The 144179-nt window shown below is 42.9% G+C and overlaps 1 protein-coding gene across 2 annotated transcripts; it reads left to right on the top strand.

The window, feature by feature from the left end:
• Positions 1 to 63990: 63990 nt before the first annotated feature.
• On the top strand, positions 63991 to 134775 carry Mkx (mohawk homeobox). Of its 2 annotated transcripts, none has more exons than XM_036188725.1 (7): positions 63991 to 64852; positions 66753 to 67022; positions 68638 to 68797; positions 75896 to 76049; positions 76468 to 76803; positions 132572 to 132605; positions 132698 to 134775. In XM_036188725.1, the coding sequence occupies exons 2-7, from the start codon at positions 66835 to 66837 to the stop codon at positions 132885 to 132887; spliced, it is 1062 nt and encodes a 353-aa protein (XP_036044618.1). In that variant the 5' UTR covers positions 63991 to 64852; positions 66753 to 66834; the 3' UTR covers positions 132888 to 134775. The 2 variants fall into 2 exon arrangements, with proteins under 2 accessions (XP_036044618.1, XP_036044619.1); XM_036188726.1 differs by lacking the exon at positions 63991 to 64852 and adding an exon at positions 64993 to 65131.
• The last annotated feature ends 9404 nt before the right edge of the window (positions 134776 to 144179 follow it).

The following is a 144179-nucleotide window of genomic DNA, read 5'->3' as shown; positions in this document are numbered from 1 at the left end:
ACCAACACGTTCTTTAGTGAATCTGTCAGGACAAACACGAGCGTGTCTCTCTCCACTGCATGCCACCTTAACCTGTCAGCTGCTACGAGACAGACTTTTAGTGTATTAGGATGGATTGTATGGACTTAAAGACTCTAATGTCTTATCCATAACCATTACTACATAGATATGTGTTTGTGCATGTGTGGAAAAGAACCGATGCTGAACGGCAACTCTTAATCACTCTAAGAGAAAGACTGCCTGAGGCCAGGAGATAAGATATGTTAGCAATTACGAGCTTCAGTGTCTGCCAGAACCAGACCAGGCAAGCAACCCAAATGAAAGGAGGGAAGAAGGTAGGTGGTTTTTTTTCTTTTAATACTACTGCTATACTACAAATGACTTTCATCCTCCATGTCTGGGAGAAAAAAGATGTAGAGACTTTGGAGACTGGAGAAGACAAATAAATCGATGCCCCCTGCCAGACTGCTGTTACTGTTATTCAAGAGAAATTCGCATTCAAATATAAAATGTATCAGATTATTGGCTTGCCAGTTCCCAGTGCCCCTAGAAAGTAAAATGCATAGTATTTGTCCTGTTATGTCTGGCTTATTTCATTTGGCACAATGGATTCCAGATTCTCCCATATTGTAGTATGTGTCCAAATTTCCTTCCAATACAAAGCTGAGTAATATCCCATTGTGTGCATAAAAACACATTTTGTTTATTTCTCTGTCTATTGATGAACTCACTGGTTGTTGGCAGCATTTGTGCTATTGTGAATGGCTGTACATAAGTACACAATTGTCTATTCAGGATCTAGCTTAGGAGTCTTTTGGTTAGATACCAGAATTTCAATTGCAGATTGGGTATGTTGCTAGTGGATCGATGTCTGGGCCAAGCGTTTCCAGGTTCTTAATGCCTTTTTCAAAGAAATGATGTGCACAGATTGCAAAGCACTAGGAACTTATCCAGAAGAAAAGTGATAGTACAATCAGATGCCCTGCAAGAGCCTCCTGATGAGGTCCAAGAGGAGAAGTTGGTTGCTAACAGGCATGGTATGGGTGAGTCTCTTTTGATTGGCAGGCTTGGGTTGCAAAAGCCTTTCTTTACTGTGTGTTTCCTCTTCCATGATGCATCTGATTTTAATCATATGTACATCCAATCACCCATAGGCACAGGATGGCAAACAGGGCGAATAGGGATTTTCCCCTGAAAGTTTACTCAAAGGATAGTTTGCCTTATTGCCATGCAGCCACAACAGGTTCAGGCTGTGTCATTTTGTCACCCGGATATGTTCTGGGATGTTCTTGACCAGAAAAGGGGAGTTAAGAAGGGGCTTCTAAGGAAAGAATTCGGAGTTTGTCACCTGGATATGTTCTGGGATGTTCTTGACCAGAAAAGGGGAGTTAAGAAGGGGCTTCTAAGGGAAGAATTCGGAGTAGGGTGTACAGGCAGCTTGATGCAGGTAAAGATGTCAGGTCACTAAGTGTATTGTTAGTAAGTGTGCGGGCTGTACCCTAGGTCAAATGGAATCTCGGGTTACTAAGCTATTTCTGTACTTGCCTGTGTCAGGAATATTTTTTTTAAATGAGCTATTCAAATCTACAGTAAAAAAAATAAAATAAAATAAAGAGGTGCTTTGGGGTGTTCATACCAGCAGGGTCAGTAAATTTGAGATAAACCCAGACACAACATCTCTGGGGGGCTCCCTACTAGGCATGCCAATGGTTTCACACTTGCTGACTCATTTGACAAGAACCCACTTGCTATGGTCAGAGTATGTCCTTCCAAAATTCACATGCTGAGTCCGAACTCCCAAGAGAATGGAATTAAGAGGTTGGGCCTTTGAAGGGTGATTAGGGTTGATACCCTTGTAAAAGAGGCCTGGGGAAGCCTGCTAGTCCCTCTGCCCTTCTGTGTAGGAGAACACATGGAAGGCACTACGCATTGGCAAGGAACCCTAACGAGACACCAAATCAAATTTGCTAGGGCTTCTTTGGCAGACCACCCAGCTTTCAGAACTGTGAGCAATAAGTGCCTGTTGTTTCTAAATTGTGCAGCCTAAGGTTTTTGTTGTGGCAGCCTTAGCAGATGCTCACTTAAGCAGCTGGAGTTGAGTTAGCATATCTTCATTTCCGAGTGAGTCCATTTTCCCAGATGCCCTGAGAGTGCAAAGCAGGCATTTAAGAAGGTCTTAAATAGTCTTGATTTGGGAATGACAATAGAGTCTCACAGCAATTAGCCAAGATGCCCTAAAACATCACTGGAACTCTCAGAAGTCCCATGGTGAGACACTTAGATGGTCCTACAGGAGAAGAGCAAGGTTTCTGCAACTCTTGTGTACAAACTGGTGCTTTCTAAGAGGAAAAAGAATCCAGACGCCAAGGGCCTCTGCAAGGCCTGTGCTGGATCACAGAGTGATATTTCTTTGGTGTGAGGTGAACGTCGGCGTTTGTTCAGTTTGTACCATGATGTAATGTAAACTGACAGGCAGGCGGGTGTAGATGAGGACGCCCCATTTGCACAGGCTGCTGTGTGCTTTTACAGCCTTCCTTCCCACATCATACCTTTCCATTTGCAGAGAAACATGTCCCAGCCAAACCAAGCCCCGCCTGAATGCTGTGCACAGATGGTGTCACGGAGAGACCCTAGCTTTGCTTCTAAGAAAATACTGTGCTGGGGGAGGGGGGCTGTTTTATGTTTTTGTTTTTCCCAAGTTTTGACAGCTCTTCCTAATCTTCAGTTGCAAGGGGTAAAACATTAAGGGATCACTGCAATTACTCTGTCCTGCTTGAAACCAGCAGCAGCTGCTGATGCTGATGTAAAACAGAAGACAAGCAAGTACTTTTTAATCTGTGAGGTCAGTTTGTTTGGGCTGTCCCTTAAACTCAACTAATTATGAACTAAAACAACAAACTGGAAGGTGTAAGGGAAGTGTTTTCGTCTCTGCTTATGTGTTGTGAATGTGTGGGACAGATGTTTCAGACAGCTGTGGTAAGCCAAGACTCATGGTCTGTCTCCTCAGAGGTCTGACATAGCTCCTGCTCGGAGGGCCTGTCAGCCAAACCGGCTTTCCTGAGCTTTGGCCAACATTTTCCCTTTTTGATAATGTTCACGCATTCCTGAACAGGGGGAGGGCTCTTACTTTTGCCCTTTCAGCAGAGGACTGTGTTTCAGAGAAGGTATGAAAGATTTCCTCAGGTGTACCGGAAAAATCCTCCTTTCCTTCCCCACTTATCACACATAATCCCAGCCTCTAATAACAGAACCAACACGCCCACAATTTTTCTCCTCTCCATCCACTCTCGTTACCCTCCACTATTCTCTTTTAGATATACTCGACAAATACTCTGATATGTATATATCAGATGTGCATATACATATGCATACATATCAAAGAATATGTGTATATACTTGGTATATATGTATATATTCACATATGTTTACCTAAAGTGAACAGATTATGTAACTTCCTTTAAGATTTATAAAGGTGTGTGGACCCTCTTTGCATTTAGACTAACTCATTTAAGCCAACAGCTGTACTTTCAGCCTTCTGACCTTCTCTGCAGTTCTGTTCTTCCTTCCTGCTCTCCTCTGTGAGGAGGGAGGATTAGGGATAAATGTGGGAAGGGTCAGACAGGCCATGCTTCCCAGCGTAGAAGCCAGCCCATGCTCCTTTCTGAAGCATGATAGCTCTCTTGCTCACAGGCATTCTGCAGTGCCGGCTGCTGCCCCATTGCTGGTATCTGGAGTCCATGACTGGCACTGTGGTGATGTCTGGAATCTCTCTCATGGATCCTAGTCAAGAGGCTCCTCTCAAATTAGGAATGGTGGCGGCATACACTTGCAATTCCATCACTCAGGAGGCTGAGGCAGGAGAATTGAGACTTCAAGGACAACTTGAAGATAGATAGTGAGACGCTATCTTTAAAAAAATAAACAAAATCAAAACACACACACAAAACAAACACAAAAATACACAAGGAAAATGGGCTGCAAAGATGGCTCAGGGGTTGAGAATACTGGCTGCTGCTCTTCCAGATGAACCAGGTTCAATGCCCTTCACTCACATGGCAGTTCACAACCTGTCTGTAACTCCAACTCCATTTCTAGGAGATCTGAAACCTGTTCTATCATCCTCTGAAACCAGGTGTGCATTGTGGTACACAGACATGCAGCCCAAATACCCATACACATAAATAAAATATAAAAATAAGAAAACAAAGGAAGCCTTGGGGTATTGAATACACAATCCCTGGGCCCTATCCCTACTGCTAAAGTGTCTCTCCTCACAACAATGTGCCCCTAGGACTCCAGGCTCTTCTTGGGTCTGGGTCTTCTCAGTGCTGGAGGAGAACACTCCTCCTAAGCATCCAAGAAATCCTCCCCAACACACAGAGTCATGCATAAGGACTTAGATGGCTGCCCTGAGCTCACTGGTCAGCAGTCTTCCTCAGCCCTGTAGGCTATGATGCTGAGCTGAATCAGGCTTTCTCTGAGCAGCTACCCCTCACCCACTTCTCATTTCTTCTAGCTTCAAAGTGGGCTGAACTCTCAGGAGCAGCCTTGCGTCCTTCTCTACCCACCCTCTCGGGCATTTCCTTCCCCAACAGGGAGTTTAACCTCTTCTGCATGCCAGAAACTCTTTCCAGTAGCATTCTGTGTTCTTCATTGAGGCAGATCCTACAAAACTTGATTCTTTTTTTTAAAATTATATTTGTGTTTTAATTTTACACATCAGCCATGGGTTCCCCTGTCCTCCCCCCTCCCACCCCACCTCCACCTTCCCCCCAGCCCCTCCCCTCCACCCCCATCTCCTCCAGGGCCAAGACTCCCCTGGGGATTCAATTCAACCTGGTGGATTCAGTCCAGGCAGGTCCAGTCCCCTCCTTCCAGGCTGAGCAAAGTGTCCCTGTGTAAGCCCAAGGTTCCAAACAGCCAGCTCATGCACTAAGGACAGGTCCAGGTCCCACAGCCTGGGTGCCTCCCAAACAGTTCAAGCTATTCAATTGTCTCACCTATCCAGAGGGCCTGATCCAGTTGGGGGCTCCACAGCCTTTGGTTCATAATTCATGTGTTTCCATTAGTTTGGCTATTTGTCCCTGTGCTTTTCCAATCTTGGTCTCAAGAATTCACACTCTTACAGTCTCCTCTTTCTCGACAGTTGGACTCCTGGAGCTCCACCTGGGGCCTGGCTGAGGATCTCTGCATCCACTTCCATCGGTTATTGGATGAGAGTTCCAGCATGACCGTTAGGGTGTTTGGCCATCTGATCACCAGACTAGGTTAGATCAGGCTTTATATCTCGACCATTGCCAGTAGTCTACAGTGGATGTATCATTGTGGATTTCTGGGGACCTTTCTAGCACTTTGCTTCTTCCTGTTTTCATGTGGTCTTCATTTATCATGGTCTGTTATTCCTGTACACAATGGAGAACTACTCAGCAGAAAAAAACAATGACATCATGAGGTTTGCAGGCAAATGGATGGATCTAGAAAATCTGAGTGAGGTAACCCAGACTCAGAAAGACAAACATGGTATGTACTCACTCATAGTAGGACACTAGATGTAAAACAAAGATGACTAGACTGCTACACAACTCCAGGGAGGCTACCTAGAAAAGGGGACCCTAGGAAAGACACAAGGATCACCCAATGACAGAGAAATGGATGAGATCTACATGAACAACCTGGATGACAGTGGAAGTAATGAAGGGCAAGGTTCAAGGGAAAGAGAGCTTAGAGGAGCAGGAGATCCCAGCTGGATCAAAAACTTGATTCTTAACATAGCAACCAAGAAGTCAGAAGAAACCTAGTGTATACTGAGAGTCCAGTCTGTTGGATTACTATTTATGTGCAGGAATGATTTTGAAAACATAGTTCAAAACTCCAAGCTGAGCAGAGCTCTTTGTTCTGGGTGGCATTCTGTTTCCTGTTTCCTGCAAGGCATTGTCTTCACTTCAGCTTCCTGGCTTAAATAGAGGAAAGGCACCAGTGACTGAAAAGCAACCAGCTAACCAACTAACCAACCAACCAACCAACCAACCACAAGAAGAATGGGGTCTGGAATTACTGAAGAGTAAAAATCGTATGGCATTTCCAAATATCATCTCCTGCCAGCAGCTGAGCTGAAGGATTTCCCACTCAGGTATGAGACTTACTTTCCCACTTCCACATCTCTGCTGCTTGCTCCTTTGCCCTCCAAGAGATCCAAGTATTTGTCTTCTACCTCATGCCTGCTTTGCTGCTGTATGACTCTGCAGATTAGCTGGTGTAAATGGTTTCTCCTTTTGAGGTTGGTCAGGGGGAAATTAACTTTTTTTCAGTTAACACTGGGACTGAACTCAGCACAAGTTCTTCCTCAGCATCCTTGCTCCAATGAGAACCAACTGAAACACAAACCATTGCACGCAGAAGCTACAAACGGTGCCAGCTGGGGTCAGCTCCTGCTAAAGGGATGTGCTCCAATTGCTGGGGCACAGAGGAGGGGTTAAAGTGCTCTGGTGACTTTGTCTAAGGAAATTTTTATAAAGTTGGCTGAAACCACAAGGAGTGGTCCCAGTGGCTTCCAGAAACCCTAAACTCCCATAAGACCTCATTATCTCAATCAGCTACATTCTCAACTCTCTCTGCCTCACATCCTGCAAATGGGAAGATGTTATCCTTCCCTTCATTGCTCATGTGATCTTGCACATATAACACAGCTCCTTTCTCCTTGATTTCCCCAAATAACACTTGCCAAAGGCAAACGTGAATAGGGAACATTTACTAACACCTTGTGGTATGTGAGCAGGACCAAAGAAAGCCTTACTTTGTGTCCCTCCGCCTTGGTTCTGGTCATTCTCCCAACAAGAGCCTATACTGGCCCACCTGCCATGTTGGACTCTATCTTATCGTCCATTCCTATCCAAGCTTTTCCTCATTCCCAGCATACTCTACCCTCATTGCATTAGTTATTTTACCTGCTCTGACAAAATATCCAGCAGAAACAACTTAAGGGAGGGGCTTGGGCTTGGTTCACAGTTTCAGGGGATTGCAGTCCACTGTGCCAAGGAAAGCTTGGCAGCAGGGTCAGCTTAGCTGGTGTTGGTGGGAGCTTGAGGCAGCTGGTCAGATCACAGCAGCAGACAGGAAGCAGAGAGCCTGGACTTGAACCAGAGGTGAATAAAACTTTTAAAGCCCCACTCCATGACCCATTTCTGCTGATTAGCTCACATTTCCTAATGGTTCTAAAGCACAGCTGCCAGCAGAGACCAAGTGTCCAACTCATGTGCACGTGGGGAGCATTTTGTGTTCAAACTATCATAGTGCTATCTCGCTAGATTAAAATGTTTCTGTATCAGTTAGCTCTTGCTGTTTAACCCATCACTAACAGCCATTGCCTTAATGGCTGGATTAAGCAACCGGGACTGGATTCCACCTGCTTGAATCTGCTGTCATCTGTAGACTGGCTCCCCGCCCCCCTTTTTTTTGCTAGGCTTTCATGTTGTCTCAACAAGGCTGTCTGTGCCAACCTGCACCTGATCCATCCAGTCTCTCATCCTCTAGTTGGCCAGCCTGGGCATGTGGAGGTGGAGCTAGGTTCCCATGGATCAAGCAGCAGCATGCACCAGTTCCTAAAGGATGCCACACACACACTCTTTATTCTGCTGCATTAGGTCAGCCAAAGCAAATCCCAAGACCTTCTTGACTGGGAAAAGTCACTTTTACAAGTGTGGTGTGTGTGTATGAGTGGGTGTCATAAAACATAAAATCACTTTGGCTCCTGGGATTACGATCATAGTTTCACTCTCTATCTTTTATTTTTATTTTAATTTAAAATGCTTTTAATTCATGTATGAATACTGTCAGATTGGGATTGATGGAGGCAATGTGGAAATAAAAGAAAGAGACCAGCCTCTCCAGAAGCAGAATTGTTCCTTCAACCAGAACAACTGAAGGATGCTAGTCTTGCTGGGAAGGTAGACACTGTGTGCACCTGGCTCAGGAGGCTTGGGGTTTTATAGAGCAGAAAAGGGAACTTTGGGGAAGGAAGACTCCATCTGCAGTCTCAAAGTGGTAAATGCCAGTGGAGGTTGGCATGTGGGTCTGCTTATCAGAAATTACCTAGGTTCTGACAGCCCCCAGGGGCTATCAGTCAAGTCAGTTTCCTATATGGAGTTTCTTAGCCCACCTGGGGCTTCTAGGTCATTAACCCTTTAAATACACATCGTTTCTAGCCATTCATCACCCTTCTAATTCTTGCTATGTGCCCCTTATCTCCCTCTTGATTTCATGACCTCTTCTTCTAGAATGATTGTTGTATATAATCCATACGTATGGAGTCGTGTGTGTGTGTGTGTGTGTGTGTGTGTGTGTGTGTGTGTGTGCGTGTGTGTGTGTTGTGTGTGTGTGTTTAGAGCTGACCACTTGAGACCAGATAATCTATAAGGGGTCTCATTTCTGGAGAAAAGTGACTTTTCCCTAAAAAGTGATTTTTGACAAATGCCTGTAGGTCTATATCTAGGGGTGGGGCCCATGGATTTCTTCCTCAACTATATTGAAATTCTGCTGGTGCTGTCATTATATAGATCTTGTGTAGATGGCCACACTATTGTGAGTTCTTGGGGACATCGCTTTTTATTTTTAACACTTGTTATTATAATGTCCTTATACATTATATAACAATATATGATTTATATATTATAATATATAAATACATTTTTCCCTTCATTTTCATGTACTTCCTCACAATTACATGAACACACATGCTGTAACACCTTAATATGTGATGAGATGGATTTCCTGCTCCTTTGACTTTTGCTAGAGAAAAGCGGTCCAAACAAAAACTGTGAAATGAATTTTGATATGCACCACAGGCAGATGACTTGGTGCAAAGGCATCATCAGGCAAGATTCCTTTTAATTCAATTTTTAATAGTGGGAGAATCAGTGAAGAACTAAGCAAACTGAACCTTCTGTGAAAGTCATAATGTTTTTTTAAGTATAGCATTTCTTTCCTAAGGAAAAGGGAAGAAGCTGATGAGGAAAAATAATCAGTTCTGGGAAAGCAAATTCCAACAAGTGCAAGGTATTGGCAAGGGAGAAGAAAAGAAAGAGCAGAAAAAAAGCATCTGACGAGAAGATAGAAGTCCGCAGAGTTGGATGCTCTTTAAACAGACCATCCTGGCAGGTGGACAGCCTGGCGGGAAAGTGCAGGGCAGGCAGCAGGGTGCCAAGTTGGCAAGGCAAGGCTCTGCAGAGTCCTCAAAGGCAAGTTAAAAAACTACAGAAAATATCAAGCCAGATCACCAAGGATGAACAAAAAGAGGGCCCCAAAGGTGTAGAGACCACATCAAAGGGACAAGATGGCGTTGTGTGGGGGAGACATAAAGAAAACCAGGAAGCTCTTAATCAAACATTAATAAAAACCAAATGATGACTGACAATCTGGAGGCGTAACCACTCCTGCGTTTCAGATAATCTGCTGCTGCTGCCTGGCTCTGTAATCAGTGTCAACAAAGGTACTTCCAGTTGCAAATAGAAATCCTGATTCAAAATGTGAATTTTATCCAATTTGCGTTGGATCTAGGGATCAAACACAGAGCCTGGCACATGCTGATCACACATGATACAATCCCCCCCCAAGCCACACACCCCCAGGCCCCTCAAAATTACCTTCAAAAATAGTGGAGAGTTTCTGGCTCAGGTCTATGAAAAGGTCAAAGCCAAACTGACCTTTGGGAAGTTTGGTTGAGATTTTTGACTTCTATTCAGAAGTATTCTTGGTTCTGCCCGTGGTTATGGAGCATGCCTTATTTTATGCTGCTTCATTATGTAGAGATTTGGGTCCAGGCTTCATACAGACTGAGAGGTGGCAGCCCAGACCAGCATTGAGCAAGAATGTCTTTCTAACAGTTCATATGTTTACTAGCATTTTATCTAAAGTGTGTTTTCTCAGTTAAGGTATAGTTGTATTGGCAGTATTCCTGGGGATACATGTACAAAAAAAAAAAAAAAAAAAAGTCTCTTCAGCTCAAATAGAAATATAACATGAGGTCAGAGTAACAATACCACCAAAGTACAACTTGACCAACCAATTTGTCGGGATCACTTACAGGAGTAGGCAGTACATCACCAAAAGCCACCCCAGCACGGGTGATACCTTACAAAGGCTGGGACCCTAATGTAGCTGGCATTTCCTTGGGCCACCAACCAGCTCCCAAATAAAGACATGGAGACTTATTTACTAATTATGAATGCTCAGCCTTGGCTTAGACTTGCCCCACTAGCTCTTTCAACTTAAGTTAACCTATTTCTATTCATCTATGTTTTGCCTCGTGGCTTTTTACCTTTCTTTCATTCTGTATGTCCTACTCTGCTTCCTCTGTGCCTGGCTGGCTGGCTCCTTTTCTTTTTCTTTTCTGAGCCTAAATTCCTCCTCCTGCTCACTCTCCCTGCCCAGAAGTTCTGCCTATACCTCCTATTCTGCTATTGGCCATTCAGCTTTTTATTGGACCAATCAGGTACCTTAGGTGGGCAAGGTAAAACAGCAACACACCTTTACATAATTAAACAAATGCAACACATCTTTACATAATTAAACAAATGTGACACATCTTTACATAGTTAAACAAATATTCTGTAACACTCTAGAACTCTTCCACATTATTCACAAGCAGTTCCAAGGGACAGAGAATCTCCCCTTGTTAGTGGTCCTTACTGCTTATATAACCCTGGAGAGGAAGGAGCTTTGTGAAAACAGGTTTCCGGGACTTCCTGAGAGTCCCGAGTTCTTTACTTCCTGGGTATTAAGGAGTCTCCCCTTAGAACTTTTGGAATCTTAAGGAGCTTCCCTTCGTGATAGACTGTTTCCATGCAGAGAAAATTGCTACACAACAGGTATGCACAATATTTTTGTAGATAGAATGTATTCTGCATTTAACAAACTAATATAATGTAAACATAACTTTTATATGCACTAAGAAACAACAAAACTATGCACCTTACTTTTTTGTGACAAGCACACCCATGATGTAACTGTTTGATCCTAAAATGTTCCCCCACAGGTTAATTTTTTAAGATATTGTTTTATTTATTTACTGTGGTGTGTGTGTGTGTGTGTGTGTGTGTGTGTGTGTGTGTGTGTGTTTGCACTAGTGCATGTTGGTACATGTGCTTGTGAGGCCAGAAGTTGATGTCATATGTCTCTCCTCTGTGATTCAATGATTCAATACCTGGAGCTTACCTGACTGGCTGGCCAGCAAGTTCCAAAGACCTGTCTCCACTCCTTCAGCACTAGGATAACCATACCTGACCTGGTGCTGGGATCTAACCTGAGACCACATGCTTATGACAAGCACCCTACTGACTGAGCCGTCTCCCCAGCTCCAGTCTTACTGGCTCATGTTTTTAGTGCTGTTTTCCAGCTGGTGGCACTGAGGACCATGGAACCTTCAGGAAACGAGGAAGGCCTAGCTGGTGGAAATAAGTCTCTTAAGGTGGTCCTTTGAACATTATGGCACAACCCTCAGCCATGACTGCTATTTGCTTCCTTACACACTGTCCTGTGAACATTGGTGTCACATACTCCTGACACCACACAGACAGAGCAGTCATGCCATGTCTTCCTCTCTAGGATGGACTGAAATCCCCAGAACATGAGCTAATGCAAGTGTTTCCTGTCTTAGGTTGTGTCTACCTGTTGTTTTCATCACAGTGGTGTGGAAATAGCAAGTAACCTCAAACATGATTATGCTTTAACCTCATTCTCAGATGCTCCCCTCATGGTTTCAACACAGCTGCAGCAGTTCTGGTTCTCATACCCTCACCTCATTCCCAGGATGCTCCTCTACCCCAACCACAGAGCAAACTGTCTGGGCTTCCCTGAACCAGACATACTGGCTTAGCCCTGGGAGCTCCCAGCTCTGAAAAACCAAGGACTGGGTACTTGGTCAGGGGGTGATTTCAGCTGATTTGCTCTGATCATGTCGGGGCTAAGACAAGAAGGATGATCTCATATGACTGGGGTGACTGATGCCTTGTGAGGAGAACCTGCTGCTGACAGAACCAGTCAGATACCTACCTCAAGAGGTCTGGGCTGTGAAGAAACATCAAAAATAAGCCCCCCTTTCCAAGTCTCCTCTGTGGTCCAGAAGGCAGAAATGAGCTCAGTCCCTAGACAGCTGTGGCAGGTTTGAGAACCATTCTCCAGGAAGGAAACTTAGCCTAAGTCTCCCACACCTACTCCTTAAAGCAAAGTCAGAGCTGCATGTGACTGGAGTGTAGACAGATGGCAACTCCACAGCCTCTGCCTGACTGGATCACTTGAGAGTGAGGGCATGAAGGCTGTCTCACGCTGGGTCCTTGAAAGGCCCAAATGTCCCTGTGCTCACAGCTCACTTCATCGTGGAACTAAAAATTGTGCCAAGGCAAAGGCAGTGCTTCCTCATGTAATTATTATCTGGATAAATCATAATTTTGATGAAGTTTAATTGGGGAGCATAAATATGTGGGATACATTCTTTAACGCTCCTGAACAAAGAAAGTGATTTTTGCTCTGGAAAGGATAATTTTGGTATTTTCTCTATAATTACTGTCCTTGATGTCTGAAATTTCTAGAAAAACATTTTTACCTCTTACAGGAAATGGCTAGAGTAAGTTCTAAATGTCATCTGAGAATAATTCTGCTTACTTCATCAAATACTATGAGGATTAAGGGGCTGATGTATGGAAATGAGATAGAAGAGTGCCCACCATGTCTAATACAGTCTTATCATATTTCATATGTATAAGACACGGGATTATTGCATTCTATGATAAAGCTGTCATTGTGGCTCCTTTTGTATTCCATTTACTTAGTCTTAAGTCTAGATCCAGGAGGCTGGCACTTGGCATCTCATTTTACACAAGAATCACAGAAGGGTGCTGATATGTCAGGCTTTGATTTGCTCCTTCCTTTTTTTCTCCCTCCCTCCCTCCCTCCCTCCCTCCCTCCCTTCCTCCCTCCCTTCCTCCCTTCCTTCCTTCCTTCCTTCTTTCCTCCCATTTAATGATGCTGGGGCTTGACTCTGGGACCTTGCATGTGCGAGACAAGGGCTGTGCCCCTGAGATACAGCCCTGGCCCAAGTTTGTGGTTTTGCTTCCTGGGTATTAACGCAGGAAAACCTTGTTACTGTTACGTGGCTAAAGACAGTCTTTAAAATAGCCTGGCATTTGCTGACGGCTTTTACAGCAAATGTATGAACGAGAAACTAGCTGTACTAGTCATTTACAGTCAGAGCAGTCTTTATTTTTTAGATCCTTCCATCTTCTATTTCCAGTACCTTCCTTTTCCTACTTGCAGTTGAGAGATTGGATAATCTAGCAGATAGGCGTCAATATTCAGCACTTAGCAGGTGGTCACGAGCAATTCATTACAGAAAGGGGTGAATGAAACATAAGAGTGAGTCACAAATAAGCAAAAGCTTACAGGAAAGTCAGAAAATAATTTGTATTATCATCACCAGGCCAATGGCATTTATAAATCCAGGTAAAATTGGAGGCGGCCTGAAGAAGCTGTGAACACTAGGGAAAGTTGTCAGCTGTCTGTCAAGAATGTGACAGAATTGCTGCTTGGTAAAGTGGGAACAGACTGCTGAAGATGAAGAAAAAGTCCTTGTTGACATGGTTTTGCAAACTGCTTCTGCCATAAAGCAGTGAGTCCTGAAAGTTCCCTCAGTTGAGGGTCAACACCATCACTTCAGCTGCTTATTAACACTTCACAACTGGTTTGGATAATCATTGAATATGTGCTGACATAATATATCAATTTCTCCTGCATTTCTAAAGGTAGCTGTTACAGAATGTAGATTATCATTTTTTTTTTAAGTTGTAAGGGTAATCAGCAAATAAAACCAAGCTGAGAAAACAAAAATAGGCAGCTAAATAAAGGACAAATCATTTGAGAATAGGTGATAGAAGAATAAGTGAAGGAAAGGCATCAGCTCGGGACCCCCAAGACGGAGTTCTCAGCACAAACGAGGTGTATTTGCCCCGGAGGGACAGAGGGCAGTGGATAAGAGAGAAACACAAGAGGTAGAGAATGAGGGTGGAGGGAAGGAAGAGGACAGGGCTATTTTTCCTGGGGGGACACAGGACTGCCTCTGCATAGAGAGGAGCCAGACATGACACAGGAAAATGACAGTTTATAAAGGTACAAGGGGGAATCCGTGTTAGGATGAGGTGTTTAATTTTAATTAGGCATGTTAATTAGGTGAGCCAAAGGGGGCTTTTGATTGCTGGACTTTAGTAGTCCGCCTCACGGGGAGGAAGTGCCAAATAAGGGAATAGACCTTGGCGGCTAGCTTTAGGAGTGGCTAGCTTTAGGAGTGGCTAGCTTTAGGAGTGGCTAGCTTTAGGAATGTCTAGCTTTAGGAGTGGCTAGCTTTAGGAGTGGCTAGCTTTAGGAATGGCTAGGTGTAGGGATGTAAATTAACAGTTTTTAGCAAGGCAGAGGAAATGGGGGAGAAGGGCAAGGCCTGCCAGAGCTGTGATCAAGTGGGTTAATGCCCCATCAGTAAGTACATTATTAAATGAACATAAATAGACAAATGACCTCCTCCAAGGTTATGAACAGACTCATCTCTCTGTCTGGGTCCAGTTGAACTTCTCTTCAGTTTAGATAATGCACTAAAAGAAAGGTTGCAGATAAAAACAAATGTGTTGTATTAGTTAAGTTTCTCATTGCTTCGACCAGATACCTGAGGAGAAGCAACATAAGGGGGTGGTTTGTTTCAGCTCTGGGTTCCCAGGGGAGAAGGCATGACAGGATGGCAGCCGAGCTGGCGGTCGCTGATCACTTCGCATCTGAATTCTGGAGGCAGAGAATGATGAGTTGTGGCTGAGCTCACTTTCTCATCTTTATTCACCCCCAGACCCCAGCCCACCCTCACTCAGAGTGAGTCCTCCCTCCCCAGTAAACATCTCTGGAAGTACTCCCACAGACACTCCCAGAAATGTCTCCCAGGCGGCTGCTCTGTGTCCAGTCAGGTTGACCATGAAGATTGACCGCCACAGATGCACAAAGTAAACTTCGAGTTGCCTGGGAAACTGAGCTCTTTTCTCCTTCCGACATTTTCAGTGTTGGCTTCTTTTTCCCATCTTGTAACAAGATGGTTCATGGATGTCGTGTCACAACAGAAACAGCAGTGTGCAGGAGCTGATGGACGCCATGAGCACGTACTCACAGAAGGGAGGACCCCCCCCCCCCCCCCACCAGCCCAGTTCTGCTTGGCCAGCATTGTGGCTCATGCACAATTTTAGTAGTCATTGTATGTCCCGGAGGCCATAATATCTGACAAAAAGATCTTACTAAGGGAGGAAAGGCTAGCATGGGCTTAGGGTTTCAGAGGACTTCAGTCTATCATGGTGGGGAGAGCCTATAGGTATGGAGAGAACAGAGTGTCATCTGTTCACTTCATGGCAGATGAGAAAGTGGAGAGCTCAGGGCAGGAGCCAGGGCTATCACCTTCGAAGCCCACCTCCGCCTGCTTAGATGGCCTACTTCCATCTGTTAGGCCTCACCTCATAAAGATTTCACACCTTTCCAAACAGTGCCACCAGTTGGGTAAGAACATTCAAAACATGAACTATGGACGACATAATAAAAATGGACTAGAAAATGGAGTGGATTCACTCATAGACTGGTTGTACCCTTTTCATCCAAGACACTTGGCTCTATACATAGTGCCCCTGAGCCCCTGCTATAAAGAAAGAATACAACACTTGCTCAATGTGGGCCAAAGGGAAGCCATCATATCCTTCAAAACCTCCGAGGAACGAGGAGAGCATTATTCAGAATCAATAATGCTTTGCCTAGTGGTAAACAGACAGGAAAGTGCTCATCATCCTGAGACCAAATCTTACTTCAAACAGCCTCGACGGCTGGTTACATGGCTCAGTGGGAAAGTGTTACTCCACAGCCCTGACGACCTGCGTTTTAACCCCAGAACCCACATAAAGGTGGAAGGAGAGAACTGAATCCATGCTGGAAGTGGTCCTCTGACCTCCACTTATGCATACACACACACACACACACACACACACACACACACACACACACACACACACAGTAAATTTTAGAAAAACATTGCCTTAAAATAAGCAATGGAAAATAAAAAGCAAACTGCTACGTGATGTTACTAGTCTATATCACAGATCATAGTGAAAGGTTTTTAACCTCCTCTTCAAAGAGTCAAACTGAGCAAAGCAAAATGGTAAGAATTTAGGAAATTATTTTACTGTTTTTTATTTTTACTTTTTACATCCTGACTGCAGTTGTCCCTCCCTCCTTTCTACTTAGTTCCTCCCCCACCTCCTCTCCTCCCTCCCCCATCCACATCTCCTCTGTTTCTAGTCAGAAAAGGGCAGGCTTTCCATGTGTATTAGCCAGCCATGGCATGTCAAGCTGAAGTAAGATTAGGCCCTCCCCTTATATCAAGGCTGGACAAAGCAACCCAGTAGGAAGAATAGGGTCCCAAAATCAGGCAAAAAGAGTCTGAGATAGCCCCTGCTCCCACTGTGAGGAGTCCCACAAAAAGACCAAGTTACACAACTGTAATATTTATGCAGAGGGCCTAGGTCTGTCCCATGCAGGCTCCCTGGTTGTCGGCTCAGTCCCCATGAGCTCAGATTACTTGATTCTGTGGGTTTTCTTGTGATGTCCTTAACCCCTCTGACTCCTACAAGAATTTAGGAAATATTTGAGCAGCAGTATTATTACACTGGACAGGGTTCATATTTACTATGCATACACTCTACACACAGCCCTACAAAGAAAACAAAGAACAACATGAGCATTTTCAAGTGCAAATTTAACATCTGCCAAAGTTGACCAGTTACTTGAACAAAGGTAAACTCACCAAAACAAAGCCATAAAACCACCAAGGCAACCTACACCTAATGACAGTCTAGAAATCAATATGCTTAGGAAGTCCTAAACCCACTTCTAAATAGTTCATGGATCACAAAAAGAAGTCATGTCGAAAAACTACAGTTGGCAGCGTCAACTCCTTGTTTTAAAATGTGTACAAGATTGTTTGCAAGGAAAATTCTGTATTTGGTAAGGTAGGTCCTTTTCTGTTTCCATTCAAAATGTTGCCATTGATAGGAAAATGTCCTTCCTTCATAGAGACTGGGAAAGCTGCCCTTCGCTCCTTCTTTCCTTGGTATTTTCATGAAATTGCAGTCAGAATTCATATGCTGTCCATTTTCTCCTTATTAAGCATTTTATACAAATATCCAGCCCAGGAATGTCAGCCTTTCTATACTACCACTCAGAGAACATTTTCCTTATTCTAGTAAGGTCACACCTGGAGAGTCCCTTACTCCTTTTCCTTGGCAGTTTGTACAGAACTGAAACATCCCCTTCAGGAAGGAGTGGGAGGTGGTTCATGAGACTCAAGAGGTAAACAAAAGGTCACATGTCTGGGGAAACAGAAACATGGACAATCCCTCCCCAGCTTTATAGAAGCAATCCACAAGGGGGGGGGCGGGGGGCGGGGGTGTCCTGACCACTTGAGCTGCAGAGATGAGATGCTCAGATGGGAGAAATCCTTGTAATCTGTGCAGAGAGCTCCAGGGTTTCAGCTTTCCTGCATCCTCACCCATGGTGGGGTGGGCTTTTCAGAGATGCTGCTGCTTTTTTATACTCATCCCTGCTTCTGTCACCCACACTCCTATTAGGAACCCCAAGAAGAACTCATTGGTTCACAGCTGGACTTTGGTGCAATTTGCTACTTTGGTCTGTCATGGGTTCCCTTCCTGGAGTGAGCAGATCCATATGTGTGACACATTTCCCTAGGAAAAGTCTGTCACAATACATCACCTCTCTTTGAGCACTCCATGAGAAAAGCTAAATAAATGCCCTAAACATTGCCAGTTTGGCCATCCCCACCTGGACCCATTACCTCCTCATACCTTTGCACAGGAAACTGGCCCTTGATCAAACATTCTCATGTGCACACTGAAGAGTCCATGCAAAGTAGAGACAGATTAAAGGCACAGTGTCCTTCTTGCTTTAACCTAAATGAATTTTGTGCTCATCCTCTTGGGGGGAAGAAGGAAGTAATTACTATTTTCCTATCTATCCTGCAGACAGGCCCTGCAGGAGGAGCCCCTCACCTGACTTAACTAATAGGGAAGACAATACCAAGAAAGATGAATACAGTGATTTTGGCTTCTAGGATACATGATTATTTCACTCCAAACTGATTTCTTCTCCTCAGTGTTCAAAAATACCCAAATACTGTTACAGATCACATTACGGTAAAGAGTGATTTTGCACATGGTTGCATTAAGGAAGCTGTTGGCACTCTTAACTCAACAAAGGCAAAGACTTCCTCACACAGATTTCAGGATAATAGCTTTCATTTTGTTTTGTTTGGCGGGATGTATACCACCTCTCCAAGACCTCAATTATATAACCTGGGATTTCCACATTGTTTTTGACAGAAAAGAAGAACAAAAAATAAATTATGCAGGCAAAATTTGAACCACATGCTATGGAATTGAAAGGACTTAGTGATGAAGAGGCCGTCTGGGTTGGTGGTGATCAAACCTTGGAGTAGATTTGTTTTTCAACAAGCGCGCAGTTCAGAGTACTCAGCCAGGCATCATTGTTTTGGTGATTATTAAAAAATACACTGCTGCTCCGACCCTCAACTGCAGTATATTTGCAGCTAGACTTGGAAATGGATACAGGATGCACTCAACATCAAATTATGATTTTAGGGATTTTAGGGTTTGGTTAGATTCTAGAGCATGTAGCCCTTGCAACACTCTGGCTTGTATGTTGTGCAAAGCAAGCAAGACTTTGTGGAATGGAGGAATAAAAAGCAAGGTTTTGGAAGACCTCAGACTTTTGTAAAAGATGTTAAGCTTTTGCTTCTTCAGGTGAATTAAGCTATTTTAATCTCCCAACGTGACTGAGTGAAATAATATTAAGAATTTATCTGGTATCTGGATTTCAGCTCTTTAGAGATTCAACCTACTTTGGGGCCATACATCTGATTGAAATTATGGATCTGTATCCAAACAAAAATTGGAAAGATCAAAATTTTATTATAGGTTCAGTAGATTCGCAGTCCCATAAATTCAGTTGTGAACCACAACACTTAGGGTAATGCTTTGGAGTCAAATTTTCTACTGTTGCTGCTTTTGAGACAAGGTCTCACTATGATGCTCAGGCTGTCCTTGAACGTGTTAATCTTCTGCCCCAGCCTCTTACTTTCTCTTATTAAACCTATGTACATCTGAGGACCATCTATCCCGGGTAATTAATTTAAAATGTTCATGAACTTAAAAGAAAAAAAGGAAAATAAATACAAACATTAGACGGACTTTTTAACATTTATAATCTTTCAACTAAAAATCTACCTTCATCCCCAAAATGGACAACTAAAGCATCCTATCAGTTTCTGTACCTCAAACAACTTTCTTTATTCTAATAGATAAGAAAATTCTGACTCACACTTCTAAGTTCCCACAGCTATAAGGAAGCCTTTCATGGTTCTGACAAATGGCCCTGGGTATTTGGATTGAACATGGAAACATTCTCAATAGAAGTCTGTCTTCTTTGAGCATTCTGTCAAGTACCATGTTGAAGACCATTCTGTACTCTAAAGCACTGAGCTGGAAGATGGGGAAATGGCTTTTATTCTAGGAACAATTCTGTGACAATTCCATTTCAGCATCTGCATATGATTTTACAATATGCCCAATGGTTTGTATCGCAGCTTTAACATTACAAATAGCTGCATTTTTTGGCTCTGAAACAACAGAATCATTCTATAAGCAAAACCTATATATGTTGCTGTAACAAACCACTTCAGTTGTGTATTTATTTTGCAGTGATGGGGGCTGAACCCCGAGCTTCTTGTATGCCAGGTGAAAGCTCTACCACTGAGCTATCCCTCTATCCTATCTACTGTCCCTCTATCCTATCTACTGTCCCTCTATCCTATCTACTGCCCCTCTATCCTATCTACTGTCCCTCTATCCTATCATCTACTGTCCCTCTATTCTATCTACTGTCCCTCTATCCTATCTACTGTCCCTCTATCCTATCTACTGTCCCTCTATCCTATCTACTGTCCCTCTATCCTATCTACTGTCCCTCTATCCTATCTACTGTCCCTCTATCCTATCTACTGTCCCTCTATCCTATCTACTGTCCCTCTATCCTATCTACTGTCCCTCTATCCTATCTACTGCCCCTCTATCCTATCTACTGTCCCTCTATCCTATCTACTGTCCCTCTATCCTATCTATTGTCCCTCTATCCTATCTACTGTCCCTCTATCCTATCATCTACTGTCCCTCTATCCTATCATCTACTGTCCCTCTATCCTATCTATTATCCCTCTATCCTATCTACTGCCCCTCTATCCTATCTACTGTCCCTCTATCCTATCTACTGTCCCTCTATCCTATCTACGGTCCCTCTATCCTATCTACTGTCCCTCTATCCTATCTACTGTCCCTCTATCCTATCTACTGTCCCTCTATCCTATCTACTGTCCCTCTATCCTATCTACTGTCCCTCTATCCTATCTACTGTCCCTCTATCCTATCTACTGTCCCTCTATCCTATCTACTGTCCCTCTATCCTATCTACTGTCCCTCTATCCTATCTACTGTCCCTCTATCCTATCTACTGTCCTTCTACCCTATCTACTGCCCCTCTATCCTATCTACTGTCCCTCTGTCCTATCTACTGTCCCTCTATCCTATCTACTGTCCCTCTGTCCTATCTACTGTCCCTCTATCCTATCTACTGTCCCTCTATCCTATCTACTGTCCCTCTATCCTATCTACTGTCTCTCTATCCTATCTACTGTCCCTCTATCCTATCTACTGTCCCTCTATCCTATCTACTGTCCCTCTAGCCCTAGTAAGCTACTTCAAACTGAAATGTGATATAATACTTCTCATAGAATCTGAGGTCTAGCTGAATGTGTGATAGGATTAGACGACTGTATTAATGTATATACATTTGTTCACCCAGCATATATAATACAATTTAGGACCACTGGCTAGAATTTTTGTTATATCCCTATTATTCTGGTATGATCATGAGATTTAATCCACAGGAGGAAAGGTATCATCTGCCAGTGTATCACTTAGAACAAAGATACCTTTTACAGGCAAAAATCAGAGTATAACATCTGGAATAAGAACGAGGTAGACTTTCTGCATTGCACAGACCCCCTGCCCTATGAAGTGAGAAGGTATTTGTATTCACTCTCTTGACACAGTGCTAGTCTACAGCCAGCTGGAAACATTGCCAAAAGACAAAAAGAATAGGAGGTCACTTATCCTAGACGGTGCACATGTCACTCGGCCACAGTCCCAACAGGACATAGTAACAAGGCAGTCCTTACTGAAAGAGATGCTGCAAAACCCCATTTTTCTGAGGTGCTACACACCATGGTAAAAGAGACTAATACTAATTAGTGGAAGAATGCCACTGAGGCTCCTTAGCCAGCTCTGCCAAAGCCACCAGGTCTTTCCTTCCTGTGAACTAAGCACTGTGGCCTGATCTTCAGTGGCAACCTTTTATATCCCCAAGCCACACCCTCCTATTCACAGAGACTGGTTTACATCAAAATGACTTCAAATTCAATCTTTTCTTTTCTCTGAGAATAAAAACAACGTATGACTTGCCTCTAGCTAGGGTTTTTAATGATAACAGTGACACAGACCAATTGGAATCATGGAACATTTTCTCCTAATATTTCTGCAGCACATGTTCCTTGAGTAGGTGATATTGACCACATAAATGTATTTATTAAATGAAGATTTCAGCATAAGCCATCTTCTAGCATGTAGGTAGGACCATAAAATTTTCTCTAGGTTGAACTAAACTGGAAACAGATTTGGTCTCATGACTGGGACATCCAAAGGACTGCTGGTCTCCAGATCCAATTAGCCTGAGTCTATATTTGGGGAATTCACAGTGGAAAGAAGTCTAGGGAATTTTTAATTATTGTAAACTGTGGATATTGACATTGTGACTAAGTTTAATTGTGGAGGTGGGGGAAGAAGAGAGATTCTATCATGATGATGTGGGCATTGTTCATGGAAGAGAAGAGGAAGCAAAGGAACCAGATCACAGCAAGGTCAGAGGTTAAACCCTGAGGATCTAATGCAACACCTTCCTCAGGACAGCCTGCCATGAAAGAGCCCATGCAGTGTTTAGCCCTGAGCACTGCTGGACTCTGGATTCAGACTCCTGGGAGAAGAGTCTTAAGATTAGTGTTGTTATGAACTGTGCCTCCGCCAAAGCCTATGCTAAATTCCTAAATTTGTTTCCCAGAATGAACCTGGATTTGAAGATAGGGTCTTTGAAGAAGCAACTAATTATAATGGGGCTGTTACAGAATGTCTTTAACTGATATCTGCCCAAGAAGAGGAACCCTGGACAGGGGCACAGAGAGGAAGAAGTAAGTCAGGGCTGTTTTCATAAGAAGCCTTCTTTCTGAGGTCAGCTGTGACACTTGGAACCATCTCCTGTATAACGCGATCCCTCCTTGAAGACTAGCATCCGCCAGCACCGGCTGTCCATTGAACACCTGGGAAAGCTGTTAGCCTTCCAGAAGCCTGGGCCTCACTCCCAGAGCTGGTAATTTAGTTGGTCTGCCATGGGGTCTGGGCATATTTTTAGAACAATCACCTGCTGCTTCCAATCTGCACCCAGGGTTGAGAAGCATCGCCTAAGAACCAGGTGATCCCACTGCACTTGGCACACAAGTAACGACATTCTACTTTCTATGAGATCCCCACCTGAGTTATCACTTATGCCAAAACAGCATCCACTGTCTCTCACCTCTATTCTAGGTCTGAGAGTAGTTTTAAATAAAACCAACTCAGCAAATGTGTGGGAAGCCTTTCCTCATCCCCTGTTGGTGCTGCAGGAGAGTCCTGATAAATTACAGATTGCACTAAATTATGTTTGTACCCTTTTGTTTTAGACTAATATACTTCACACAGAGGAGTCTGACTCAAGGCTTTTGGGGTTACAATGCTTCAGCTGATGGTACAAAAGGGTACACATTAAACAGAAACCAAATTTCAAATTGGGAGAGGGAGCGGAAGCAGGAAAAGGAGGAAGAGGGAGGAGAGAGGGGGAGGAAGAGGAGAGAGAGACAGACTCGGGGCCTTGTATGCCTTGTCTGTGCTAGGTTAGTGCTTGCCCACTGAGCTACAGGTGAGCCCTATGCTCTGAGTTCTGAGCTTTGGCCAGCCTGGAATATTCGTGGGACGATGTATTGTCATGGCACCATGTCGCTTCCACAAGCTGCAGCTCTCAGTCAGCCACACAATCACAAGGGTACACAACAGCACTCTACAGTGTTCTTGTGTTGCTGAGGATGGCTTTTATAAAGTTAAATACATCCAACTACTCTGTAAGTTGCAGTATTTTATTAGAATGGCACTCTACAACAGGCGGGGTTTCACAATTATAAAGGCAAACAACCAGCCTTATAAAGTCCTCTGTTGGAAGGATGGGGTAGGGGTCACGTGTATTAAATTTTCAGTTTGTGACATCATCAACTCAAGGTTGCTTATCAGAATCAAAACTGAGAGTTCTGGTTTGTCAGAATGGAAGTTGAGAAGCATCATATTCTGTTTAATTGTTTTGTTTCTAATTTTTATTTTAAAATTAAATTGCATAAAATTTCTTCCCTCCCACCTTCCATATTCATATACCACTCTTGGATCTCACTCAAATTTATGGCCATTTTTGTTTAGTTGTTTCTGGGGCAGAGGATGGACCTGCTCAGACCATTTAGTGTTATTTGCATGTACCTGATTTTAGAGCTGATCACTCAGTATTAGATAACCAATACATGAAGGGAACTTTTAGAAATGGGGCTTTGTTTAATCGTTTAATGTGCCCTTAGCTATTGTCTCATTTTGCTGTGTAACAAATGTCATCAACCTCCCACTGATGAAATATATTTCACTGCTAGCTTGTCTAGAATTGGCTCAGCAGCCCTGCTGACCTCAGTGGACTAGTTCACACAGCTGGGACTCAACTAGCTGCTGTCTGAACTAATACAAGGCTGGAGTGACAGGGCTCTGCCCACATTTCTCTCTCTCTCTCTCTCTCTCTCTCTCTCTCTCTCTCTCTCTCTCTCTGTGTGTGTGTGTGTGTGTGTGTGTGTGTGTGTGTGTGTGTATGTACAGCATGGGTGCACATGCGCAAGGAAGTCAGAGATTGACATCAGGTGTCTCTTCTATCACTCTCTACCCTACTCCCTACTCTTTATATAGGGTCTCTTATTAGCCCCAAGCTCACCAACTGGTGACTAGGTTACAAGTGAATTCCGAGGGTTGACATGTCTCCCACATGCACACACTCAGCTTGTCAATTAGTCTTCGGATGTGCACAGCCACATGTAGCTGAACTCGGGTCCTCAAGACTGCACAGCAGGGACTCTACCAGCTGAGCCATCTCCCCAGCCCATGGTGTTCTCCTGGTGATAGCAGGGATGCCACAGCCTGCTCTTTTTCAAGACCTTGCTTATGACAAGTCCTAGAGGATCTCATTAGCCAAGGCAAGTCATGCAGCTGAGCCCAGTGCTGGGGGATTGGCAGTCACAGGACACAGGACATGTAAGCTGAAGTAGAACAAATGTCCTGGCACTGCCAGATTGTGAAGGACAAGCTTGCCTCCTCTCTTCCTCCATGCCTCTTCTACCTAAACATCTGGTTGTCAAGCATTAAAAAATACATGGTTGGATTATTAAGTGTTCAAGGAAACCAAACTACAAAATATGCAAGCATGAGGACATTCAAACAAAGTAGTCGTGAGCCAAGCATGATAGTGCCCTTCAGATCCTGAGGCAGGAGAAGAGGAGCCTTGCAAGTCTGAAGCCATCCTGGCTTACAGAGTGAGTCCATACATGGGGGGGGGGGGGAATACCAACAAAACAAATACACAAAATAAAGTTTTGTGTCATCATAGGTTAAGGGGCTCCTTGACAACTGGGGAGATAAAAGTGCATTTGATTTGCGAGGCTGGAGAGAGGGTGCAGTGGGCAAGCAATTGCTGTGCAAGAACAAGGACCTGGGGTTGACTTCCCAGAACCTTCAGAAAAGCCAGGTCAGTCATCTTAGTGTCTGTGATGCCAGCACTCCATGGGACAAGACGGGATGGGGAAAGGAAGCTCTTGGACCAACAAAGCCTGGCCAGGTGACCTCAGAGAAATGGATGAATGACGCCCAAATTTTGGAAGTCAACCCTACTCCAACAAGCTTGTTTCTACTTTTTGACTAAAATAAACCCACCAATAAAATGTACACAGATGTTTCTGTTTGTTTCTAGCCTGTATTCCTAACATTCTAAAAACAGTAAGCCAGTTGTATATTATGCTGATTTGTGTAAGTAAAAGGAAGGATTCCACCAGAGAGGCCTTCCTCTACACTGATATGCTTGCCGATAGAAGCAATCAATCTTTCTGAACCAGGATTTGGGGGAGATGTTTCAAGAAGTTTAGCACCATCCTTCTCTCTAGCTCAGGTAATTACACAGCTCAGAGTTTAACCTAAGAAAATAATCTCACAACAAAAGAAGAGATCTTCTCCAGAAAATGCTTCTTCCAGCATTACTTAGTATAGCCCCAGAATGGAAACAAACTCCATGTCTAAAAATAGAGGCACATTCTTAAATAAATCATGTTTTGCATCCACTTAATGTACTGTTCTGCAGGCAGTCAATAAATAATTTGTGATCACATTTGAAGACTCAGTTGAGGACTGTCCTGGAAAGAGTCACAGCAAATACTGCACATCAAGACAGCTCAGCAATAAACAAGGCTTTACCAGAACAGAGGGTAAAAAGGAAAGAGATGAGCCTGTTAGTGGGAACGAGAGGGTGGGGTGGTGAGAGGACATGAACCGAAGACTCTTCCCATTCCCATCAGAGAGTGCCTGGACTAAAACCCTTGGGATTCTCACCTCTTTAAACCTCTGAGTTGTTACAGCATTATCCGCAGTAGCCCAAACATGCACGAACAACCCAGATGCTCATTAGCTGAATGAATAAACAAGACTCTACACCCACACAATGGATGACATGGGAATAGTTATACGTCTCATCATCACAGTTTAGTCAACAGAGGACCTTGCATGCAAGGCTGAACCATAAGGTTATATGGCGCTGAAAAATTCCTTTCACGTAGTGATATCACAGCCATTAAAATGGCACAGTGCCGTGTGTGACTGATGTGTCTGTAATGATGTTGACAGCATTGCCAGGTAAAAGAAAAAATAGCAGGCACAGCCACACACTGGGCACAACACCAACTAAGGATAAAAAATGATCAAAGCCCTGACGTACACGTATAACACACTTTACTATAGAACACTGTACTGTACAACACTACACTACCTTCCTTCTTGCAGTTTTTAACTGTCATAAGACAGAATGCCAAGACTGTAGCAGTAACCTCCTGGATTTTTTTTTACTGTGTATTCAGATTATTTACTTTAAGGTTCATTGATCTTATGTATATGAATACTTTGCCTGCGTGCATGTATGCATACTGTGTATGTGTCTGATACCTGAGGATGTCAGATGGCATCAGATCCCCTGAAACTGGAATTATATTTAGAATGTTGTAAGTCACCAGTGGGTTCTGAGAACTGAATTTGTGTTCTTTGCTTAACTGCTGGGCCATCTGTCTAACCCCCAAACTATTATTTTTTTAAGAGAAGGAGGAGGAAGAGGAGCAGGAGGGGTTGGACTGGATGTGTTACTGCACACCTGAAATCCCAGCTCTGAGGAAAAGGAGATGAGATTGGGAGTTCAAGACCAGCTTTGGCTACATAACAAGTTGGAGGCCAGCCTGGCTTAAAACAATGAGGGACAGCAGTGAAGAGTGACTGTGAGCACAGGCTAAGGCAATGTTTCATCCACGTCCTGAGCTGAAGGAAGGGTGGACACTCAGGGACATAACCTTAGGAAGGAAGACGCCAATGCCCAGATGAGATGGGCTATGTGTTAATCCACAGAACCAATGTGAGAAGTCAGTCGCTGAATCTCAGTATCCTGCACCCACTGGTCACCACCTGGAACCTCAGCCAAGAAAACCAACACAGAGACCTTGACACCCTAAGATGTCAGGTAAGTGAGACAGGAGCCAAGAGGCCACCAATATCCACATGGACAAAAAAAAAAAAAAAAAAGTCCCTAGGAGCCTGTGGCAAAGAAACAGCATGATGCCTGTGGATACAGAGCACAGCAAAGAAAAACATAGACAGCATTATTTAAACCTAAATAACCTAAAAGTGACCAAAAACTATGGCCTAAGCACTACAAGAAAATTCCGTATAAAACAGGTAACCTGAGCCAGGCCCATGGTGCGCCCCTCAAGTACCTACAACTGAAAGAGAGAGGCAGGAGGATTGCTAGGAGTCCAGGAGTTTGGGGCAAACCTGTGCAACACAGCATGAGACCTGGTCCCTTAGAAGAACACTAGATGACTGTAGGAACGTGAAAAGACATAACAGTGTCTGAAACCCAGAGTGCTAGAATGATGGAAGCTCTTGGTTTTAAAAATGATACTTTATCCCAGACGTTCAGTGCTGCTAAAATAGATGCCTGGTGCAGTGCTAGGCAGAAAGACATGCGATGTACCTGTGATGCTCATTGGAAGATCTCATAGGAAAAATCCTAAGCCAGTTAAAAGCAATTGTTTGAGGTGATTTAGTGATGGATCTGCTTTACCTTTTTATCTCTTTATATTTTTGCACCTTTTAAAAATAATGTGTATCTATTACTTATATGATGAAAAGCAAAATAAAATGGACATTTTTAGTATGACAGTTTCTAAATGAAACATGATAGTGTATGTATCAAGTTCCATGCAGTCTGTATGTGGCTATAACAGATTTTCAGTCTTAAACTACATGTAGATTTATTATCCTTTCTCCCCCTCAAAAAACCTCATTGAAATTTCCTATGAGATAAGCATTAAGGTGGGGGGTGTCTGTCACAGTTCTAGAAACTATGGAAGAGAATGAGCAGCAGGCTCTGTGTGGACAATGCTGAAGGATGTTAAGTGACTAAAAATGGACTTGTGCAGATATCAGAGGCCCAGTTTCACAGCTCTAAGAGTGCATCAGGAGGACCACCTTCCCATCAAGATCCCACCTTCTCCAGAACCTCCAGTTAGACTAGCAGGGCTGTGGACCCAAAGTGACCTATGCACTAAGAATGGGACTCCCAAGTACAGTTCTGTTGCATTATGAGGCTAGCATCCTCCAGAAATGCTAACATTTTTTCATCAACATGAAACCTGAAAATAGTTCTCTAAAGAAAGCAGAGGAGCTATAATTGTGGCATCCTTTTGCAATGAGAGCCTGTATTAAAAATCTGAGACAGGCAAGCTTTCAAGAATAAATTTAAGGCTGGAGCATTGAGTCAGCAGTTAAGAGCATACGCTGATCTTTCAGAGGACCAGAGTTCAGTTCCCAGCTCACTACAGCCTGTAACTCAGCTCTATGGGATCCAACACCCTGTCCTGGCCTCTGCAAGCACACACACGCGCACACACACACACACACACACACACACACACACACACACACACACAAAGATGCATACACATAGATGTAAATAAAAATATTAATCTTTTAAAAGTAAGAACAGGATTATTATGAATCACAGCTTCAGAACTCCCAATTCATCATCCCTTTGGAACCATGACAAGTCTGCTCACCATGATGAGAGCACATAGTGGAGCAGACTCTCTTTGGTCATGTCCAGAGAGCAAAAGGGAAGAGAAAGGAATGGGGCCTGCACCATCTCCCAGTCTTCTTGGGTGTTCCCAGTGACCCAGACCTCCCTCCTCTTAAAGGTTCTGGCATTGATCTCCTACTGGAGCCATGGACCGTGAAACAACTCCCATTGTGCTGTCTTCTTGTTGTGGACCTTCTGATGAGCAGTGGGTGTGTAGTATGTAACTTGATGGTGTAAGTCGTAAAAGGCAGTGTGGCTCCTCCCCATCACTATAGTACCTGTGGTAGAGGAAGCCATGATGTGCACAATCCTAACCAGAGATTCACAGGGCCTGTGGCCAGTGGCCATGCTGCTGAGCCTTCCAGGGGCAGATCCTGCAGTCCACCTTCGCTTTCAAAGGACAGCCACCTTATTTGGTGTTTTTGCTACAACTTCATCAGGATCCTGAGCACAGGAAGAAACTAGACCATTGCAAAATTTGAACCCTCACTAACTGTGAGGTTTAAAATTGTTCTTGCGGGGTTTGGGATTTAGCTCAGTGGTAGAACGCTTGCCTAGCAAGTGCAAGGCCCTGGGTTTGATCCTCAGCTTCAAAAAAAAAAAGAAGAAGAAAAAGAAGAAGTAAAATTGTTCTTGCAAAAGTAATTTGTTATGCACAATACCAAAGGATTGGTATTCCTAAAGCTGAGGAGAGCAAATCTGTAATTTACTTACTGAAATTGACAAATAAAACTTATGTGCGTTTATTGTGTACAACATGTTGTTTTGGAATGTGTCTACACTGTGGAACAGCTCATTTTCACTAACATCCTCACGTCTTCTTATAGTTCTACTTCAGTGGTGAACTGTCTCAGCACTACAGCATTACAGCAGCTCTCTTGAACACACTCCTACCCACCAGGTAAATCCTGACTGAAGCAAGCGAGCGAGAACAATCATTATATCTTACTTCAGTTCGGGATGGTGAGACATTACTGTTCTCAGCAACAGAAAATGGTTGCTCACAGATCTGGATGGTGAAGGTTAGGTTCTACACAGGACGCTGTTCTAGGTCCTTCCTCCCATGTATACAAGGGAGAAAAAAGGGAAAAAATAGTAGAAATAAGGGATGGAGGGAGGGAAAGGAAGGGGGAAGAGAGAAATCCTCTTTTCTTCTTAAGGGCACTAATCTCATGACTAGTTCCCCCCCCCCCTTAAAGCTTCATCTAAACCTAATCCCCCCAAGGCCCTTTCACCAAATATCGTCATGTTGGAAGTGAAGACTTAAAAATGTAAACAGGAGACATTCGGTTCACAACAATTCTTTCAATCTGATTGGGAATATCCATGAGCCCCCAATACATCTTATATGTATTAGTAAAACCATAGACTAAGTCTGATGGATAGTAAGATTCAGACAAGGATGTTTGGTACCATCCCTCTGTTCAGTATCTGACTGGAGATCACAGTAACAGGGAACAGTGAAAGAAAACAGCAAAAGAAAACAGGATAATTTGGAAGTAGCCAAAATGTTCTTTTTCATAAACAGCAGGGTTACACAACAATGCAGAAGTACTGTGGATGATTGATTGATAAATAAAAACACCGATTGGCCAGTAGCCAGGCAGGAAGACTAGGCGGGACTAGCAGAGAGGAGAATTGAGAGAACAGGAAGGCAGAGAGGAGACTCCAGCCTGCCGTCCAGGGAGCATCATGTAAAGGCAGCAGGTAAAGCCACGGAACACATGGCGACATATAGATTAACAAAAATGGGCTGAGTATAAGAGTAAGAGCTAGACAATTGTAGGCCTGAGCTAATGGCCGAGCAGTTTAAATAAATATAAGCACCTGTATGTTTATTTTTTAAGTGGGACTGCCAGGGCTTGGTGGGACCCAGAGAGAAAAACTCTAGCTACACAGAAGGACTTTGAACAAATCTCGATTTATTTTGATGTGGTTATAAAAATTTCACAGCTTTTTTTTTTTAGGATTATTAGACAGCCTCTACCAAACTTAAACATGCAATGCCACTTCCAGTGTGCCACTTCAGGAAGCTTTCCTGCAGAAAACGTTTCAGATAAGTAAAATATGTACATGCATAGTTGCCTATTTTAACAATGTTTGTTGTAGGACTGTAATAAGAAACATCCTAGATGCCCAATTGTTAGGGTGAATGGTTGAGTAAATTCTGGTTGAATAAAATACAGATTAAAAAAAATCACATCATAGTTAGGTTGAATCAAGTTCATTTTATACAAGGGAAACATGTCAAAGGGAAGTAGAGAAGAGATGCATTCTAAAAATCCACTGTGGGGCTGGAAGGACTGGAGAGTGGAGAGAGTTCTTGCTATGCAAGTGTGAGGACTGGAGTTTAGGTGTAATTCCAGCATTCAGGAGCAGGGAGATAGGGAGTTCCAGGGAAAGCTACCAATACACTAGCCAATCAGTCTGCTCTGAGTTGAGTTCAGGAACAGACCTTGCCTCCAAAAGTGCAGGAGAAAATGACTGAGAAAGACACCTGACATCAACCTTGGGCCTCCATACATGTGCACACACCAACACCTGCACATATATGTGTAATCATCACACATGTGCAAACACATACACTCATGCATATCACACGTAAAAAAAAAATCCATCTGTGAATATGCATGTGCATAAAGTCTAGAGAACATACACATTTCAGGATCGAACTGTGGCCAAAGAGTTGTGGATATTTTTGACTTGCCTCTGAAATCACTGAACTGTTTCAATAGGATAAGTTTTACTGTATAATAAAACAGTTTTGTTACAATACCTGCTAGAGAATAATTTTCCTAGATCAATTGTATCTACCACAAATGAATTACAAGAGCCAGGGATGAGGAGAGTGGCCTACTGAAGGCAAAAGTTTAGGGCTGGTTTCTGATTCATGTATCAGTAATATGTCATACTTTGTCACATCTGTATCAATTATTTTAAGTCTGTATTATAATCACTTCATATCTAAAGTTAGAGAAAAACAGGAGTCTAATTAAAAGGATGTGTTGTTCAAAGCTTTTGTGAGCACTTTAACATTTCATTTAGGTAATAACACTAAATATCTCTCACTAGCAAACAAACAAGTATACCCATTTTTTTCTTATTTTATCTTCAGTTAAATATCTTAGCAGATCATCATGTTTGTTTTTATAAGAAAATGAGCCACAAAACTTAGATTTGAAATATACCAATTGATGGCTGCACCTTTTTCAAAACCATAGCTGTGTTTCTTGTTTGTCTCTGCCACACCCACAATGCTAAGAAGTGGATTCACCATCCAAGTCAAGGAGCTGAGAGGATACAGAGCAGGAGATGTAAGAGAAGAACTCCCACTCCTGGTCAAGGCAGGAGTAATCTTTCCTTAATAACAACAATGTCCATGAGCATCCTAATTTTGACCAAGAATCTGTAAGAATTGCCATACATGGTGGTGCCTGCTTGTAATCCCAGCACTCAGGAGGCAGAGGTGGGAGTTTTATGAGTTCAAGGCCAAGGGAAGCCTGGACTACATATCAAGAACTCTGCCTCAAAAAAAAAAAATCCATATTATTTACTGATACCAATGTTGTGGAATATTATTTTAAGGTGTGTTACATTTGTTTGTGCTAGGGAACATTTGTTTAATGATGCAAAGATGTGTTGCATTTGTTTATATTGCGTTTGTTTAACTCTGTGAAGCTGTGTTACTGTGCCTGTCTAAAACATAAAGAACTGAATGGCCAATAGTAAGGCAGTAGAAAGAATAGGTGGGGCTGGCAAGCAGAGAGAATAAATAGAAGGAGAAATCTTGGAGGAAAAGCAAAAGAAGAAGTATCAGAACAAGGAGAGGAGGACACCAGGGACTAGCCACCCAGCCACCCAGCCAGCCACAGGGTAAGATTGAAAGTAAGATTACAGAAGTAAGAAAGGAAAAAAGCCAAGAGGCAAAAGGTAGATGGGATAATTTAAGTTAAGAAAAGCTGGCAAGAAACAAGCCAAGCTAAGGACGGGTATTTATAATTAAGAATAAACCTCCATATATGATTTATTTGGGAGCTGGGTGGTGGGCCTCCCAAAAGAGCAAAAACAACCAACAACATACTGACTTGATTTTTATGAAGTTTTATAGTCTCTCAAGTCTTCAGAACAATGCTATCCTAGTTAATAGGACAATAGCTGCTGTTTCAGGTCAAGAGGACTGGTCTTGGGCATTTCTTGGGAGATCCTTAAAATCAGGAGGCAAACTTGCTATTGGTCAGGGATGCATATACACAGGTCCTGGGCAGCCTCAGCAGCCCTGGAAGAGACCATAGATCTCCATGGTTTCCCATTTTCTGACTCCACATTCCCTGAACAAGTATGTCAGAGAATTTGGTGTGCTGAGAACAGTGAAGAGTAAAGACATTTGCAATGGTCAGAACAGCCATGAGTGAGGATGTGGGTACTGTGAGATATTTCAGAAACCAGGTCTTCTAATACTGGGGGATTTAAGGTTCATTGTCCAAAGAGAGGACTTTACCTCCTTGCCTCCTTTTCTTAATAGTTTTTTTTTTTCATTTTTTCCCCTTTTCTCCATGTGTGTGGGGTTTTTTTGAACTTTTTTTGAAACAGATTTACTTTTTGTAGCCTAGGCTGGCCTTGAACTCACCATTCTCCAGACTCTAAGTACTGATATTTCCAGTGGGCACCACTATACCTGGCTTCCTTCTCCCCTTCTCTCCTCCTTCCTCGTCCTCCTCCCTTTCTTCCATCCAGCCTATTCATCCTTCCTCCTCTCCTACACTCCCAGCTCCTCCTTCTGTGTATTATGTGTACGCAGTGTGCTGAGTGTGTGTAAATGCACAATTGTAGGTGCGTGGAACCACGTGTGTGTAGGTGCACATGCATGTGTGAGCACGTGCATGTGGAGGTTAGAGGTTTACAGCGAGTGTCATCCACCATCACTCCTCCTCATATATTGAGACAGGTTGCCTCACTTGAACAAAGAGCTGACTTATTCAGCTAGTTCAGCTAGCTAGCTTGCCCCAGGACCCCTCATCTCTACTTCTGGAGCTCTGGGGATAGAAGTGGAGCACGCTCTCAGCAGCATTTATGTGGGTGCTGGGGATCTGAACTCCAGCCCTCTGCTTATGTGGAAATCATTTGACCCAGTGAGCCATCTTCCCAGCCCTTCTTTATACCTCCCAAGTTTTCGCACATCATCTGAGGAAGTCAGGCTCATGAAACTGAATTCTCACTGCGGTGGCCTCTGAGAACCACTGCTGTAACCCTCAAGTCCCCACCCAGGTAGAAAAGCCTGCAGAAGTGGGGTTCTACTGATTTAGGATGTGGGAAAGCCCCTCCCTGCCTGGACGGACCACAGGATTCAAAATGCCATAGCCTATGGATGCCTTGTGAAAATCATTCTGGGGAGTTTCTTCTTGTTTCGAAGTGACTGGTAATGCTAAGCCACAGGAGAAGACAATTCCCCAGGGAGTTTTCCCTCCTTTTGGATGTAATTGACATTTGAAAGCACTCAAACTACTCTCTGATGAGAAAACTGTCTCCAGTGAGAAAGCTGTCTAGAGGAGTGAGAAAACATGCTAAGCCTGCCTGTTTTCTATGCTGCAGCTTTTGTTTCCCAAAGTTCATTCCCCCGCAGCCCGCCTCCTCAGGCTCTTCCTCTGCCACCTTGTTTTTTCAGGATACGTACTTTGCTGACAGTATCAGTCTCGTTGGTGGTCACCCTGATGGGCTTCGTATTTGATCCTTTGCTGGAGAAGTGGATCTGACTCTTAGCTCAAGGCTCTGCCAGGCTCATTACCTACATTTGGCAGTTCCTTGTCTTTCTATTTTCCTTTCTTCCTTTAATTTTTTCTCTTTCCTTTGATCTCTATATGCTCTTATATTGGGTTATAATTTGTTGTTTAGACAAAAGGGAAGCCACTTAAAGCTAACGAAAAGCAGTGGCAACGGCAAAGTGGGAAACACCTGTGTTTTGGATGTTCACTCAGACTCCACGGCTGACTGACCTCTCAAAATTGCCTCAGTTTCTCATCCAAAAACAGGCCACCCCAAACCTGTTGGGTTCTGATGCGGTCAGTTACAATGTCACATGCTGGAAGATACATTTATGACTTTTTGTGAGGCAAGTCCCTTTCTCTGTATACTTAAAAGAATGCCGGATGAACTGTGCATCGGTGAGACTTCAAAGCCATATCCTTAAAAGTCAGCGTATCACCTGGGGAGATGGCTCAGTCGGAAAAGTACTGGCCACATAAGCCTGAGACCTTGAGTTCAAGCCTCAGAATCCATGTGAAAAAGCAGGTACAGTGGTGTGTGCTTATGTTCCCAGGGGCAGAGACAGGAGTGCTCCTGGGGCTTACTGGCCAACCAGCCCAGCCTAATCAGAGGCTTCCAGGATCTGATGAGAGACCTTTTCTCCAACAGCAGGGTAGGTAGCTCCGGAGGAATGACCTCTGGACTTGACATACTGGTAATATGTTAATTCCCCACCCTCCCCCACATCAATGCATCCTAGTAAAAGTATCTACTGATGGCTTTATATTCTGAACTCGTCATCATATGTTTCAATCCAGGGAAGCTCAGCCTGCTCACCTGACCAACTCTAACTCAGAACCTTCTCTTGCTCAATGCCACAAGCTTGTCACATATGTGTCTAGCTTTCTGTGTCATTGGAGGTGACAATCCTACTGGAAATGTCACTACCCTGGAATACAGACCTTTCCTCAGTCCCCTCTAACAGTCTGTTTACCCTACTGGGGGGTGCTGCAAAGTTCCAGTACAGAGGACATGGCTGCATAAATCTAAACTAGAGAGGAGTGGTGAACAATTAAAAAGTATATTTAGTTTATCTCCCTGGGTTTCAATTGAGGCAAGTGTGTGTGTGTGTGTGTGTGTGTGTGTGTGTGTGTGTGTGTGTGATGTGCCTGTGTGGGGGGTGGTGTGTGTGTGGGTGGGTGGAGGTGGGGGGTCTGAGGATGTTGGGAATCATCCTTGACTGCTCTTCCTCTTATTCATTAAGGCAGGATCTCTCAATCAAACCCAGAGCTCGATGATGTGGCTAGTCTTGCTAGCCATCTTTGGGGATGTCCTGTGTCTACCTTCTGAGGCTAAAGTTACAGGTGGTCCTCCTGGCATTTATGTGGTTTTAGGGTTCTGAACTTTGTTCTACATGCCTGCAAGGGCTTTGGCCACTGAGCCTTCCTCCTAGGATAATCAAGACACAGCTATACGAACTCCCCTCAGGCTGTCATGTTTGTGCCAGATCACAAATCTGAGCTCAGAATCTCCAATTCTGAAGGATGCACTTTACTGTCATCTGCCAGGGACAGTGCCAGGGACAGTGCCAGTCTCTAACTGCATTTGGAATGTGAACTCCTGAAAGGCCATCATTGGTTTCATATTCTGTGGGCACTTTCAGCCTTTGTCGTTGACATATTAAGTCCATTTTTGTCCTTTCTCCAGTAACTCACATCAGCTGATGTAGGCAAAGGCTTCTGTGGATGATCGTCCAGTGATAAATGTTTAATGATAAAGCAATCCTCCTCATAACCCAAGACCTGCTCACATTAACCACGTTAGTATTATTTCTGGAGAAACACAAGTGTTCTGACGTCTTAACCACTCATGGACTCCTGAGACCACAGCATGTCAATATCCAAGCTGAAAACATTGATCTGACAGTTATTAGGGGTTTTAATGGCAGGGCCATTTTGTTTGTTTGTTTGTTTTTCGAGACAGGGTTTCTCTGTGTAGCTTTGTGCCTTTCCTGGATCTCGCTCTGTAGACGAGGCTGATCACAGAGATCCACCTGCCTCTGCCTCCCGAGTGCTAGGATTAAAGGCATGCACCACCAAAGCCCAGCCGCATGGCCATTTTTAAAGAGTGATCAAAATTTTCCTGTTTCCTTCCCTCTCCCTCTTTCTGTATGGATTTGAGTACCATGGTCCACTGTGAGCATCTGTGGTCCACTGGGAGTATCCATGGCCCACTGTGAGCAGCATTATGTGCTTCCCCTGCTTTGGGGAAGGATAACTGATGAAATCCGTTTTTGAAAGTATTTTTCTGGTGAGAGGTTTTCCAGTATTTCCCACATTATCCTCACCTCATGTGTAATGGAAATGAGATGTTTTAGTGTGGATGTGTTTGCGCCCTCCCTCTTGCCTGTCTGTGTGGATCCCACCCCTCCCTGCCATTTTAGGAATTCTTTCTTGGCCAGTCTCATTCTTGGTATTTTCTCTACACAAAGTTTGGAGACGGGAGACAGCAGGACCAGAGGAGTGTGGAGAAAGGGCAAGGTTTTAGCTTTGGGGTCAGCTCTGAGCTGTCTCCTGTGGAGAGTATGGGTAACGAGCAAAGCAGAGATGAAGCTACGAAGAGAAGCTCAGTTTTAAAATAATAGATTAAGAAAGAGATGGGGGCAGGAAGAAGAAAATGGGAAGGCCCTGCTGGGCTGATGCTGAGGAAACCTGAGGTGTTGGGGAGACTGGGTAACAGACAGGGAGTTTGAAAGAAGTGTGGAAGAACGGCAATGTTCTTAAAGTAGTGCTGTGTGTTCCCTGAAGGAACCTCACACGGTCCTTGAGAAATGTGCATATGATACTAACGTTCTTTGTTGGTTTCTTCACATCAGAAAACGGGGAAACTGGTTCATGCGATCACCCACAAAAGAGCCCATGCATGCAAGTGCACACATGGTTTCATTTATTTTTGGATTTTTATTCTAGTTTGATGTCTATTGCTGTGATAAAATACTCTGACCAAAAGCAACTTAAGAGAATAAGTGAATTGAAATTTTTTTTAAACTTACATGTTATAGTCTGTCACTGAGAAAAGTCAGGATAGGAACTCAAGCAGAAACTATGGAGAAAAGCTGTTTTCTGGCTCACTCATAAGATTATACTCAGCTAGCTTTCTTTTCATTTGATTTTGTTTTTTGTTTGTTTGTTTGTTTGTTTTGTGACAGTATCTCTCTATATAGCCCTGGCTGTCCTGGAACTCACTATGTAGACCAGGCTGGCTTGAACTCACAGAGACCTGTTTGTTTCTGCTTCCCAAGTACTAGGATTAAAGGTGTGCACCACCATACCCAGCTCAGTTAGCTTTCTTATGCAGCTCAGGGCCATAAGCCTAGGGAATGGTTTCAACCACAGTGGAATGGACCCACCTATGTCAGTTAACAGTCAAGAGAATCTCCTGAAGATATGTCCACAGACCAGTCTGACCTGGGCAGTCTTTCAACTGAGATTCCCTTCTCAAGTGATTCCAGACAGTATCAAGATGATAACTAAAGCTAACAATGGCAAGTCTCTTTGTTGTATTTAGTTTAAGATTTTTAAAGTAAATTTGTATTTCAGGAATATGAAGTTACTAATAATCATAGCAGCGGTGTTTTTGCTTTGAGTCAGATTTCAAAATGAACTGTAGAAAATTTACACAAGGTTATTTTATACACACATGGTCAGTAGTGTTGACGGTCGCTAACTGATTCTCCCCCAATTTAACTATACAACTAGAGACTAGGTTTCCCATCATCCCTTGCAGCTAATTGGCCAATAAGCTAAGTTTTCATTGGTGGAAAGGGAGTACAAGTATTTGTGCAAATTCTGTAACAGATACTTAAAAGTACATTTCACAGCCAGACATAATGGCACTTATCTATAACTCTGGCACTCAGGAAGCAGAGTCAGGAGGATCATGAGTTCAAGGCAAGTCTGAGAAAATTCCAACCATTTGGATGAGAATGTCATAGGAGCAACCCTACAAGAGGAAGTCAGGTCTCTACATATGCTGTTGCCTACTGGGTGAGTGTGAGTTTCGTCACTATCACAAATGTCCAAGACAATCAACTTGTAAAGAGAAAAGGTTGGTTTGGGTTCAGTTTTAGACGTTTCTGTCTATAATTGGGCCTATGGCTTTTGGATCTGTGGTGAGGCTGAATAGTGGGGCAGAACTGTTCATCTCTTAGCCAGGAAGTCAAAGAGAGAAAGAGGTAGGCCCAGCCACTTCTTCAGGATGTCCCTCCAATGACCTACTGACCTCCCACTAGGCTCCATCTCTCCCAGTCCCACAGCTTCCCAATGGTGCCACCCTTGGAACAAAGCCTTTGACACACGGTTTGGAGGACATGAATGATTCCAGCTATAGTGCCTTCCTCAGGTGGGTAGTTAACTACTTCCCACCAGCCTGTGTGAGAGAAAAAGAAACACATTATCAGAAGTCCCAGAGCCACACAACAGTTCCACGGTGTCAAAGACATAATCTGGGCCATAGTTCTGTTTATGTGAACGGAAGTTCTAACATTAGCAGTTGTCCTGGCGTCTTGTGCAGGACACACACTCACCATGGCTCAGCGACATGAACATTCTAGAGCTCATACCAGAAATGAGGCAAGATTCTTGGTGTCGTTCTGTGCTGAGGTATGCTTGCAAATCAGCACAGTTTACTGACTTAGACCCTCCCCTCTCTCCACTCAAAGTTCAAATGATTTTGCACACCCTTTCATGCCCTGTAATAAATCCCTTTAGATAAAACCACTAGAGTGGACTCCTTTTAGCCCTGACTGTACTGCAACACAGTCATGTCTCAGTTATAACTCTTCATAAAATAAAGAGGATGCTAACGTGTGGGAACATCATGCGAACCCTCTTCCTCGCCATTGTTGTGGAAGCTGATGGATTTTATAAATGAATTGTGCTTGTCTAAAGAGAAGAGAGGAAGGGAAATAGCCCAAGAACTGTCAAGAGCTGCAAGTGTCTCACCAACCCCCTTCTTTTGCACAAATCATCAGCAAATATTTTCTGCAAAGGGCCAACCAGAAACTATTTTAGGCTGTGAGAGCCATGTGATCTCATTTACTACAACTCAAATATGATTTTTAATTATTATATTTGTGTTTTAATTTTACACATCAGCCATGGGTTCCCCTGTCCTCCCCCCTCCCGCACCCCCCCCACCTTTTCCCCATCCCCTCCCCTCCATTCCCATCTCCTCCAGGACCAAGACTCCCCTGGGGATTCATTTCAACCTGGTGGATTCAGTACAGGCAGGTCCAGTCCCCTCCTTCCAGGCTGAGCAAAGTGTCCCTGTGTAAGCCCAAGGTTCCAAACAGCCAGCTCATGCACTAAGGACAGGTCCTGGTCCCACAGCCTGGGGGCCTCCCAAGCAGTTCAAGCTATTCAATTGTCTCACTTATCCAGTGGGCCTGATCCAGTTGGGGGCTCCACAGCCGTTGGTTTGTAATTCATGTGCTTCCATTCATTTGGCTATTTGTCCCTGTGCTTTTTGCAATCTTGGTCTCAACAATTCACGCTCTTACAGTCCCTCCTTTTTCTCAACAATTGGACACTGGAAGCTCCACCTGGGGCCTGGCTGAGGATCTCTGCATCCACCTCTATCAGTTATTGGATGAGAGTTCCAGCACGACTGTTAGGGTGTTTGGCCATCTGATCACCAGACTAGGTCAGATCAGGTTTTATCTCGACCATTGCCAGCAGTCTACAGAGGATGTATCATTGTGGATTTCTGGGGACCTCTCAAGCATTCTGCCTGTTCCTGTTCTCATGTGGTCTTCATTTATCATGGTCTGTTATTCCTTGTTCTCCCTTTCTGTTCTTGATCCAGCTGGGATCTCCTGCTCCCCTAAGCTTTCTTTCCCTCAAACCTTGCCCTTCATTACTCCCATTGTCATCCAGGTTGTTCATGTAGATCTCATCCATTTCTCTGTCATTGGGTGATCTCTGTGTCTTTCCTAGGGTCCCTTTTTCTAGGTAGCCTCCCTGGAGTTGTGTAGCAGTCTAGTTATCTTTGTTTTACATCTAGTATCCTCCTATGAGTGAGTACATACTATGTTCATCCTTCTGAGTCTGGGTTACCTCACTCAGGATGATTTTTTCTAGATCCATCCATTTGCCTGCAAACCTCATGATGTCATTGTTTTTCTCTGCTGAGTAGTACTCCATTGTGTATTTGTACCATATTTTCTTTATCCATTCTTCAGTTGAATGGCATCTAGGTTGTTTCCAGGTTCTGGCTATTACAAACAATGCTGATATGAACATAGCTGAGCAAATGCCCTTGTGGTATGATTGAGCATTCCTTGGGTATATGCCCAAGAGTGCTACAGCTGGGTCTTGGGGGATATTGATTCTCAATTTTCTAAGGAAGCATCATATTGATTTCCAAAGTGGCTGTACAAGCTTACATTCCCACCAGCAGTGGAGGAGAGTTCCCCTTGCTCCACATCCTCTCCAGCTTAAGCTGTCTTCTGTGTTTTTGATCTTAGCCATTCTGACAGGTGTAAGGTGGTATCTCAGAGTCATTTTGATTTTCATTTCCTGGATAATTAGGGATGTTGAGCAATTCCTTAAATGTCTTTCAGCCATTTCAACTTCCTCTGTGGAGAATTCTCTGTTTAGTTCTATAGCCCATTTCTTAATTGGACTGTTGGGCATTTTGATGTCTAATTTCTTGAGTTCTTTATATATTCTGGATATCAGCCCTCTGTCAGATGTGGGGTTGGTGAAGACCTTTTCCCATTCTGTAGGCTGTCGCTTTGTCTTGTTGACCATGTCCTTTGCTCTACAAAAGCTTCTCAGTTTCAACGAGTCCCATTGATTGATTGTTTGTTTCAGTGTCTGTGCTACTGGTGTTATATTTAGAAAGTGATCTCTGGTGCCAATGCGTTCAAGAGTACTTCCTACTTTCTCTTCTATCAGGTTCAGAGTAACTGGATTTATGTTGAGGTCTTTGATCCACTTGGACTTAAGTTTTGTGCCATGGCGACAGATCAACAAGATAGACAAGCCCTTATCCAAACTAACCAAAAGACAGAGAGAGAGCATCCAAATTAACAAAATCAGAAATGAAAAGGGGGACATAACAACAGACAATGAGGAAATCCAGAGAATCATCAGGTCATTCTTCAATAACCTGTACTCCACAAAACTGGAAAATCTAAAAGAAATGGATATTTTTCTGGATAGGTACCATATACCTAAGTTAAATCAAGACTAGATAAACTATTTAAATAGTCCAATAACCCCTAAGGAAATAGAATCAGTCATTAAAAGTCTCCCAACCAAAAAGAGCCCAGGACCAGATGGTTTCACTGCAGAATTCTACCAGATCTTCAAAGAAGACTTAATACCAATACTCTTTAAATTGTTCCACACAATAGAAGCAGAAGGTATATTACTAAACTCCTTCTATGAGGCTACAATTACCCTGATTCCTAAACCAAACAAAGATGCAACAAAGAAAGAGAATTATAGACCGATCTCCCTCATGAACATTGATGCAAAAATACTCAATAAAATACTGGCAAACAGACTCCAAGAACACATCAAAACAATTATCCACCATGATCAAGTAGGCTTCATCCCAGGGATGCAAGGGTGGTTCAACATTCGAAAGTCCGTCAATGTAATACTCCATATAAACAAACTCAAAGAAAAAAACCACATGATCATCTCACTAGATGCAGAAAAGGCATTTGACAAAATCCAACACCCCTTCATGATAAAGGTCTTGGAGCGATCAGGAATACAAGGGACATTCCTAAACATAATAAAGGCAATCTACAGCAAGCCAACAGCCAACATCAAATTAAATGGAGAGAAACTCAAAGCAGTACCACTAAAATAAGGAACAAGGCAAGGCTGTCCCCTCTCCCCCTACTTATTCAATATAGTACTTGAAGTTCTAGCCAGAGCTATAAGACAACATAAGGAGATTAAGGGGATACAAATTGGAAAGGAAGAAATCAAGCTTTCCCTATTTGCAGATGACATGATAGTATTCATGAGTGACCCCAAAAATTCAACCAAGGAACTGATACAGCTAATAAAAACCAGCAACATAGCAGGATACAAGATCAACTCAAAAATATCAGCAGCCCTCCTATATACAATAGACAAACAGGCTGAGAAGGAAATCAGAGATACATCACCCTTTACAATAGCCACAAATGATATAAAATACCTTGGGGGTTACTCTAACTAAGCATGTGAAGGACCTATATGACAAGAACTTTAAGTCCCTGAAAAAAGAAATTGAAGAAGATGTCAGAAAATGGAAAGCTCTCCCATGCTCATGGATAGGCAGGATTAACACAGTAAAAATGGCGATCTTACCAAAAGCAATCTACAGATTCAACGCAATCCCCATCAAATTACCAACACAATTCTTCACAGATCTGGAAAGAATACTACTCAACTTCATATGGAAAAACAAAAAACCCAGGATAGCCAAAAGAATTCTGTACAATAAAACAACCTCTGGAGGCATCACGATCCCCAACCTCAAGCTCTACTATATAGCTACAATAATAAAAACAGCTTGGTACTGGCATAAAAACCGACACGTGGACCAACGGAATCGAATTGAAGACCCTGACATTAACCTGCACACCTATGAACATATAATTTTTGACAAAGAAGCCAAAAATGTACAATGGAAAAAAGAAAGCATCTTCAGCAAATGGTGCTGGCATAACTGGATGTCAATGTGTAGAAGGCTGCAAATAGATCCATATCTGTCACCGTGCACAAAACTATGATTTTTTTTTTAAAGGCAGTTGTAGCCATAGATATTTACCCACACAGATGGGTGTGGCTATGTCCTAAGAAAATTTCATTTACAAAAAATAGGTAGTAGGTAAATTTAGCATATAGATAGCAAACAGGATACATAGTAATGGTATCCTGCGTTTTCAGACTGGCAGAGCCTCCTGGAGCCAACACTAGGTTCCCCAGCCTGTCAAGTACCTAGGTGTAGTGATTAAAGTTGGCCTATGCGATGAAAGCGGAGATGATCTAGCCAGCTCCCGGAAGTGCTACTGAAGAGCAGGTGGGATAAGGACAACTTGCATCCTCTCTCCCCTGCATTTCTGCTGGCTGAAACTCCAGTTACAATTTTATTTTATATTTCCGTCCTTATGGGTGTGCGTGTGATTCCATGTGTGGGCACATATGTGGGTGCACTTACATGTGCAAGCCTGGAGCTCATGTCAGCTGCCCTGCTGAATCACTCTCCCATCTGATTCAGTGAGGCAGGGTCTCTCAGTCAAACCCGGAGCTTGCCAATAGAGCTAGTTTCACTAGTGAGCCTGGGTTGGGGGACCCCACCTCTGCTTTCTGAGGCTGGAATTAGAGCTGGGCATCCAAATTTGGGGTTATGTGCCTGCCACACACGTGTGAAGACCTGAGTTCAAATCCCCAGAACCCAGGAACATCTGACAAGGAGAGCACACATCTGTAACCGCTTCAGCATTTGGGCCACAAGATGGGAGATGAAGACAGGCAAATCCATAGACGCTCCCAGGCCAGCCAGCGGGGCACAAAAACAAGAAACCCTGGCTCAAACAAGATGAGGACCGTCACCCAATGTTGTCCTTTAAATACACACATGCCATGGCACATGCATGTCCATACTCAGACACAAGCAAACACACACACACACACACACACACACACACACACACACACACACACACACATTATTTTAATTTTTGTAACATGAGACAGAGGAAAGCAATTTCATGAAAGGGAACTAAAAGAAGTCCAAATTTAATTATACATTTTGATTAAATCTTCATGATTGAAACACTGACTGTTCAGTCTACTGACAGTATGTGTAGAGTTCAAATGCAGATCCCCATCCCAGTCACTGAGCTGTAGAAATAATTTTCTTAGCTGGCTTTACAGGTATTTCTCTGTACCAAAAACAATATCAGAAAACAGCCTTTCTCTCCCCTGCACAAACCCCAACCCCATCTGCAAGGAGAAGGCCTCGCGGGACATTGTTTTTCCTTGTTAAGAGGCCTTGGCTGACCTAGGCTGGAGGTAAGTTACTACGACTTTGCTATTTAAAGAGTGGTCCCTGACTGGTCCTTGGAATGATAACTGCAGGATCCCCATGACTCTTGGCAACAGCAGTGTGTCTGAGAGGAGTTTTGGTGAGGATCTAATGATGATGGTGTGCCAGAGACCTTGAACCAGACCAATAACTCATTGCAATAAACATTCTGTGGGTAAGGTAAGGCTGATTGGACAAAAGGGTGTACTGCATGACACACCACAGCACCCAGCACCACTAGGATGAATGAAGAGGTGTTGGAAAGATGAAGGAGTGACGTGGTATTTTTGTTTGTTAATGTTGTTTTGTTTTTCATTGATTTAGGGGGTCCTTTGGGGGTGCTGCAGGGGTGAAGGGAGGGTACAGAGGGACTGGGAAGTGAGGGGATCATGGTGCGTGATGTGAAACTCCCAAAGAATCAATGAAGAATTTTGTTATTAAAAAGAATGGTCCCTGAACCATCCTAAGAACTTGCTGGGGCCACAGACTCTCCAGTGAACCTCACGCACGATGAAATGGAGAGTATTGGGCATCCATCCTTCCACAGTGACATGAAGAAGCAAACACCCCTTCACCTTCAGCTCTTTCACTCTGGAAAATACTGAGCACCTAAATAAAATTCTTCTGCGTTTCAAAACTAGCAACCAAAACCTTAACCCGGAGGGAAACACAAATGAAAGATGTCTCAGAGTATGACCTTTTTCTTTTATGGGCCCAAAGCACCTGGGACTAGACTCATCGTTGGTTCTAAGAATGAAGAATGAGACTCGAGCAATAAATCCCAGCGACAAAACTTCACACCTGCAGAACCACTTAGGGGTCCCGCAGAGTCTGTGAAACGCTGATAAATAAAACTAGTAGTTTTGCTCTTTGAAGCACCCATTTTACTGAGCGTCTGCAACAAGGAGTGAGCATTTAATATTCTCACTGTACATTTGTCAGGTTCACTGAGTGCTATAATTTAAAGACTGAGCACTTATATTACAAAGGATAAATTGTTTTCTTTTCACCTCACATCTCATCTCGTAGTCCTACTGGGTTAACGCCATGAAATCCATGCTGTGGAGAACAGGAGGCCAGCCTCAGTATCACTGCAGTGTGAAAATACAAACTCGAAAGAAAATTTGAATGATGCCAGGATTAGAATATTTAAAGGCAGTGCAAACAACAAAAAACAAAAAGAAACAAACAAATAACAAAAAAAATCCAACTCTGGTCTCCATCAGAGACAGAGTCAACCTTGTCACAAGATCCAGCAGCAACCAAGGAAAAAAGGAGTCTCCTCCAATGAGGATTTGGAGTAAATGCAGAATGCATGAAATGGCCCCTTCAAAGGTGTTGACGACATGGAGCAGAATCCTATCACAGTTTGACTGTGGTCTTGACTAGATGTGAAAAGATAGATCTTGTAACATCTTAAGGCCCATTTCTACCTACAGTTCAATGAATAATCTCTGAATAAATAGTACTGACTACCGGGGTTGGAGATTTAGCTCAGTGGTAGAGTGCTTGCCTAGCAAGTGCAAGGTCCTGGGTTTTGGTCCTCAGCTCAGGGGGAAAAAAAAGAAAAACAAAAAGAAAAAGAGCAGCCAGGCGGTAGTGGTACACGCCTATAATCCCAGCACTTGGGAGGCAGAGGCAGGTGGATCTCTGTGAGTTCGAGGCCAGCCTGGTCTACAGAGCTAGTCCAGGGCAGGCTCCAAAGCTACAGAGAAACCCTGTCTTGAAAAACAAAACAAAAACAAACAAAACAGAACAAAAAAATAGTATTGACTACCAATACATGTTGTAGTGAAGGGCAACCTCCGCACATGGTTCCTTGCTATAGTCTAGGTTTTGACTGTCCCCCAATGACTCATGGTGGAAGGTGGCCAGCATGATGCTGCTGGGAGGTGGGAGCTAATGGAAGGTCTGCAGATCACTGGGGTGTGGACTTGAAGGGATGAGTAGGACTCCTGTACCCCTTCCCTCTCTGTCCTTCCCTCCCACTTCCATCTCTCCTCCCAACCATGCACCAAATACTTTGCTGTGCTATGCTCTCTGCTGTTAACCATCAACAGTCCCACCAGGGGTAAAACCATGGGTGTACCCAATCACAATCGGGAGTCTCTAAAGCCATGAGCCCAAAGAAAAGCTTTTCCTTTGTCAGTTGGCTATCCATGTATTTGTTGTAGTGAGGAAATGCTAAGTTATGAATTCTGTACTCCACCCATTTTCTACACTTTAGTTGGAATATTCAGAAAATTGGCAAGTATATTTCCTCTTTGGGAGAAAAAAAAGGTAGTGAGGTTCTTGGGACCCTTAATGACTGAAATTAGCAGAATTTTAGTGCATTTCCATTTCCTTCTTACAGTACATAAATCTTTACATACTTACGAGGTTAGTTTTCATTAGTTTGCATATGAAGTGTCTAAATCAAAGGTTTACTTAATTGTCTAAATCAAATAGGAAAGGACTAACCATACAGTTTCTTACCTGACAATGTGAAGGAGGCCAGCTGTCCCAGCTTGCCAAGAACTTAACATGCAAATGTTAGGGCTAACTTCAACAGTTTCGAATTATACCCAGTGCCTGTCTGTGCACCTCATGCATATGTGTCTGAGAGCATGTGAACATGAGTGCTCAAACATGCATTGACATGATTTTCTTTGGGTTTAACCTCAGAGATTAGACAAACAACTATTCAAATGTTAAGGCTTTTTCTAGTTTGTGGCCTGTACAATACACTATGCAAGGCAGTCAGTAATGAGATATTGAAAAATAAATTAAACACAGAAAACTCCAAAGTTCAATATCTGCATTGTTAAGTGAAAAGGGGAAATCACCAGATAGAAATGCCCTGCCCCAATGAACACACAGATCCATGATTCTTTTGAGACTGTGTTTCCCTCTCTGCCCTAGAAAGAACACTTTGCAGGAGGGACTCATCAGTGCAGACAAAAAGGAATTTTCACTTTCTTGTCAGTTCATTTTTCTAAATGTTCACAAGATTTCAGAATTGGCTTTGGGTGCTTCTTCAAAGGTACATGACTCTGAGTTTCTCAGCCTCTGACTTCCTTCTGTGTGGGGGCATTTGTGTGTGGGGTGTGTATATATATACACATGTGGCACACAAATGTTAGTCTTGTATAGACAAGGGCCAGACAACATGGGTGTCCTCCTCTATCACTATCCACCTTACCACTTTGAGACAGTCTCTCACTGATTGTGAAGTCTATTTTGGCTGGCCAGTGAGTCCCTGGGTCTGCCTGTCTCCACATTCAGTGCTGGGGTCACAGACACTGCAGCTGTACCCAGCTTCTTATATTGTGCCAGAGACTTAATTCAGGGCCTCGTGAAGACACACCAAGTGCTCTTACCCACAAAACCATTTCCTCAGGCCCTAGCCTACAACTTGTTCACCAAAAAATATTAAAAGCTCATTTATTACCCAGGACTTGACTGTGAATTTTTTTAGACTTAAGCAATGAGAATCCATGACTAGATAAACTTAAAAAAAAAAAAAAAAAGAAAAGAAACATTTCTACTCATGTATGTCATCATTTGAGCCAATAACTAAGTAAGCATATTAGGAAATCTTAAATATTTATGTTGCATTTCTAGTAAGACTATATTTCAGTGTAACCCAAAATCCCCATTTGATAAGAGAAAACTTTATTTTACAGAACAATGCCACCTATAAAAAGAGAAATTAGCAATCTCTAATGAAATCAACAACCTGAAGGTTATCAGTTAGTTTCACAGGATTGTCAACTTGTTTTAAAAGCAAAAATACAAGCATTGTGAAGAATCAAGCATTCCCCAACCTCCAAAGTCACACCAAAGATTTTTCTAGCAACAGAAGAGGGGTATACATGAACCTTGAAGAGAGCAGGGTTTTTTTTTTTTTTTTTTTGCACCCTGTCAAATTTGGTTCCACTTATGGGAACCATTAAATATTGGGTCTCCCACTGTGACAGACAATGAGATGGAAGCCATTCCCTGTGATGTGTCCTGCTAAAATGCTTAATATGAATGGAGCAAATTTTAGGTCTAACTTGTAGTGTGTAAAAAATAGAGGGGAAGTGAAAGAGTCAAATGGATGTAACAGAATGCATGAAAAGAAATGAAGAAGGGAATTATTCCAGTGGGTCATTGGTCTGGTCAATGCAGTAACTCTGTGTGTGATGGGAAAACCTTACAGATAATGCTGGCTTTCAAACACACAAAAAAACAGAGAAACAATCACCTTCAAAGTGTGGTGGAGAGACTAGCCATAAATGGCACTTGGGGAATAATTGAAGATTTTAAACATGGATGGACAACAAAGATAATTTTTTTCAAAACTTAGCTGACTTCAGACTTGGACCTGTAATCCCAGCACATGGGAGCCTGAGGCAAATTATCAGGAGTTTCAGGTCATCCTTAGCTACACAGTGAGTTCAAGGCCAGCCTGAGCTGTGTAAGGCCCTACCTCCATCTCTCCATAAAAAGCTTCATTTATGAAAGTGAAGATCGCTAATTTAGAAAAGTATTAATAAAATACCTGTGTTTTTATTTAAATCACCTGAAAGGATGATCAAAATCATATTAACAGATGATCCCTGGGTGGTGAGAAAAGAGTTTTACTTTCTTATTTTGCTTCCCTAATTTTCAGTTTTCTCACTAATACCATATGGTTCTTATAGCATTAAAAATACACAGACTTATTAAGAAACTAAAAGAATTCCAGGTTTGGGGTGGGAGCTCATTGGCATTAGATTTTTAGACCACTCTGTCACTGTAGCTGATGACTTCAGCCATTTTTAATGACTTACTTTAAACAGATTACTTTTAACAACCAGGTATGGCTGCTCTCACCTATAATCCCAGGACTGAGAAGGCAAAGGTTGTGAAACTGTGATCCTGGAGTTGTCTACCTAGTGTCAAGCCTTATGGGGCTACATGGTGAAAAAAAGCCAGTATACAAACATAAATGCATACTGCCTGGAATAGAGTGTCTACAGACTCTGCTGACTGTCTTCCCAAGGACACAAACCATCATTGCAGCAGTCAGAGAAAGTGCCCTGACCATTAATGTTACATCTTTTATGTTTATGTGTTGGCAAAATTCAAAAACAAATCTTGAAGTACATAATATCAAAAAATAAAATAAAATAAAATAAAATAAAATAAAATAAAATAAAATAAACTTTAAATGCTAGGAAATGTCCCTGAAGAAGTGCACAGACTGCAGCCAATTAGCGCTCGGCAAGACCAGAGGCTAACTTGAGCTGGTCCACCCTCTGGTCTGTGTTGGAGGCAGGAGCACAGAGAGCTGGCACAGCAGGAGTGAGTTCTGTTTCCAAGGAGACCAGTGGTCAGCACCCAGTCTCTGGAGTACCTCGAAGTCCTAGTAGGGAGCTCCAGCTTGGGCATATCAGCAGGTGGGGGGGAGGGGGGCAGGCCAGCACTTGACCTCCTCATGTCCATCACTGAAGTTATCATCTTCAAACAAACGTCCCTGCTTCTTTACTTAGCAGCTGTCTGACCTTGAGCTCAGATTCTTAACTGTGAAGTCTATGATCAGGCTGGGCCTCAGACATCCTTGTGAGTTTTAAACAAAGTGATATACAAGAAAACCCTGGGACTGTGCTTGGTGCCCAAAAGCTCCATGATATCAGCTCTCTCTGATGTCTATTCTCTCACATGCAAGGACTCATTCCTCAAGGACCTACTTGCTTCAAATTACAAGTCACCCATCAGCTTCCCTGCCTTTTCCAGAATGGAATCAATGTTTGGCAGCAGATGGCTTCATTCTTACTTATTCATTCTGAATTTTATTTGCTTAATTACTCTTTGAGGCAAGGTCTCACTGCTTAGCCCCAGCTGACTTTGAACTGGCTGTTTTCCTGTCTCAGCCTCCTGAGGTCTGGGATGACTGAAGTATGCAACTGCACCTGGCTCTGGTTGCTTCATGGCTATACAAGAAAAGCCAAAGCAATATGTGTAAGATACAGACCCCCTGTTATACAGCCCCCTCACGGCTAGGCAACCTTATAATGCTCACAAATGCTTTTATCTTCCAAATATCAGCTTAAGACCACAGCAACACCCGCGTCTTCTTAAGACCTGCCTTTGAGCAGAAATCTAACTTACAGATATTTAAAAACAAAACAAAAAGGACATAGAAAACACTCCTCATCTGCCCCCTTCAGGTAAAGATACATTTAACAAGAATTGCAAAAATAACTGTGTCCAGTTACTTAAAACTGTACCCATCGTTGTGAGAATTTGCTTCTGAAAATAACCTATACTAGCAACTGAAACTCCTTTTAACTCTTTTTTTAAAAAATGGGAATGCAACTTTCTATCCACTTTAAACTCTTCCAAAGAGTTTCAGTGAAATACTGGCCTTTTATATAAAAACACGGTTGTTCACTGGTTTAAAAGAGTTGACTGATATCAAGGGAGATTTAAAGGTGTAATTTTGCATGGTTTGTGGCTGGGGCTAAAAACTCTTAGTCAGAAACCCCATTCCTTATGGCAATCTATGTCCTATCTTGAAATGACTCTTAGGGATGACAACATTGTAAAGTTAAAAATGCATACTAGTAGCAGGGAAATATTAAAGTATAAAACTCACTGGAAAAAAATAAATTCAGAATTCATAACCAAATTCATAATATACCAATGCTGACAAAAATGCTTAAAATCATAATTTGTTAAGAGTTACAGAATATAAAGAAATATAAATTGCTACATCAAAAAGGTAGGGAGTATGAAAGTATAGAATATTGGTTGGTGTGTGTGTGTGTGTGTGTGTGTGTGTGTGTGTGTGTGTGTGTGGTTGTATGCACATGTGTATGCTTCTGGACATACTGGAATTCATGAAGTGGGCAGAGATCCATGTTAGCTTTCTTTCTCAAGAACACTCCACCTTATTTTTTGAGACAAGGTCTCTCACTGAACTTGAAACTCACCGATTCAGCAGGACTAGCTGACCAGCAAGCCCCAAAGATCCTTGAACTCCTCCTACACCACACTCCAAGTGCTGGAGTTACACACATGTGCACTATGCAGAGCTTTAATCCATGTTCTGGAGATCTGCACTCAGGTCCCCATGTTTGTGTATTTTTATGTGACATAACTTCTCATCTACTTGTTGGCCTGGTATAATTGTTATTAGATGTTTTATATAAGCTTCATGGTAACCACAAAACAAAAGCCTGTAGAAAATTTACAAGAGATGTCGGCACCGAAAACAAGCCTTTATAATCTGAACCTGGATTCTAATGTTTATATTATTATACCTTGATTTGGAAAAAGAACATGAAGCAATTAAATTGCATTGCCTTTACTAAAATAACCAAGTTGACAATGTTAACAGTTATTAGTATTCATTGACAATATTTTTGTAGGAGCAGGATATTTTTATATTAATGAATACGGAAATTTTAAGTCTATAGATAAACTATTTAATCTGTCTTGGGTTTGATGCTGTTCTTTCTTTCTTTTGCTCTGGGGCTTGAGCCCACAGCTTTGCACAAACTAGACAAGCATTCTACCATCCAGCTGTGCCTGCTCTCTATCTTTGAAAGGTTTTCTTCTCACCTGATTTAAAATGTTCATAAATAATAGTATGGTGTTATGCCTATTTACAAACAATTACTACAGGTTAGAGCAATAGTTTTACTAATAAAAGTGTGCAATCAAAGGGCTTGGTGGTCATTGCTCTAGAGTCATTTTTCTCAACTATGACTCAGGAAGTAGCCCTCTTATAGGGGTGTGCACCCTGCAGTCCAGAAAAGCTGAGTTTGGACGTGATAAGCTGAGACCTGGACCATGTCTTTCTGGTGGGTAGCCACTGCTTCCAGTGGCTCGTGGCCAGTCTGTGGAAAAGCACCAGGTGGCAGGCATTAGGTGCAGCTGTGAAATACCTACAGGCACATGCCAGCTGCCTCCTACAGAAACTGCCTTGTGCAAATACACACACACACACACACACACACACACACACACACACACACACACAGACACCCCTACCCCTGATGATTATCAGGGAAGACAATGTTTCCCAAAGGATGATTCTGCAATTATCCTACACCCTTTAAAAATGCAGGTTGTCCCAGAAAGATTTTACTGTCTTTCTAGGGTTTCAGTATGTGTTAACAGCCCTGGGACCGTTAGAGGCTGTACACTCACAGAAAGCCTTCAATGAGTTCGAGTTCAATTTACTAGTTAGAGGGGCAAATTTAATACAGGCGTACACATGCCAAAGTGCACGTGGCGGCAGTCAGAGGACAACTGGAAGGGGCTGTTTCCTCCATACAGATTCTGGGGACTGAACTCATGGGTGACCAAGGCCTTTTACCTGTGAGCCATCTCAGCAGCCCCAGATTTTTAAAACTGTGTCAATAAGCACTGTAACTATCAAATGTTTCATGCAAGCTCCATGGTAACCAAAAACAAACAAACAAACAAAACCAGTAATCTATTGGAAACTCGAAAGAGACCACAGTGTGTGTACTTGTGACTTAACACCATTCAGACCATTCAGAGGAAATGCTTCTGTATATTGTTTGCCTTCTACCCTCAAACTCAAGGATGCTCACACTCTAACCTTGAAAAGATTTGGGCTACACCACCAAGAACATTGGAAGGAAGCACTATTTCTAACAACAGAGAAAAGTTACTCAGTCGATGGAGAAACCCCTATGCACACAAAGTATAAACACAGCATAGGCTTGCCTCACACAACTCGGTTCCCATCCCACTGTCCATCCTTGGGGGGGGGGGGGGTTGAGTGCTGACATCATCTTTTTGTTTTTCCAGTGCATGGTTCTGAAGGGATGTAGCTAACCTTTGCAGGAGTTGTACCTGGCAACAAAAGAGCATCAGGTAATATTGAAGCTGGGGGTGTAGTTTAGTCATTAGAGTTCTAGCCTCAAGGCACAAAGCCATGGGAGTGCTTCCTAGCCTTACATAAACCAATCATGAACATGCCTATAAACCCAGTGCTCAGGAATATGCCTATAAACCCAGTGCTCATGAACATGCCTGTAATCCCAATACTCATGAACATGTCTGTAATCCCAGTACTCGTGAACATGTCTGTAATCCCAATACTCAGAAGGTAGAGGCAGGAGGATCAATGGCATCACCAGCTACAAAGCTTTTGAGGCCAGGTGGGGATACATGAGATCCTCTCCCCAAAAGAACATGATACAATTTAAAACATTACAAGTAAATCAATAAATATGCAAATCTAGAGAAGACATTCATGAGTCTGATACCAACACTATACACCAAAGCCAAGTGTTCTTAAGGCAAGTGTTGCAATAATTACATATGTGTAAAATATTTTAAATTTAAAGAAAAATTAAAGAAAAATTCACCATTACTTAAATTACATGTTCATTCTAATTTTCCTTTTCTTTTTTTAATTTTTGTGTGTCATTTCACAAATAATATATATAAAGATGGTTCTATTTTAAAATTCTTCATGTTTATTTTATTGTATATTCCTTGATGAAAATTTTTTTCTGATTTTGGACATTTTCTGGTTTCTAACACTTTGAAACACAAATCATGAGAGAATATTGTGTCTGATAACACAATTAATGATTTTTGCTGAACGAAAGATAAAAATATATTTCGTGATGTAAGTACATTATGAATTATTATTTATGTATTCCATCTTATTTCTCATCTAACGATTATAAGCCTAGCCACAAAATACCCAATACAAAATACCAATTTGTAACAACAAATTTATTTGTGTCTGAGATTTTTCTCAACAAAAATCTTAATTTCATATAGACTTTCCCCCAGCATAATGTTTTATTTGTTAAGACGCATTCTATTTAGCAGTATATTAGTTTGATATATAACTTGTAAATATTTAGGCACATGGTGTGTGTGGGTTTGGATTGTTTTCTTGCCTTGGCCTCCACAAATGTTAGCTACAGGCCCAAGACACAACAAACAAAACAGACGAAACAATGTTTGGAGGACCTTGAAGTTGATAGGACAGCTTGTAAACCTGGGCTTCTGCTTCAGAACAAGGCCACTTGCGACCAGGCTGTGTCTGCTCTTATAAGGCACCATCATCGAAGGATCTCTGGGGCCATTCCAAGGCATATTGTGTTTCATTTTCAGTAGGACATTCTCCACATTTGCAGGAACCTTGGCCTGGTCAGTGAATGATCTGGAGAGGGAGCACTCATAACTAAGGTGAAGTGTGGCTCTTGTTACCACAGAGTTGGAGCTGCACAAAGCTGTCCTGCGCCAGGTGATGACGAGATGCTACTGGCTCCTCACCTAGGCAATATGTCATCTGCAGAATGAACTGTGTTAGTGACTTTTCTGCTGTAAGCACAGAGCCCAAAGTCATGTATCTGCCCATTTAGCTGCCCCTAAGTTGGCAGCCAAGGTTTACAGCTTTTTCTTCTACCCCGTGTTTTATCAAAGGAGTAATGTAATTGAGTGACTGAACACACCAACTCTGGAACAGCCTGACTGAGTCCAAATCCCAGCTCCATTTACTTCCACTGTGGGCAATCCCATGCCCAAATGCACTCTCCTATCACATAGAAACTAATGGCTTCTTGCCTAATTGGTGGCCATGGGAATGTTATGAGTTACGTCCCTATATACATGTGTGGGCATACAGTCCCTGTTGTACATGTAAAACTGTGAGTTTTAAAAACATCCTTTATGGTGTTCCTTTTTATGAGAGTCTGGAAGAATGGTATCAGGACAGATGTCTTGGAGTGACGCCTCTGGGAATCCAAGCAGAAGTGGAGACATTTGGATATTGGAAAGTTCCCCTTATCCTAGACTTCAGGCCATTTCAATTGTCCATTAATTGGAGAAACACCTTTTCTTCTATCCAGAGTTCTCCCTTGTGCCTATGACACCAAAGCACACTTAAAAATCACCAGTGAAGATTAAAAAAAAAAAAAAATCCCTAGACAGTTGATGACTTTGGGTCACACTGTGACTTGACACTAGTATCTGCTGCTGCTCTGAGGGATTGTGGGGAAGCAGCCAGTCTCCCCATCCTGGGGACAAATGAAGTCTTCTCTCCACAAGCACCAAGAATTGTTTTACCACCATACAGACAAGTTTATGTAAACAATGCCTATCTCTGATCCTGCTCTCCCATGTCTTCACTGGTACAAGGGGTTTGTAGTAGTGAGGGGGGCCAGGAGAGGTAACATTTGGCACAGACCAGGGAAGGAGGAAGGAAAATCAGGACCTAAATTCAGAGCATTTCTTGTTACTATACTTTTTTTCCCCTTTTTTATTCTTTCAACGGAAGCTCTAAAAAAAATCTCTCTTGAAACCCAGAGGGTTTGGGCATAAAACTTGAAAAAGCCTGATGTAAGAAGTGAAAATACTGTTTTTCAATCAGGCTCAAATTTCTGAAATAATGTTCTCTTTTTGCATGTTTTTGGGAAGGATGTTGGTAATATGGTTACAAAATCTTTAGCAGACACATAAAATGGTCATTCTATCGTCTTCGAGTTCCCTCATGCCTGTGCACAGATGATTTATAGATTGAGCGGATTTAGGCAATCTTTATATCAGATACCCTAAACCTTTTGAGAGGAGGTTTGTTTTCCTGTGCTTTCCTAACGGGGTTGTAAGTGAGCCCACGACCATGTCTTTCCAATCAAATTCGATGTCCTTCTTGGCACGGGGGTTTTCATGCAGGTGCCCCATAAATAGTTATGATTGATTATTAAAAAACAGCAAAATATAGTTTAAATTTTTGTGGGTGCTTTTCTGTATTAGGACCTGATGAGTTGACCAGCCAGAAAACAGTAATTCCTAAAAATTAATCACCACCATCCACTTACAAAGATATAGCATTGCTGGGTGGTGGTGGCACATACCTTTAATCCAGCACTCAGGAGGCAGAGCCAGTTGGGTCTTTGTGAGTTTGAGACCAGCCTGGTCTACAGAGCAAGATCTAGGACAGGTACCAAAACTAGACAGAGAAACCCTGTCTTGAAAAACTAACTAACTAACTAACTAACTAACTAAATAAATAAATAAATAAATAAATAAATAGAACTTTAAAAATTTTTTTAAAAAAGCACTTTTCTTAAGCCCACCTTGGGCCACTAAGATCATCTTGGTACAAATACATTATTTAGAGCACTGACTAAATACTGTAAACACAAAGGAAGCCTCAAATATAGAAACTAAAATAAGATGTTTATTTGCCTCTCTTAGTAGCTGAAAGTTGAAAGACAGTGACTATTGCTCTCCTTTGAGCAAATTCCAAACCATCAGGAGCTGGAGAGATGGCTCATTAGTTAAGAGTACTCGCACTCTTGCAGAAGACACAGGGTTGATTACTAGTGTCCACATGGCAGTTCACAATCATCTCTAACTCCAGTTCCAGGGGATCCAATGCCATCTTCTGGCCTTTGATGGCACCAGACACATTCACATAATGTATATGCATACATCCAGGGAAAACACACACACACACACACACACACACACACACACACACACACACACCACTGCCTGTTTTGGCTCCTGGGAATTGCTTTTACATTTTTACATAGTTGCAAAAAATGGAAAGACAATATTTGTAGCATAGGAAGATTGCATAAAATTCAATCTTCAATGTCCATTTAAATAAAAACTTATTGGATTTATTGAAATATACCAACACTCCTTCCACTCATAGTCAAGAGTGACCAATGGCTACTTTTACACATAATGGCAAAGTTGAATAATACAACCAGTCTGTATGACCCCAATTACTGAACATTGACTATGCTGCACTTTACAGAAGTTGTCTGAACCCAGTTCCAAGTAGACCAGAAAGAAGGCTCTCACCCATGTGTTCCATTTGAAGTTTTGAGTTCCTTATATCTTTGATGATGCTGTTGTCAACTGGTAATGGTCATGGTCTTCTATGCACTGTATTTTTTCTTCTCAAAAATATATTGAAGCCAGTGCAACTTAAATGGGAACTATCTTTGTGATAGTTAATATTGGTTGTTGACTTAATAAGATCTAGAATCACCTAGAAGACAAGCTTCTGCCTGCTGTCAGGTAGTTTCTTCTATACAGGACAGGAATGCTGGACCCACAAAATCTCAACAATACAGTTGCCTAAATAAGACCCACACAATGATACCACCAGCTGACATGCCAGTGTGAAAGACTCCACACCTAGAGGGAGAGCTGCAGGCAATCAGAGCTTCTGAGAAAGAATCAGTCTTCTCCAGGGACAAGCCACCACAGGATAGCCAATCTCAAGTTGTTTAGCCCTAAACACACATATATATGGGCAACACTAAATGGAATCGGCAAATTGTGAAGTGTGTGTGTGTGTGTGTGTGTGTGTGTGTGTGTGTGTGTGTGTGTGTGTTTAGAAAGAGAGAAAGAAAAGAAAAAGAAGGAAGAGGAGGAGGAGAAAGGTCATGATTTGAAATGAAGTGATGGAGAGGAGGGAACACAGAAGGAGTTGGAGAGAAGGGAGGCATAATGGAAATGGTTAATACAGTGCTCATGAAATTCTCAAGAATAAAGAAGTTAAATTTAAATTAAAAAATAAGACAAATTCGGCAAGCAATGAACCACTGCTGCTCAGTTCAGTTTCAACTTTGTATGCACCAAGTCCAGAAAACAGAGCTGCCTGCTTTCAGTGTGTCTCCCACATCGACTGATATAATCAAGATAAACTAGTCATTATTGTATTTACTCTCTTTCTTTCTTTTTTCTTTCTCTCTCTTTCTTTTTTCTTTCTTTCCTTCTTTCCTCCTTCCTTCCTTCTTTCCTTCCTTCCTTTCTTTTGTTTTGCTTTTCAAAACACAATGTCTCTGCATAGCCCTGGTTGTCCTGGAACTCACTGTGTCTTGCCTTGAATTCAGAGATCCACCTGCCTCTGCCTCTTGAGTGCTGGGATTAAAGGCATGTGCCATCATGGCCTGGCAAGTGGGTTTTAATCTAGTTACTAGATTAAAATTCTAGTAGGAATTCTGTGCTATAAGACAAGAAGGACTACTCATACACCCCCTTTCCCTCCATCAACACAAAAGGAAGCCACTAGAAGTTTCTAGGCCAACTCAGTGGGAGAGAAATAACCTGTAAGCTGCACAGACTGATTCTGCTCACACCCACTTCACTGATGTTCTTATTCAGTTATTTCGTACAGAGATACTGGTGCAATTATAAAATGAAATCAGAGAGTATAGGTTGGGGCGTCCTATGTAATTTTGGCATATATTGAATTATATACAGAGAAATTAAAAATTTGAAATCTTGTTATCTGATGTCCATTAGGTTTCATGTTAGCCCTACTAGGCATGGGTCAATTTTGGCTATATTCATTACACTAATTTCTTCCTTTCTTTGTTCCTTCCTTCCTTCCTTCCTTCCTTCCTTCCTTCCTTCCTTTCTTTCTTTCTTTCTTTCTTTTCTCTTTTCCTTCCTCCCTTCCTCCCTCCCTTCTTCCTTTCCTTCCTTCTTTCTTTCTTCTTTTCCTTCCTTCCTGACTCACAAGATAGGGTTTGACTACATTCCCCAACCCTTAGGCTCAAGTAATCCTCCCAACTTGGTTTTCACAGTAGTCAGAACCATAAGCACAACCACTTTTGACATAAAGGAAAATTGTTTTGCAAACTGGAATGGTGTTCTCAAAATAATTTTATTGTTGGAGTGCTTCCAGGCCCCTGAAGAGCACCAGTCTAGCTATGTTTCCTGTGCACAGCAGGCACCCGAGCTGTAGTTCCGAGGTGCATTGGTATTGAGGGGTAGTGATCCTCTCCATCCTCCTTCAACCACCATGAAAGAGAACAGACACTCCACTTGGGCCTCGGATGGTTTAGTATTTGTATTGTTTAAAAATATGGCTACTTTTTAATTGCAGTGAAAAATACTTGCATTTTTAAAGGGACAGGGTAAATTTGACTCATAAAATATTATCACAGGTGTTTATCTTGCCAGGCATTGTGGTATATAGCTATAATCCAGCTCTCAGAAGGATGAAGCAGGAGGATCCTGGGTTTGAGGCCAACCTGGGTTACATAGTGAGATTCTGTCTTAAAATTTTTTTTAATTATTGAGGCTGGAGAAATGGCTCAGCAGTTAAAAGCTCTTGTTCTTGCAGAGACCCAGATTCAATTTCCAGCACCCATGGGGTGGCTAACAACCATCTGGTTGACTCTAGTCAAAGGGAATCTGACACCCTCTTCTGACCTCCTCAGGTACCAAGCATGCACTTGGTACACAGACAAACACATAGGCATGCGTACATATAAAATAATAAAAATAAATCTAAAATGGTAACAATAATAAAGCTTTTAATTAGCTGCTTTGTGTGAAGAAGAAAAGCTAATATCATGGAAAACTGAGCAAGGAGAAGGCAGCAGTTTACTCAATATTTGTACAAGCAATCCCATCTTACCCCCACATGGCTCACAGGGATCAATCATCCCTTGTTACTGAAAAGCTGAGTGTGGATGCCCCCGGCTCCCAGGAACATGCCACTGAAACTATTGTCCTGCTTCTGAGTCAATAAAAGATAAGCCCAAGGATCAGAACCACAACCAGGAAGTATGTCAGTGCTGTGTGTCCTCATATTACAGATGGTACAATATTGAAAGTCTTTAGAGCACAAGGTGGCTCTGAAAAATTGAAGATTAAACACACTAGAGCATCCTAGTCATTCTGTGATATCCCTCTGTCTTGTTAAATCAGCCTACACCTGGATAGGGAGATGTTCCACAAGCAGAAAAGTAACTTCAAGTAGAGGGAAATTTCCTATTATATTTATGGGCTAACCAGCTACTCAATTAAAAACTTTCAGCTGTCAATGTATGTCTCTCTATCTCACAAGACAATTAAGTTTCAGAAGAATTGAAAAGCCAAGTGTAAACACATTTTAACAGTGTTAAAAGGAAGTGTAGAGGGGCTGGAGAGATGGCACAGTGGTTAAGAGTGTATACTGCAGAAGGACCCAAATTCAGTTTCCAGCACCTATGTTGAGTGGCTCACAACCACTTGACCTCCAGCTACAGGGAGTACAATACTCTCTTCTGTCCTCCATGGGAATCCCTCATTCAAGTGGTATACATTCACTTAGATATACATACATACATACATACATACATACATACACACACACACACACACACACACACACACACACACACACACACTACATCTTTAAAAAACGGAAATGAAGAAAGAAAAATCTTCAGTAAGAGACAAAACCAAATAGCATAAAAAGAAAAACTGACATATGTGTGTCATGCTTAAACCTTCCAGAAGACAGAGACAAGGGTAAAGGTGGAACACCGACCTGGCAGAATATTTATTATATGTAACACACACACACACACACACACACACACACACACACACACACAAGCACAAGCTTTCTAAATCAATAAGTTGATTTAAAATGTCAAGGAGCTTATCCAGCCACAGTGCTCCTTGCCTGTAATTTTACAAGTAAGGAGGCTGAGGAAGGAGTTTCATGAGTTCAAAGCCAGCCTGTGCCACAAATAAAGTCAAAACACTTCTATGAACAATAATAATAAATAAGAACGTTAAGAAAAGGTTCTCAAACAATGAGACATTTTGCACTATCTGTCCAGGCAGATCGCAAACACTGAACTACAAATATTGCATATTATATGAGGAAAGGTGACCTCAGGGACGTCTGTGTATCATTGGGGTGGGATGAAGTAGGGTGGGAAAGAGACTTAAAATAAAGGAAAATTTGGAAATGTTGATCAATTTATAATAAAAAAAACAACATGTCTCCTTCAATTCTGCTGCCATGTGGCTATTTATAGAAAAAATGCTTAAGCATGAATAGGAAGAATAGGACACAAGGATGTGCAGTAATTTTATAAAGATGAAAACTGGAGCAGAAATGCTTGTGTGAGAATGACTGAATAGATTTCGGAGCATTATGCAACAGTTTAAAAGAATTTACAGCGACATATAGTGTATACAAAGTCTCTCTGACAATGACATCACTTAGTGAGAAGGGCAAGTGTTTTAGTTTAATGGCAAGCTATTGTGTTTAGCGTTGGTGTGAAAGTGTATGTTCTTGTATACAGCCTGGTCTCATTTGTTGACAAACTGAAAGAAAAGCTAGTGTATTTCTAATCCTGTATGTGAAGGCACTGAGAGAGGTCAAAAGGATGTGTATAGGGCAGTAACCACATTTTGGTGGGTCCTTTGAAGACTGCAAGGCCAAGGTGGACTTGGGAGGTCTGCTGCTCTGGGGAGTTCACATGTGGAAAAGGCCCCACTCTCCCAACCGCTGTGATTTAGGCCATTAAATTGGAAACACGCACAGACTTTGTGGGACACCTTTCAGAGTCTTCCCGTGTTCCCACCTTCCCCCACCGGACTGCTGTCCTAGAGCACCGACTTCCGGCCTCTACAGTCAACTCCCGCTAACTGTGAAGGGAGCCTGCTACACTTGGTATCTCAGAACACTTGAGCAGAATTGGAGTCTTTAGCACCATCTGCTCATTCTCTGCCGGTAAGAATTAAAGTGTAAACGTGAGTTTAAAAACACATTTTCCTCCCAAGCACTTTGACCAATGATGATTCTGAAAAGTCAAGATACCTTGGTAAATTATCAAAACACCAAAAGCCACACCAAAAGCCACACACAAAAAGCCACACCAAAAGCCACACACACTGTAAGGTGAAAATAACATATATCTATCATTATATCCTAAGTTAAAGAAAACAGATCAGAATTTTGCCTAATGTCCTTAAACATCTTTCTAGCTTCAAAATTACTTCCGCATTTTAAAAAACACCATAAAAATAGTGTAAGGCAAGTTTATGGATTTTTTTTTTTTTTTAAACTAGCTGAGGATCGAACTTGGGCCTTTTGCTTGCTAGGCAAGCACTCTACCACTGAGCTAAATCCCCAACCCCGGAAACATTATTATGATTTTACACTTTAGTAAATTCAGGCTAAACCAACATCAAGTTAACCAGACTAAGCTTAGGTCTCCGGTTTTCTGCCTCCTCGGCTGGGGGTTCGCCTCGGTCTCCTCCTTCCCTCCAGCAAAGGGCACCTCCTACACGTGTCTCACTCTCTCAACAGCTGCCTCAAACCGCAAGCGTGTTACACAGGGGATGACAGTGCAGCACTTCATAGAGTCCACGTAAAAATCCATTTAGGAAAAGGTGAAATTTCACATGATACAACAAAGGTGTCTGGGCTGTTGTGGAAGAAGACACGCTTCCCTCTCGCACACAGGCTGCGACCTGGAACGCTCTCTGTGAACTGTTCCGAAAACACTTTCATTTTTAACAAGGGCCCTCTACTGTCCCTCCATTGAAAAATAGATCCTAACCATTAAGTTTCAGTCCCAAAGGAGATGTGATAATTTTCAGTGACCTCACGTGAATCGAAGGGGTATGTGACATAAGTTTTGTTTTGCTTTGTTTTTTAATTCTGTATGTCTCATGGGAAAGGACTAACTTGCCAATGTATAGTGATGTCCTCTGGATTTTTTAATCCATGTAAATACATTGAAATACTAAAAAAAGAGAGAAAATCACAAAATTGCTTTGTTCTGTACTACAGTAGCATTACTGTAGCACACAGCTCCGTAAACCAGTAGAATATTATAAAATTACAATCACATTCGCGAAGGCTGCTTTCGCCAGGGAAGGGCAGCTGGCGAGAACGTCGGTCAGAAGGGAAGGTTGCAACTGAGTTCATCCCAGTGTCTACCGACCATCTTCATTCAGAAACGAAGGAAGAGAATGGACTCTTTCTACCTATGGATTGTCAGCTGTGCCTGCCTCTGTTGTGAAACTAGACCGCAGAAAAGCGGTGGTTGAAACTGTAAGATGTGCCCCTGCGGTTTAAGCCGCTGTGGTGGCCTCTGTAGACCAGAGCCTGTCCTCAACCTACTGCACAAGCGCAGCGCAAAAGACAGTGATGCAGCGCGACCAAGGAACATTATATAACAGAAATCTGGGAACAGCGCAAAATGCAATCAAACCATAGTGCGCATCTGCCTGGCGCGCAGAAATGAAAAGCCACTCTCCTTTCTGATTTAGATTGTGCCATGCTGGGTTTCCTCCCACTAATTGGGGAGATAGCAACTCTGAAGACCCTAGGGTGCTGTTAGCCCTGGAAATATCAGCTGTATTATATACGTTAGTCACTTCTAGACCACATAAAAGGAGGACTCTTAGGTGCGGATCAGCCCCGCATGGCCATCGTTAAGGGAGAAAGGTCCAAATGATGTTAATTCTGTCAGATTTTTAAAAATTTGCTTTAGCTCTTAAAGGAGATGGACAGTAGCAGGGCCCAGCCACCCGAGCAGGCGACTTGGTGCTCCACCTCGGGGACACTCTAAAACTGCCACAAATTCTGCTCAGTCTTCGGTGGATTACAAAGCACCGCTTGGAGCACTTAGTAGCCACTCTTTCTCCTTACTCCAGATGCCTTCAGGTTCCAACTGCAGGGTGCTTGTAGATACAGCCTCCCGGAGCTCGTCTCCTGCACTCCTGATTAGCGCAGCACGGGCACCTGAGCTTGCCTGGCCCCACCTCTGCCTTTCCGCATCCCCACCTCTTCAGTTCTTGTCCTGGGAAGCCTTTGCACGCTTGCCTGGCCTTGACCTCCACAGCCTGCACTTCGCTGGCCAGCCCAACCGCACCAAAAGGGATTCCCGGGTGCAAGAAGCTCTAACCTCCAGCTAATCAGAAGGGAAACACCCGGGGCGTCTCCGCGACCTTCTCGCGCCCTGCCATACATAGTGACATTTCCGGCACTGGGAGCAGCTAAGACACGGGATTTGCACCACAACCTCTGGAGCCCCAGGCTTCGGGCGGCTTCTTGGATTACTCCCCTGAGCGCGAAGGAAAAAGCCGGCTTTGCTCGGCGCTGCGAGGCAGGAGCAACGGGAGCGGCTCCGGGCTAGGAGAATGCTGCTGCCCGGGGCTCGGGGCGCGGCCAGCCGCAGCTTCTCCGCGAGGGGTTAACTGCAGCTCCTGCAGCCCGGCGGGCGCGATTGCTTCCTCTCCCACTGCCCGGGAACATGGATACCAGGCCCACGAGATGTTCGCGGGCTGGGCCAGGCAGTCAGGAAACATGAGAAGGCCTCGGTATTCCGGGTCCCGGGCCGCGCGCGCCCGTCTGGGTAAATAAAGCCGAGACGGCGGCGGTGGCGGCGGTGAGCTCCTCGTAGCCTGCGCTGAGAACATGCGGCGGGGATGGGAGTGTGCCTAGCCCCGAGGAGGGACAGTCAGCCGCTGGCTGCGGGCCCCGCGGCCACAGGTACGGCCCTGGGTCCCCTCCCCTGAGCGCCGAGCCCCAGGCTCGCCCAGACTGCGGCGCAGCTGCTCCCTAGCTCTCTGCACACCAGGGCTCTGCCCTCCCCTCCCCCACCCCTGTCTGAGGTCTAGTGGGGGACGCTCCCGAGTGTTGGTCAAGGCTGGAGGGAGGATCTGGGAAGCGGCTGGCAGCCCACCTGGCCGCCTTTGCTCTGCTTTCTAATTATCCGCGGGGCAGAGCCGCAGGGAGCGCGCTCCCCAGCACAGCTAGGAGAGAATCTGGGTAAGTGCAGATCACAAGAGCAGAGATGGGGTGTTGTGGACCTTTCACGGGAGCTAGGAAGAATTAGGAACCCTGGGTTTTAACTGCCTCCACGCCCCACGCCGACCCATTGTAATGGTTCGGAGCTCTCGGACATGTGCCAACCTCCTGCCACCGCGCCTGCAGTCGCAGACCTGGACCATGGCGGTGTTTGCAGTCTGTAGGAAAGGTCCTAGGTGGCAAACCTCGCCGTGGTTTTCCTGGGGAAAAGGCAATGTTGCGTCTAGGACTGGGCTGTGTGGGAAGAGGTGGAGTGTCTGGGGGAAGGATGCTTACACCAGCAAAGGAGCTGGATTGCCAACCGTTGGAACAGGGGGGCGCCGGGCTCACAAACTTGCTTTGACACTTATCGCCGAGACTGAGTGCGCACCCCGACCGTACCTGTCTGCGCAGAATTCAGCCCTAGGGCGCAACACAGCGGCCAGCAGAGGTCTGACTTCACTTTCCATACCAATATTGACGGTGACCGTCGCTTAGTCGCTGTGGCTTTTCCTAAATGTCGCGTGTGGCCGCCACTGCGGTGACTAGAGGGCGGGGCAGGGGGCGTTGGCGAGTGTAGGCGCTGCGCACTCAAGAAGCAGGATGTGTGCTTTGAAGTGGGTGCTGGTGGCGCTGTGTGAGCGGCTCAAAGTAGATCGAGCTACCGGGAGTTGCCAAGGGGGGAATCTGGCCGGTGGGCAGGGTCCGGATCTCGCGGCGATACAGCGGCTTTTCTACTGCCATGCGGCCTTGCTCCGGATGCCTGTACCTGATGGGCTGAGGCCTCCAGGCCCTCCGACTCCAGAGGTGAGCTGCGGGCTGTCCGGGGAGCCCAGCGGCCACTCTGAAAGGTGTGAGGGTTACTGCCTGCTGGGAGCCTTCAGGCTTCTGAAATGGGCTCAAATTCCTGAGGATTGTAATCCGCAGGAATCCATGACCTGGCGTCTTCGTTTTGAGCTCCCCAGGAAGATTGGAGATTTTGTGAGACATTTGTCCTAAGACCACTTAATTTTCAGGTTTGGAGCTTTACTAACCACTCTCGCTGTCATTATCTCAGCGGGAGACTTTAACCAAAAGAAGGGTCTCTGCCTGTGGTCCAGCATCTAGAAAACATGAACATCCCTTGACACCTAGGACGCACTGACTCGCCCTTGTGGATGCAATTATTCAGTTACCCCAAATCGTCTCCTCCTTCCAACCCCTCCTGATTACCCTAGAATTGGCTTTATTCTCTGTGTGGTGCTTAATGAACATGCCCCTTACTTACTTTGCTTGGCTGTGCTGTGTCTCTCTTAGAGACCGGAAAGTTCGTTTGGAAATTGATTTCTTTACCTCAGTAGGTAAATTATGTCTGTTCGAAGTTCCTGGAGTTTGTGGGAGCTTGATTGCCAGGAGGAGAAGGGCCGGGACCTGTCCCAGGGGTGCTGTGTGAGTGTGTAGGAAGCCAGGTGCTGAAGAAGGGCGTTCACTAGTCTACCAGCAGCAATACAGCCCTGCCTGCCCCTCAGCTCAGCAGTCCCGCAGCCCCCACCAAGTTCAGGGCTTCTGAGGTGCGGGAACCTGGGCACAGTCGGGAGTAACGTGATGCGCCTTGATCTTCTAGAACCCGAGCCCTGCTGCGGAGCTCCTGGCGGCCCGGCTCCGAGGCGCTGCGGCAAAGCCGCACATCCCTGCCAGCTGTCACCATGAACACCATCGTCTTCAACAAACTTGGGGGAGCCGTGCTTTTTGAGGACCGAGGCACCCCGGAGCGGGAACGTGGCAGCCGGCCATACGGTGGCGGACTGGACAATCCACACACACGCCCGGAGGTGGGCATTCCAGACGGCCCGCCCCTCAAGGACAACCTCGGCCTGAGACACCGGAGGACCGGGTAAGCTCAAGCTCTGGGTCGGTGCCGACCCTTGAGTCCGGAGGGTAGGGGTGGCGAGTTGCGGGGTATGAAGCGCAAACTAACATCTGGGGATTCGGAGTGCCCAGCTTCTCCCAGGAGGGCAGATCTATGCCTCCTGGACTCGCACGCCCTACTCTGAAGGATTTACCTTCTCAAAACTGGAGGGATTAATTCCTTAGAACAATTCAAAAGAGGCTTGGTGGAAATTGAGTTGGCGTCCAGTCCTCTCGCACCTAGAGGTCCCTGGCACTGGGGACCCGGAGTAGTTTCTTGCTTTTTCTGCGAGTCTCGGGGACAGACTGGACAGTGTAGAGTCGAACAGACGGCTCTCAGGTAAGGCTTCGGGGAGCTTCGTCTTCTGTCTCACGGGGGGCTCACCTTGGCCTTGGGGTTCACCTTGGTCGGTTCCCTTACGGCGGGCGTCCCTGGCTATCACAGCTCGACTGGGCCCGCGGCGAGCCCGGAGGAGGAGGCTGCGGACCTGGTGGCTTTCGGTTTCTGGGAGTAAGCGGGCTGTCGTCGCCAGAGAGCTCCTGGGTGAGCCATCTGCTCCAGTCCCGGGGCGTGTAGGGCAGTGTGCGCCGGGCAGGGTCCTCGCGGCTCCTAGAGAGGCCGGCCTCCTCCTGAACTACAACGCCAGCTGCTTGTTTTGCCGCACTGACGCTTAGTGATAGAGATTAGGCTTCCTCAAACTGTTACAACCAGTCAGCAAGAATGGAATTGCATTTCAAAGAGTTCGAAGAAGCTGACGCCCGGGAGGCAGGGGCGCAGGCGCACCAGCGGGGACTGGGGCTGGGAGCGCTCGCAGTTGCGCGGCGACACCTCCCGGAGCCTCTCGGGAGCGCATCCCCTCCACGCCGGCTATAGAGTGAAGGCTGCTTAGCCTGCTCCTCCTGGAAGTCTGCTTTCCTGAGGTCTTTTACAAACCTTTTCCTGCTGGGACGACATTTCACACTTTTCACTCCTCCTAAAGAGGGAAAGAGGCCCTAGACTGTTTGGTAGGGTCTGCCATTTTCCCAGCTTCCAGTGTCAAACGAAATGAGAGAGTTCAGAGAGTCTAGGCTGCCATGCATCATCCTTTGCTTTGTTTCTGCCTTCCAGTATGTGTTCCCTGACCACTGGCGACCTGCAGCCCGGGGACCTAAGAAAGAGAACTTGAAGCCCTCCACCCCCACCCCCGAGGCCAGGGCCACTCAATGCCTTGGCGAGGAAAGAGTCAGTTAGCTCTGGGTCCAGATCTGCAGTCAAAACAACAGTTTTCCAACCACATGGCGTTCATCCCTACCCCTGCAGCCCTGCCTTACAGGGATCAAGATAGCTCCCCCTTTCAATATAAATGTAAGGCACAGGACCCCATGGCCAGCAGGCTATTCAGAGAGATGCCCCCGCTGAAAAGCTGCGGGGTTTCCTTTTCTTGCTTTGCCCCAACTGTGGTGCATGATAGACACTCTGGGTTGTTGGGGGTGGGGTTTGGTTAAGCCCAGGCTGGATGCTGACGTCGCAGAAATGCGACCTATCATGGAGGTCCTTCAGGCCACCAAAAAGGTGCCACTAACACGTCCCTCTCTTCTCTTCTCCTCTCCTCTTGTCCCAGGGCCCGGCAGAATGGTGGGAAGGTAAGACACAAGCGACAGGCTCTGCAAGACATGGCAAGGCCTCTTAAGCAGTGGCTTTATAAGCACCGTGACAACCCGTACCCCACGAAGACTGAGAAGATATTGTTGGCCCTCGGCTCGCAGATGACGCTAGTACAGGTAATCCAGACCCCTCAAATCAGGGGTCCGTCTCCCCGCCAGCCACTGAGGAGCAGAAACAGAGTGCCCCTGCGGTTGCGCCTCTCCCTAGGATGATGCACAGCGTTCATAGGCGGGTCCAGATATTCTGGCTTCTGTTGCTGACGAGGATAAGGGCTAGGTACAGGTGCCAGGTCCTGTTGTGGAAAAGAGATTTCACCCCTATCAATCACCTCAGTGCGAATGATTGAGTCCAGAAGGAGTTTCAGTAATGGGGAGTGGAGGGAATAGAAGGCCAGCTGCAGTGTGATAGGAAGGTGGTTAGGAATCTTGATTCAGGAGCCATGATGGATAAGGATGGTGCCACCCACGGTAATTTTCAGTCTTTAGTATCAGTTACTACAGAGTCTACTTAGAGCACAGATTGTTGCATCCTGCTCTGTGTTCCTGATTACATAGTTTTGGGGAGGGACCATAAGATGCATTTCTAACAAGTTCCCAAGTGGTGCCTAAGATGCTGGTCGAGCTTTGAGAACCCTGGGGCCTGTGTGTACATACTGGACCCCAAATTAAAGCATACGTACAAAGTAAAAATAACCATTATTCAGAGGTAAGCCAGAAAACAGGAAAGGTGGGAAGAGGCTTTTAAATGCTGCATCATTCTGGCACAGTTGGAAACCACAGCACATTGTTACTGTATTCTTCTGGGCTAAGAAGAGAAGATTCCAGATTGTGAGCAGCCAATTCAGTTTGTCAGTTGTAGGAAAATCATGCCAACGTGTTTCTTTTCTAATGAACAAACGCTGCTTTGTATTTAATTAGCTTTTCTGAGCACAGTCGTATTTGCTATTACGTCGGTACAGAGCAGTTACTACCAGTTTTACCAAGGTGCAGGGGAGCTGTGGGCAAGGGCCAGAGGTCTCGGAAACAAATCCTGGATCAAATGCTTTTCCATGACATGGCAGTTTTCTTTACTGAACATAGTGATATCAACTTTTGTGTAAAGAACAGATTCAGAAAGAGGAGGCCACAGGGTGAGCCGGAAGACTCCATATATTACAGTAGTAGCACAGAGCAAGAAAGTTTGGACATTTCATCCAGCGCAGGACAAGAGGACACTGAGAGATCCAAGATAAAACTGCATTCGATAAAATAAAACATCTCTCTGCAGAATCTTTACAATTTCAGTTAAGAATTACTGGAAAGTTTGACAAAGCATTTGCGTTGGCTTGGAGCAAGGCCCCACAAAGTTCCAGCGTGTATTTTTCTGCTTATTTCCAGAATACAGTTTTAGAGAAAAACATCTGCTTTCCTTCCTATCAACAGGAAATTGTAATAATGGTGATTTGCCACAGCACTGGAGGCAAAAACTAATTCTGTATTCTTGGCTTGAGATCTATTTAACACAAAACTGTGAACCTTGCAAAAGCAGTTTCTAAATAGTTATTACAATCAGAAAAACTTGACTTATGAAAATAAATGCATATGCTCCAATGCTAATTTAAACAGGCCCGTTACTTATTCTGGACATATGCCCACTTACAGTGGTGCTGGAATAGCAGTAGGTTCAACAATAAAACACTATATTATTTTGGCTGATCATGTAGCTTCGCTGCTGTTCATATGTAAAGCAAGTCTATTTGACATGCTTTTAAAAACTGTTTAGTGATTAAAAAGTTACATTTGTAGTTATGAGAGAAATTTAAACTATTGTATTTTAATTGTTAGTTAGAATGAACTGAAATACAAAGTTATATTCTTAATTTAGTTATATAGTTACTTGCCACTTGTAATGATAATTTTAATACAAATAATTGCTTTCACACTTATATCTTGGTAACACTATTACATTTTTCTAATTTATGTGAAATTTTGGTTCAAAATTGTTTTTATTCTTTTATACCATTCAGGACATAAAATATGTAATTCTTAAGTGAAGCAAAGATTGTTTGCAATAATAGATGATATCTGTATAACAATGATTCTTTTATTATTTTCAGTTAGATAAATTTTTTTAAACTTTAAAATGATAAGTGGAAAAACTTGAAGTGCATGAAATTACTACCCAAGGACCTTATTTATAATCCATCTGAGGTTCAGTTATTTTCAACTATGCACAATGACATATGCAAAAGATATATGTAATGTGCGATGTATGCCCACACATCCACCTATATAGGAATTTATATGAGCCAAACATGAATTAGACATCCAAAGCATATTCCAGCTTTATGGAAATTACATAAATTATGCAAATACTTTATATAAATAAATAAATTATGCACTTCTGGAGGAAAAGCATAGAACCGTGATCTGAGTCAGGCTTTTGATCCTTGCAATTAGAATCCATGGCCTGAGTCAGTCTCTCCCTGTGAGTCATTTTCTCCTGTGGAGTGAGCCTTCTTAAGAAAAGTGGTCATGTCTTATTCATGGGGTTTACCCATAGTATGACTCTTTCCAAGCAGCACACTACCCCTACGTGCTTGTAGATTGAATAGCTTCTTCCTTCTGGGAAATGGCATTCGAGTCACACAGAGCTTTCCAGAATGTCTTTCTGACAGTTACAGGAAGTTTTGGACTCTGGTTTTAGTTTTAGAACATAGCTTCATCCTGTAAAATGAGTCTTCAGAACAAGCACAAGTATGCCTCGCTTTATTTTCAAATTGTCTACGAATATCCCATACCCTTATGCCTGCAGGGAGATATGGGAAGCTGCCCTTGCTTCTGTCTGAACCCCTGGTCACTACAGGGCCTCCTCTCACTTCCTCGCTTCTTCCTCCTGGCTTATTACAACAGGCTGTCACCATAACTTTTTTTTTGAGCTAAGGATCGAACCTAGGGCCTTGTGCTTGCTAGGCAAGCGCTCTACCACTGAGCTAAATCCCTAACCCCAAGTCACCATAACTTTTATTCCTCAACAAAATATCTTAAGTTTGGGCATTTATTTTACATTTAACATTTTCCTCTGAGTGTGTGTCAAACTTTTCCTACACTGTAATTTTCCTTTCCTTTGCTTCTCTTAAACTGCCAAGGAAAGGTGTGAAACCTAGTCAGCAATCTCCCATGAAGCATAGAAGTAAAAGATGGAAATGTATTTTAGTACTTTTTCTGAACCCCAGAGGACATTGGTTAGTACCTACCATTTTTCATCCCTGAGAAAATGAAACAGAAATGAATGAACTGATCATGTGACTTCTACTTATTGTTATTCATTCACCTTAACAGTTTGGTCCTAATTTGCTATACCTGTGTTTAACTCTTATTTGCACATGTCATCTTTATGAAATCATAAGAAGCATTTGGATCAAAGTTGAGGAGAGTATTTCTGTGTGGCATGCTCTGATGTCAACTAAACAAAATCTTGCTGTACTGGGCTTGGTTCCTATCACTAACACTGTTCACATGCTATAAAAATGGGTTGTGTACTCCTAAAATAAGAATAGCTTGTGTTGTTGTGGACAATAACTAGTCATATGAGATGGAAAGTTTGCATTATTGTAAGGTATGTAGCTTACCAAGGAGTAATGCTTGGATATTGGGGCTTCTTCCGTTAATAAATTTCCATGTTCCTGTGATGTGCTCAGGTACGTTTGGTAAAAATCATAGTATTACAAAAAAATTTGTTTCCAACATTGGCATAGCTGTTTTTGCTGGTAGTTGAGTATTTATTCTGAGATGATACTTGTTACACATTCAACCAAAATCTTAGACGCAGCCTTGTACATCATTCCAAATGTTATAGGTACAGAAAGAAGATGCCCAATATTTACGTTTGTTAATTTGATATGTTCAAAACTGGACAGACGCCAGTTCATCCCTTTGGAGTCTCACTGCAATTGCTCTGTCCACACAGCAAACGTAAACGCCTTTGGTAAAGATGTGTGGAAAAACCTTTTGCTTCCAGCTTCTAGGTATTTGGCTCTTTAAGTTTTCACTATAAAATATGCAGATTTAAAAGCACTTCTGACACTAAAACACTGCTCTAGAACCTACCCTTGGTAAGAGAATATGCACAACAACGTGAAGAAATCCAAAGTAGGTGTCAAATGTAGAAAATGTGAATCTATATTTTTACTGACAATGACATAAGAAATTTACATTAAGTCAATGAGGAAAAATGCAAAATAGGCAAATTCACCAACCATTAGTACTTCTGGTGTTCAAGGAAGTCAATATTAAACCTCGCAGCCTACACTTAGCTGTGAAGTTGTATTTTGCTTTTCTGGTGATAAAATACTGGCAGTGTGTGTATGCTAGCAGACTTGGTGTTATTCAAACTTATGAAACCAATTTAGAAAAAGCCTATGTTAGATATCACTGACCTTTCTGGAAAATCTCCTAATGTCATTATAATAGGTTGAGAACTAGGAATATATAACACATTAAAAATAGATAATCTCTAATTGTGAAGAGCCAATTAATACCCTCCGACATTTAAATGATCTTCATTTAAAAAAAAAAGATTTATTTATTTAGTATACAGAAGAGGGTGCCAGATCTCATTACAGATGGTTATGAGCCACCATGTGGTTGCTGGTAATTGAACTCAGGACCTCTAAAGAGCAGTCCATGCTCTTAACCTCTGAGCCATCTCTCCAGCCCGGTCTTCCATTTTTATACATTAGAATTATAGTATACGGTTATTTGTTTTTCTTAACTATCAAGTCATTCCACTTTTACCATATGAAGTGTTGTGAGAATTAAGTTTTATACTGTACCATATGGGTATAATGCAAGTTAGTGAACATTAGTTAAGATCTAACTAATATAGTCTAAATTATATGTTGTTTAGTAAAGAAAATAACACATAAAGATTTGGTGTTGGGTCCTATGAAATGTGTTATAAACATAGGAGAAAACGCAGGCTGGCCTCCTCTGTGTGAGAGGTGCAAAGAGGTGCATAGGCCTAGTCACAGACAACTGCTTTTGAAGGGACAGCAGTGAGCATAGGAGGCAGGATGGACCCATGAGCTGCCAAGAGGATGGTGGGTATGTAGACAGTGAAGGCTGGTTCACAGCGCTCACTTTTAGAGTTGATAAAGATTTAGGAGCATCTGAATCATTTTATAGCGGGGGAAGGAATTGCTGTTTTGTTTTTTCATGCTAAGGATCAAACCCAGAGCTTTGCATATGCTAGGCCAGCGCTCCACCACTGTGTTATATCCCAGCTCCTAGATGAAGTTCAGGAAAAGTTAGAATGAATTAACTAAATTTACATGACATGGCATGTTTTTAGATAACCTAGAACAGGAAACCAAGCCAGTTTTCATTATACCACAGTCACAGGGCAGCAGGACATTAATAATGACTTGAAGAAGTCAATTGATTAAGTCAAAACAATGCATCACCTTTGGATTTGATAATAGTTATTAAGATCCATTTAAAAGTACAGAATGGAAACAAGGGAAGCTTGAAAGGATGTTTTTAAAGTTCCCAATTAATAGTCATGGGGATTTCATAAAAATTTGGGCAGCGAGAGAACCAGAGGGGAAGGAGGAAATGGTAGTGAGGAAGAGACCTGGAGCTCATTGCTTCCATGGTGAATGACTGCCCTGGATCTCCGATTATCATTGCTATTATAGGGGTTCAGATGAGTGTGTCACATTTGTAAATTTGTGTGTGTGTGTGTGTGTGTGTGTGTGTGTGTGTGTGTGTGTTGACATGGCCTTGCCAAGCGCACTTCATACCATAGCTAGTATACAGTAGTTACTCACTGTCTTATTTGCTGAGTGAATGAATACTCCTGGACATTGCCTATGTGAGGAGGATGGAGAGACTGAGAATTTGAAGCACTGAATCATGGTAATAACAGTTCAGCTTGACTGGAAGAGAAGTTGATGAAGACTAAGGTTTTTGCAGTGTACACACTGTGAAAGGACAGCCATCTTGTTCAAGGCAGAAGGGGGCAATATGAGTGTAGTCAGGTGTTATGAGAAAAAAAATACATGTTAGACAAGGGGGAAAATCTAATTTTCCTTTTTAAAGCAGCAATCACTATAGTTTCTAATAATAATTAGATATTGAGCAGTTTTCAAAAGTACTTATTTTATATTTATAACACTTACCCTATACTATAAATAACCTAAATATATTTATAGCATGACAAAGAAAGAAAGAAAGAAAGAAAGAAAGAAAGAAAGAAAGAAAGAAAGAAAGAAAGAGGGGTATAAAGAAAGAAAAAGGATCTTCCTCTGAAAACATTGCCACACAAACCATTATAATAATAGAAGTTTGTGTTCTGGGAGAAATTCATAGAAAAAATAGGTGTATTTATATAGTTTATATTTTTAAAAGCAAATACTGTCCTTTTAGTTTAGCATTTTTTTTCTTTTTAAAGCTATATACTGTTGATATCCTAATAGCCTGATATTTTAGGAGAAAAGCACTTTCTCCATGAAGGAATAACGAAAGTAATTCCAATGTTATTCCTTTGTCTTCACTGATGTCTTTAACAGTGAACTTTCAGTTTCATGCAGGGTGCCCTGGCCTTCCCCTCCTCCCGCTCCTGATTATACCACCTTTGATCATTTTGCTAACTCCTCTTTTAAGTGTTCATCTCCTTAACTGGCTTCCAAGGCTTGGATCTCCACTCGCTGTAGCTTGCCTACTCACAGCTTAGCCTGAAGGTGAACCTCTAAGCCTGTCATTCTCAGATTGGACCCTCCCTTCCTTTAAGTCTTATGCGTGACTTTTGTTTTCCTGTTGGACTTTCATCATCTGTCTACGTCTCTAGTACCTTAGTGTAAATATTCCCCAATCAGAACATACCAGCACATCCTCAGAAAGCTGTCTTATTTTTCAAAATTTCAGGGCAACACAAGTTGGTCAACTCAACATCATCATTGACTTTTCCACTCATGTTTGTGGATTCTTGTATAATCCATCCTCACTCTCCCTGCCCTTCCCCTTCCTCTCCCTCTCTTTTGAGATGGTGCCTCTCACTGTTCCCCAAGCTGACCCCAAAACCTGGCCTTAAGTGATTCTCCTGCCTCAGCCTCCCAAGTAGCTAAGACCACTAGGGTATAGCGGGAGCCCTGGTCTTGGACCCTTTAAGAGAAAGTTACTGCATAATCACCACATTTTAATGCTATGTTAATTGAAAAACTAATGCCGTTTTAGGTGTCAAATTGGTTTGCTAATGCTAGACGTCGGCTGAAGAACACGGTTCGTCAGCCAGATTTGAGCTGGGCCTTAAGGATAAAGCTATACAACAAGTATGTGCAGGGCAATGCCGAGCGGCTCAGTGTGAGCAGTGACGACTCCTGCTCTGAAGGTTCGTTCAGGTTTTTATTTTCCTGTCTGTGCTGTGCCATTGTAATAAGTTCACCCTAGATGCTGTCTTAATGGTTGACCCCACAAAATACTGTAGTGCCACAGATTTGGGTTTTATTGCATGAGGTAACTTCACCTTTACAATTTTTATAAAGCAACAGGAATTACAGCCATTTCCTCTGTTTATAGATTTGTCCCATAGGAGTTAAAAAAAGCCTTTTCATTAAAATTAAATACCCTATGGAACAATTATATAGGTTCCTGTATCCTTTTACCTAAAAGTTAATCTTCTATATCAAAAATAATCTTACATATGACATATATTCTTCCATTGTGCATATTTTTAATGGCTAAACGTGACAGTTGAGCAGCTAAGAGAAGTATGTGCAAATACTACTTGGTGATATTTTTCCCCTCAGATGGAGAAAACCCCCCAAGAAATCACGTGAACGAAGTGGGCTATGGCACCCCTGCCCATCACACTGTGATTAAAGGGGAGAGCTCAGTGATAAAGGCTGGAGTGAGACCAGAGTCAAGGGCGCCCGAGGACTATGTGTCACCTCCCAAGTACAAGAGCAGCTTGTTGAACCGTTACCTTAACGACTCTTTGAGGCATGTCATGGCCACAAGCACTGCCATGATGGGGAAACCAAGGCAAAGGAACCACTCGGGGTCTTTCAGCTCCAATGAATTTGAGGAAGAGCTGGTGTCTCCGTCGTCATCAGAAACCGAAGGCAACTTTGTCTATCGCACAGGTAAGCCCGTGCTTTGTCGTCATTATGGTGGCCTGTGTGAGACAGACAGAAAGCTGTGGCAGAGGGATTTATTATAACAGATATAAGAAAGTCATAAGATGCATGGATTGCCATAATGCATTCTGATGTAACGCTTTTGATTTGTTTTAAACTGGCAATGGATATATTTGTTGGTAGATATGTTTGTTAGTCTCAGAGAGCCTGGAGTATTTTGTTCTTTAATAGTAAGGATAAGAATCTTCATTCTTATTGATAATTTTAATCATGATGATGTGATAACAGTATTTATTTCTATGCTGTATATTTTGTGTGTGCATCTGTGTACAGGCCCATGTGTGCCAGATGCCTTCCTCTCTTGATCTCAGCTTTATTCCCTTGAGATTTGGTCTCTTATTGGCCCTGGATCTAGGCTTGTAGCCAGCAAGCCCCAGAAATCCTCCTGTCTCTGACACACCAGCACTGGGTTACAGGCACATGCCCCATCATGCTTAGCTTTTTTATGGGGGTGCTCAGGTCCTCACGCTTGAGTGGCAAGCTTTCTTCCCCTCTGAGCCATTTTGCCTGCCTGATGATAACAATATTTAAAGGATGTATGTGCTCCCTTTATGAGTAACACATACAGTGGAGGATTGTGCTGGATTGTGGCCAGCCATGCAAATGTTTTATGTTCCATCTTTTCTTTTACATACTTTGGTTCCTAGATGTGATAGGAAATGAATACAAATTAACACATGTGCCAGCATTTTCAGAAGGAAAAACACAAGCCTGGATCCACTTACTTTGGAAATTTCACTTTCATTCCTGGAAAGTACAAGTAGAGCTGATAAATAGCTTTGAAAATGTTATATTCATTCCAAAAATATTGAGCTGATTTCTACCTGTCCGAAGCATTCATATGGAGTAGCAGGTTGGCAAAGATTTCTATCTTGACTTTAGCTCAGAGAGATTTGCTTTTAAGGAGTATTTGAGCAGGGTTACTTTGGAAGAAGGCATAGGTAAGATCTACATCTGGTATTGATGCAGCCTGACTCCTAAAAACACCAATGAATGAGCCTAATGTTAGATCTCTAGAAAAGAAAGCACTCAGCCTAGCCAGTCACACCACAGATGAGAAAACCAACCAGGAACACACATGGTTAAGCACTGGCTGACAGCACAGCTGAGCCTGAACACGAGGTTCCAGGAGGGGCACTTCTGCCAGCATTGTGATTGTATCTACTCCCACTAGTCCCCATCTGTAGTTATCCCACAACCACCAACCACTGCCTGTAGTTACCAGTAATCAATGCCTGTAGCTACACTACTGTAGTTATCCTACTACCAATCAGTGCCTGTAGTTAACCTACCACCATCAGTCACTGCCTGTAGTTAACCTACCACCATCAGTCACTGCCTGTAGTTAACCTACCACCATCAGTCACTGCCTGTAGTTAACCTACCACCATCAGTCACTGCCTGTAGTTAACCTACCACCATCAGTCACTGCCTGTAGTTAACCTACCACCATCAGTCACTGCCTGTAGTTAACCTCCCACCATCAGTTACTGCCTGTAGTTAACCTACCACCATCAGTCACTGCCTGTAGTTAACCTACCATCATCAGTTACTGCCTGTAGTTAACCTACCACCATCAGTCACTGCCTGTAGTTAACCTACCATCATCAGTTACTGCCTGTAGTTAGTTAACCTACCACCATCAGTCATTGCCTGTAGTTAGTTAACCTACCACCATCAGTCACTGCCTGCAGTTAACCTACCACCATCAGTCACTGCCTGTAGTTAGTTAACCTACCACCGTCAGCCACTGCCTGTAGTTAGTTAACCTACCACCGTCAGTCACTGCCTGTAGTTAACCTACCACCATCAGTCACTGCCTGTAGTTAACCTACCATCATCAGTCACTGCCTGTAGTTAACCTACCATCATCAGTTACTGCCTATAGTTAACCTACCACCATCAGTCACTGCCTGTAGTTAACCTACCACCATCAGTCACTGCCTGTAGTTAGTTAACCTACCACCATCAGTCACTGCCTGTAGTTAGTTAACCTACCACCATCAGTCACTGCCTGTAGTTAGTTAACCTACCACCATCAGTCACTGCCTGCAGTTAACCTACCACCATCAGTCACTGCCTGTAGTTAGTTAACCTACCACCGTCAGCCACTGCCTGTAGTTAACCTACCACCATCAGTCACTGCCTGTAGTTAACCTACCACCATCAGTCACTGCCTGTAGTTAACCTACCATCATCAGTTACTGCCTGTAGTTAACCTACCATCATCAGTCACTGCCTGTAGTTAACCTACCACCATCAGTCACTGCCTGTAGTTAACCTACCATCATCAGTCACTGCCTGTAGTTAACCTACCACCATCAGTCATTGCCTGTAGTTAGTTAACCTACCACCATCAGTCACTGCCTGTAGTTAGTTAACCTACGACCATCAGTCACTGCCTGCAGTTAACCTACCACCATCAGTCACTGCCTGTAGTTAACCTACCACCATCAGTCACTGCCTACAGTTAACTTACCATCATCAGTCACTGCCTGCAGTTAACCTACCACCATCAGTCACTGCCTGTAGTTAACCTCCCACCATCAGTCACTGCCTGTAGTTAACCTACCATCATCAGTCACTGCCTGCAATTAACCTACCACCATCAGTCATTGCCTGTAGTTAGTTAACCTACCATCATCAGTCACTGCCTGCAGTTAACCTACCACCATCAGTCATTGCCTGTAGTTAGTTAACCTACCACCATCAGTCACTGCCTGTAGTTAGTTAACCTATGACCATCAGTCACTGCCTGCAGTTAACCTACCACCATCAGTCACTGCCTGTAGTTAGTTAACCTACCACCATCAGTCACTGCCTGTAGTTAACCTGCCACCATCAGTCACTGCCTGTAGTTAACCTACCATCATCAGTCACTGCCTGTAGTTAACCTACCACCATCAGTCACTACCTGTAGTTAACCTCCCACCATCAGTCACTGCCTGTAGTTAACCTACCACCATCAGTCACTACCTGTAGTTAACCTCCCACCATCAGTCACTGCCTGTAGTTAACCTCCCACCATCAGTCACTGCCTGTAGTTAACCTACCACCATCAGTCACTGCCTGCAGTTAACCTACCACCATCAGTCATTGCCTGTAGTTAACCTACCACCATCAGTTACTGCCTGTAGTTAACCTACCACCATCAGTCACTGCCTGTAGTTAACCTACCACCATCAGTCACTGCTGTAGTTAACCTACCACCATCAGTCATTGCCTATAGTTAACCTACACCATCAGTCACTGCCTGTAGGTACCTACCACCATCAGTCATTGCCTATAGTTAACCTACCACCATCAGTCACTGCCTGTAGTTAACCTACCACCATCAGTCACTGCCTGTAGTTAACCTACCACCATCAGTCACTGCCTGTAGTTAACCTACCACCATCAGTCACTGCCTGTAGTTAACCTACCACCATCAGTCATTGCCTGTAGTTAACCTACCACCATCAGTCATTGCCTGCAGTTAACCTACCATAATCAGTCACTGCCTGTAATTAACCTACCATCATCAGTCACTGCCTGTAGTTAACCTACCATCATCAGTCACTGCCTGTAGTTAACCTACCATCATCAGTCATTGCCCACAGTTAACCTCCTACCATCAGTCATTGCCTGGAGTTAACCTACCATCATCAGTCACTGCCTGTAGTTAACCTACCACCACCAATCAGTGCCTGTGGTTATCTTTCCACTAACAATCATTTCCATGGTTATGCTACTGCCATTGACAACAATGGTATATTCCCCAAGAATTTGTTGAGTACCATGTGCCCAACATCATGACAGATGTGATATCTAAATTATACTCTTAGAGAAGAACAAGGTAGGTAATCCCGTGTCCCTGGAGACTTTTCCAGTAGCCTTTAGTTCAAGTCATTTTTGCATTATAAAATTAATTTTTTAAGGTATACCATATGACAGAGACTGAGTTAGAAAGACTACAAGGTGAAACCTGTAACTGGAGCCAGTGACGTAAGTAGTCTTCTTGGAGGACCAGCAAGCATATGATGGAAGAAAGAGAAGATAGAGGTCTGGAGGCACTACTTATCCATCAGCTCCCATGATAAAGATGTGGCTTGTGTATGGCAGGCTCTTCTTGACTACTGGGGCCCTCTCTTTGAAATGATGGTATTTGTTTAACTCTTACTGGGTAGTTAACCCACTACTCCCAGTCACACACTGAGTAGTGATGATACACTTGGCCCTGCTATGGGGACTGCACACCTCTGCACAACCTAACACTGTTGAGGAGCCTGGCATAGCAACAGCAGAGCTTTAGGAAGGAATCCACAGTCAAGTACAGCCTTCCAATTGGTTAGCCTGAAATCTCCTCAGGTGTCTACAGGTGTGAACAGCGTTATCATCCCAAAAGTGTCAGACACCCTTAAAGAGCTGAGTCAACACTTTACATTTTGTGTCTCCAGCTCTCCCATAAGGTAATTCCAAGCACACAGAAATAAACCAGAGGGACTGGTTGTAGGAAGAAATTAAAATAAAAAGCCATTTAGTCAATAATGAAAATGAAGAAACTATATTAATATCTAACTGCTAGGAGCTAAGTAGAAGTTGGAGTTAAGTCAGAGTTTTAGAAATATTTTTTGGAGAAAGGAAAATAAATCAAGAAATTCCAAATGCAGGTAGCAAAAAAAAAAAAAAAAAAAAAAAAAAAAAAAAAAAAAAAACAGAAGTAAAGGGGGGTAAAATGGAAGTCAGAAAATAAACTAACCAAAACTTTGAATGCAATAGTAAATAAACAAAAAATAGTCACAAATTAACATTGGAGAAGACAAAGTAGGTTTAGAAACAAATGCATAGTTACCAAGCAGGATTTTTTTCCTACTTATCATGAAGGGCCTGGGGAGGTAGCTCTGTGGCTAAAACATCTGTCACACAAGCAGCAAGCATGAGGACCTGAGTTCAGATCCCCAGCCCTACATGAATGTCAGTAGGGTGTGGCAGCCCCTCTGTAATTCCAGCCCTTGAAAGGAAGACAGAGGGTCTCTGGAGAAAGCCGGCCAGTGAGACCAACTTAATCAGCAGGCTCTGGTTCAATCAAGAGGCCCTTCCTCAATGGATAAGATGGCAAGTGGTTGAAGGAGACTCCAGATGTCAACCTTGGGCTAACACATGCACACAGATACAGTGCACACCCAGGCCAACATGTGCAGACATATATACAAGCACACCTGCACACCTGTAACTGTGTTAGATGCAATAAATTGATATTTGCCCTGAAAATAAATGATAAATTCATGAGTAAGGAAAAATTCAAGTTTTTAGTAAATCAGTGTCCCCAGAATTATGAATTGATGGATCTATTGGGTTGTTTTTGTCTTTTCAAACTTTGAGTAAGTCTTCAGTTCTACACATTTTCTGGAACATTTAAAATTATAGCAAGTGCTTCAGTTAAAAAAAAAAATGGAACTGTAATCCTAATCCCAGACTAGATTGAGATAATATAAAAGTCCCTTTATGGTACAGAGTACTGAGTGAGCTGAGAGATTTTTACAGTCAACTATTGAAACTGCAGAAACATGGTACGAATGTACATGCACAGGTACGGAAAAGGTCTCTTGGAAGAAAAATGCAATTAATGAGGTGAGTTAGGTAGCAACTGTTTATTTAGGGGAAAATGTTTCTTATAAACACATTTATGTTATCCAGTAAAAACAAGATCATATGCCTGTAAAATACCCATTGTACTGAGTCTTTTGAAAAACATTTGCTCTTTTCAAAGGTGACGAAACACAGGGTCAGAAGGAATGCTGTGCCTGCACTTGATGCTTTTCAGACTTAAATATTTTGGCTATTTATTTTTCTTAGACCATTCCAAGAGTACTTGGTTCCTATTAAGCAACATTCATCTGCCTGCTTACTTTAGAAGTAAGGCCTATATTTTTCCTTGTCCAGCCAGTGAGAAAGCAACCTAGACACGTAAACTTTTTCATGCATGTGTGTAAAATTAAAAAGAACAGCCTGACTTTTTTTTTTCCTTTAATGTCCAAGCTTGGAAAATTAAAAGAAAGACCAAGGGCCTAAAAGCACTGTACTAAGTTTCAGGCCAAACAATTAATGGCTATCTTCAGGGGACTGAGTGATGGCATTATCACAGCCAGGTTACCATCTATGGCACGGGGGACTCTGAATGCTTTCTGAGTAACCACTGTGGTTTTCCTTGGCATCTGAGTCTACTCCAGAGTCCTTCTTTTCCATATGGTTATGTCTCTTTCCTCGTCAGAACAGCAATGTTTGAAGTCTGCTGTTCACGAACACTCCTACCCCATCTTGCTGTATACAAAGATGTATACTCCATTTTAAAAGAACACTCCAAGTGTGATTTGTTCATTTGTCTAGGCTAAGCAATAACACCTCCCTCCTTTTTTTTTTTTTTTTTTTTTTTGCTATCTAAGAATATACTTCATTATGAAGATGGAATCAGGAATTGAAATTGGTGTGTGGAAGGTTCTTGGGGTGCTGGTGAAATTTTATTTTACCAATTCTTTTTTTTTTTTTTTTAAAGACAGAATCTCTCTGTGTAGAGCAGAGTGGCCTAAGACTCACAGAGATCGGCCTGCTTGCCGTGTAAGTGCTGGGATTAAAGGAAGGTGTGCACCAGCACACCTGGCTTTGTCCATTTTTATTAAATCATCAGAGGAAGGAGAGAGTCTGTGGGTTATGAAGCAGAAATCACAAATGCATGAATGTTTTGTTGGTTTTTATGTAGACATTATTTCACTGTATTTGGCAGCCTTTGGCACTATGACAAAGCCATAATAAATCCCCAGTAAATATTCACTGAAACATTTCCAATACAACTGACCAGAATTCCCAATGTTTTAAATACAATTAAGTGACTTTGAAGGCAAGCAGTCACTCTGTGTCCACGGGAAGAAATCCTGTGAATTAAAACAGCGATTCATAGTCAGCATATTAGGTTAAGGAGTTGGGAGTAGGAATTTTCAGCTATTCACTGGAGTGAATTTCTGTGACAAACTGAAACCCAAGCCTCTGGTGCTGAGGTGGGGCCGAGGCATCAGGATAAAGTTTTCTAGTCCTCATTCATCCCTCTGTCCTCTCTCTTCCTTCTGTTCTCCACACAAGACCAACTATGCCATCTTAGAAAACAAGTCCTCATTAGGACCTTGCCTAGAGGATTTAAATCTACCTTATGCCTCAAAACCAAATCCTTGACTTTTCTTCTCTATGGAAAAGGGGAAGACATTTCTGAGTGTGGTGATTAGAGGCTATCAGGAAAGCCTGGAAATGAAACTTGAGGAATTCTGCTTTCCATTTGGCTGGAGAACAAGGGGGATGTGTGTGTGTGTCTGTCTGTCTGTCTGTCTGTCTGTCTGTGTCTGTGTGCATGTTCACAGCTCACAAATGAACCTCTTTATAAGTGCCTGGGACATTCAGACCTTTCTCGGAGCGCCCCGTCAGTATATAATTCATTGGTGTAACCTGCTCCCAAGAGGCCGAGCGATGTAAGTTCATCTTGTTAAGCTGACTTAATTAGTCACATCTGTCCTAGACAAAACATCCCGGCCTCCAGGACAGCTCTCTGCGCGCTGTGAATTAATCATGTTTAGCTTTTCCTGTGCTTGACTGAGGTGAACGTCCCCAGTAAAGGGAAATTTCTGATGGAGAGCAAAAAGAAGCCATGTTCTTGGTACATGGGACAGACACTTTTAAGATACAGACAGGGACTATTTGGACTGCCTGCCATGGTTGCAGAATTGAAGCAAAAGGAGAGAGCTAGGCAGTGGAGTTGCTGAAAAAGTACACCCAAGGTTGTGGACGATAAGGGCCAGCTGCCATTCCTGAGTGTTTTTGTCTTAGCTGAAGATACCCTTGGAGGGATAAGATGTTCTTTTCCCTCTCGTTTCCTGCACACTCATGTATGTTAGAATTTAAGCTGGTGTCTGTAGTAAGGTCCAGGTGTGCCAATGAACCTGGGTCAGCCTGATATGTCACCTCACTCCCGACTTCACGTCTCTGGAGAAGTATACTCTGGTTCTGACAACTGCTGCATGTTGTTCTTCAGCAGCAAGTCCATCCTATCTGAGGTTCTCCTGTGCATTGAGTCATTCCCACATCACAGTATGAGGTCCAGGAACCCTGTGCTTGAGCCAGCCACTTCTTAATGAGACTTGCATAAATGAACCAGAGGAAAGGTTTTAGAAGGTGCTTTAACAGACATTTTTCAATGATGAGAATCAATTCTTCTGCATTAGTAACTTCAGGATTGGTACCACAACATGTGGCTATCAAGGCAGTGATGCAGCTCTGTGAAGGACAGTGTGTGTGGATCTGTGTGCACATGAGGTTTGCCTTTGGATCTTGTAGACCAGACTTTCTGCTTTGGATGCAATTGTTTTAGTTCCAGTTTTTATGATGATGATGATGATGATGATGATGATGATGATGATTATGTGTTGTAACTTGGCTGTTTCCTGTTGAGCTTTGACATTTTGGACTATTTAAAACAATGCTTTCCTGACAAGGTAACAACAGTTGATAGACTACAGCAGAAAATAATGAGACCACCTGTATCTGGTCCAGCCAGTGGCTTTTAAAGGCTATTTGAATGTTGACCCAGTTGTTTTCAGCCTTGTACCTTACCTATCAAACACCATTTGAGGTAGTTAACATGAATGAAATTCCAAGATAGCAGAAACTTAAGTATAAATATAAAAATACAAAATTATCTGCTCCTCTGACACCATAAATTTGTTTTGTTTTGGTTTTTTGTTCTTGTTTTTTTTTTGGGGGGGGGGTATTTTATTTTATTTTATTATTTTATTTAGTTATTTAGTTAGTTAATTAGGTAGGTAGGTAGGTAGGTAGTTAATTTTTTGAGACAGGGTTTCTTTGTGTAGCTTTGGTGCCTGTTCTGGATCTCACTTTGTAGACCAAGCTGGCCTCGAACTCACAGAGATCTTCCTGTCTCTGCCTCCTCAGTGCTGGGATTAAAGGTGTGCACCACCACCGCCCAGCTCTGACATCATAATTTTAAACACTGCTTTCGGGGTGTGTGGTTTTTGTTGTTGCTGTTTTGTTTTGTTTGTTTGTTTGTGTTTTTTTGGGTTTTTTTTTTTTTTTTTTTTTGGTTTTTCGAGACAGGGTTTCTCTGTGTAGCTTTGCACCTTTCCTGGATCTCGCTCTGTAGCCCAGGCTGGCCTCAAACTCACAGAGATCCGCCTGGCTCTGCCTCCTGAGTGCTGGGATCAAAGGTGTGCACCACCACTGCCCGGCATCAGGGTGTGTTTTTAAGGACTCTTCTTTTCTCTTCTTCTGTTTCCTGCCTCCTCTGAGAGCTTCATTAAGTTGTTATTTAAAGCTGGGATCAAACCAAGGGCCTTTGGCAGTAAGACAAATGGTCTACCCCTGACGCATGCTCCTATCCCCCAGTCCCTTTAAAAAGTCATTCTAACTTTTCAAGTCAGAACCCTCAGGGTTCGCCACCTTAACTGGACCCTAACTTCTTTGGGTAAAGAACAATGACTCTGTGATGGATTTTGAAAGGCAGAACTTCCTAGTTACTAATTTCAAAGCAATAATATTTCAAATGAGATTTATAGACATTCTGACCATTGGGTAAGATCATGACAACCTTAGACCATCTTTAGGTTCTTAGTAGATATTTAATAATGACCATGATTGCAAAACTTACTCACAGAGCTTATGTGGAGAATTTTAAGCAAATTGATGCTAGAATTTGCTTTATAGATTCACTTGGAAAATATAAACGGAATGACATAAAGTGTCTCCCCCATTGCAAATAACCGAAAGAGGCACAGACAGGAGAGGGAGGGAGGGAAAAAAGGAAGGATGGACAGAGAGACAGACAGACAGAGAGGCAGAGACTGAGAGCCATTCACTCACTCCTTGAGTGACTCAATCTTTGGTTCTCATGGGTACCTAAGAAAGCCAAAATGAAGATCTGAGACTCTCTGCCTCAGTAGCAACATGACTTGCAGGTGAGCCCAGAGTGGCATCATAGCTTGAAGAATGCATAGATTTTTTTTTTTCTTTTTGAGCTGGGTTTGATCCTTTTTTACACTGTAATGCTTAAGACAGATAACAATACTAATTTTATACTTATCTGAATGCAAACAAAAATGTTGTTTTTTTTTTTTTTTTAAAAAAACATTTCTGTGTACATGTGTGTGTGTGCTTATCTGCATGGTAGGAAGCACACATATGGCCACCAGAGAGCAATTTAGTGAAGTTTGATCCTCTCCTTCCAGCTTTATGTGGGTTCTGGAGATTCAACTAAGGTTGCCGAGGGTAAGATACTAGCACTTTTACCAGCTGAGCCATCTTGCTGTCCACGAAGCATGTCTTGAAAGGCAAGCACATTCTTTCTGTTAGGTAGTGATTCCCAGTGCCTTGCATGCATTACAAGTTCTTCATGGCCCTGAATTGGTGATGTATTTGATTGAGTTTTTATAGGCTCCCGAGCACTTCAAATAGTAATATATTTGCTACATAAGTATTTCTTAAGTGAGTGAGTTGGTGTTTTAATGTTTAAGTGTGTCTACTCTTAAAATCTTGACAGACATTCAAATGTGCATAGGTGTATGTTGGTCTTCATTTAGCTCCATGACAAGAGAAAGAAAAAGATCCAGAATAAGTTACAGTTAATAAAAACCCAGATTTTGAAGAAAGAAAATGTTATTTTTTGAAACCAAGCAAGGCTTAGATAAAAGCTTGAGTTCAAGGGAGACTGTAAAATGAAAATAATTCGATTTTAAGTAGAAGAGAAACTTGCAGGAGAATCATAGTAATGAGTGGGGAAGAGCAGCTGGTTTGAAGAAAATCCATCCATGAAGGAAACTCTAGCATGCGCATTTATCTCCACCATAAACATCATTTTGGAGATGAGGATTCAGAAACAAAGTGAGATTTAGACCCATTCATCAGAACTCTTCTGTCTCTTTGAGGGTTTGACAAGAAGCCAGAACAAAGATTTGCCTTTTTAAGAATGACCGTTTGGAGTTGAGGATATAGCTTAGAATTCATGCCTCCCATGTGTAAAGACTACTCCTCACCCCAACTTACATCTTAGAATAGGAGACAGTCTATGCAGAAACATTAGGATTCTCCTCTCATCTATGTGTAAGAATGATGAACCCTACATTTTATAAATTTTCCTCCTGAAAACAGGCTTAGGAGCAGGAGACTTTGATCTTGCAGAGACATTCTCTGGGTTTTGTTCTGATTCTTCTGCTGGCATCTGTCAATAAATGCAGTGTAGCCAGGCAGTGGTGGTGCATGCCTTTAATTCCAACACTCGGGAGGCAGAGCCAGATGGATCTCTGTGAGTTCGAGGCCAGCCAGGGCTACAGAGCGAGTTCTAGGACAGGCTCCAAAGCTACACAGAGAAACCCTGTCTCAAAAAGCCTAAATAAATAAATAAATAAATGCAGCGTGCCTGGTTTCTGATGCTCAGACTTGCCACAGAGGCCAGTCACCTCCCGGGCTGTTGCTTGGATGTACTTGTCCGTTGTTCCTGTCACTGTGTTTAAGACTGTGTCAGCGTTTCCATTAAGAGACATTTTCATTCCCTGGGGTTTCTAAATGTCATTAAAGTTAAAGCCAAATTCAAACCCTGGTGTAAAAGAGTCTTTTTTCCCCTTTCTCTATGCATAATGAATATAAACCAATAACCCCCACCAATTCTAAGTTTAGTTCTGTGCTTAAACTTTCTGCACAGAATGAAACTCGATAAGGGACATTGATACCTCCTTGTAGCCAGAGACTGAAGAAAATGTAAAAAAAAAAAAAAAAAACCTATTTACAGCCTCTGAAAATGACATGTTCTGTTTAATGAACATGGAGGTGGTGGTCTCCCCCTCTCAGTCCCCCATGTCTGTCTGTCTCTCTCTATGTCTCTCACCCTCCCTCGCACCCCATTCCTTGATTAGTTACAGGTAGTCTCCCCCATTTCTGCTTCCCTACTGTGTTTCTAAAATCCAGCAGGTATTTTTCTGTGTATCGTTATAGGTCTTACAGAAGCTTTACTCTGGGTAAATATGTACTTTCTGCCAGTCCTGAAGATTTTGGTCCTTTGAAGTTTTAAGGCCGTATGTTCTTCTTTTCTATGATTTATTAGATTGTTGATAACTTTGAGTTTCCTGAAAGCAAGTGGGGCTAGTCAACTCGTTTACCTTAAGCAGTTGGTTTTTTGTTTGTTTGTTTGTTCCTCAGAACTTTTTTCTTTTCTTTTTTTCTTTTTTTTTTTTCAGGTTGATGGAGGATGGCATGTTTAAATAGCAGTCATGTACTGAACCCCTCCTCCTCTGTGTCAGCTTAGTTATAGTTTCTCTCAGGGTGGCACACTAAAGGGGCAGGTGGTCATGGACTTTCCTGAAGGATCCTCAAATCCCATCTTTTACTTCATGGTGAAGAAATGCCTTTGGGTGCTACCATAGGAACAAAAAGGTGCTTTTTGGATATGAATTACTTAGTCTAATTAGTTTGGGTAGTTCCAGGTACTTAATTGGTATTTGCTTAAGAATTCTTGAATCATTAGTGTTGAACTTTTGAGAACTTAGAATGAGTGCCTGTACATTTCTACTAATTTCATTAAAACTTTTAAAAAATCATATATTATTATTGTGTGTGATGGGGTGTGCATGTGTACTAAAGTCAAGGTGTGTTTGTATGTGCATATGCGTGCGTGTGTGCATGTGTGTGTGTGTGTGTGTGTGTGTGTGTGTGTGTGTGTGAGGGAGAGAGAGAGAGAGAGAGAGAGAGAGAGAGAGAGAGAGAGAACAGTTCTATGGATTGGATTCTCTCCTTCCATGTTTATGTGCATTCTGGGGCTCAACTCAGGTTGTCAGGCCTACTGGCAAATGCTTTGTTCATGGAGCCTTCCGGCTGGCCCAGTGTCCTTCTTTCAATGGCCAACGTGGAATGGTTGTCTTGTTGACATTACAAATTGCAGATATAAAGATGGAAAAAGAATGGTTTGTAAAAGATCAACAGTAGTTAAGAGTGGTGGCTGGAAGTCTCTGTGGGGTGCATGTATGCACTTGCTTGTAGTGACAACAAATTGAGCGCACAGGAGAGGACAGAAGCTTTTGAAAGCGAATGGTGCCATCTTCCATGTGCCTTTGCATCATGGGAGCCTGAGGTCATCACTGGGAACAACTCCAGTGCGAATAGCATGCCCATTTGCTGGTACTTCAGTGTGGCTTAGTCTGAGGTTCAGACAGCAGCACTGCTCCTCTGCCTCCGACAGTCATGAGACTTCCAGTCAGACGTGAATCATGAACTTCCTTCTGATCCAGTAAGACGAAGCAGTTCGTGGCACCCGAGCTTCTGTGAAGGAATTTCTCGTGGGCATTTCCCCAGGTCAGAGGAGAGTGTCCCATCAGCTCAGATTGGGAGCACTTTCTCAAGTCAGATTGGGAGCACTTTCTCAGGTCTGTTTGGGAGTACTCCATTAGGTCAGACTTGGAGCTCAGATTGGGAGGACTTCCTAGAGTCAGATTGGGAGCAGTCGGTCAGCACTTCCTCAGGTCAGTCTAAGAGAACTAGAATGACGTTTAAACTTCACTGGCTCGGGGCATGCAGCAGCGTCTTACCCACTGGTCCTGTAGCCTCAGTGATCTTCCAGATTGCTGGACTGCACGTAGGGTTAAATACTTCCCCCCTGCTCACATGTGGAGCATTTTCAATACAGTGAGAGAAAGAAACATCTCTGGTGAAAACAATGTGTTGATGTGTATGTGTGGGGGTGTGGGTATGGATGTGCATGTATATGTGTGCACTTGTACAGATGTGTGTGACAAAAGAAATTTTGCCTGTGAATAATTTTCGTTCAGATTAAGGAGTGAGTTGTTGTTTACCGAGAGCTTTGCAAAGAGTAACGTATTGGGGATGTGGAAACGAGAATGAAAACACGAAGAACTCGCGGAAAAGGAAACCCGTGGAACACTGAAAAGCCTTGGGAGAAAACCATCCACACAGTGAGACTTCCAAGGGACAGACTGCTCTTACGTTTTCACATTGCCCCCTGGACACTAAGAACGCACTGTCCCTTCCACAGAGCCAGACTCAGGCGATGGTGGACAAGGCTCAGTGTGCAGGGCTGTTTGGAGTAGGAATGCCCTGTTCTGCCAAGACTGTCATTATGACCCTGAAATGTGCCCTTTTTCGAAGGGCCAGAATTCAGAGGCTGTCCTTCCAGCTTCCACACTGATTTAGACAGCAGATGCATTAAAAGGCGACGTGGAATTTAGAATCATTTGTCATATGGCTTCCAGGCAAAAAAACAGAAAGAAAAAAGAAAGACTATCTGGCCAGAGCAAGAATTCCTTAAGAGTTACTAGGTCCTACATTTCTAAATGTAAAATCCCAGGCCAGAAGCGGTTGGGTGCCAAGGATCTTTACTGTGATGTCTCAGCCTAGTGCAAGCTGACTGCTGTGCTGCCGTGGCTCTTGCTGTCCACACGGCCCTCTTGAGTTGCAGCTGAAGCCAGGCCTGAGGATATTATTGTTTCCCATGTTCACTTACTGCTCTGGTCCCATCCACACGGCTTTGTTTCCTTCCCACCAGAACTCTCCTGTGAGCTGCTAAATCTGCCTAGCTGGACTGAGGGTCCCGTCCCGGCTGCGTCAGGAGTGTCAGGTCTGAGTTAAGTTGTCGAGTCTCCCCGGTTCCTTTATTGTAGACCTCTTAAGAAATATGGCCCCAATTTGGATTTCTTTTCACGTCTCATGGGAACCATGGTTTCTCTAACCTGTGGCCTTCCTCTTTCAGAAGATTTTTCTTCAAGTATATCTCCTGCCCCTTAAACCCTGCTTGGAAAATATAAACATAAATCATCTGGGATAGTAATGGTTAACTATGCTAAAAGATATTTGAGGACTGTTTGACTGTTACTGTGGTGGAAGCTATACAATTTCATTTATAGATATAATAACTTTCCTCTCACTGGGGAAAAAATATCGAAGTTCATTGTGATTTCATGACATCTTATCTCCTCGGAAACACCATTCCTTCTCCCACCTGGGAACACAGGAGTGGAAGGCATTCCAGGAGCCAGAGAGGAGCCCTGCGCACACTTGTCCCTCACTTTCATCAAATGACAGTGTACATGGCCCAAAGAGGGGCTCCACTGACACATCCCAAGTCGAATCAATATTTTTATTGTAGTTAAAGCACTGGTGGCCCCTGCTGAAGTTTGGAAAACAGCATTGCTGGGCCCAGATTTTCTTTCCTGTCAAAGCCTCCTTACTGTACATGAACCAATGACCTGCCTGAGGGTCACAGACTGAAAGAGCAGAGGAAAGTCTTAGGCTAAGGAAGTCCAGCTGAGTCAGAACTGCAAGCAGTGGGTTTGTGTTCTAAGGTAAGTCCCTTTATTAACCTAAGCTTCCAGTTCCACTTGTGTAAAGTGAAGGAACATGATGATGTAATCTGTCAGTGACACACCCCTGAAAATCTGTGGCTGTGTGGAAGGTGCAGGCGAGAAGGAAACACAGAGCTCAGAGACATGCACAGGCAGAGGCCTACCATATTACCCACTCTGGGAGGACATTGGGCCCCGAGAATGGCTTAGAGAGCTCTGAGGGCTCAGTTGTGTCTGTCATGGTGGGCTTTGTGTGATGTGTCATTTTAGAAAGGTCTATCCAAGTTTATAGCCAGCTGCTTCTATGTTTTCTCTACTATTTTAAATATTTAAATTGTGTAGCACAGCTTATAATCTATCCTTAGAATTAATTTCTGTAAATTATATGAAGTAAAGACCTGACTTCTGTGTTTACTCATTTATTTATTTCTCTGGGGTTTCCCAAACTCTATATAACCAAGAATAACCTTGAAGTCTTGGTCTTCCTGCCTTTTGCTCCCAAGTGTTGGGGTTTAGCTTGTAGTTTTTTCCCCACACAATTGACTAAATACAGCAACAGTTCCTAACTGACTTGAAAGGCTACCTTTATTATACACTAATCAGTCAGATGCTATTTCTAGATCATACTGCATTTGATCAAACTTAATATACCCAATGTGTAAGAGCAGACCACCCTCCCAACTCTGGTCTTATAGATCATTTTGACATTTAGCAGCATATATCCATTTTCATTTTTTCTCCAGATATTAAAAGTTCCAGCTGAACTTTTGAGTAAATTTGACAAGTTCCATTAAAAATATTCTTGTTAGAAATTAATTTGCTATCAGTTTGAATATTAGTCTGACTATTATCATTATTAGTCTGGGAAATATTTTTGTCTTTAATATATTAAATCTTCCCACTGAGGAGTGTTTATTCTAATCAACTTTTATGACACTCAATTTGTCTTTACACTTTACATATAATTTGCATATTTCTTCTGAACTCAATTACTAGATACTTTATGTGTTCTTAATTCTTTTATTATATGTAATTTTTTTTGCCAGTTATATGTTATAACAGTTAACCGATATATAGAACTGATATAGAGAAAAGCTATTGCATTTTGAATAACTTTCTTATCTTGGTCAGGTACCATTTTATATGTATCCTCTCCTCCCCTCCCCCTCCTTTTATTGTGTGATAATGTGATTCTACAAAACACCATTGGATAGCAAACATTAAATGTAATTTTCTTCTGTTTTATCATTAAGTATATACTTGCAGAAGGCTTTTGGTTATCAGAAACCAAGAATAAGGAAATTACTTTGTAAAGGAATTCTTCAGTCATTCCTAGAATAATAAGGGAACCCCAACCCAGCAGACAGAGTGGAGCATGTTGCACTTACAGAGTGCTACCTCTACAGTTTTCAAGATCATTCACTAGCTATCTTTTCTAGTCTACTTGTGTTGTCATTTTAAAAAGAAATTTTCCTATATCTAAATGTCCTTGAATTCTAGGGGAATTTTTCATTTCATCATACTATATCATTCTTCTGAATACAGCTTACATTCTACTAGTAAACATTCCAGTTAGTGACTTTACATCAAAGTTCTTGAGTAAGATTTGTCTATAATTTTGTCATTCTGATGCTCTTACATAGCTTTAGTAAAAGAGTTATGCTCATCTTGTGGAAAGAACTAGAAACTATTTTGTCTTTTTTTTTCTTCTGGAAACTTTTAAATGATGTATTAGCTCTTCTTCATGTCATGAAAATTTGAAAGAATTTACCTATGAGATGAGATTGGCCTGTGAGTCACTGAGATGGTCTTGGGCTGTGATCTATTGGGATGACCTTGGCCTTGAGTCATTGAGAAGAACTTGGCTGTGAGTCATTGCTTCTCGGCTTTTCCTCTTTCATTATTTATCTTTCTCCTGTATGTCATGAACAGTTTCATAACTTTATCTTTCAAATTACTGCTTTTGGCTTCAATCCCATCCCCATTTATTAACCAGCTTTATACTGAAGTTGATCTTTTTTATTTTACTATCTTATTTTCATTCTCCAAGAATGTCATCATTTTTATCTTCCATTACAGTGTGGACCTTAAATTTCCCCCAAAACTCATGTGTTAAAAGTGGGGTCACCAGCCTAGGGAAAACGGTGGGACCATTAGGAGATGAGGCACCAGGGGAGGGAATTAGGCCAATAAGGGCTTCCCTTGAAGGGGTCATTGGGATGCTGACCCTTGCCCTCTCTTTCTCTTGTTTCTTTGCCTCCATGAGGTGAACAAATTTTTTCCTCAAGGCGTTCCCTGCTGTGATGCTCCCCCCACTTTCCACAAGCTCCAAAACAGAGCCAACCCACCTCTGATGGAAACTGGGAGCCACACAGACTTTTCAGCCTTTGAACTTGGCTTCTCTACATGCATTTTATCATAATGATAAGCACAACCAGACAGTATCACTTATTTTTCTTAGGAGTTGAAAGAACAGAAGTTACTTGAAAATATTTTCAATCTCTCCCTCCCTCCCTCCCTCCTTTCCTCCTCCTCCTCCTCCTCCTCCTCCTCCTCCTCCTCCTCCTCCTCTTCTTCTTCTCTCTCTCTCTCTCTCTCTCTCTCTCTCTCTCTCTCTCTCTCTTTCTCTCCCCCCCTCTCTCCTTCCTCTCTCCCCCTCCTTTTCACTCTGGTGATTGAACCCAGATCTTCACACAAGCTAAGCACACTCTTTACCACAACATGCCACTCATGTGAAACTCTTGATGGTTTTAAGGCCTTTATTAGGAGTCCTTCTTGCCTTTTAAACACATCTACTGATTTGTTTGAAGAATATTTGTTGACAGGTGACCCATTAAGTTCTCATTGAGTCAAGAAGGCAGAAAAGGCATGACCTTCTTCTGGTGAGTGTGCTTTAACTGGTGACTCTCCTCATTCCACTAACATCCCCTCGGTTCTGTTTGAGAATTGCTGATCTGCAGTATATTCTGCGCTCTGTTGGGAGAAGCCACTTACAAGCTGTCCACATGTTCAAGTTGTAGTGCCTTATTTAGATTTTCTACACCAATGCAATGCCATATGTAGTCCATCTTTCATGAATTTTTAAACTTTTCTGACTTGACAATGATTAGTTTGATTGTTTTCATGCATTGCAATGTATATATTTGATTTTAAATTTACATTCTATAGTATAATTTTAAAGGACAAATGAATCAAACATTCAGTGAACTAACTTAAAGGAGAATTCTGTAATACAGATTTAGTAAATGCTTTTATCATAAAAAAATACTTCTTTTGTTTCAGATAGTTTTTAAACTAGACATTGAACATACTCACAATTTTGCATACATATGCAATTCAAGAAGTAATAAATTCAGAGTAATTTCTGAGCTATCACAGAATTATTAATAGGACAGTAAAATGGCTCAGCTTGTGAAAGCTCTTGCCAAGCAAGCCTGGCATCATGGTTAAATCCCTAGAATCAATGTAAAACCACTGGTTGTGGTGAGTCACATCTGCAATTCCAGTGTATATATGATAAGACAAGAGAATCATCTGGAAGCTTTATGCAGTCTAGCCTGGGGAATGCAGCACACCAAACAGGAGAGGCCCTACCACAACAGGGTTGAAAGACAGAAATGAATCTCCAAGGTCCTCTGACCTCCATAGGCATATCATGGTATACCCGTGCTGTGACACACCTCATACACATGCATAATCACACACTTTTAAAAAACTAAAAATGTCCTGGAGAGATGGCTTAGCTGTTTACAAGTGCTTACTGCTCTTACAGAAGACCCAAGTTCCATGCCCAGCACCCAAGTTCCAGCTACATGCAAATCCAGCTTTAGAGAATCAAGGCCTTTTGGATTGGTCTCTGTGGGTAGCCATATACATGTGGCACACACACACACACACACACACACACACACACACACACACACACAAACTGTCCCCTCCCCCCACAGAGATAAGACCCTTTTTTAATCCTTAAAAACATTATTGATAGGCTTCATCTGTATAAACATGGCTTGTTCAGATAGCAGACTTCCTGAGTTACATTATTTCTAGAAAAACTTTCAGTATGATTGAATTAAATAAACATGCCTATAGTTATAACATTGTGATGTGGAGCTTCTTGGCAGATGTGCCCCTTAGAGGTACACTCCTTGAAATGCTCCTGTCTACTCTGGACTGTCTACTCTGTAGTTAAGCATGTGACAGAAGACGCTAGAAACTCACTTTTCTTTTTGTCTGTCCATGGAAAACTTGAAGTTCTTTGAGGGGCAACTGGTGAGGATTTTTAAGCGAAAACAAGGAACTAAGAATTCCACTCCTTTATGCCAACATTTCTTTCAAGCAAAATGATCAATTAATGGAGCATTAAATATCATATGCTTCAAAATATTTTTTTACCCTTTTGTGCTTGAGTTACTTTTATGATTTTAGCTAGTGCTAGGAGTGTAGTTGGTGAAGGTGACACAGAGAAAGCCATGGGAGGGAAGGTCACCATGTGTGAAAGACGTTGCATTAACTGAAAGACATACTAAACGTGGTGTGTGTGCTTGATTCGTTTTGAAAATGTCAAAAATAGATTTGCTTCCCCTTAAGACTTCTATCACTTTTTTCCCTCTTCCTCCTGTGGGTTTTTTTTTTTTTTTCCTGACAATAACATGTATTGTGTCTTTGAAGAGCACCCTGCTTAGATTCCCCTTGGCTGGTTTGACTGTGACGGGTCCGAGGAAATACTTCACAGTAATTCTGTGTCTGTCAGCAGTGATAAACTGGCCTCAGGATATTTGTCTGTGTGTTTTGATTCTCCTTCTCTGTACACACGCGCGCGCACGCGCGCGCGCACACACACACACACACACACACACGCACACACACGCACGCGCACACACACACACGCGCGCGCGCGCACGCACACACGCGCACACACACACGCACACACACACGCACACACGCACATACGCACACACACACACACACCTGCAGCACTGATTACACAGCACCGTTTTAAATAGGCTACTGTCCCCAGGTCTTTCCAAGGCTGGCCGGTTCTTTCACTTGAACAACTGACATTTCTAGTGTCCTTTGCTTACAGTGACTTATTGTCATCTTTTAGTGGCTTGAGTTTTCTCAAACGAGTCTTTCCCTGAATTACATAGCTATTGCTTTGGTTTGTCCTTGAAGGCTGGTGAGCTCAAGGACTTTGCATCCTTCCACCAACTGGCTTCACCTTCGGAAAAACATAAGCAATTACCAGATCCAGTCTGAGCCCATGGTTGTAACATGCTCCTTTATGAAGCTTTTTCTAGGAAGATGGGAGTCCGAAGTCATTCTTTCTTTCTTTTTCATTTCCTTTTATTAATTGACAAATAATAATTCCACACATTTATGGGGTACAATGTGTAGTTTGATACAAGTATGCACATGGTACAATCAAATCATGCTCACTAACACACATACCACCTCAAATATTTATCATGTCTTTGTGGTGAGATCAGTTAAAAATCTCAATCTTCTGACATTTGTAGCACATTTATTGCTAACCATATGTGATTCTCAATCTTGGAATGGCTAGATCTTATGGTCATCCACCCAGGCTTTTTCTGGACTGTCATGCCATTTTCCCCAATGGCTATAGTAATTTACATTCCTATCAACAATGTACCTTTGGTCCACAGTGTATATAATAGCCACCAAAGGATATAAAGGGATTTGTCATTACTTTAATCTTATACTTAAGAGATATTTAACATTTCTTAATATGTCTTTAACCATTTGTATTTCTTCTTCTTCTTCTCCTCCTCCTCCTCTTCCTCCTTCTCCTTCTTTTATTTGTTTGTTTGTTTGTTTATTATGTATATAGCATGTATGACTGCAGGCCAGAAGAGGGCATCAGATCTCATTACAGATGGTTGTGAGCCACCATGTGGTTGCTGGGAATTGAACTCAGGACCTCTGGAAGAGCAGCCAGTGCTCTTAACTTCTGAGCCATCTCTCCAGCCCCTGTTTATCTTCTTTTGAGAAATAACCATACACGTTTTTTGCTGTTGTTGTGTTGTTGTTGTTGTGTTGTTGTGTTGTTGTTGTTTGTGTTGTTGTTGTATGTGTTGTTGTTGTTTGTGTTGTTGTTGTTTGTGTTGTTGTTGTTTTAATGTTCCACGGGGGTTGTTTTCTTGTTAACTAATTAGCATTCTTTCCATACTTAAGATACCAGAATTTTATCTGGAACATGATTTGTGAGTTTTTTCCTCCTATTCATGATCTGTCTCTCCCCTCCTTTGTATCCTCTGCTCTGTGGAAATGTTTTTGGTTTTGATTTTGGTTTTGGTTTTGGTTTTTTGTTTTTTGAGCTATAGGCAAGCGCTCTACCACTGAGCTAAATCCCCAACCCCCTGTGGAAATGTTTTACTTTAGTTTTTCCTTCACCTGTGTTCTGAGGGTCATATCCAAGAATCATTGCCTCAGTGTGTCATGGAGCCTTCCCCTAGGTTTTCTTCTAGTGATTTTATGGTTTCTGGTCTTTAGTCCTACAGGGGTTTCTTTCCCAGTGATCCCACACACCCTTTGTTGGAGATGCTGCTTGGTAATGGTGTATCTCAACATTTATCTAAAACAAATAGAAAAAGAGAGTCCTAAACCAAAGAGGGCACAAAAAATGGCAGAGGCTGGCTTCAGATCATGTTCAGAACATGTTGCCATGAAGAGATAGCTTACATGTATCAGGACATGAGGTAGCTGAGGCTGTGAGGCATTGTGTGTTACCTCAATAACAATGTGGGGTTTGTGAGTCTAGTTATAAATAAAAGAGAAGTTCTGTGGCTGTGTATTAGTTTTCTACTTCACATAGTAAGTTACCATAAACATTATAAATCAATACCATTGTATGATGTCACAGTTGTGTAGGTCAGACACCCGGTGCAGAATGCTGGAGTCTTGACTCAGGGTCTCACAAGCTAACATCAGGATGTCAGTTGTTCGGCTCCTTCAATACATGCAAAGAACCCACTTATAGATCTATCTAAGCCATTGTTGGAATTCATTTCCCTGTGGTTATAGACTGAGGTAACCATTCCTAGCCATTCTGATTCTAGTCCTTTCTCTTGACCCTTCTCTGGCTTCTCACTTTTTTTTTTTTCCAGAGCTGAGGACTGAACCCAGGGCCTTGCTCTACCACTGAGCTAAATCCCCAACCCTGGTTTCTCGCTTTTTTCTTTCCTTCTCCTCCTTTTTTTTTTTTTTTTTTTTTTTGGTTTTCTTTTGAGGCAGGGTTTCTCTGGGTAGCTTTGGAGCCTGTCCTGGAACTTGATCTATAGACCAGGCTGGCCTTGAACTCACAGAGATCCACCTGCCTCTGCCTCCCAAGTGCTGGGATTAAAGGCAAGCACCACCACCGCCCAGCATCTTCTTGCTTTTTTCAAACAGCATTATCACATGCCAAGTGTGAATTTCTCTGACTTCTCCTTCACCTTTAACCATCAAAACCTTTGCATTTAAGAGTTGATGCCATTATACTGAACCCATCTATGTGATCAAAAGTAATCTCTCTATTTTGGGGTCAATTAGCTGCTGATCTTAATCAAATCTACAAGGTCCATTCCCCACATAATGTAACGTACTCACACGGCATTGAGAAGAAAAGCTCTGTAGGGCAATATTTTGCCTTCCTAATGTAGGTCACATAATGAAGAGACTTTGAAAGCTTGTCTCATCCCTCCTCCATGGTACAAATAAACATAGTATTAATAGCAACTGAAACCTTTTAATTATAAATTATCAAAAAAGTATACTGCTGAAATGCTTTGGGTATGGACAGTCTACAAACTGAGTAATGAGAACTCGTCTAGATAAGTGAGTTCAAGTTTATCTTTCATTCATTTGTGCTCATTTATCTGCATAAAAGCCCCCATTTCTCACACTCATGTGCTCTCTACCTTTCTTGTAGTTATATGTTACCTCACAACATAAAGTGGCAACTGAGCATGCAGTGGGGCATCGGGCTGTTAACAGTGTATTCTGAGCAAGCTGGCAGGTAGTTGCAGTGGCCTGAGGGCAGGAGGAGTGCAGTAGACTTTGCTGCATAGATAGTGATGGAAGCTGCTGTTTGTCACGTCAGGCATGCCGGGGAGGCGGGGGGTGCAGTACTTTACCTCCTTGTCATTTAGTCCTCTCAATACCTCTGTTATTAATAATATCCTGTGTCACTGCCCTCCTTTTTGGGATGAGAGCAGGTGTAAGTTAACAGAACGTGCATGCGAGAGCTGCTGCTGAGCCAGGATTCTAACTCAGGCCGGTTGACTTGAAAACATCCCCAAGATGGGAGTTTATCTTTGTGAAATCTTTTCGCCCTCCTTCTCTAAGTCTGCCTCTGCCTCCTGGGTTCTTCCCTCCCTCCACCAAAGATCTTGTGTCCTAATGACTTTCTCAACCCTCTGCCACCACAGTGGGTCCTTTGTCCCTCCAGAGTTGATGGTCTTCTGTGTCTCCATCAAAACCTACAGACTCCAATTCTGGGGACAGCTGATAACAACAAGACCTGAGAGCACTCCAAAGCGCTCACACGAGGGCATTGGAGTGACAGAAATCTCATGTCACTGAACACTCACAAGAGCCACTCGCTGATTTCTCCTCCCATTGATTTCCTTACTCGACTCTCAAAGCTCCATGAAGCAGGCTGCATTGCTACTGTCCTCATTTCCCACAGAAACCTGTGGCTCTCCAGGAGATTAAGAGCCCTTCATTGGACTCCTTGGCTACTGCAAGCATCATTCCTGAAGATTAGGGTCAGCCCTCAACCTCCTTCATTTTTCCAATCAACTTTAGCCTTCAGAATTTACTCCACCCCTGCGTCCTCTGACGGCTGACCATGTTCTTTGAGAGCTCCTTGAGAGCATGTGAGACAGAAGACGATTCGGTAAGCGTCGGCTTTGGACAGACAGTGGGGAGACTAAAGAATCTTTGTGGAGACGGCTGGGGATCTGGAGAGGCATAGTAGCAGAGGCAGGCAATTGCCTGCAGTGGTAATTCTGCAGAGAGCTATCCAGTCCAAAACTGTGAGGAAGGGAGAAAAGAAAATAAATAAGCAGGGTGCAGGGACAGCAAGGCTGCTGAGGGACAGGCCTGCAGGGATATTCCTTCCTTCTCAGAGTGGCCACAGGATACCCAGAGCAGGCCTGGAGAGACCAGGCCTAGGGCCTGCCTTGCTTGTAGATTCAACTTAAAACTTCCATGACCTTCTTTACAAATCCACAGACCATGAAGGCATGGCTTGGTTTTCAAAGTAGATTCCCAAATTTAAAAAGCTTAACTGAGGTCAAACTTCAGGGACAGTACAGATAATATTTTCAAACAACCCTGCAAGGAAGCCCTTTGTTCTACAAACAACCTATCTCAACTTGAATGTTTTGTAAGCTTCCACTCTAAGATTTGGGGCTTTTCTTAAATTTAGGGTAAAGCTGCATGGTCAGCTGTCTCCTGTTAGGTCTGTCACTGTGTCCAGTGGTAACTAAAACTTTACACCCTGGGTTTAAAGTGTGACAGTAATCTAAGACTGAGTGGGTGAAGTATGGCTGCCTTAGTTGAAGTCACAACAGTGTGGTCCCCACGTGTGCTGTGTGCTCTACACTTAATCCTCCTGTATCAATGAAGATGTTTACTTTAAGGGGATTGACTTTTAAAATTCCTGATGCTATCTCCAATGGTGAGGCTCAATGGCATCCCTTTGGAACCACTTTGACTCTTAATCTATAATTAAAACCAACGTTTTCTTTTCACTTTAAAAGCTTGTCCTTGAACTAAAATAACACGGAACATTTTAAAACTGTAGATACGTTTCATTTAAACCACAGAGACTGCAGTTAGATTTCTCAGTGCCAAACAGACTACAAATTATAACTGCAGCTGAATCAGAAGTGAGCGAGCTTCTGGATGCTGTAGGACCAGTGGGGATGGCTGAGGTTTTTGGAGTTGTCCCTGCCTTTGGGTGGTACCCACGGATGACTGACTCTTTGCCTGAGATCCAATGGCATGCCCTTTGCCAGATGGGGAGGTATGTGTAGCCTCCTATGCCAGGTCGGTCACCCCATCCTGCAAAGATGATGTGCTCGCCTCCAAAGGAAGGAGCATGTGGAGAGAGCTCCCAGACAGAAGCTGTAAAGTAAGGCCAGAACACACTGAAACTCTAAGGTTTGGATGTGTGATTAAAAAAAAAAAAAATTATACCATTTAAAGAGAAGGCAGCTGTTTACCATGGCAGGGAAAAAGGGTTACCATCCATGATTGAAGTGTAGAAATATTTTTACTAAGTTCGTTTTCATACTTACTATTCTGGTACTTGATTAGCAAATCCCATGCCAGATTAGGTCTAATAATATCTTATATTGTGTTGCACTGTGTACTGTAGAGTGCACGAACATCTGTTATTCTATTTGATCCTCATTATGACTCTATGAGGTAAAAGTACGGATAATTATTCCCACGTTCTGCAGGGTGGGAGGGAGTGACCTGCTGCAGCGACTTAATGGCAGAGCCAGAGAGAGAAGTGAGCGCTCTCAGCGCCTGCCCCATTCAGGCTCTTTCCATCCAGTTTTATGGTGTTTTCCATCCTGGTTAAATGGACTGAAAAAATTAATAATAATTTGCAGAGAACTCTTGAAAGTAGTGGCTGGGAGTTTATCTGGAGCTATTCTTTCTTTTTTTTTTTTTTTCTCTTTTTTTGGTAAATGGTCTGCTTTGATAGCTGTGTAACACAGCGTCTCAGTGGTGTCTCCTGGCATAGCGTGGTCCGTGCTGTGGAGGATCGAGTGCTGGAGTCACAGCCTGTACTTATACCATTCTCTGTCCATGTCATGTTTTTACACCATTCGCTGCTCCTACCACACAGTTTCACTTTTCTTCATAGTGTAGATTTCATGTTTCATAAAGGATAAGGACCGCATGGGACACTTCTTCTATCTCCCCATCCCCACATAGCCTCCCGGCACCTCAGAGTCTTCTCTTCACTCCTTCCTTCCCTTTTAGACCTTTGCGCCCACTTCAACGGCATGGTGGAGTCAGAACTGGTCTAGAAGTCTGTGAGTATCCACATTTGTGGATCCATCCATTCCCTTCCACTGGCTAATCAAGAAATAGAGGTAGCGGAGAAACTAGCGGTCAAAAAATGGGGGAAAAATCATACCAGGCAGAAATAACTTTGATTTTTCCTTATCAGTCTATCTGGTCCTTATCCTTTATGAAAAATGAAATCTACACTATGAGGAAAAGTGAAACTGTGTGGTAGGAGCAGCGAATGGTGTAAAAACATGACATGGACAGAGAATGGTATAAGGGGGCTTTGTTTTTTCAGTGGATATTTCTTTTTTAAAGTTTTAATTATTTGAGAATTTTACATATCCATACAGTGTATTTTCCCACCCTCCCTACTCCATGTCGCCTTTGTGTTTTTAACAGCCCACTGAGTCCAGTTTGTGCTGCCCATATTCCCACGGATGTGGGGCCATCCACTGGATCGTGGGTGACCAACCCGGGACCACACCCCTAAATAAAACTGATTCTCCCTCCTCTAGGAGCCATCCCCTGTCACTAGCTCCTCGGCTAGGAGTCGGGCCAACACCTGAGCCCTTCCTCTCTCCATGCTGGAAAGTTGACCAGCTCGATTTTGTGCGGCTCTCGTGAAAACAGCATCCAGAAGACACTATTTCGCTCCAGTCTTTCCTGACCATAGCACAAAGAAACTTCTCTGACGAGATCTGAGAGCTGCATTAATATATGGGTATGGGGAAATGAAGTTGGAAGGCGGTTTGATACTGTGTTCATTGAGCAAAATAATAGTAGTAGTTATACCCCTCAATCCTATGAGTTCCCCAACCATGAGTTCTTGGCCATATAGATAGTACCAGTGCTTCCTCCTACAGAGGAGGACTTAAAGCCATTCAGAAAGTAGTTGGTTACCTCATAATATTTGTGCCACTACTGCGCACGTGGGCATATCTTGCCAGACTGGTCATTATTGTAGCTCACAAAGTTCACAGCTGAGTAGTACCATCAGGTACTGTGGAAGCTAGCCAGAAGGGAAAAGCTTTCAATCTTTCTAGTAAGTACCAAGTGGATTTCTCTTTGTCCTGTGACCAACTTGTGTGGTATCTTCAGAAATAAGGTCTGAAAATCAAGTTTTGGTGGGCAATCAGAAGCAGTGGCAACAGCCTATATTCTTCAGTGGAGGGTCTCTCGGACACCCTTGACCAACAAACACCTCAAGGGCAGGTATCCTATACCTGCACTGCATTTTGTTGTTGTTGTTGTTGTTTTTGAGACAGGGTTTTTCTGTGTAGCTTTGTACCTTTCCTGGAACTCACCCTATAGCCCAGGCTGGCCTCGAACTCACAGAGATCTGCCTGCCTCTGCCTCCCAAGTGCTGGGATTAAAGGCGTACACTACCACCGCCCGGCTACACTGCATTTTTTATTTGGCAACTTATGCCTTCTATGGGGGTCCCTTGCAAGCTCTGCTGCTGAAGGCAAAACAATCTGATCTGCAGAGAGGCAAGAAGGAAAATTGAGTTCAGCTCAACTTAGTTAGCCAGGCTAGATCAAACTTCTGAAATCTGACACCAGGCAGTTTATTGTAGACACATTTAAACGTAGTGTAATCTTGGAAAAAAGTTCCCTGATAGCAATTATCTCAGTCTGTGTGCACAATAAAGCTTAAGGTGTGACTACATCAAAATTCTTCTGCAAAGTACGTGTGACCTCTACCATGAAGACGGGTTCCACAGCTTAAGGGCCCAGGATCTGGTGTGGTCTCTGACAGACACAGTGTACAGGTCAGCAGGCTATGAAGTACTTGTGACATCTCCCCTAAAGATGGCTCCTATAGACTGAGAAACAAAACTAAAGATAAAGAAAGGTCTAGGGAGGGAGCATCTGGGATGAACAGTCTGAGGGATTTGGGTGAGATCTGGCTCTACAGACAGCAAAGGTCACCAGATCATTAACAACATCCACTCCCAGCCTTCTGTATGGAAGACAGGTATTCATTTCCTCCATTGAGGAGACCACCCTGTGTGATTGACATTCCTGGTTTCTCTAGTTTCTGCTTATCTGGGTTTCCAGGTTGCTCTTCAAAGCTCTGGGCCTGCTCCACCCAACGCCTCCAGCCCTCTCCCCACTTAACCATCTCTCCCCTTTCACATCTTCTGTGATGGATATTGATTTTAATTACATTTGGTTTAAGTGTGAGATGTTCTTCTGAAACACCTTCCTTCCTCAGCAATGAGCATCTGCCCTGAGAGATGCCGCGGTCTGTCTCTCCAGGGCAATCTAGCAGCTGTGGCTTTATGTTTAGCATTACAGAAAGATTACTATCATCCTATTTGAATAGCATACTTGACTAGCACCTATCACATTTCTGAAGGAAACATTTAGAGCAGTGAGGTGGTTTACAAATATCACTGGTCCAAATGCATCTTAAGAACCTGTGCAACTTGCTGCCTGACCTTCTGTTTCTGCCTCTGCCTTCCCAACCCCTTCTGATAAGGTGTACCAAAATAAATTAGGAGGACTTCATTCTGCTGTTGCAGCACACTGGGGTAACATAGTTCACAATGACCCAGTTAGAATTTACAAAGGATTAGAAGACTCGGCAAATAAAGCAATTGAAAGGAAACAAATAGTAACTATCCTGATTTGATCAGAATGTGCTACATGTGGGTGTTGATATATCACCACACCCTATAAATGAATACAATCATTAACTACATATACTGTGTTAGTTACTTTTCTTGTCATTGATAAAACACTTGACTGACACAGTTTAATGGAGGAAGGGTTAATTTTGGCTCATGCTTTCAGGGTGTCTTGGTGCATTGTTGGAGAAGATGGGGGCAGAATGGCTGTGGAGCAGTGGCTTGTTCACATGAAGCAAACGGGAACAGAGATGTTAACTAGAACCAAGGATAGGTATGCCATTCCAAGGTTCAACTCTGGTGATCTACCTCTGCTAGGTGGGCACCATCTCCTAAAGGCACCATAACCTTCAACGTAGTGCCACGGCTGGGGGCCAAGCCAAAGCATGAGCTGGGCAGTCCAGATTCAATTTATAAGTCATGCTAATCCAAAACTTAAAAAATTCAAAGTCAACCAAGGGAAGGAAGGAAGGAAGGAAGGAAGGAAGGAAGGAAGGAAGGAAGGAAGGAAGGAAAGAGTCAGGGAGGGAAGGAAGGAAAGAAGCAGAGTGGCAGAGAATTAGGGATAAACAATAAATATCACACGATTGCTGGTTCTGAAGTTAAAAAGGCAGAAATTATTGAACTAGAATCTGGGTCCTGGCCCCACTGGCCTGCTTTGGAGTGTTCACTGGAGTCCTTGGGGCTTTGCTGTGTGCATTGGGTGTGCTATTAGATGCTAAATCACCCCAGTGATTTGCAACATACTTTGTCTGCTCTACTGAGCTTATTAAGATCATGTTCATCTCTTTTCTTTCTTCTTAGGAAAACTCAGCCAAGGTCAAGGGCACTGGATTGTCTCTTTATACCACTCAAACACCACTGAGTATTTGCGTTTGGGTAATTTAGGGAAATTATGTGTCATTTTCTTTCCTGGAAAATATGGGGTGTTTTCATAGTTGAGTATAGGTCAGATCAATCTACCTTGATATAAGAGTTAGAAGATCTGGCCCAGTGTGGTGGTGTACGCCTGTAATCCTGGCACTCGGGAGACTCAAGCAGGAGAGCTGAGAGTTCAAGACCAGCCTGGGCTATGTCATCAGACCCTCTCTGAGAAAAAAAAAAAAAAGTGAGAATATCTGATTTTGAGGCTGAATGAGCCAGAACAAAACAGAAGAGTTAAATACAATTACCTGCTAGTTGTAATAAATGATGGCAGCTCAGAAATAGAAAGACAGAAGAGATATAATGAGAAGAAATCCAGAGGTGGGCAAAGTTACAGCCTCTCAGCGGGGTAGAGAGACATACATTTGAAGAGTTCATTTGATTAAAGGAATCAACTAGGGAAGGAAAGTGGGAATGGCCTGAGAGAAAGAGACTTTAAGAGTTGTTCCTTCAAGCTAAGGATCAGAGTGTTAAAGGTCAAGGATGTAACCGTTGAGAGATGGGGTTGTGTGAGCATTTGAAGGAACCATCAGTTCCATGCTGAGTAATTCTGGGCAAGTCCTTCAGTGGGATTCTCTACTGTAGCACAATATGATGTCATAGTGTAATAGGTACAGTATTTTACTTTGGTGCTATTCTTTATTTATTGAGTGATGGCTGCTTGATCATAATAATCATCTAGTCTCCTCTCAGAGTCCATGAGCAAAGTACATACAAGGGAAATAATGCTGAGGTGTACCTTGAGTTGGCACTGCTGGGGAACAGTCAGCCCTGTTCTTGTCAAGCCTAAGATAACGGTGAGCTGCTGAGGTTAGGTAATCGAGTCACTGTGAATCTGGGATAGGAAATTCTTCAAGACCTAGATGAAGAAATGGAAAGCTAAGAAGGGCTGGCAAAATGGCTCACCTGGTAAAGACACTTGCCACCAAGTATGAAAACCTGAGTTCAGTCCATGGACCTACACAGTAGAAGCAGAGAACTGCTGCATGTTAGCTTTTTTTCAAGTCTGTTTCTCCATCAAGAATTACAGGACAAGAAGTTTGCACTCCACTCGACACAGAATTTATTGCAGCACATACACCACGAACAGCACACACACACAAAGTCAGAAGAGTACAGGGTGTGTGTGTGTGTGTGTGTGTGTGTGTGTGTGTGTGTGTGTGTGCAGAGAGAGCTTGGCTCCATTTTTCCTTCTTAATGTGAACCTACCAGAATGCATTTAGAGGGACATGTTAAATGACAGCAGGGACCTGGCTTTGTGAAAGACAAGGGTGGAGAACCCTTGAAATTCCCACTGAGAAGAAAGGCTGCCAAGCACACAGCACAGCAGGGATGAGGGTAGGGATTAACCTACTGGCTGGGAGTTAGCCCAGAAGTCTTCTGGAGAGGAAAAGGCTGAGGAAAAAGAGTTCTTTTGGACAAGGGTGGGGTGGATGTTCTTAGCATCCCCATCTAAGATGGAAACATTCAGAGGTCTTAGAGGTCAGGCTGATCCCATCCTTAACTCTTTCCCCAACTATCTAACTCCTGATGTCCTTTAGATCCAACTCCTGCAAGCTGCCCTCTGACCTCCACATGCTCACCATGGTACATACCACCCTCTCCCACAAAATGAATAAATGAAAATGTAATTTTAAAACCCTTTTTAGGAGTGGGAGGCTAAGTACATGCCACAAATCAAGATGAACCTAGTCTTCAATTTTTCCATTGCACAATGAGTCCAGGAATGTCTGATTTCACGGAGATGCTGTATGTAGAAAATGACAGACCTTCCTACATATCCTACTTTATAAGACAACTCTTGTGTGGTTCTGTGGGTATAAAGTATCTGGAGCAGTCAAATTCATAGAGACAAGGAAACTGTTGTAGGACCTACAGACAAGGAGCTAGGGGGAGATGTTTAATGAGTGTGGACATTCAGTTTGGAGAATTGAAAAACTTCCTGAGATGGATGGTGGAGATGGGTGGATTATACCAGTGTGCTCGATGGCACTGACTTGGACTCTTAAAATGATAAATGTTGTGTTAACTATGTTTTACCCTGGAGGGGGAGGGGCAACTTTCATCAAAGCTCTTTCTGAGCACTAGAATGACGAGCTAGAGTCACTCCTGGTTCTGACTTCTTATTCATACTCAGCAGGGTAAAAAAAAAACATTGATCACAGTTTGTATTGTGTCTAGATATCAAAAATAAAATGATTACTTTTTTCCACTGGATACAGCAGCGGTGCTTGGGGTATTTCCAAATCATGTAAGATGGCAGCCTTGGAGCGTCAATCACTGGCTATTCTCACTAAGATTATGGTTTTTGGTCTTGAAGAGCGGGGTTCCAGTTTTTCCATTATTGTTTACTAACTACAAAACTTTAGCAAGCTCGTCTAACTCCCCTGGTTTGTTTTTATATGTGTATTTAAAATGAAGAAAATAAAAGTATCTCACAAAGCTATCACGAGGGTCGAACAAGGTCATGACCTTGACAGCTAGTGCTCCACAGTGCTGTATATCACCTTCTCCCTCCTCCCGCTGTGGACACTTCTCTTTCCGGACCTGTAAAAGCTGGATTCCCCCTTGTGGCCCTGAGCCTTTCTGTAATTCCACTCACCGCAGTTTCTACGTCCACTCCAAGTCTGGAAGGAAAAAAGTGTTTTTTGAACGATGAGTGAATTCCTTTGCTGACATTTAACTAAGGCATATTCCAAACCTGGAGCTTCTTGTGAGGTTAAGAAAATGTTGGTCACCTTCTTGTAAAACAGTGAAATAAAAATGAGCCTGTACCTCTGCTCTTCCTCAGTGAGCCGGGCGCAAGAGCACTGGGGGTTGTTACTTTGTGGTGTTTCAATTCCGGGAAAAATGGAAACCAGAAAATAGAGATTTTTCACATTTTTGTTGGGAAGATTTTCTTTTTCTTCTCTTTCCTTTTTTCTTTTCTTTGATTTTGTTTTTGTTTTATGGAGTCTGTTCCAGCATTGCTTAATACTATGAAAGTCACAGACCTCTGGTTGTGCGCAGATATTTGGTAGACTGAGTCTGATTCCTGATTCATGGCTTTTTCTTCTGAATTAATGGTTTTAGGGAATGGACTTGAGTCTATTTCCTGTCTGAGACACAACGCTGACTCGGGACAATCTCAATGATTGGAAAATAATTGCAAACATAGGATTTTTGTGTTTCCTTTTGTGAGTGAGTGTCCATATCAGGTTTCTGTCTGGAGTTATATGGCCTGGTCCAGTTTGACAACTGACTTTTTCTTTATAATCGACCAGCCAGCAAGAGGGCTCTTCACTTGTTAAAGAATGTAGTTACTTTGAGTTTTGCATATCACTGCTTTCTCAGCCCTCCTTCCTGGCAAGGTGAATGACTACTCCTTTGCTAGTCTCCACTTTCCTCCCCACTCACCTTACTCCCTTGAGACAGCTCCCAGGCTGTCCAGCAGCGCTGTAAAACTGAGTTTTTCCACAGAAGCAGCCTTGACCCTGCTAGCTGGCCTGTGAGTGGATTTCTCCCATGGCTAGGCTTCCGGAGAGGAGTCCACATGCCCTCATTTTCCTAAATCTGGTTCTATGACTATAGTTAGAATCTGAATTATCTTCTAGATCTGGGAAGACTGTAGTTTTACATTGAAATCAAATGAGGTCTCACTGCATTCTCTCGAAGAAATGGGCATAAGTATGATGTTCTCATCTTCCACACATGCTGCAGATTTGTTTGCTGATATTAAAGGCAAGCACACAGGAAGACACATCCCTTCTTTTATACATAGGCATGTATGATCTTTTATAGCCTTATATATTTATATACACACTACTTTATAGTGTTGTTATCTGTATGTATCATATATATATATATATATATATATATATATATATATATATATAATCCTTGCATATCATGATATATGTAAATTCATCTGTTGCGGACCTCAAAGCAAAAGTTTGAGGGAAGACAATGTGGGAATGTGCTGAGACAATCTTTTGAAAAGCCTCCATGATTGAAATGCAACAGTAATCCTGTAGCTCCAGAGTAGCCAAACCATCGCCTCCTTAGCTTAATTTACAGAATGCTTATCTCAGCAAAGTTTGCAAGTTAGAGTAAAAGTCAAAGCCATCAAAATGATTCATCAAAACAAATCGGGACTCAAAACGTCACAGACGTTACCTGGATTACCAGAGAGCTGTAGTGCCTGTGACCACCATTCCACAGAAAGGGCTTTGTCCACCCCATAGTACAGCAAGTATCAGGGAAGAGAGTAGTTTCTGATGTGTGTGTGTGTGGGGGGGGGGGGGGCTCTTTATAATTTTATAATTAAAATAAACATCCAAAGACATGGTGATCTGTGTTCAGTTTATGACTTCTCTGTCTCCCTATGTTCATGGGGCTAACTGTTAACAATAGCAGTGCTGTGACACATCTCTTGATTGACAGATTTGTTGATTGAGCACCAGGGAATAGAGGTGCTTCTATCTTTGCTTCCGTCTCAGTTTGGAGAGGAAAGCATGCATATCTTTGGGTGTGCAAACCTGACAACAGGCAATGTAAATATGATAGGCCAGAAAAAATTCTCGTCTAATTAGGAACAGAGCCTATGCAAAGGAAATGGTTTATGTTACTGTAAAAGCAAAAATCTGCCGTTAGTGTCAGATACAGCGGTAAGACCTGGAGGGTTCGCCTTCTGCCCCTGGTGTAAACACGATTCCAAGACGCCTCTGGAAGTCATTTACTCAATTCTTATTTCATATGCATGTTCTGTTCTGGGGTTTGGTGCAGAACTTGATGGAAAGTTATTTTCTTTAAGTGACGGCTTGTTTACAGAAATTCCTTGAAATCTGGATGGTTATTGAAAAGACTGAAATAAATGTTGCCTGCAGCTGCCTGTAGCAGAGTTCCGCCACACCTTCCAAAGTGGTCCCATGCCTCACCAGTAAATCATCTAACATCCATAAAGGTCATGGAGACGGCTCCCTTTGTAATATGAAGTATTTATGTTTCTCTTGCAAAAAACATACTGTGAATCACTTTGGTGTTTTTTTAGGTTGAGGGTACACAGTAAATTATTCCAAAATTATGGGGGCCAAATGCCATTCCCTCCAAAAGTTTGTGTAATACCTATTTATCTGAGGGCAGATGACTGCTCTGGATAACCAGTGGCAGACTTTGTCAAGTTAGGTCTAAGTAAACACAGCTGAATGTAAGCAAGTTGGACTACAAGGATTTCTTGAGCTTTGCCAATAGCATATGACCTTGGAGAATGCTGGGTTTTTTTGTTTTTTTTTTTTTTAACTACAATCTGCTTTCAATGGAAAAAAGAATTCTTTTTGCTTCAAATTAACAAGTGATGATTAGAAGCTTGTTGTGTTCTAATTTTTAGATGCCAGACAAATGAACATGGGTACATGGTACATGCACCAAGCAGAGCCGCCCTCCTAGGGAAAGCTGTCTCCAGCCAGGGAGCAGAATATAGCCTGGAGAGCTTGGCAGAAGCCAGCCAAATAGATTTTGTCTGAGAAAACAAAAGGGGAGGGCGACCATTGTCATTTGCTTCCTTTAAGTCTTTGTGCCATTTCAACAGATTAAAATTGTGGTTTTCAAGGGGCACTAGCAAATGAGAGAGATAGATAGATAGATAGATAGAGAGAGAGAGAGAGAGAGAGAGAGAGAGAGAGAGAGAACATGCACATGCCACAGCATGCTTGCTGAGGTCAGAGAACAACTTTCAGAGTTGGTTTTCTCCATGAACCAGGTCGATCCTGGGGCTTGAACTTGGGTCATCAGGCTTGTCTGCAAGCTCCTTTACAGGCTGTACTATCTCGCTGGCCTTGTTTATTCTTTAAGAAGCACATGTTCTCAATAGGAAAGGAACCTCCAGTTTCCAGCAGAAATTCTCATCATTCCTTTATACTTTCCGTGGGTTCCTTTAAAACATTAATACATGTCTCTTTGCAATCTCCTAAGGTTGTCATTTTTTTCCACATAGAATGGAATCCAATATTTTAAAAATGTAAGGGCACTTTGTGGCAGATGTATGGTTCCTTGTGTCAAAGGTGGAACTTTCAATGAGAACCGAGGTAAAGGGTGGATTAGTTGGGATTTGTCTCAAAACTTCTGGCCTGGATGTCAGCCAGATGGCCAGCCCTGTCTTTCCCTCATTTAAGGAAATGGTTTCCTTTCCCTTTACCCTTTGAGTGTGTTTCCTCCTGAGAATAAATGCAGTATGTATGAAGGGGTGTGACTAGTACAGATTTTAAAATAATTCATTTTTCAAGATGTTGGTATTTTATACTTAAAATCACATGCTGAATAATTGTAGATGAGCATATGGGAAAATGTTCAGCTCTTTGTGCTAATGTATTATTCTGCAGTGAAACCCTTTATTATTTATGTATTCATTAATCTATCCATCTACCTTTTCCTGTATTTCCACAAAGAAATGCCTTAAGAAGAATGTTTTCAACTACGTTGTTAAGTAGCCCAGCATCAGTTTGACTTCACATCATCATCAATCTCTAATGGTCCATCTATACCTGTGCTTGAAGATGAAGACATGTCATGCTCTGGATGTACAGGATCCAAACACTGCCCTGCCTACTGTGGAGGGAACCTAGCCTTCTTCCTCTCCCCTCTAACTCAGAGAATGTTATTACCAATAACTCATTCTCCCAATGAGTTATTTGAGACTTGAGAAACACTTTAGATCACGGTTCCACTTGGTCTTTTAACAGTTCCCCAGTCTGTCCTCACCCTGCCTTCCCATCTGCACTGCTACTTCTAGGTCCCTCCATCCCCACCCTGTTTCTCCCCCAAGTCTCTTCGAGGATCCTCCCTGACTCCTTGGTCTTACACCACAGCAAGAGGAACCTTCCAGATGTCTGAATCTGATCCCACTTAAATATCCATGTTGTCTCCTGGTACCTTTCAAAGAGAGTCTCTGTTCCTTGTGTTGCACACAAGGCCATAAGACCTCGGTGAGTGCTTGCAGACCTTTGCTATGTCTTGGCACTTGGATAATGACATCATTGGTTGGGTACATGGCATGAGGAGAGGAAGACTGCTTGCTGTTTGGCTACAAGAGCATCATCCTCTCTTGATCCTCATTGCTCCATCCTTTCACATCTTTCTTGGCACTACCATAAGTTCCTGTCATTCATTTACCAAATGGTCACCAGCTCTGGGATGAGATCCTTCTGGAATTATTATTTCTAGGGTCTGTCACCATGGCTGGGACATAGCCTGCATCCAGTAAGTGTTTTCTGGGTGAACCAATGTGAGTACAGAACTGAAGAGAACATAAAGAAAATTCTGATGCACTTGACAGAATCAGTGTCCCGTCCTATTTACTGACAACCAGGTTTTATTTCCTACAATGGGAAACAGGAATTTTTCCCATGGTAAAAACTGAACCTAGGACCTTCTCATGCCAGGCAAGCTCTCTGCCATTGTGAACCCTCAACCCGGGAATATGTTTAATCATGTCAATGTGCACAAAAACAGATTAAACAAATCATGTAGTTACATAGTGAAATGGTTCACAAAATATAGGATTTTTTTCCTTGACACTCAACAAAAGATAATTTGTTTTTCATGCAGGGAAGTTCAAATTCATTAGAATATGGTTATATATTTTCTACCAAAGCACCAAGCATCCAAAGATGGGAAAAATTTCCAAGGGAGGTCAAACATTCTACTTATTATGCAAGGTGAGGCAAAAAAAAAAATGTGGACTGTCAGGTATAAGATAGTAGGAGTATTTGATAATCCATGTATGCCTGCTGCAGTCAGAAAAAAGACTCTGAGAGCTGGCTTAGCAAGAAACAATGGCCCAGCTAGAGCTGTGTAGCTGTGCTTGGGTGGTTTGCAACTTGCGAAAGGCAAGTAAAGTACTGAATTAGATCCTCACAAGAAATCGTATGTCATTCTCTCTCTCTCTTAGATAAGGTCTTCATAATTATATATATATGTATATGTATATGTATATGTATATATATATATATATAGCTCAATAGCAGAGCTTACCAACATTCAAGAGGCCCTGTGTCCAACCTCTAGTGTTTTTTTGTTTGTTTGTTTATTTGTTAAGATTTATTTATTTATTATGTACACAGAAGAGGGTTCCAGATATCATTATAGATGGTCGTGAGCCTCCATGTGGGTGCTGGGAATTGAACTCAGGACCTCTGGAAGAACAGTTGGTGCTCTTAACCTCTGAGCAATCTCTCCAGCCCTTGTTTTTTGTTTTTTAAATACGATCTTCTAACATAGTGATTGAATAATGTGTGTGCAAGCTGCTGGTGCAAAGGCTACTTCAGGCATGAAACCAGATAGTGAACAGCCTGTATTTTAACACACACATTCTCACTGTCACTGAAGATTCCTTCCTAATGTGTTGCATATTGTGGCTGTTCACAAACTGAAGTGACCTTCTCCAGGCTGCTGCAAAACTGAAGCTGCCATAATTATGTATCATGCCCTTTTGAGAATTTTCCACACTGCAGCTGCCTAGACATAACATGGCTTGGACAACACAAACTATGAAGAACTGTTGTGTTTCCTATTATCTGTTCCATTTCAAGGTAAGTCTTCAACTTTTGCTGGAAAAACTAGCAAAGGCAAGTGTAGAATTGCTTTTTGTCATTGCTGGGTGCTCGGTGGCTTACAGAAATTATTTCTGATTTTCACAACCATCCCAAATGTTTGCTCTTCTTATACCCTTTGCGCATATTTAAAAAGTGAAACCAGTGTCATTAAGCCACCTAACCCAAACCTCCAGCACATAAGCAGTGGCGCTGGGGATGGGAGCTGGGGCTCGCTGGCCCTCTCTGCCCTCCTTTCAGAATACCTCACTCTTTCAGGAGGAAAGTCCAGTGAACGTACCTTCTACCTTCATAAGAGTTTGTAGTTACTATCGGCAAACAGGTTTGTCCCATTCAAGGTAAGCCAAGCAGAGCCTTGGGTCCCACTAGGGAGTGGCTTTAGAAACCTGAATCATTATTTCCTTCCTCTGTGCCTTAGTAAAGATGAAATTAGCAGAGTTTCCATGTGGGTATTTCTTCAATTAATCCTAACCTGTGGCTTCAAGGCAGCAGTCTTGTCTTGTCCATGCACAATGTATTCTGAGACCCTCAGTGTCTGAAAGCATGGGTTCCTTATATACAGATATAGCAGTGATAAAGCTTAATTTGTAATTGCACAGTAAGAGACTACTATAATAACTAATAATAAAACTGAATAATTATAGTGATAAAATATTATTTCACCTTTAGAAAACGTTTAGTCTTTTAAATGTTGTGTGTGCCCATGTGTGTGACTGTGGTATATTTGGGTGTGGTACGTGTGTAAGTGTGTGTTCAGGCGTGTGCTTGTGCAGGGGCAAGAGGAGGACACCACATGTCTTCCTCTGTTACCCTCCACCTTACTCCTTGGGGACAGGGTATCTCCTGAACCAAGGATGGAGCTGGCAGCCAGCAAGCCACAGGGACCCTCTTTTCTCTGCCCTCTACAGTGCTGGGGTGGCAGCTGTGTGTGCAGCTGTGTCCGGCTTCCTTTTCCCTGAGTTCTGAGATGTAAACACACACCCTTGTGCTTACACAGCAAGCAATCTTTCCCAGAGAGCCACCTCCATCTCGTCATTTCACTTTTTCACTTGGCAGCTTCTCTCCACGGCATCCGGATCCTCCATGTCAGTGTTCTCGCACTCCATTATAACGTCAGGTAGAGGTTCCTGGGGCACCGCACTGTGGGACTGGCCTATCTGACACCATTGAGTGTCCAGAGCAAGTAGAGACAGTGTAGACACCCTGGAAATTGGGCCATTCCACTGACCTACTAATGCCTGTTTCTGGAATTTTCTGATTAATTTTGGGAGAGTGAGATTGACCGTGGGTAACTAAACCTGTGGACTGTGAAATCATGGATAATAGGAGACCACTAACTCCTGTAGCCCACTGACAGATGCTTTCAACACTTGCTCCACACAAACTCCTGTTAAACTCTTCCTTTACTCTTTTATGTTCTAGGCATCTTCCCAACCAATTTGTCTAATAATCTGTGTCTTCTAAGATAACTTCAGACCTCTGAAAATGCACTGTAAATCGGCGGAATAATGTATCTAGTTACCTAGGGCTTGGGAATGATGAGACCATGTTTCCCCCTGGAAAGCCTCACCGTCCGCCTCCTCTCCCCCTGGAAGCTATTCCTGTCTTACGCCGACACAGAGTAACTGAGCTAAAATGATGCCCTGAGGCCTGAACAATGGCTTGCTTCTGTGGTTTTTTTTAATGTCTTGTGTGGGACTCCCATTGTGGGTGGCCTGGGAAGGAGCCTTTCTCCTGTGTCTGGTCAATGCCTTCGGCTTCATGAACTCTCTACTTAGCCCATATGCAAACACTTTGCCAAACAGTGGCACATTCCCGCTGGATGTCAACTAGGGGTGTGTCTAACTAGACAGGCATCGAAATTAATAGAGGCCATCACGAGCAATGATGATGGTGGGTGTTTCTGGGCTCAGGGATCCTCACAGCTCAGAGTTTCTTCTGAGAAGCTATTCGGTCATTCTGGCTTGCCTGGATAGACCACTCTTGCTTCCTTCCTCTGGGTGATAGAGACGTGACTAAGACAACCATATTCTACTAGGAAAGGGGCCTGTGGCTGCAAGGGCTTTGGAGTCTTACAAAGAATGTGTGACTTTCCTGGCTGTTACTACACACAAACACAAGAAAATGTGTTTGTCCTTCTATGACGAAAATATGTCATCTGTTTACTCCTGTGTGTGAGAGCTGGGCTCTTTTGTTTAATACTTGATTCAAGGAAGTGACTTCTGTTGGCCCCACATCACTCATTCACTTTTTCTGGATGTCTTAGCAGTCTACATGGATTGGGGACTGTAAAATTTGATTATCAAACCACTCTAGAGTATATTCTATCACCAGACCCCAAAACTAGGAGGATCTGATTTGTCCTGAAAATATATTTCTATTTCTGTCTCTATCTCCCTGTCTTTCCCCGTGCCTCTCTGTCTCTGTCTCTGTCTCTCTCAATTCTAATTTATTCTTCCCATTTACTCTGTAATCTATGCCATTCATTGGCACGTATCCAACCCGCCAGGAGCAACGCCCTTAAGGAAAATTGACTCTTCCTCTCCCAACAGCTTCTCTCAATTGCCATAGCTAGGGGTGGGACTTCATGCCCACCTCCTCTCTCCATGTCAGGAGTTTGTCTGGCTTGAACTTGCATAGGTCTTGTGCATGCTGTCAAAGCAGTGTGGTTATTTTGTAATGTTTTATAATGTCTTCTATCACCATGCAATTGCCCTCATGAGTTAGATTCTTAGAGTTGCTGTGTAGAACTGTATGAGTCATGGTTCTCTAGAGTAGCAGAGCTTATAGAATTGGGGTTTATTTCTATAGAGAAGGGGATTTATTAGAATGACTTTCAGGCTGTGTGGTGCATCTAATCCAACAGTGGCTGCCTATGAACAGAAGGTCCGAGAATCCAGTAGTTGCTCAGTCCACAAGGCTAGATGTCTCAGCCAGTCTTCAGTATATGCAGGAATCCTTAAGAAGTAGGCTTTGCCAGGCAGTGGTGGTGCATGCTTTTAATCCTAGCACTCGGGAGGCAGAAGCAGGTGGATCTCTGTGAGTTCGAGGCCAGCCTGGGCTACAGAGTAAGATCCAGGAAAGGTGCAAAGCTACACAGAGAAACCCTGTCTAAAAAAAAAAAAAAAAAAGAAAAAAAAAAAAAACAAAGAAGAAGGAGGAGGAGGAGGAGGAGGAGGAGAAGGAAGAAAGAAGTAGGCTTTAATGCCAGTGAAGGAGTGGACTTGGCTAAGTGAGGCAAGAGCAAGCAGGCAAAGAGCAAAATCTTCCTTCTCCCATGTCCTATGTAGACTTCCAGCAGAAGGTGTGGTCCAGATTAGAGGTATGTCATCCCACCTCAAAGATCCAGATTAGAAGTGGATCTTCCCACTTCAAAGTAGCAAAAATTCTTAACAGGTATATCCCTCCATTTGGGGGCTTTATTTAATTACAAATGTAGTCAAGTTGAGAACCAGGAATATCCATCACAGGAGCCCTGTTGCATTAGACTTGTGTCTTATTTCTGGTAGACCATTGGAAGAGATGGTCTTAGCACAGGATGGCTCTACTTGCTCTGGTGGAGGAATAAATTCAGCCCACCTTTGAACCAACCCTCCAAGAGTCACTCAGCTCTCACCCTGTCTCTGGAATCTTTAATAGGGGCTTTCCTAGACTCATTCTCAACAATTTGGTCACAATTGCAAAGAAAATAAGTGTATTTTTTAAGTTCCACCAGCCGGAATGTTCAGTATCCAGGCACTGGCATCTGAGGGTTATCTTGCTGCACCATCCCATGGCAGAGTCCAGGAGGGCAAGAGAGTGTGAGAGAGCAGAATGAAGGGATGAACACATCTTCCCTGTGGAAGCCCTCATCAATGATGACTAACCCACTGATCCATCCAGGATGACGGAGCCCTGGAGACCTAAATCACCTCTTCAAGTCCCCACCTCTCAGCAGCTAAGCTTCTGTAGTAGGAGCTTGAAGGATCATTCCAGCCATCACAGTGCTCAGCCCTGTGGTTCCAGATGATAATAGCTCACTCGTATTCAAAATAGAGCAGCAGCCTGGATAGGGACCACTCAGTCCACCATCACAGCCAATCTAGTATCTCAATCCCTCTGCTCTGTGCCCATCATGGCTTTAGGCTCAAGAACCGCCAAGTTGATTTCATGGTGCTGCATGAACGTTTCCCAGGGAAGATGTGAACAAAAGTCTACTCCTCCCAGGATACCAACAAACCAAAGTCAACTCAGTGAATCATTGAGTTTATTGGGCTCACAATAGCAAGCATTAAGGGTGACTTGAAGGTGTTGGATGACCCCAAATGCAACTGCATCACCAAAAGTCTCACCCTAGCGTGGATGATGACTTCCCTGTAGTTGCTTAGATAGAGTTCCCCTCCCCTGGAACTTCACCCTCTACATTTCTGTCACTTCCCAAGTCCACAGGATCATACCCAGCTGGGGTTGAATTGCATACAGCTGGAAGAGAGATGTAGGAAGGAATGGCTTGAACCTCCAAAACAAGGGGAGGGTGGTTAAATGACTCCCCCCAACCCCTCCTCTTATGATGGGGAGATCAGCAGTTCAGATACTGACATGTTTAGAGTACCGTGTTCTACAACACAGGGCAGTTCCTCCCACAATATCTTTGCCTCTTCAGAGACCAGATAGTCCCAATTCCCTCTCAGGGATGCCACATAACTAACAGAATAAAAATAACCCTTTGTTTGGGGGATGGCTCAGTGGGTAAGAGTGCATGCTGCCCAAACATGAAGACCTGAGTTTGAATTTCCAACACTCAGGTGTTAAAAAACCAGATGTGGATGAATGCGCCTGTAATTCCAGTGCTGTGGGGACCAGAGACAGGAGGATCTCTGAGGCTTTCTGGCCCCTTGCCTAGATCCAGGGGTTCAGAAAGAGACAGCCTCAAGAGAAGGCAAGGAGTTATAGAGCAGGACAGCTGATATCCTCTGGCCTCCACACACCCATGTGGGCATGTATACCCATATGTGGTATATCACATAAACCACACAAACAAATTTAAAAAATATAAACATAATTTTTTTAAAGTAAAAACATTCCTGTTTTCAGAGCCTTATCTTTGTGTCAGTTGATAAAGAAACAGTGCTCTGTTCTTCGGAGAAAGGAAGGGCCAAATAAAATAGTCAACCAAGGGCTGCAGAAACAGTTGACTCCGGTTTATAAAAGCTGATTATCCTTCCTAGAAAGAATCTGTATTTTGAGATCCCATGTGGATTATTGTCTGTTACCCTATTTTCCCATAGGAAAGATAAAATAATAGAATAGAAGACCTATAAAAATAAAATCCCCACCATCACTACAATATAAAGCTGGGCCAATGTGTTTCATTTCAAAACACAAATGTAGACTTTGCAACAGTCTGTTACCATGACTACACCAATTAGAAGATCTGTTGAGTAAGTACTCTGCAGTCTAATGATGGCTTGGATTCTTTGATTCTGAAATTTGTATTACTAATGACTTCCTGTATAAGATATCATGGCACATAAAAATTATAATAGAGCAAAATTATGCAAAAGGAGGGGATTGTTTGCCACTCAGGGAGCATGTTCTCTGTTTCCACTCTGTCCATGTATAAGCAAAGGCCAATGGGAATGGGTGTCTCTACCTCCCCTGAATGTACACCCTTCCAGAACTACTAGAATTGCAACCCACATTAAAGCAAAATCAAGAACACAATATGTTATGCTCAGCCTTAGACTGAGAACCCAATAACAATTTTTTAAAATACCAAAGAAATACTGTTGCCATGTGTTGCCACACTTGAGAGGAGGCCTAGAAATTCTTGCATGGTTTGACTAAATACCCCGTGCTTCAGATTGCTGCACTGGTTTCCCACTGGGCCTCCCTCTGCCTTCTGTGTCAGGGCTTCTGAGGTATTTCTTCTTGTCAGCAATATCAGTCCCAGAGATAGGACCCAGGGATCTGCCCTTTGGAGACACCCCACCCCAACCCTGCTGATGGAGTTTAATTCTCTTCTCTATAAAATTCTGAGAACATGGACAAGCTCTGAAGAAGACAAAGGAGACCCGAAAGCAGTCTGGGCACCTCCATGAATGTGGGACAGCCCCGCAAAGCTAGCTACAGTGCAGCTCCTAACACCACAGCCCTAACTCCATACCAGGCCTGTTCAGGGAGCTCAGCTTTGGGAACCTTGTCCATCTTCCAGGCAGTTCTAGGAGTGGGTTGTTATCATCACCCCATTTTACAGGTGAGAAATGCAGGCACTGTGTGTGTAAATAACTCCCCTGATGTCACCTGCCTAGAGAGTCTGCTCTTTCTTTTCATGTGATCCCAGTCAAATCGTGTGCCTTATAGAAATTATTGCAAAGAATGTGGTTTGTTACCTATAAAATGCTTTTGCTGGGCCAGCAAGATGGACCAGTGAGTAAAGGTGTTTGCTTCCAAGCCTTGTAACCTGAGTTCCATCTCCAGGATGCATACGGTGGAAGGCAAGAATTGTCTACTACATATAGTCCTCTGACTTCCACATGTGTACATATAAACACGCACACACACACACACACACACACACACACACACAAAAGTAAAAACATTTAAAAAAATGTTTTTGCCTCTTCAAGACCAGCTTTTTAGGTTAAAGCAACTTACTTCCTATACTTTTTTTTGCAGAAATTCCCTGTGTTCTAAATTTAGATGGTAATAGTGAGGTGAGCTCTGTATGCCACTGTAACTCAGTAGATGTTGTTTTGATTCAAATTCACTTTTAATTGATTCGTAACATAAAAATTGCACGCACTTATAGGGAACTATGTGATAACTGGACATTTAGAATGCAGTCAGTGTATATTCTAGTTTAAATTCATTTTTATTGTTTAACTGACACATAAAAACTTAACAATTGTATCTTTTCAGGGTGTACCACACAGTGGTTGTGTTGTTTAGCGAATGATTAGGAAGGAACATAGTCAAATATGGCTGCTAGGTGTAGCTTTAGCCAGAACGAGATATCTGCCATACAAGTACCAGAGTGTCTCTGAGTTGCATGGGGACACTCATCCCTTCTTTTCTAGGGATTTTTATTTCTGCCTGCTTTGGGATGTACAGCCCTTGGCAAAATTTAGAATGGATCCCTCTAGCAAGACAGACTCAAGGTAGGAAGGATTTTCCAGTGTTCTTTTGGTCAAAATGAGTCACAGAAGGCCACTTTATAGAGGCTGTCTGACCTGACAGCTGTCACACAAGGAGGAGGCAGTGACCTCACCTGTATGCACATCTTCTTTTCACATCCATCCTTCAGTGTTACCAGAAACAGTTTTGGGGAGGGCGTCTACACAGCACCGTGTAAGCATGGAGGTCAGAAGACACCCTCGGGGGTCAGTTCATCTTCTGCTTTGTTTGAGACAGGGTTTCTGTGTTGTTTGCTGTTCCATATAACCGGCTGACCGACCATCAAGCTCCTGGGAATTCTCTATCTCAGTAACCCCCATCTAGCCATAGGGGTGCTGGGATAACAAATGTGTGTTGATGTGCCCATCTTTTCTTGAGAATTCTAATTTCAATCTTCATGTTTGCATGGCAAGTGCTTTTTTGCATGGCCTTCTGTTTTTCATTTCATGTATACCTTCATTCTTGTTCAGTCTTTACATGCTGTTTCAGATTTAAAAGCTGAAAAGACCAGAACCTAAAGGTCAAAATACAGGAACGCAGATCGCTGCTGGGCTAAATTCAGTTTCAAGATTCATGCTGGGCTAAATTCAGTTTTAAGATTCAAGTTTATCTAGAATGTTGAAGTGCATTTGGAATATAGACAGGTTGGTGATAGAGTCCATCTTGTGTCTAAAACTTATTTTTTTCCTTTTGTAATAAATATAGCAGTTGAACTGTAAATATAGCTCAACTGTCATTTGCTATTTTTCTGAAAGAGCCAAGATGACTGTGAACGTCGTCTTTTTATTGTGTTGTTTCTGGTGTTAATGCAGTCAGACAGGTTTAACCCCAAGATCCCGCAGTCTGAAGTATCGTTTCTGGAGATGGTGATGTGAGGAATTTGAACTCCCTGGCAACAGGGTGAGCCAACTCAGAGATACACTGTAGTTCATATATCAGAGGAAAAATACTTTTTGATGGTTTTTCAGAGATACTGAAGAGTTTGAAAACGCAGAGGGAGCCAGACGTTCCAGCCCGTTTCCAGATTATTACAAGTGAATATTTTTCCATTTAAAAGGTTTTTATTTTGCTAAAGAAAGCCATATTAGAAGTTTGTAGCCTAATGTCATTCAGCTGTGTGTTTATTAAACAACATTATCCTTCTAGAACTGCAGTGGGCAGCTGTAAGCTTGCTCTTGGGGGGAACAGCCATTGTGCTATGGGAGAGCACGGAGGATAAAGACCAGTGTTAATATGAGGGAACAAAACTAAGAGCATGCAAGTTTCAGAACCAGTTGCCCAATTTGTATGCAGAGTGGGTGCTTTTATAGACAACAAGCACTCCTGTGACATACGGGCACACAGGAGCGATTCATGAAGAGCTAGGAAGTCCTTTTCTGAGACTTGGCTGGAAACCTAGCTTTCATCCATGAAGCATTTTGGGTAGCATCTCCAATATTCCCCTTGAGAAAATGAAGTAACAAAACCCATCAGACACCCGAGGTCAGCAGCTCTTTAATGTGGCTCCAGGGCTCTTTGTCCTGGCATGCTGTGGTGTTCTGGCACACAAGAGCAATGGCAACGCCATCTTTGTCTTTGAAGATGATAGATTCCACACACTTAGTTCATTAATCTGAGTTGATGGGCTTTGCCTGGAATTAAATATTCTCTCCTTACCCAGTGGTTTTCATATTACTCTCTAAACAGTACTGATTTTCTCAGTGACTGCATTCAACCCCACTTATAGATGTAAAAGAAGAAAGTGAGATAGGAAGTTAGCATTTTTAAAAATAAGGACCTTTATAGTAACGTGTGTGTGTGTGTGTGTGTGTGTGTGTGTATTCAAATACCTTCTGATATTTTACAAAATATTGTCACGTGGCTTTGATAACCACCCCATGAATCTGTGGTCCATTTTCTGAATGAAAAAGCAGAGACACGGAAAGTCACACAGCTGGTGAGCCCCCAGACGGCAAGAAAAGAGAAGGGGTCCAGCGGTGCTATCAGGTGAGCCCAGGCTCTGCCCCTGTGTTACCTAGTGTCTCTGTGACCTCCTCTAGACCACCCTCAGAGCTACGACAAGAAGCCAAGCAAAGTGGCTATGGACTGTCTCAGACCTCCTGTCTGGTCACCCACCAGCTCCTCCCTCCCACAGACTGCATTCTAATCTTCAAAGCAAAGTTGCAGACTGGGAGCTTTCAACTCAGCAAGGGAGGGGCAACCTTGGAAGGGACGACTGTGCAGAATGGCTTCCCATCCAGAACGTGCAAAATGGTTAGCAGAAGACTGAGAGCGAACCGAAACTGGATCATTGGGTGACACTCCATTCATTTTGGGAAATTACTTTGAAGTCACAAATCCCTGCACTTTTAATCTGCCAGTCCAGATAGAAAAGAGCAGGATGGCTGTGCATCCTAGAAGAAAAAAGACAACCAGGAATAATGGAGCCAGAGTAGTTGTGCATTCCACCAACACAGTATCCAGGAGAATGAACAAAGATCTCCCAGCAAAATCCCATGTACTCTGCTCAATAGTGAAAACCTATTAAGGCTACCGTTCCCCAGTAAGGGGCTAAGCGACGTATTTATGGAGCTACCACAGCAGGGGTGCTCCTGCAAAGAGAATGATGCTGTGCATTGCTGTTAATGACAATACTAAATGATGCTGTGCATTGCTGTTAATGACAATACTATATGGTCCCTGGAAGTTTTGACAAGTCAGTGTTCCTCATCCAGATGAAGAGTTCTTTACCATCGGCCCACGTAGAGGAGTGCAGCTTCTAATTTTTATATTCTGACGTGACCCAAAGGGGATGATGCATTGACAGAAAGGCCGCTGAGGTGGGGATCCTACAGATCCAGGCCATCTGGGCATCATTAGCCTTCGCTGGAGCCAGCCCACATGAGAGGTAGCAGGAAGGAAAAGGATGTTGGGCCAGATGTGGGAGCCATGCTAAGGGAAACACTGGCTCAATTTTTGGAAAGATTTTTCCTCAAACTCTTAAACGATTTTGGAAGCCACCTAATAGTAGCCCTGAGATGAATAATTTAGCTGGAATATTGCAAGACAGCAGTGTGTGTGTGTGTGTGTGTGTGTGTGTGTGTGTGTGTGTGTGTGTGTTAGATCCATCCATAAAGATGAGATTGTTTCATTTTCTAATTCTCACTAATTAGAAGGTTTCCAGTGGGCCCCACCCCACCGCTGGCTCACAAAAATCCAGATACCTCATGACTCTCCCAGAGGCGGCAGACTTGCTAGTGACCCAGAGTCACTCTTCTCCTTGTCAACCCAGGTTTTAGGGGAAAGCTCTCTTGGGACTGTCAGAGGCAGTCTCGTCCTCCAGCGATGAGTGTTACACGGTTGGTGTTTTCAATCTCTCTTCCTTGTTGGGCAGATACCATTTCAAATAATTTCCTTGGACTCTGCAGAAACTCCATCTGTCCCCGAGAGAGGATGACCACAGTGTCTTCTATAAGTGGTTGGGACAAGTGCTTTCCTGCAGTGATTTCCAAGTGATTCTGTCTGGGCTACAGGAAAGTAATCACAGGGCTCCCATAGCTCCTAAAACATCGCTCCAATTAAAACCTGGGGAAGCGTGGGGGCTTGTTTAGATTTCCTTTTCTGAAGCTTGGACAGATGTCTTAATCACAGATCAAACCATAGAGACAGAAAGAAAGTCTTCATTGCTGTCCTTGTGACCCTGGCCTACAGGCCTAGCAAAAAGTACAGAAAAAGAGTTGAATAGTGTGTGTGTGTGTGTGTGTGTGTGTGTGTGTGTGTGTGTGTGTGTGTGCGCGCGCGCGCACTTGTGTTTGCTGTATTTGGATTTTGCTGGTGCTGCAGACAGAAGCCAGGGCCTCGTGCATGGCAGGTGAACCTGTGTTTAACTCACATCTGTTCTGTAGCCTTTCTGGCTAGCGATGCATTAGGCCCACTGGAGTCCCTGCAGGTCATTTGATCAAAGAACTCTTGGCATAATGGGATTCTGTAGCTGCAAGCATGACCCTCAGTGTTGGCTGACTCAGATGAGTCTCACAGTCCCTGCTTCCTGAGTCCCTTGCAAGTGCTTGGACCTTCTAAGCGGCAGTGTTATTTGTGAGTAAAGGTGTCGGTGCCCAGTCTCATAAGGGTATCGTTACAAGATAACATTTGGAGAGTTCCTGGAATAATGCCTGACATCAGCATAAGCAGTCAATAAAGACTGGTTGTTATTCTAAACAGTTCTCTAACATCCGGGCTTTCTTTCTTCACATTCTAGTTTAAATTGGATGGAGGTGGCTCTTGAGCACTTCTAACCTACTTCTGTCTGTCCCATGGTTTGCACCTTGGGGAAATTCTAACAGTAAACTATTCCTTAGAGAAATGCAGGATAAGGAAAAGCAGAAGCTTGGTGAGGAAGAGGGCTCCAAGACACACACTGATGAGGTAGGAACGATGGCTCAGTGGTTAAGGGCACTGACTGATCTTCTAGATGGCTTCGATTCCCAGCACCTACATGGTGTCACACAACTGCCTGGAACTCCAGTTCCAAAGGATCTGAGGCCTTCTTCTGGTCTTTTCAGGTACTGGGCACACACATGATACACAGACATGTATGCAAGAAAAACACAAATACATACAAAATAAATTACATTTAAAACTACATATATAGAATATCCTATTTAAAACAGATGAGTGATAATGGCTTAGAAGGCCATCTACCCTGTCCTAGTTTGTCTTCTGTGGCTGTGATAAAATAAACATCATCTGGGAAGGAAAACATTTATTTCATCTTGCAGGTTATTTAGTCCATAACCAAGGGAAGACGAAGTAGGAAGCCGAGGCAGGAACGGAAGCAGAGAGCATGGAGGAACCCTGGTTCCTACCTTACTGTCCAAGCTTGCTCAACTTGCTTTCTCCTACATCCCAGGACCACCTAAGGGTAGCACCACTCACAGTTGACTGGACACTCCCACATCAGTCATTAGCCAAGAAAATGCCCATTGGGCATACATGCCCACAAGCCAACCTGATGCAGCCAATTCCTCAGCTGAGGTTATCTTCGCAGATGACTCTAGTTTGTGTCAAATTGACAAAACTAACCAGTGCAAAATGTGACTATTCGGCCTAAATATCCTATCTGAGTTCTATTCCACACCCTTTCCCGGGTTTTCCATGGCGAACGTTTACTACTGTCGTACTTTTCTATATGTGAATACTAAATTCACTTAATTTTGTCTACAGTAAGTGGAATAAAAATACCACCTGATTCAATCGAGTAGCTGTGAAAGCAAAAGCATTAGTGTGCAATTTATGTATCGTAAATTACTTTCTTTCTCTAGAAATTACTCAGAATGAAACCTAATCATCGGATGACTTAATCTGGACAGTCTCATTTATGGTAGGGAAAGGTCACAATTAGAGCTGCAGTTCAAGCATGCTTTCTATGCCGCTGCTCACACACATATTAGCATATTCTTATGATCCAGAACCTTTTAGGTTTAGGGCTCAATAAATATTATGACATAGCCTTTCCCTGTTGCATTACTTTCTTATTAGGTAAAAATAAGAAAAGCCATTTTTAAAAATTACGCTTGTTTATTTATGTGTATGGGGGGGGGCATAAGTGCCACAGTGCAAGTGTGGAGGTCGGAGGAAAACCCAGGAGAGCCTGTTCTTCACCCTATGAGTTCTGGGTTCTAACTCAGGCTGTCAAGCTTGGTGGCAAGCACCTTTACCACCTGAGCCATGTTGCTGGCCCAAATTGACCACCTTTGTGGAAGCCTATCATTCAGACATTAGGATTTATGGCTTGCTTTAGAGCCTTCCTTGCAAGGACATGAAGCCAGGTGTGACAGGTGAGGTAGATACTGTCTTCCATCATCTTAGAATATAAACCATAGCTTCCTTTCCCCCACCCACCTGGTCCAAATGGCCTGCTTTGCTGTCCTCTGGCAGAACAATTTCAGTGGCTCTCCTTCCTTCCTCCCTTCTCCCTGCTTCCTCCATTCCCCAGTTTCCCATCTCTCCCTCCTCCCATGTTAATTTAGAGAAATGTCGCTATGTGATTTTTATATTACTTACTGTGAAAAATAGTCACGTGCTTAATCTTCCTTCGTTTTGTTTACATGCTAGTGGCACAAGACCTCCTTCGTGAAACACTTAACGAAACATTTCCAATTTAAGGATCTAGTTATTAAATTTGAAAAACATGCCACAGAGGAGAAAGATTTGGCTATACTTTTGTAACTTTCTAGGCCCACAGGTGTTATTTTTAGGAAGTTAGCCCCCAATTAGTACGCTTCTAAGCAGTATGCCTGACAGTCGAAAGGCCCCTTGACTCCCGAGCCCTGTGCTTAGGCAACCTGAATGGCTATGCAACCTCCTTTTTCCTGTAATTGTTTCTTTGCTTAACTTTCTAAGGAAACACTCATCCAAAGTGAGGATAGCCCCACCTTAAGTTTCAACATGCTTTGAGTTTTACAGCATCCAAGATTTTCCTAACTGCCCACCTCTTTTATTCTTTCCTTTTCTTCCTTGGTCTTAAAACACACTCTTTTGGCTGGTTCAGTAAGCAGTTCCTGCCAACCAATTGCTTTTATGGTAATTGACAGCGGAGCTGATTTTTGGAGCCTTAGAATCTAAAGCGGCATTTTAGCTTAGACTTTGGGGAAGCTGAGCCAAGCTACTTGCAGAGTGAGATGCCACTGAGCAAATGTCGGTGGTCGGACCCTGATCTCTGCATGCTCATGTTCTCTGCCAAGGAGCCTGCAGCACATCTGCAGCCTGGGCCTCCGCTTTCTTCTGACTTTCAGCAGTATTGATTCTGCACCTTTACTTCTGTCTGGAACCCCGGTACTACTACCAGAAGAGAGCCTGTAAGACCAGCTGTCATGGGTGGACAAGTGTGATCTGAGCATCATGACCACCAGTGATGGGGGACAACATCCCCAAGGCTCCTGAAATACTGACTGTGGACTGTAAAGACAACTAGCTCAACCAGAAAAGAAGAAGCAAGTATCCGCTTTGGATGAAAAAAGTCAGAGCATTTAGTGTCGGCTGTGGATTGTAAGCTTGCTGAGCTGTCCTCAGATGGTGTCAGTCTCTAAAATAGCTGGGACGTCCCCAGATCCCATCACAGCACAATAAATAGAAGTCCCCAAACTAGCAGATTTTTTAGAGTTCTTGCTTTCCAGAAAATGCACAAATATTTCCAAGAAGAAGGGGGTTGCTTATGAACTTCCTTCTGTGGTTCATCTGGGGACTAAACTCATCACTCCTCAGGGGTGAATCTAGAGTGAAACACCCTACTCACACTAGGAGGCCCCCGTAATAACCACACAAGAAGCATGCCCGTTTAACACCAGTCTGTGTTCTAACTCAAGCCATGCTAGAAGCAGAGAAGCTTCCAAGTGATGACAGTCAACCTTTGCAACTGGAATCCTCGAGAGTGCACTTTGGGACAGTCTCAGCCTTGATAGAAATGCAAGCTGTCTCCCAGCTCTGTCTACAGAACCAGTCTGACCTTTCAGCACCAAGTGTACCCACGTGCTTAATAAAGTGTAAAGTTCATTCTTGGGACCCGTATATAGGATGTCATAGTACCATTTGTTAGAAAACAAAAAGATAGAGGATAGTGAGATGATACATTGGATAAAATCACTTGTCATGCAAGCAGAAGGACATAAGTTCCAGTCCTCCCCAGGCACATAGTGGGGACATCTGTAATACCAGTGCTCCACGTGGAGCTGGGAGATAGAGACAGAAGAAACCCTGGAAACTAGAGGAACCAGCTAGTCAGAATACAGGACAGTGAACAAGAGACTCTACTTGGAACAAGACAGAACCAACGCCTGAGGTTGCCCTGTGACCTCTTCCTGCACTCTATGCAGCATGAGCACGCACACATTCACACCCACAAATGTGCACGTGTATAGAGTCATTTACACACACACACACACACACACACACACACACACACACGAGACAGAGACAGGGGGAGAGAGAGAGAGAGAGAGAGAGAGAGAGAGAGAGAGAGAGAGAGAGAGAAACAGAGAGAGAGAAACAGAGAGAGAGAAACAGAGAGAAACAGAGAAAGAGAGACAGAGAGAGATTTGTGAAACTAATTAGAATGCCCAAACAAGGATTTGAGTGTGGGTTTTTGCACATCAGAGATATTTTTATAGGCACCAAAGTAGAAAGCACATTCATTTCTAAGTAAGCAGAATTTCATAATTTCACAGCCTGCTGCCAGAATCTCCTTTCTCTGTGGCTTGACTTTAAGAAGCCAGCCACTGTGGGTGCTAGCAACATCCAGCCACTCTGGGGCTGCTCTTCATCTTGAGGAACCCTACCTCCCTCTGCATGTAGGCAGCACCATTTCAGGATTCTGCATCACCTTACATGTCTGACAGCTGCAAGCTTCCTGCTTGTCAGCAGTCACCACCCTCAGCTGACCTGTCAGGTGGGAAACCACATTCTGGTCCCTTTACCTGTGGGAACTGGTTCTGCTGTAAACCTGAGCATCAGAACATGGCCTTTTCTGATTTCCCTAATGTCTGTACTTAATGGAACTTAGTCTGCTTTTGACAAATCTTTCCATTGACAGAACATTCCATAACCTGTGGCTTTACTTTTGGTAATAGTTGTGGGAAAAATTGATCAAAGAACAAAATATTAATTTTCTGTTTCCCTCTGTCATCTCTCCCCTCTCCCCTCCCCCATTCCCTGCCCCCTCCCCTCTCACTGTAAAATGTCCAATGCTACGGACTTTCCTGCCCAAGGGCCTTGACTTATTCGCTGTTCTGGTCGCATCTTTTACCTGTCATTGGTGAATAAAATCAGATAATAGGAGAGACTTTGTGGGCGTCAAAGAAACATGCAACCTCGTACAAAGTCACTAAAGCTGAAGGACTTAGAATGGGGGTTCTGAGAGGACTCAGGGGCTGAAGACACCTGCCACCATGCTTGACAGGCTGGCTTCCGATCCTGGGGCTCACATGATGGAAGGAAAGGACAACTTCCTGTCCTCTGACCTCTGTACATATGATGTGGCTTACATATACACCCCCATCAATATGTATTTTTAAAGCAATATGTGATTTTTTAAAAATTGTAAAGCAACACCCAAGAGGCTTGACTCAGAGGAAGTTTCTATAAATCACGATTATTGAGTTCTGCAGGCTAAAATTATTGCTGTTTTACTCCATGTACATGAGTGACTTTCTAACCCCAAATTATCCAGCACAGCAGGGTGAGCTCTGACTGTCCAGGCCAACCCAGCAGGATCAGAAGATTCTAGGCTGATAGCACTCCAGACCCTAGCATTTCCCCCAAACCCTATGAAATGCTACTCATGTGTTGGCTACCCAGGCATGTCAATCTCCCTTCACCCCTCTCTCCAGCATGAGCCTCAGCAAACTGCAGAATATTAAGGTTGGGAGAGCCTCAACAGCTTCTAGGAAAGTCTTGTTCTGTAGTTTTGAAGAAAATAAATCTACTTATGGGGCATGGTAATGTGCTGATAGTTGCTAATAGGTGAGAAATGATGAAGAACATTGACTGGCCTGGTAAAGTCACTGCACCGCCCTTCCCCGTGAAGGCTCAACTTCCTTAGCAAATGAATCTATCTCACCTTAATAACTTCTGGGATCTATGTGAAAAAATTAGTTTTCAACCATCTTTCTAGATGAAATTTTATTCTTGGCAATTACTGAAGAAATCCTAAGGTTAAACAGGACTGGATGGATGGCTCAGTGTTCCAGAGCAGTTTCTGCCCTTCCGAGGACCTGCACTTGGTTCCCAGTACCCACAGCTGGTGACTCACAGATGCCTGTAACTCCGGAAGGGGGAGGGGATCTGATGCCCTCTTCTGGCCTTCAAGGGCAACTGCACCTCCCCCCCTCTCACTCACATACACACACACACACACACACACACACACACACACACACACACACACACACGAGAAAGAGAGAGCTAAAAATACAATAAATCTTCAAAGAAAAGGTCCAAGAGACGAGTGACTGAATTTGTGCTTCTCTTTACAGACACTCTGGACATCGGCTTGAATAAAGGTGACAGGTGAGCAGAACACTGGTGCCTTGCTGTGATGCTGTCTCCAGTGCACACTATGGTGGGTTTGAGCCTTTCTCTTCTCTTTTGCACCCATGCAGTGCAGCTAACAGAAGAGGCGTAACAAGCGAGGGTGACACGTACTGGAAAGAGATCAGTGCAGCCGTGGCCTTAACAAACCTCGCCCAGGGACAAGGTGAAGTGCAGGGGACCACCAGCTGCATCATCCAGAAGTCTTCCCACATAGCAGAAGTAAAGACAGTCAGGCTGCCTCTGGCACAGCACTTCTAGTGTGGCCGGGGGCACTGAGCATGTCACTGATTTTTGGTTTTTTGGTTTGTTTTTTTTTTTAACCTAAATCTTCATCCTAAGAGCCAAAGCAGGGGTGAAGAGGACTCCAATCCAAACCTCCTAACTTCAGCTATCCTAAATATATCAGTTGCTTCTATAAAAGACACATAAATTATATAAAAAAATCATTTTAATCAAAAATATTAACTTATTTTATGTTCCTGAAACTATGCATAAAGCATCTATCTGAGTTACCGTTACAGTAAGTGCCTTGCTTCCCTGAGATAAGCTCCAACGTGGGCACAGTGGAGAGCTGTGCCTCAAACAGCAGACGCCGCCGACGCTTGCTAGACCGCATCGTTCCAAACTGGTTCCGGACCAAAGCCAGAATCGCTGAAAGCCCTTGAAAGTAATTCAGTCATTCACACATGAAAACTTGGAAATCTGTTCAGCCCAGATGAAGTGTTTTTGCTTATATATTTTTTTCCTGGTAATGCCTACAGGACTGGAAATTGTTCTTTGTGTTTTCCAGGATGATGGTGAGAATTTTATGTGTTTGCATCTCTGATATGATAGCAGCTTCCAAAATGAAAGGGGCAGCCAGCTTACATGATATATATGTTTAAGAAGAGACACTTTCAAGCTAGTAATTACAGCACGCTGTAATCAGAAATTAGTTTCCCAAGCAATGTGGAAAGCATCCCAGTGCCCTTTACAACTTATTTGGATTTTTCTTTTTCTGAAGTTTTGCAAAGAGCCTTATGATATAAATGACTGAATTTTTTTTTCCCTGTGTAAAACTAGTTTTTAGTTTTAAGACATAATCTTGTTTGCATTGGAGTGTTCCTTTGTGATGGAAGCTGGCTTTCATATGGAGTAACTAAAGGATTTTTATTTGGTTCATTTCAAGTCACAATTCTAATGGACAATTTGTATTGCAATGAGAACAAGAAAATGAAAGGAAAATATCTGTATGTGGATATACATATACATGCAGAAAATTGATTTTTAAAATTTAAAACATATGGGAAACAAACCATGAACAGTCTCTGATTTGTGCCAAGTAGGACATTCAAATAAAAATTAAGTGAAATCTTGCATTGAAGAAAGAACATTTTGTTTCTAAATGACACTACCACTGAGTGAGAATAATCGCTATCAAGGAAGAAGAGTTTCTTGTTCATCAACATCCTAATCAGCTTGGGAAGACTCGAAACGTAAAGAAATACGGAGACGCCGCAGAGAGCAAAGCAAATGTCCAACAGTAAAGCGAAAAGACTGGGCTATTTTGGCGTGGGATTTTTTTTTTTTTTTTCTGGGTATGTAACCTATTTTGTAATTTTTTAGACTGGAAAGGAGTTTTGCAAGTGTGACTGACATCCAGTAGCACAGCATGTGCTGACATTTTTCTTTATTTTACAAAATGCTTTTATAAAAGCCAAAGTTTGCTCTGGTTGCTGCGTGGACACGACTGTCTTGATGGCCATCGTAGGACACTTTTTCATGTATCATAGTATTGTGGGGTGGGGGTTATCTAGTGTAACGAAGACAATTTGATATGAAAATATTTTGTATGTATATTTTTACTTTGTTTTCTTAAGTGCAGTTTGCAGTAACAGGAAGCCCAAGGTGAGATGTGGACATGATGACTGTATGAGTGGATGAAGTATTGGGTTCTTCGGCTGCTTCCTTGGTACACTAAGATCCAGGATGGAAGGTGGAAATCACCACAACTCTGCCCAGACGTGAGCATGGCAGTGAAAAACAAGGACAAATACTTCACTCTTTTTCATACTATTATAAGTTATTCTGGTATTAAATATTTTAATAAAAATGTTTTGGTTTTACCATGTTGCAATTAGATAAAATGAATGCTGGTTGTATTTTATTTGAAATTGTCATGTTTTATTTTTTCCATCTTTTGGGGGGAAAAATCAGTGTATTTGTTCTGTATTATGAACACAAATCAATGACAGGACATTATCCACATGATTTCTTTAAAATACCAAAGCTTGGAGTCCAGCTGTACACACATCCAAAAAACATGTAATTAGCATATGCCGGGCAATGTCTCCAATTACAGTCACTTTTAATTTATTATTTTTCTTTCATTGCTGTTGTCTGAATTGTCTGGAACTCAGAGCTCCCTCCCCTTGAAAGCACCTTAAACCACGCCGAGCCAGCAGCCAAAAGGCTAACACATAATTTATATTGAAGAGAAAGAGACTCGCCCTCTTTTTATTTTACAATTGTATTTTAATAAAATTAATAACGGTCGGGAGTTCTTGACAGATTTGAAATAAAATCCATTTCTAGACTTCAGTGATCATATGGGTTTTGTTTGCCTTTGAAAGCTGGCCAGAGGGAGGGAGTAGACAGGAGCAGCTAACATGTGGTCACGGAGTGGGGAGTGCTGTAGTTGGATCACATTTGAATTCTATCACTTTAGGCCACCAGCCCACCTGTTAAGACCCAAGGACAAGGGCACAACATGGACTGTTCAAATACTGGATTGCACTCATTTCTTTCTTTCCATAGATAAGACAATAAGCATTCTTTTCCCATATTTGTTCATCCGTGGATTTTAATTGCCTTTAAAAAAACCTTTTATTAGCATATAAAATAATGGGTTTTGTTATGACATTTTTATACTTACATATTTTTATACTTTGTTCATAGAGAGACCACTGTCCATTACTGGTGTGTTCTATACAGGAAAGAAGCTTGGCTTGGAAGCCAGGCAGATCTGTCTTGCAGTATTAGCTTTGCCCACCATGACTGCAAGATCCAGACTCAGTCTTCAGGGTTTTTTTATTTGCAAAGTAGGAAGAAGGGGCTAGCCCTTGCAGATTCTGTGAGAAATTGAAGTAATGGATGAGACATAGAATACAGGGACCTGCAAGAGAGCTCAATGTGTGAGGACTTTGCTACCAAGCCTGACAAAATTTTGCTCTCCAGAGCCCACACGGTAGAAGGATAAAGTTAACTCCCGTAAAGTCCATGTGATGTTTGTATAGAAGTGGAAGTGTAGGTGAACTAGGAGACACAAATGCCTTGTCAGAAATCTTGAAGCATGGAAAGACTTCTGACTTGAAAGAATGTAGCAGTGAAGTTGGTACCTGAGGTAGAGCTTTGAGGGCGACACACTCACTGATTGCCGTCACTTTGAATGGCTACACCCACCCATGAAGTAGAGCAAAGGTGAGCAAAAGCACACACCCCTCAAAGACACAGGGTGCTTAGTGGTGTCCTTCACTCAGGTGACAAGGATTGCCTTTCCTTCTCTTCCTTTCCACACTGCTCAAGATGACCAAACTCAGCCGGACGCCTGTGTTCCCTGCTTGCTCTAAATAGCAGTGTTTAGCACACAGGCACTGGCCATAGTCCTCTTTTCAAATTCATCCAGCTCAATGCAGAGACTAATAAACAGAGAGTAGGACTGAGCCAAGCAGACCCCCATGGGGGCAAGAGGTTGCCTGTGCCCTGGAGGGAGCATCATGGGGAGAGAGGAGGGGGTACAGGAACTAGCAAGTGGGGCAGAAGAATGCTCACCAAGGCCAGCATTCCATCAGTGGATCAGGTCCCCACTGTTCACTGAGACAGCGGGTGAAACACTTCACAAGCTGCACACAAGTGTGCACAAGGCTGTGATTCCAAGTGTGTGCCACAGGACCCCATGGGCATAATAGCCATCCCTCCTGGCAGTATAGGTTGTGGTGTCCGTGGGTTTGTAGAGAGTCCCTTGTTTTATTAGACACACATCATGGTACCATACGGGTCCTCCTGAGCACAAAGAGTTTCTTGGCTCAGGACTCTGATCTCAACAGAACCAGCGTATGATAGTTGCTTGTTATCCCACGGGTATCTTAGTACTGAAACCTGTCTGGATTTGGGAAAAACAAAACAGAATGACAGCAAAATCCCATATTTTCTAAGGTGAAAAGATTGCTAGGATTGGAGGAAAACAAAACAAAACAAAACAAAAACCAAAAACAATGTATTCTCACAGGATGCTATAGGAATCCAACCCATGTAGAGGGTATAGGGTTTTGACAACAAATATTAGTTCACAGTCAGTTTTGCAAATTTGGCCTATAATACATCTAGTATAGTTATTCTGTTTTGGCTTTAACTTTAATTGTTGTATAATTGTTATATAGATTACCAGTACAGTGTAATATCTATCTATTGATGTTTTGTAGAATAATCAAATCAGGGCAATTAGCATATCCCTCCAAAGTTTCATTTCTTCGTGGCAAACATTCCAAGTCCTCTCCTCTAGATATTGTAAAGTATTTAAGTACTTTGAAATTTACAGTAAGTACATTATTACCAACTAGTGGGAGGCTCTAGAGCACATTCTTATTGTATAGTCTATCTTTAAACCCTACCTCTATTATCTCTCTGCTCCCTCCATACCCTCCATGCTAAAATAATAATTATGAAACAATGCAGTTTTTTTTAATTTTAGGGGTCCCGCCACCCAGCTCCCAAATAAATACACAGAGACTTATTCTTTCTTATAAATATTTGGCCTTAGCTTGGCTTGTTTCTATCCAGCTTTTCTAACTTAAATTATCCCATTTCTCTTTAACTACATTTTGCTTCTGGGCTTTTTACCTTTCTTTATTCTCTATATATCTTTCTTTCCTTTTTACTCCATGGCTGGCTGGGTAGCTAGCCCCTGGCATCCTCCTCTCCTTTTCTCACTCCTCACTTTTTGTCTTGAGCCTAGATTTCACCTCCTATTTATTCTTTTCTTGCCAGCCCCACCTATTTCTCTCTCTCCTGCCTAGTTATTGGCTGTTCAGCTCTCTATTAGACCAATCAGGTGTTTTAGGCAGGCATAGTAACACAGCTTTGCAGAGTTAAACAAATGCAACATACAAGACTGCTATACATCTTTGCATCATTAAATATTCCACAGCATAAATGAGTGTAACACATCTTAAACTAATATTCCACAACAAAACAAACATGGGAACACATATGTCTTCAATGCACTGATTTCATTTCATTTGGATGTGTATCCAGAGGTCATAGTTACATCATATTGAATAGCTATTCTGATGCATATAGTATTTATTTTAATCTATTTTGTTTGAATGGATGCCATCCTGATTCTCATAACTATCCTAACTTACCTTCCAACAGTATGGATGGGTCCCCTGTCTTCCACATGCTTCCCAGCCCTTGCTATCTTACGTTTTCTACAGTGGCAATCTCTACTGGATTGAGGCGATATCTCACAAAGTATCCCCTAGTGATTAATGATATTAAACATGTCAAAGGTCAACAGTTTATGTTTTCATTTTATGGAGTGGAGTCCCTGTATCTGTACCTCCTGTAATATCTGGTTGGGTGCATTTTGCATGAATCTCCAAATCTGTGGATCATCTCTTCCTTCTGTTGACTGGTTGCCATGGATGACTTTTTAGCTTGATGTAACCTCATTTTTCCACTGTTCTTTTAGCCTGATTTTGGGTAATCCTGTCTGAAAAACACCTCTACATTGCCCAGTGTCTTGAAGTAAGTGTTCCTTCTACTAGTTCCATGGTGTGAGGTCTTATGCTCAATTGTTAAAACTGCTTTTAGTAGGTTTTTATATATTGTCAGAGAGTCAATGATTGGTTTGTTGACTTTGAATAAAAGCTTACACTTTAGTGATATACAAGATTGTAGGTGTAACTTTATATTAGTTGTAGAGATATTTCTATAGTTTCAAAGCCAGGAGATAGAAAGTCCCACATCTCACCTCTCCAGGATCATGGTCCCAAGTCTTAAGATGAGAGTGATCAACAGCATCTTTCCTGTGCTTCCAGAAGCTCGGTAAATACACAGACTTCTGTTTGTCCTGTATTTTTTACTGTGTATGCTGCTTTACCCCATTTTCCCATGTCCTAGTTTATCTTTCCACCAGTGTATGTAGATTTTGTTTTTAAAATAAATGGATACAATTTTATTTTTGGACTTACTATAATTTGTTTACCAAATACTCATTGGTGGACTTTGAGGTTATTATTTGATATTCAGTTTTATTCCACATGTAGATAAGGAGTACACACCATAAGATAAATCAATACACTGTTTTCTCCATCAAGAAAACATTTCTATAACAAAAAAAAAAAAAGTCAGGAAAACTAAATGCCCTTGAGATGTCTTGTTTATACTGACTGAGGCTGCCATAACACTGGCTGTGTGGACAGCCTTGTGTTTCTGTATCTCTGTCAAGTAATTAGGTGCCTCTGGAGTAGATACTCAGACACTGGACTAATGGGCCAAAGGATAGGTGCATTGAGTTTCTTGAGAAGTTATGTCAAGGTATCATTTTAAATTCTACCAATTTGTGTTTCCACTGATAAGTTGTTCCCAATTTTCTTCCATCTGGCTAGAACATTGAAGGGAATAGACCTTCCTGGATTTGACAGTGGGACACTGTCTCGTCTTCACTTGTATTTTTGAATATGGATGACCCTAGATAAGGCTATTGGCATTTCTTTTCAGTGAACTGCTCATTCATAGTTTTTCTTCTTTTTCCTTTAATTGTTCATTTGTGAGTGAATATACATACATACATATACACACATATATGTATATATATATATATATTAGTACCTTATATGAAAAGAGATGGCAATGTTTTTCTGTTGTTTTAAGTTTTAAACTTTGAATAGCATCCACATTTATGTCTAGTTTGTATGGAGTAGCACCACACAACTGCCCTCAGCATTCAGAGCACAAACTTCAGAGCCACCCTGGTGACAACCAGGGCAGCCCTACCCTGCTCACTGACACTACAGCCTTGGACTTGACAGCCATGTTGTCTCTGTGTACCCATCTGTGACACACAGATCATATTGGGAGCTGTTCCTTCCCATGAGGGGAGTCTTGGCACATGTGATGGTCTGGATGTAAAATGTCCCCACAAGCTCATGTACTCAAAGTCTTGCTCCCAGTGAGTTACACTGTTTCAAGGTTGTGGAGCCTTGGCAGTCAGGATCTAGCTTTGCTTTGCTTTGCTTTGGAATCTGCTGATATCAACAGAGCCATCTGTGTAGCTATGGGTTTGGAGCTATCCAGTGGTGTCTAATGGGCTCAACCAAAAGGTGCACAGTTGATGTTCACTGCCCCTCCCTAGCCAGAATCCATCAGTTGTCAGTAGTTCCCAGGGCCTCATCCGAGAGAGAGTGAAACTCCCCATCCAGAATGGGCAGGTCTCCTAGGCAACACTGAGGGACTCAAGTGAAGGAGTGTACTCAGTCTCTCAGATGACTTCTCTGTGCAGCTGGCTCTCATCAGCGCCTTTAAAACACTCTGGGTCAAGGTAAGAGAAAATTAAGTCTTCAGCCCCACCTCCCTTTTGGTTTTGTGCTATAAAACTAACCTCCCCCGGGACTAATTCACTTCTGTGATGTGCTGTGACACAGTCCTTGTTTCTGTTTTGGAAGGACGGAATTATCTGTTGGTATTTCAGGACAGTATTCCACTCACAGAGTGAACCTCAGTCTCAGGTTCACATTCAGCCACCTTTCTTGTGTCCCTAGAACTACCTAATCAAGAGTGGCACCGTCCACAGTGGGCTCTCTCAATTGAGGGTCCCTCTTCCTAGATGACCTGACCTGTTGTTGAGGAGACAGAAACTAACCAATATAGCACTTGTGGGTATATCAAGCAGAGATGGGAGTAACTGTGAACTCCCATCTTCTACAGAGGTCTCAGGAAAATTTCGTTATTATTTTTCTTTATTGTTCCCTCTCATTCTTACGTTCTTTTTTGTATCTTTGGTGGATTTGTACTACCTTCTAATGATCTGTCTAGTTTCAAATTTATGTAGCTCAACAGTATCATGTTCCCTAGTAATGACCTCCTCCTTCTCAGAGCTTCAGGCTTGACTGCTAGAGGGCCGGAATACTCCCAGGTCAATTAAAAATGGAATAGCCATGGAGAACTGATAACCTCTATTTCATGTTCACCTTCTCACAGGCAGTTAAGCTTAAATGTGCACTATAAAACTTCTTCAACCAACAAGCCCAACCGTTAATCACTAAAGCCTTAACGACCTCTGCCTTTTGGATATCCTAACTCCCTGAAGGACTGTCAATTTAACCATAACTACCTAACAACCGCCAAGCCAGACTTTATGGGCCGCTGTTGAGAGTTCAGCTATTTAAGGCTGATTTTAAAAATTATTGGCATTTCATGGCATTTGCTTGATTGCCATGCTGTAAATAACCACGAATCAGGGAAATTTATTTTCCTTTAAAATATGGGCAAAGATTACCATGTCATCCTTTTCCACGTGGTTCGCTCACTGCCTGATCATTCCTCCAAGTTTCCCCAAGCCAAACAGGTAAAAGCAGGTCAGCTCTCAAGAGGGGTCCAGGATTTCCAGGAAAGAAGGCTGGCAGGCAGGAAGCCAGAAGAGGTCGGTGGAGCTCCTGGAGCTGGAGTTACAGTTATAAGCTGCTTAAATGGGCGTGGGGAACTGAACTTGAGTCCTCTCATACCTCTGGGATGTATAAGCAAGGCAGTTGATTGTGAAGAGCAGCAGGCACTCTAAACCACAAAGCCATCTCCAGCCTCTCCAAGCTTCATTCTTGCTGTCCCATACACTGGGATTTTTTCTTCTGTAGATATACCTAATATTCAACATTTTTCCCCCAGCAATTTAATCTTCCTCCTTTGAATACCTTTGAAAAAACTCAGACTGTGATGAGGTACACAAAGCCACGGATATGTCAATGGCTTTCTCAAGACCCTGGGGTTAGTAACTTGCAGGGTGAGCTGGCCAACAGGAGGTCTCCATTGTTCTCAGACCCTGCTTCCCTTATGAGGCATAATGGCATAAATAGGAGTAAACCAATACAGCTACCCCCTTCTGAGACTTATCAAGACCCACCGGCTGACAGCTGCTGCACACAGTCTTTCTGGCAGACCACAGTGCTCAAACACACACACACACACACACACACACACACACACACACACACACACACACACAACCCTCATGAAAACAGGAGTAGTCAGCTAGCTTCCTGACTGACCTTGGCTTTGAAAGGCCACAGTCAAGACCCCACATCTGCTAGGGAAGCAGTCCAGATCATGGGACCCAACGTGTCAAGTCACCAGGTGGTGACGGTAGACCACCAGCCTAGCCTCAAATCTTTAAAGCAAGATAGTTTGCTTTTGCTCCATTTCCATAGGTGGAGACAGGAATCAGATGCTGTGAGGGCTGGGCTGGGTAGGAAATGCTGGGCAGACAGCAAGCGTGGGTCAGTCCAATTTTCCCCAATTTTTTTTTCCTAAAACACTGTAGATGCAGAGACATGGATGGCTGAAAGGGCAGATACCAGGGCAGGGATGAAGTGTGCCAGGACAGAGAAGGCAGTAGGCAGGTTCATGCTCTTTGTGTAAGAAAGAGGTGGCGGCTGGGGGAAATGCCTCAGTCATCCAGGAAACTGGGCATCTGGGGAACTGATTTGTGGTGAAATGCTTTCAGGAAAAAGGTTTGCAACAACTCAACAGTCTGTGGTCCAGGGACCTGTGCCAGTTCACCAGCTTATTTTCGGTGTTCTCAGAATCCAGCAAGTGCTACACAGATGGGAGAGGAAAACCTGGATGTGACAATATGTGTGCATTATGTTACCTAGCTTTGATTTTTTTAAATATGTATATGTCAGGACCCAGAGTTCTGCTGTATGGTTCCTGCAGATGCTGAATGCAGTCTGAGAATCATGAAGGTTCACAGAGGGCCTCTCACGGGAGTAGGTAAAGCTGCTTGTGAAAGAGGAAGAGCCAAGGTACAGTTAGAGCGGGTGAAGCAGCAATCAGACTTGCCTTATCAGCCTTAGAAAATAGGATTAGGAGCTAGAGAGAGGGCTTTGCAGTTAAGAGCACTTGCTGCCCTTGCAGAGGACCTGGGTGACTGTGCAGCACTCAGGGGAGTACCGAACAGCCACCTGTAACCCCTGGAAGATCTGAAACCCTCTTCTGGCCTCTGTGGCCATTGTCACCAATGTGTGCATGCAAGCATAAACACACACACACACACACACACACACACACACACACACACACACACACACACACACTGTATTAACTTACATTTAAGTAAAAGAAAACATTATTAGGAAGGAAATGTGCTTTCCCAGACCTGGCCCTTGGGAATACACTATGCATGGCTGAGGCAAATACAGAGGAATAGTTTTGTTTACTGCTCTTCTGCTTTCTGTTGCTGAGATGAAACATCCTGACCAATAGGAAAAGAAGAAGTCAAATGATCCCTTTGTAGATGATATACCACTATATAGAGACCCCAAAAGCTCCACCAGAAAGCTTCTAGAAACTGTGGGTACTTTCATCAAAGTGACAGAATAAAAAAAAAAATCAACTTTAAATACACCAATAACAAATATTCTGAGAAAGAGATTGTGAGCACACTCCCACTCATAACAGTCTCAGAAAACAAAAAAACCTAAGTGTAAACCTAACCAAGGAGGCAAAAGACATCTAAAATGAAAACTTGAAATCTCTGAAGAAAGAAATTAAGGAAGACATGAAAAGATGCAAAGATCCCCCATTTTCATGGATTGGAAAAGATAATATTGTGAAAACAGCAATTCTACCCAATACAGTCAATGCATTCCAATCAAAATCTCCATGATATCTTTCACAAAAATATGGGGACATCCTAAAATTCACACAGAAGCACAAAAGACCCTGGGTTGCCAAAGTTACAGGGAAACATTATTTTATAAACTTACTTTATGTACATACATTATAACAGACATCTAAGAGTAACAACTTCTTAAGAAGAAGTAAGACAAACCAGATGACTCAGTTGGCCCTGACTGCCAAGCCCAATGACCTGAGTTTGATCCTTGGAGCCCACATGGTGGAGGGAAAGAACCATGACCTCCACACTTGTACTGTGGTATACCCATACCACCACCTCCAACACACACACACACACACACACACACACACACACACACACACACACACACACAATACTTAATCAGGCTCTCAGTTTCCAAGATCTCAGTCCATGGATGGCTCATTCCATGGATCTGAGCTGGAGGTGAGGCAGATAGGAACATGGTAGAAGACAGCCACTCACCTCAAGGTGGCCAGGAAACAGAAAAGTAATTGGAAGGGACCAAGGCTAATCTATTCCCTTTAAAGCCATACCCTATGACCCATTTCCTCCAACTGGATACTAGCTTCCATGGCCCCATCACATTCAGAAGTCTACTCATATCTGACCCACCAATGAATTAAACCATCAAATTG

The sequence above is a fragment of the Onychomys torridus genome, chromosome 5 (assembly GCF_903995425.1).
Source record: "Onychomys torridus chromosome 5, mOncTor1.1, whole genome shotgun sequence".
NCBI classification, from domain to species: Eukaryota; Metazoa; Chordata; class Mammalia; order Rodentia; family Cricetidae; genus Onychomys; species Onychomys torridus.
This window is presented reverse-complemented; position numbering and strand designations above follow the sequence as displayed.

What these genes read in the sequence shown, in the direction of transcription:
- Mkx (XM_036188725.1), top strand. Translation starts at nt 66,835, where the DNA reads ATGAACACCATCGTCTTCAACAAACTTGGGGGAGCCGTGCTTTTTGAG. An exon ending in CTGAGACACCGGAGGACCGG is followed by an intron (nt 67,023 to 68,637) that starts GTAAGCTCAAGC and finishes CTCTTGTCCCAG; the next exon opens with GGCCCGGCAGAATGGTGGGA. An exon ending in CGCAGATGACGCTAGTACAG is followed by an intron (nt 68,798 to 75,895) that starts GTAATCCAGACC and finishes ATGCCGTTTTAG; the next exon opens with GTGTCAAATTGGTTTGCTAA.